Source organism: Diospyros lotus, chromosome 5 (assembly GCF_014633365.1).
Source record: "Diospyros lotus cultivar Yz01 chromosome 5, ASM1463336v1, whole genome shotgun sequence".
Classification (NCBI taxonomy): Eukaryota; Viridiplantae; Streptophyta; class Magnoliopsida; order Ericales; family Ebenaceae; genus Diospyros; species Diospyros lotus.
In genome coordinates, this window is record NC_068342.1 from 8,624,086 (window position 1) to 8,767,739 (window position 143,654).

The 143,654-nt window shown below is 35.7% G+C and overlaps 5 protein-coding genes and 1 non-coding gene across 10 annotated transcripts; 3 read left to right on the forward strand and 3 right to left on the reverse strand.

Annotated features, from left to right (window-relative positions):
- Positions 1-36,642: 36,642 nt before the first annotated feature.
- On the reverse strand, positions 36,643-57,142 carry LOC127802749 (protein SRG1-like). Its single transcript, XM_052338755.1, has 4 exons — positions 56,796-57,142; positions 56,422-56,669; positions 37,316-37,643; positions 36,643-36,999 (listed from the first exon to the last, which is right to left on the reverse strand). The coding sequence occupies exons 1-4, from the start codon at positions 57,048-57,050 to the stop codon at positions 36,757-36,759; spliced, it is 1,074 nt and encodes a 357-aa protein (XP_052194715.1). The 5' UTR covers positions 57,051-57,142; the 3' UTR covers positions 36,643-36,756.
- Positions 57,143-59,528: 2,386 nt separating this feature from the next.
- On the forward strand, positions 59,529-85,430 carry LOC127801962 (protein EMSY-LIKE 3-like). 2 transcript variants are annotated; one of them, XM_052337530.1, is made up of 11 exons: positions 59,529-59,836; positions 80,518-80,729; positions 80,819-80,928; positions 81,049-81,298; positions 81,393-81,599; positions 81,677-81,745; positions 83,985-84,233; positions 84,341-84,409; positions 84,557-84,620; positions 84,894-84,930; positions 85,018-85,430. In XM_052337530.1, exons 1-11 carry the CDS (start codon positions 59,809-59,811, stop codon positions 85,019-85,021), a joined length of 1,299 nt encoding a protein of 432 aa, XP_052193490.1. In that variant the 5' UTR covers positions 59,529-59,808; the 3' UTR covers positions 85,022-85,430. The 2 variants fall into 2 exon arrangements, with proteins under 2 accessions (XP_052193490.1, XP_052193491.1); XM_052337531.1 differs by lacking the exon at positions 84,894-84,930.
- Positions 85,431-93,174: 7,744 nt separating this feature from the next.
- On the forward strand, positions 93,175-97,208 carry LOC127802619 (zeaxanthin epoxidase, chloroplastic-like). Of its 2 annotated transcripts, none has more exons than XM_052338533.1 (10): positions 93,175-93,716; positions 94,334-94,496; positions 94,583-94,657; positions 94,766-94,859; positions 95,234-95,308; positions 95,417-95,628; positions 95,816-95,910; positions 96,262-96,376; positions 96,553-96,656; positions 96,932-97,208. In XM_052338533.1, the coding sequence occupies exons 1-10, from the start codon at positions 93,292-93,294 to the stop codon at positions 96,939-96,941; spliced, it is 1,368 nt and encodes a 455-aa protein (XP_052194493.1). In that variant the 5' UTR covers positions 93,175-93,291; the 3' UTR covers positions 96,942-97,208. The 2 variants fall into 2 exon arrangements, with proteins under 2 accessions (XP_052194493.1, XP_052194492.1); XM_052338532.1 differs by having other exon boundaries at positions 93,176-93,716; positions 94,766-94,866; positions 95,193-95,308; positions 96,932-97,206.
- A 394-nt stretch (positions 97,209-97,602) lies between these two features.
- LOC127802620 (zinc finger CCCH domain-containing protein 31-like) lies at positions 97,603-102,806 on the forward strand. Its single transcript, XM_052338534.1, has 3 exons — positions 97,603-97,827; positions 100,031-100,091; positions 101,943-102,806. Exons 1-3 carry the CDS (start codon positions 97,746-97,748, stop codon positions 102,625-102,627), a joined length of 828 nt encoding a protein of 275 aa, XP_052194494.1. The 5' UTR covers positions 97,603-97,745; the 3' UTR covers positions 102,628-102,806.
- A 6,500-nt stretch (positions 102,807-109,306) lies between these two features.
- LOC127802405 (protein N-terminal asparagine amidohydrolase) lies at positions 109,307-125,396 on the reverse strand. 3 transcript variants are annotated; one of them, XM_052338195.1, is made up of 9 exons: positions 125,247-125,396; positions 123,047-123,232; positions 121,265-121,329; positions 121,064-121,163; positions 120,927-120,965; positions 120,639-120,824; positions 119,056-119,234; positions 110,540-110,659; positions 109,307-109,654 (listed from the first exon to the last, which is right to left on the reverse strand). In XM_052338195.1, the coding sequence occupies exons 1-9, from the start codon at positions 125,301-125,303 to the stop codon at positions 109,549-109,551; spliced, it is 1,038 nt and encodes a 345-aa protein (XP_052194155.1). In that variant the 5' UTR covers positions 125,304-125,396; the 3' UTR covers positions 109,307-109,548. The 3 variants fall into 3 exon arrangements, with proteins under 3 accessions (XP_052194155.1, XP_052194156.1, XP_052194157.1); XM_052338196.1 differs by having other exon boundaries at positions 123,047-123,257; positions 125,247-125,357; XM_052338197.1 differs by lacking the exon at positions 123,047-123,232 and having other exon boundaries at positions 125,247-125,378.
- On the reverse strand, positions 117,509-117,589 carry LOC127802928 (small nucleolar RNA snoR35). Its single transcript, XR_008023378.1, has one exon. It is a non-coding gene; the product is annotated as a small nucleolar RNA snoR35 (small nucleolar RNA).
- Positions 125,397-143,654: the final 18,258 nt, after the last annotated feature.

The window sequence follows — 143,654 nt, forward strand, 5'->3', positions numbered from 1 at the left end:
ATTTATTTACCCTGATAAACAAATCTATCAAAGACTTTGGCGAGTCTAGCGATAACGATTCTTATAGGGAAGCTAACCATGTCCCCTGTAACATAGCTAATACTGTCATTGTTAGTGTTGTGTGCCCTAATGCTAGATTTGTATGACATCTAATGGGCTTGTATCTGGTCATATTCATTGTATCTTTGTATATATTTATAAAAAATAAGTGTCTTCATTCATGAGCACTTTAGTTTAACACATGAATGAGTCTCTGAATATTCTATTTGAGAATATTATTCTCAAGGTGTTGAGACTGTGTGACAATATTCTCTGATAACAAGATGTCTTAAACTATTTCTAGTCCTTAGATTCTTTGGATGAGGACTCTGATTAGTCGAGTACGGACTAGCATAAGGGTTACTGCATCATTCAATATGAGATATTGATAAGAGGGTGGTGTGTTACATGCCACGTGTTATGAGATGTCGCTAATAGACCTGTGGGTTGTTGTTAGGGAACAATCAGTCGAATGCGATGTCGATGACAGACCACATGATATGATGGATAATGGTCTTGTCGTAAGGTTGCAATAGTGTATTAATCCTTGAACTTGAACTAACACGATTGTTTTGTATATTGGTCTATAAGATTTGCTAATGAGCCGAACCATTCAATTGGAAGATGGAAAGGTTCATCTATGTGGTTCCATATTGCTGGTATATGGAGACAGGTGTTGGGAAAAGGATTCGTCGCCCTCATCGATAATTGATGGAGTGAACGTCCTATGTAATCTACTATTAGTGTGACAGGATAGCCCTTGGCTAGGGTAGATTGAATATTAGGAAAGGAGTTTTTAGAGGTGTCATCTAGTGACATTAAAGAGGTCAAACACATAGTTATTGAGTTTATAGGTTTATCACTCCATGACTCCCGCTCAATCGAGACATTCAGTGATGGAATGATTATAGCACACGATAATCGTTAGCCGTAATAGGTTCACTTAAAGTGAGATTTCATTGCCACCTATATTGTCCTAAACAGCAGCTAGGCGCTATTCAGAAACTTTGGGATCGTCATCAGGATATGGAGAGATTCTGGTGAGGTCAAGGAGTTTACCGATACCGAAAGGGGTTTCGGTGCTATCGATTGCTAGCGGCTAGTGAACCTAGAAAGTCACACACCATATAATGTTGTGTCTGGTAACCACATCTTGTGGGCTAAGCAACTTAGGGATTGACTGGTTAAATGTTGACTTGCTAGCTTAGAAAGTTGAATTTCTTGTGGCGAAAGTCGACTTTCACCAAGGTAAGAGTCGACTTTCGATCACCCAGCTACCACTTCAATTGTGTGCCACGTATTGGCCGATTGGAGTGGGACATAGGTGGGGCAATGGCTGATTTTGGGACGAAATAAATTGAAGAATCGGTGTTTTATTACTTTACGTTGCTTCTGTCTTCTTCTTCTTCTTCTTCTTCTTCTTCTTCTTTCTCTATTAATCTATCACTGTGAAATTTACACGCATAAAGGTCACACGAGGATAAATTTGAGATGCGAGTACAGGTGATACGATAACCCCTATGTCTAGCTCAGGAAAGGGAAACCAGAACGAAACCGAATAGCATACTAGGTGTGGACTGACTAGGGCCACCACATCATGAGGTGGATTGGTCTCAGTACATAAATAGTTTATATATCTATATCGGACAAGAAGTGTGTGTATTTATATTCATGTAATGAATATGCATGTTGCTTAAATACCAAGTTGCTTGTATGTCGTGTATGTATATATTTCACTGCACACATCTGATGTGCATAAAAATTTAAAAATTCACCATACAGCCATACACGGGTTTTATGTCAGCCATTTCAACTGGTAAATCACAAATCTTGATGATGGCGTTACAAAACCTATCCATAAACTGGAAAAAAGTCTCTTTACCCCCTTGTCGAATACTGAGAAGATATAGTGCGTTTTTCGTTTTCCAACTATTAATGAGAAATGCTTTGGTGAAGTATTCCCTTAGCTACCCGAATGAAAAGATGGATGCTTTAGGTAAGTTGTTAAACTAGATTCAGGCATGTCCTGTCAGAGTCAGCGAGAATGTTCAACACGTAATTTCATCGTCCCAACCATAAAGTGTCATTAACATTGTTGTTAAAATCCTGATTCAACATGTACGATTTTACATGTTAGAGATCTCAAACGATTCAAATCGCATACAAAATTAGAATTGGGGTAAAATCGAGACTTAAATTAACAAAATCAGAATTGTTATTTTTATTTATATTAAATTATGACTTATGAGAAATTACAGTATATGAACTAATATTTGAAGTTTTGATTATGGATTGATGAATGATGATAAATGATGGAGTTAATATTTAGAAATCTCATATTATTTAGTAATTATGAAATTGATAGATGAAGTAATTTTAAAATAGGTATATGCATTTCATTTATAATAAGAAATAATCAGGTTATTAAATAATATTAATTTATTTTTTATAAAATTATGTTATTATAAATTATATTTACAAAAATTAAAGAATATTTTTAATTATCTTTACAATATGATTTTATGAACTCTTTTTCGATCTCACTTAAAATCCTAATTTTAACTACCTTGGTCATTAAGGACTCGTAATTCTGAATGTGATCATCGGGATCGTCTTTGCCAATATAAGGAGTAATTTGCAACATTTTGAATATTCTCAGTAGTGGTTTTCCTAACATGTTTTCTATAACGCCCCGCTTTTCAAATATACAATGATGTTAAATACAATCCAATATCTTACACGGGCATTATGGAAATCCTTACCAACGGAAGTAAAGAATCGAACCTGATAGCTAACTAAAGCTAGATAATAAGGATTTCCACTATAAAATCTTTATTTCAAGAACAATTGTAACATATGTCCCCAAAAGCTAACAAATGATCCCTCATCATCATGGCAATTTCCATATACAACATCTGTAATGCATCATTCGAGATATATACATAATGATACAAGTACAACCATGGTACAAAACCTCAAAGTAACGAAACCCATAAAGGTTACAATGGCTCTTCTTTATACAAAGATCCGTAGTATAAGAACAACAGAAAATCAAATTAAGTTTCGGCCACCTCCTTGCCTTTCGTCTTACTGGTCTCCGAGGTTCATGGCATATTCGATATACTTGGAACGTTGAATGTTCCAAGAGTATGAAACACCCAAGTTAGATAGTTACATCTAAGTGAGACCAATGCGTGCAAATGCAATATGCAATAGATTATGGAAATTTCCCTATCTTCCATCATTCCCACAAGTCATCATGTTCAAACTCCAGTCCCACCGCATGGACACGTGATCGCTTTCCACCTTATGGACACGATCACACATGATGACCCACCAACTAATCATAGCCACAATTATCGAGTGCACACAAAAATAGAAAGAATATGCTTGAAACAAAGAAAACATGAGATGTAAACCACAAACCACACACAATGAAAGCAAGAATGATCAAGATGAAGAAATAAGCATCTAGGAACAACTCACCTTGATTGTTTACCTTTCGGGTGTACTTTTCGCACTTGTCGATTTAGGTTTTTTTATAGAAAACACGTATTTTCGTAAACTAGACACTAAATATTTTTACATAAGGTTGTAGGAAATTAACTAAGTAGAGGATCTGAAAATTCTTAGGGGAAGGGAGCCCCACACGCATCTTAGGAAAGGGGCCCATGCAACCCCACGAGCGTCCAATAGCTGCACGTGTACTGCACGCGTCGGTGTCTTCTTTAGCGATGATGACATTGTAATTTCATTTGTTAGCCATATCTCATTCGTTTTAACTCCGATTCAACCTCTATTTGAACCTAAAACTCCCTCTTTTCCCCCTCTACAAGAATATAAACTGAAACAGGACTTACCTTGCAATTTTCTTGACCATTTGGCATGAACTTTGATGGTGTCCCGAAAACTCCAATGAGACTTTTTCTCCCTCGTTTTTGGAAAAGTTTCCCCCCTTTTTCTTGAAGAATATCTCTCGTAAGATCCTCACTTCCCTTTCTTGTGAAATGCCTCAAAATATTTCCCAAAGCCTTGTATTTATAGATTTTTGTGGCGAATCGAATTTCATCACGTGTTACCTCGAAATATGTGCGTCGTCATGAGTTTTACCCTTTCTTGCCACTTGTTCCTTGGGAGTAGTACCTCATCATTACTTCCTCAACTGCCTGTTTTTCTTGTTTGGTTATTCTAACAATCCAGTTACAAGTTTTCAAAGATTGCGCTTTGGCCCGAAGCTTCCATGTATTATACGCTTTGACCCCTAAATTATTTAGGACCTTGGCTATTCATGTGGTTCCTTATTCAATCCCAAACGTCCTTAAGAAGAGGTTTATTGCATCCTTCATTGACCCTTAAACAGACTTCCAATATTTTTAAGAAATCACATCTTTTCCCGAACCTCTCTAAAATTTTTAATTTTCATGATTTCTTAGACATATTCTTACTACAAGTTTAACAAAAACCTCGAGTATTACATTTTCCATGAACGGGGACTTTTTTCTTGGTTATTCTTTCGTGACTAGGACTAATATCTTCTGTTCGAGCACTTCTTCAACCACCCTCTTCAGAACATCATGCATACTTATCGCAATGTGATTATATGTCCCTCTAGAGGTGTGCATGATTCGGTCTGACCAGTTTTTGGCTAATCTATTACACCAAACCACACATGAGGTTTTCACATGTAGTCAAATCGACCAGTTTGATTTGACGCAAAAAACCCGCACCAAATTGAACCGCGTTACGTGGTGCAGTTTGGTGTGGTTTCCACGGTTTGTAGATAAATCCCAACAACCCCAATCGACATACAGATAAATCCAAATCCAAATATCTTGATTAGACAATGTCCACCAAAGATCTCAAGCTTCCGCACTGAACCATCTTATTAACAAAACATTCAGGAATGGAAATGGAAATGGAAATGGAAATGGAAGAGATACCTTGTCAGAATTGGAGTTGGTATCGTTGGATCTGCTGATCTAGGATGAAGAGGAAAACAAATCTGAGTCATCCATGGATTGGTGCAGCCAACGGCGAGGGATGGGTCGTTGCAACTCTTCGTCGCTCGTGGATGGCAGGGGATGGGTCGTCGCAACTCTCCGTTGCTCATGCGACCGACGGTAGAGGATGGGTCGTCGCAGCAATTCTCTGTCGCTCGTGTGTGGACTGGTGCGGCTAGCAACGGGGGTTGTCGCAACTCTTCATCAATTGTGCCTCGTGGTTTGGTGCGACGACTGACGGGGGATGGGTCAGGTGGTCTAGTACGACGGTCGACGGAGGATAGGTGGGTGCAAGACTAGTGATGCGGCCGGCAAGGATGGGTGAGTGAGACAGCTTTGAGAGACGAAGAAGGGGAGATGAGAGAACTGTTGAAATGGCTTAGGGTTACCCCCACCCCCTTTTATATTTTACATTTTATTTTTTATATTTTTAATTATTATAATATATATCGAGCAATTCGATTTGAAACTGAACCGCAAAACCCCCAAACCGTGCGGTGTATGGTTTGGGGGTTTCTCAAATCGCGTTGAACCACCACTCTAAAAAAATCGCGTGGTCCGATTCTGTGAGGGAGATTTTCGTGGTGCGTCATTTTTTTTTAGCACCCCTACATCCCTCTATTCCTTAGTGTCAAACCCCTAGTGGGGCTTTGCCTTCTTTAGCCACTTGAACGACCTTGATTTCACAGAATACATACATGGTGGGGTTGCATGTGCTGTGCATGGTTGACACATTGTTTAACTAATTATATTTTGTAATTGTTTTTGCCAAAATACAATAATGAATTTGTAATGTGGGAAATGTGATCTTGATATTCCTGTACAATGATGATCAAGAGGCCTTGAGGAAAATGATCAGCTGTCTTGATAAAATGATGGCTTCCTAATGATCGGGTGGCTACTGATGAAAGGATGTCGTCAAATGACCAAGAGATCCTAAATAATCGAGAGGCCTACCAAGATGAACAAATAATTAAGGGCGTGAAAAGATGTCCCCGCATAAACCCTCTAATGCTTAAATTAGTCTTTGAGTGTTTGAGCGTAAAATGGAGTCTAAATATTTTAGTGAGCGTACCTGAGAGAGGAGGCAGGCTTCCTATTTATAGAGAAGGAAAAGGGGGACACATGGCAGTCATCCCGAGCAGGGCCGGCCCAAGGCATAGGCTATTGAGGCCTACTAGTTGAGGCCCCAAAATATAGCAGCTACTAGTTGGAGCCCTAAAAAATACAAGTACATACATCAGTAGCCACCCTCACCAAGACGGACAGCAAGCAACGTACATAGTGTCGTGCAATAAATGTGATTGTGAGGTGTGACTTGAAGTTTGACCATTGAGAGGCATAAGAGAGAGAAAGAAGCAGAATAAAAAATTGAAAAAAGAAACAAATCATGAAACATTGAGCCAGAGCCTCCCTGCTTGCATTGACAGTCCCTAATCCCTATTTTAAGCTTTTAATAATTTAATTTCAGAAGGAAAAACATAGCAAAAGCTATTCTTGCTTGAAGTGAAAAATAACGGGAAGAAATTAATCAGACCGTTGATTTGGATTTGGAATGGATTGAACGATGGAGTGGAAGAAGAAAAATAGATATAAAAGAACCAGAAGGTCTAGACCCTTGCCCACACCCATTTCTCTCTTTCTGCTAACTGCAACTGCTCTGGTTCTTTCTTTCTCTCTACATACAAATAAGATTTTGTTGCTGCAATTAGCTCTCAAGTCTTCTCACTAAGACTCTTTCTTTCTCTCTCTGTCTCTCTCTTTATATATATATATATATATACATGAACAATTTCTATTGCTTCATATATATATATTATACACAATTTCTATTGCTTCAATTAGACTTTAATTTGACCCTATTGCCACTTATTGCACGGCCGCATCAGCACACCAGTTCTATCGGCAGTAGTAACTCCTCATCTGGTTAGTTTATTTATCTTACCAGTTTGATCAATATTGGTGATTGATACATTGTTTTACTGTTATTTTATCTCAATATCATTGGTTAGTTTTTAAAGTCATAAGTTTCGATTATTTTTTTGCAGGTAATAATATCAAGTTTTATCACTATTTCACCAGAAAATGCAACTAAAATAGCATAATTAGGTGCTATCATTCCTACTTTCTTGTGTTTTTTATAATTATTTTTATTTTAGCAAAATAATATTAGGGGCATAGAATTAATTATTGTTTGAATAAAAATATCTACTAGAAAGTATGAGTCTGGATTTGAAAAATGTAAGAAAAAAAGAAAGGTAGAAGAACTAATTCAATCCCAAAAATGTGCACTTGAGAGATTTGTTATTAATACTAAACCCTAAATACTAGAAAAACCAAATGAAGATTTAAATGAAAAATTAGTTGAAAATTGTGAAGAAATTTTTGAGGATAATAGTCCAAATTCACCAAAAAATAGTGAAGAATATGATAAAAATTTAGAAGAAGATGTAATAATCGACAAGAATAAAAATGTTAATAATGAAGATGAAATAACTATTAAAAATATTTATGATCCTGCATAATGAAAAAATTTAGATGCAAGAATGATTGATTTAATAGTTGAGAAAGGTCCAATTAGATATGTTTTAGATTTTTTAAGAGATAAAAATTCTAGACACTTTTCTACAATTCATTACATTTGAAATTTACCAAATGGAGAAAAACATGATAGAAAATGGCTAGTATATTCAAAAGAATTAGATAAAGTATTTTGTTATTGTTGTAAATTATTTAATTTGAAATCAAATACAAGTCAACTAGAAAATGAAGGGTGTGAAGATTGGAAAAATCTTAGTGCCAAACTTAAAAGTCACAAAACAACTAATGAACATGCTATAAATATGAATACTTGGGTTGATGCTGAAATAAGATTACTTAAAAATAAAACAATTGATCAACAATTACAAGAGAAAATAAATAAAGAGAAAGAGCATTGGAAGAATGTATTAATAATAATTATTACTACTGTAAAAAGATCTTTCAAAAAATAATTTGACATCTCATGATACAAATGAGAAGATTTATCAAGATAATAAGAAATTTTTTAAGCTTAATTGAAACAATTACTGAATTTGATCCAATAATACAAGAATACCTTAGACGCATTCAAAATGGAGAAATTCATAGCCATGACCTTGGTCATAGAATACAAAATGAGTTAATAAATATTTTAGCATTAGAAATAAAAAATATCATTATTAAAAAAATTAAAGAATCAAAATATTTTTCAATTATACTTGATTGTACCCCAGATGCAAGTCATGAGAAACAAATATCTCTTATATTAAGATGTGTAGATATTTCAACAAGTTCAATAAAAATAGAAGAGTATTTTATAGATTTTTTAAAAGTGGATGATACCTCTGGTCAAGATATTTTTAATGTATTCACAAGTAAAATAAAAAATCTTGAACTTGATATAAATAATGTGAGAGGGTAAAGATATGATAATGGATCTAATATAAAAAGTAAACACCAAGGTGTGCAAAAAAGATTATTAAATACAAATTTTAGAGCATTTTATACACCATGTGGTTGTCACAATCTTAATTTAGTTCTTTGTGATATGGTTAATTCATGTGCTGATACTATGACATTTTTTGGAATCACACAACGTATATACACATTATTTTCTTCTTCTACAAAAGATGAAAAATTTTACATGATCATGTTTTAAATTTGACACTTAAACCATTATCACAAACACGTTAAGAAAGTCATACTGAAAGTGTTAAAGCAATAAGATATCAAGCTCTACAAATAAGAGATATTTTATATCAATTAGCAGAAACTAGTGAGGATCCTAAAACAAGAAATGAAGTTATTTCTTTAGCAACATATGATATTGAAAGTTTTGAATTTTTGTTAGGTATGATTATTTGGTATGACATGTTATTTGCTGTTAATACAGTTAGTAAATATTTACAATGTAAAGATATATATGGATATTGCTATTGCAATAGATCACTAGAAATGTCTTATTTTTTTAAAAAAAAACTATAGAGAAGATGGTTTTAAATCTTCTATGATTGCTGCTAAAGAAATTGCACAACAAATGAATATAGAACCAAAGTTTTGTGAAAAACGTACAATAAGAAGAAAAAACAATTTGATGAGAATGAAAATGAGGAGATGAAATTATCTAGGGAAGAATATTTTAGAATTAATTATTTTACATATTTAGTTAATCATGTTATTTCTTCCCTTGAAAATGGATTTGAACAATTTAAAATTTATGAAGATAATTTTGGTTTCCTTGATAATATAGAAAAGTTTAAATTGCTTGATGATGATAATTTGAAAAAAAAAAATTTAAATCTTGAAAATTTTCTAAAACATGATATGCTATCTGATATTGATAGTTTAGATTTATTTTTAGAAATAAAAATTTTAAAAGAAATTATAACTATAGAAATTAAAGCACCACTTGAGATACTAAATTTTATAAAAAAAATAAATTCTTTTCCAAATGTATAGATAACTTATAAAATATTATTAACCATTCATGTTACTATAACTTTAACATAAAGAAGTTTTTCAAAATTAAAATTAATAAAATCTTATTTACGTTCAACTATGTCACAAAAAAGATTAAGTAATTTAGCGATATTATTAATTGAAAAAGATTTACTTTCTAAATTAGAATACAAAAATTTAATTAATGACTTTGCATCTCAAAAATCAAGAAAAATAAATTTTCAATAATTTTTATTATTTTTTGGAGGGCCACAAAATTTATTATAGCCTGTAGGGCCCCATTAAGCCTTGGGCCAGCTTTGATCCTGGGTTTCTTAAATAGCATATTCTAAGTATATTTTTGACATATTTATGATATATTTCACAAAATCTTAAAATATCCTTGACGTATTTAGTTCAAGGAACGCCCTAAAAGGGTTTGTTGGCTAAGGGAGGCTCCGAGAGTGAAGAACACAATTGTTGTAATGACCGATTGATGGCCACTAAGTCATGGTGAATTAAATGAAGCAAGTGAGATTGGCAGATTTAAAGTGATTTGTATAATGCAAATGCACTTGGTGGATTGAAGTGAATTGTGTAATGAAAATGCACTTGGTGAATTAAATAATGGAAGTGGAGTTGGAAGATTAAAGTGAATTGATAAATTCAATAATGCAAGTAGAAGTGGAGTTGGAAGATTAAAATAATGGATTGTAAGATTAAAATATGGCAATTGGAATGAGTGGATTTGGAGTTAGATTAGCAATTGGTTGAGTGGCCTAGAGTAAAATAATTGAATTTGAACCCTCATGTGGCCACTAGTCATGACTGAGTGGGCCCACTTAGTTATTGTCTTGTCTTCTGTTTGTTTAGTTCTTTCTTTGTTATCTTTATTTTTGGATTGTATTTTGACCCATAAAATATATACTTTATCCAAATACTTATTAATAGATTTGGACCTGATTTTACCACTTAAATCTATTCCATATCCAACTCGTCTTATTGTTTAAAGGGCATATCAGTAATAAAATTTAAATAAAAGTTACATGATTAATTTTAACTGATTTGTATGAAGAAGAAAATTTAAAATTAATTGTTTTACAATTAATTATTGTCACATTGGTTCCACTCCCACTCTCTTGACTTGACACATGCATCAATTATTTCACAGACAAGCGCCACAATTTTGTTTTATTCAACTTAAATCTTAAGTGTGAAATTTTATGCGGTTACGAGGACGGCATTTTGCCCATAAATAGGAAGGGAGTCCTGGGGGGGGCAGCCGAACGTGGCGCAATTTGAATATGAAATGGAAAGGACAGGCTCGCCCCCCCTCGCCCCCGTGGCGCAATTTGAACTTGGCGCAATTTGAACCCACCCCAAGGCGATTTAGTTCACCCCCTTTACCGGGGGAATGTAACTCTCTATAGGGTTAAAAAATATTATTTTAGAACGAGTGCCTTTCTTCATGACACTCGCCTTACTTTTCTCTCTTTCTCTTTTTTCTTTTTTTTTTTAAATTTAGCAAGTGCCTCTTGTTGTCATCCCCTTGCCTCTCACTATCTCATCTCTTCACAATGAGAGAAGATGTTGATTGACACGCAAGAAGCGAGACAAGGCTACGAGTCAACAAGAGACGAGATGACATCAACGAGAAGGTCAGCTGCAAAAGCTGAAGACGCAATCACACAAGTGGTGCAGAGAGAAAGGGGGTGGGTATTCAAAATATTGGGAATATAAGTATACATTTCTCCTATTTTTTAACGGATGGGTGATGAGGGTTATGTTCACCCACGATTAGTGTAGTGTTAAAAAAGTCATTTGGGGGGGTGGGTCTCGAGTGCAATTTTGTTCACCCCCTTGAACGGGGTGAACATCAACCCTCACAAAATTGTGAGGGTGAAAAAAGCAACGGAACGGCCTGAATTAATTGATTGTCGTTCCGTTGCTTTTCCACCCTCACAATTTTTGTGAGGGTGATGTTCACCCCCGTTAAAGGGGGTGAACAAAATCGCACTCGTGGGTCTCTCCCCAAGAAATCCATCATGTTTCTCTCTCTCTTCTCCTTTTTCTTCCATTCCCTCTTTTTCTCCAATAACCGCATTTTGTCATTGTCGTCGATCCTCTCGTCTTCTAGTGCCTCCTCGCCTCTCCGCAATGAGAGAGGATGCAACAGCAATCGACGCTTGAGAGGTGAGGCGTGAGGAGGCAAGTCGACGATGACGAAAGGGTTAGCGACAAAGGCTCGAGAGGTGAGGAGTGACGAGGGTTACGTTGACCCCGTTAAAGGGATGAAAAAAATCACACTCAAATCAACTTAGTGCATTAAGGGTTTGCATTTCAGGTTTATGTCCCATCATTAAAAATAAAAGTTAATAAAACATTAATGAATACACATCAACTTGATTTGAAAAATGATTGTGTATTTCTCTATAGGTGATGAGATTATTTTGAAGTTTGAAGGCCACGTGACACCATGAATTGGATTCCACCTTAAAATTTTTCTTCTCAAAACCCCACACCCACACCCTATTTCTATTTCCTATTTCTAATTTCCATTGTTAAAATTGCGGGTTCCAAAAACACTTCAAAATATTAAAAGGTTTCTCGCATCAAAATTAAAATTCAACATATTTCATAAATCTCTCAATTATTGAAAATAAATTTCAAACTTTCGTTTATTTTTAGTGTCTTCGACATGTCCAAGTTAAATCAGGCTCTGATATCACTTGTTGGGTGACAAGCAAAATAATTGTGTAAATTAAATATCAAACACATGCAAAAAAAAAATCAAACACAAATAATAAACAGGCACAAATATGAATACAAAATTTTACATGAAAACCCACAAGTGTAAAAGGAAAAACCACGACTTAAACTCCGAATCAAATCAACTATCCAAAAATTTGTTGGATAAACACCGAATATAATGGATATCTATTTGTATCTCCCACAACAATAATAGTGTATTTCCCACTTTTCTTAACAACAACACAATATATATATGCGTATCTTGTAACAACAAAAAGACTGAATACAAAATTGTTGGAACAAAACTTGAACTATAAACTAAAAGTTGGGGTTTCAAACTAGGAACACACTGGAGTAACAAATCTGGGAACGACGGCGAGAGATGGCAGCAATCGAAGCACGTCGGAGGCATTGTCCTGAAAACAGATTCACCCTGCACCGGTTACGACAGACTACGGTGTCTGGCTTTGCAAGATACGATGACAAGCCTGGCAACGACAAATACGATGGCGAGCTCTAGTAGAGCTCTCGAGCACTAGCTCTCCACAACCAAAAACTAGACAACAGAAAGCAAATAGAACTCTGATACACACACACACCGAGGAACCCCGCCTTATAGAGTGCCACGGAGACGCACGAATTGACGCTGACATTTACTCACAAAGTGAATGTCATGCCTCTTCAACCGAAGAACTCTAGTTAACCACTATAACAAAAAAGGGAAGAATAAGACAACGGGCCACCCAAACGCCATCAGGGAAATAAATAAAATAAAAAAATAATTAATAATTTAATTTTTTTGGTGTATAAAAAATATAATATATTTATTCTCCAAATCGAACCGACCGATCGGACAAACAACGACGCGCACCAACGAGTAAGAACTCTTTCGCTCACAAAATCTGGGTGCCTCTTGGGGCCCAACCCCAAGTGGGAGGTAACGGTTTAAATACCCTTAATGCTCTATTTATCCCACCAATATGGTACAACACTCACCCCATACACACACACACACACACATTAATACACAACAATCCCCCACATGAGTGTAAATGTACTACAACAACCTGACACGATGCCATGGAGAGCTAACAAATAAGTTATGCATCAGGTAAGATGTATTTTAGACATGAACCTTCCTTAATGAGAATCTATCTAACTTACCGAAGAAATAGTAAGGTCAACTCTTGAACTATCATTTTGATGGTAAATCGAGACAATACACATCACACACCGCTTCTCCTGTATCTTCAAGTTCTATTCGTTTGTGTCCATTTTGGTCTTGGACAACATCCTAAATTTATGAGAGCTCTAAAGAACCCAAACCCTTTGAACAGTTCTTATATAAACGACCTACTTCTACTCTCACATAGGTAATCATCGATTAAGAGTACTCTGTCACTACTCCTTTTGTAACAAGATATCAATATTACCCGTATCCCCGACAGATCACACTTTTTTACCCAAAAACTAGGAAGAAACTATAAGTTCCTTAGTATGTAAACTATGAATTATTCCAACTAGTTTTCCTACTTAACCTAGATCTTGGGATCTCCAGTTAATTAGGTTAGGTTACCAAAGGAAAATTCATTTCATAGGCTTTAGCCCCATTCCCTCGATGTACAGGCGACTTGCTTTCTTGTCACTCATTTTGTCAAAGAATCTACGAAATTTTTCTTAGACTTTACATAATCAATGGAAATTATTCCATTGGTAAGCAGTTGTCTTATTATATTGTGCATACGCCATATATATCTTGACTTCTCATTGTAAAGACTATTTTTAACTCTCATCGAAGCAACTAAGTTGTCACAATAGATACATATGGCATTTACAGGCTTTACCCACTATGGAATGTCTTCAAGGAAATTTTGAAGTCATTCTGCTTCTTCACATGATTTATCCAAAGCGATAAATTCTGACTCTATAGTAGACCACGCTATGCACATCTGTTTTTAGCATCACTAAATCCTTCCAGTATAGGTGGATACCTCGTGTAGTGAATCCATAATCAAACGTGTACTTCAAGTACCTAAGTACCTTAACAAACGCATCCCAATGGTCACGTCCAGGATTGCTTGTGTATCTTGTTAACCGACCTACTGAGTAGGCAATATCAAGTTTTGTACAGTTCATTTTATACATCAAACTTCCAATAACCCTAGCATATTCTAATGGAGATACACCATCACCATTATTCTTCTTTAATTTAGAATTTGGATCAAATGGAGTAACTGCTGGTTTACTCTCATAATGACCAAATTTACTCAACACTTTCTTAATATAATATGACTGAAAAAGTACATATCCTTCGAAACTCTTTGTTATCCAAATTCCAAGAATAACATCAACAAGGTCTTTCATGTCGAAGTTGGAATTAAACATCTTCATGGATTCTATGACACTTCTATGAGTGCCCAATATCAGCATATCATCCACGTACAAGCACACAATGACACACTCGTGATTTATGATTTTAACATAAACACATTTATCACACTCATTTATCTTGAACCCATTTGCTAGCATAGTGTGATCAAATTTCTCATGCAATTGCTTTGATGCTTGTTTCAGCCCATAAAAAGACTTTATAAGTTTAGACACTTTCTTTTCATGTCTCTTTACAACAAACCCTTTAGGTTGTTCTATATAAACTTTTTCATCTAAATCTTCGTTCAAGCATTCAAGAATGCAGTCTTCACATCCATTTGGTAAATTTTCAAATTGTGTAATGCTGCAATCGCAATCAATATTCTTATGGATGTGATCCTAGTCACTGGAGAATAGATATCAAAGAAGTCTTACCCTTCTTTCTACTAATATCTTTTAGCGTTAAATGGGTTTTGTATTTATCAATAGTGCCATCAGCCTTCAATTTCCTTCTAAATATCCATTTGCATCCAATTGACTTACTTCCAAGAGGTAAGTTAACCAATACCCACATCTGATTTTGCATAATAGACTCAATTTCACTATTGATAGCTTACTTCCAATACAGAACACCAGAAAACGCCATAGCCTCATTAAAAGTTTGAGGCTCATCTTCTACCATGTAAGTTAGAAAATTTGGTTTAAATGAAGTAGTTTTCTTAGCTCTTTTGCTCCTTCTAGGTTCAACCTTAGTTTCCTGACCAACTTGACCTTCAGAAGAACTCGCTTCATAATTCCTCTTGGAACCACCGTCATTGTGTCTCTTTACCTTGAAAGAGAATATGTTCTCAAAGAACTCAACTTTAATAGATTTCATTATGGTGTTATTGTTAATTAATATCAGGAATTTCTTATTTTACCACTAGGAACCTATAAGTTGCACTATGCAACACATAACCACTAAAGACACAATCTATTGTCTTTGGTCCAAGTTTGGTCCTTTTCGGTAAATGAACTTGCACCTTGGCCAAACACCTCCATACTTTCAGGATTTTGTGTGAGGGTTACTTCTCATTCCACACTTCATAAGGAGACTTGTCAGTCTTTTTATGTGAAATTATATTCAATATTAAATTTCCTGTAAGCAAAGCTTCCCCCCACCCAAGTTGTGGGATAAACCAGAACTATTGAGCATGCAATTAACCATGTCCTTCAAAGTTTAATTTTTTTTTTCAACTACACCATTTTGTTGTGGTGTATAAGGTGTTGTGGTTTGATGGATTATATCATAAACTTCACAGAATTTAGAGAGAGACGATGATTCATATTCACCACCTCTATTTGATCTCAACACCTTTACCTTCTTCCCAAATTAAACTTTCACCTTATATATTTTAAAAATATCTAAGGTCTCATCTTTATTATGCAGTAGATATACATAGCAATATTTGCTACAATCATCTATTAATGTGACGAAGTATTTTTTTTCATCTCTAGTAGGAGTACTCTTTATGTCACAAACATCACTGTGAATTAGGTCAAGTGGTTTATTGTTTCTCTCCACAAAAGGAAATGGCTTCCTTGTGAACTTTGATTCGACACAAACTTCACATTTGTGTCCTTTGTCAATGTTAAAGTTAGGTAACAGTCCTAAATTTACCATTTTTTGAAGAGATCGATAATTAATGTGCCCTAACCTAGAGTGTCACATAACACACAACTCAATAGTATAAACGGAAGGCTTGTTCTTATTATTATTACCTTTGGGAACTTGGGCCAGTATATTTAGTTTAAACATGCCATCATGCAGATAGCCCCTTCCCACATACATACCCCCCCCCAAAAAAAAAAAAAAAAAACAGAGTAAATTTATCTAATTCAAATACAAGCTTGAACATATTTTTATTTAACAAGGTTCTAGACACTAAATTTTTTCGAATTTTCAGCACATGGCACACATCATTAAGGGTAAGTATCTTTCCAGATGTCCACTTCAGTAAGAGCTTGTCTTTCCCTTGTTAGTGTTGTGTCTCCTAATGCTAGATTTGGATGACATTTAACGGGCTTATTTGAATGCATTAATTGTGTTTTTGTATAAATCTCTAAAAGATAAGGTTTTCTTCATTCATATTTTCTCTAATCAATTATATGAATGAGTCCCTAGATCTTCTATATGAGAATTTTATTCTTAAGGTGTTGAGAATGTGTAACAAAATTCTCTAGTAACATAATATCTTAAACTATTTCTAGTCCTTAGATTCTTTGGATAGGGACTCTTATTAATCAAGTATGGACTAGAACAGGGGTTACTATCTCACTCAATATGGGATACTGATGGGATGATGGTGTGTCATGCGCCATATGACAGAAGATGTCACTAGTAAACCTGTGAATGACCGTTGGGGAACGATCAGCTGAATGTGATGCTGATGACTGACCACACACTACAAAAAAAATTAATTTTTTCTGGTGGTTTTTTTGCAGCTGTTTTAAAAGCCACAACAAAACATGGTATTTTGCGACGATTTTTTTAACATTTTGCAGCGGTTTCCCAAAATCCTCGCAAAATTTATTAAAAAATTTAATTTAATCGCGGTTTTTAAAAAACCACCACTAAATTTAAAAAATAATTTAATAATTAAAAATTAAAATTAAATTTTACGATGGTTTTTGAGAAATTGTTGTTAAATTTAAAAAATAATTAAATAATTAAAAATAAAAATAATTTAACATTTGAGGCGATTTTTCAAAATTGCTGTAAAATTCATTAAAAAAAATAATTTTACGGCAGTCTTTTGAAAATCGCAGCTAAATTTAAAAAATAATTTAATAATTAAAAATTAAAATTAAATAACATTTGTGGCAGTTTTTCAAAACCGCCGCAAAATTCATTAAAAAATTTAATTTTGCGACGGTTTTCAAAAACCAGCTGCTAAATTTAAAAAAAAATTAAATGACATTTGCGACGGTTTTGAAAAATCACCTCAAAATTCATTAAAAAAATTAATTTTAAAAAAATAAAAATAAATTTAACCAAATTTTAATAATTCTAAAAAGAAATTTTAAGAAAATATATAAACTCTTCTTTTTTATTTTTTAATTAATTAATTTATCTAATTTATTTTTAATTTATTCCATTATTCTTTTAAAAAATAATCAATTAATTTATTTTTTTAATTTATATTAAAAATATAAAATATAATTATGGAAAATAGTGGTTAGATTAGTGTATAATTTATATGTGCGAATATATAATAATGAGGCTTCACAGATCCGGTGGTTTCGTGCTTGTATGCGCATAGGGGAGGTCTCAAGTTCGAAACTAGGGAAGATAATTTCCAGCATCACCACGTGGTGCGCAGGGCCAGGCGTGCATGTGAGCGTGCAAGTCCACGCTCGTGGGTGGCTGGGCACGGGGGGGGCTTCCAAGAATTCAAAATTTTTGGAATTTTTGCGACGGTTCTGAAACTGCCGCTAAAATTCAATATTTTGGATTTTTTATGACGATTCTGAAACTGCCACTAAATATTTTAAAAATCGCTGCTAAATTACTTATTTTGTAACGATTCTTAAACCACCGCAAAAAATATGACTAAGTAGTGGTTACTCCAACGGTTGCTAAAAATCGTCGCTAAATTACTTAAAGACAGTTAAAAATCCCCGTTAAATGCAAAAAAAAAAACTGCCAAATGCCATTTTTTTTTTGTAATGACATAACCTAGTAGATAATGGTCGTGTCATCAAGTTGCGATGATGTGTTGATCCTTAGACTTAAACTGGCACGATTGTTTTGTGTATTGGTGTGCGAGATTTGCTAATGAGTTGAACCATCTAATTGGGAGGTGAGAGCATTCATCTATATGGTTCTGTATTACTGGTATATGGAGACAAGTGTTGAGAATATGATCTGTCACCCTTGTCGGTATTTGATGGAGTGATCGTCCTATGTAATCTACTATTAACGTGACGAGACAGTCCCTAGCTAGGGCAAATTGAAATTCAAGAAAGGTGTTTCCTGAGATGTTATCTGGTCACATTAATGAGGTTTGACACATAGTTACTAAGTTTGTGAGTTTGCCATTCCATAGCTCTCGCTCAATCGAGAATTAACTATGACGAGACTTTCTCACCTGTTACGATGTTGAAGTCCATTAGGATGATGCTAGCTATTGTTGCTTACTATAACTATGAGATCTGACAGATGGACATCAAGATGGCTTTTCTGAATGGATTTCTTGAATAAGAGATCTATATGGAACAGCTTAGTGGATTTGAGTCCGTCAATCCTCGTCAGGTGTGTTTGCTGAAGAAATTAATATATAGTCTGAAACAAGCATCGAGAAGTTGGAACATCTATTTTGATCATGAGATCAAAGGGTTTGGTTTCTTGAGAAATCTATATGAACCATGTGTATATAAGAAGGCTAGTGAGAGCAACATTATGTTCCTAGTCTTATATGTGGATGATATTTTAACTATGGGTAATAGTGTGGACATGATAATGTCTGCAAAAGTTTGGTTGTCTAGAGTATTCTCCATGAAAGATTTTGGAGATGCTACCTATATTTTGTGAATTAGACTTTTTAGAAATAGAGTTAGGAAATTGATAGATCTCTTCCGGAGTTTGTACATAGAAAAAATGTTAAAGAGGTTTAGCATGTTGAATTCCAAAAAGGGGCAGTTGCCTGTTCAAGTTGGAGTTCATCTCTCTAAGGAAATGTCCCCTAATACTCTTGAAGAGAGTGATCGTATAAGTAATGTACCTTATGCTTCAGCGGTTGGGAGTCTTATGTATGCGATGATATGTACAAGGCTAAATATTGCATATACTGTGAGTGTTGTAAGCCGATATCAGTCCGATCCCGGTGAGAGTCACTAGATCGCAGTGAAACATAATAATATATATATATACGCGTATTTCCCACTTTTCTTAACAACAACACAATATATATGTGTGTGTGTGTGTGTGTGCATCTTGTAATAGCAAAAAGGCTGAATACAAAATTGCTAGAACGAAACTTGAACTGTAACAGAGCTTTTGGGCACTGGCTCTCCACAACCAAAAACCAAACAACAGAAAACAGATAGAACTCCGATGCACACACACTAAGGAACCCACCTTATATAGTGCTACAGAGACGCATGAACCAACTCGGGCATTTATTCACGGAGTGAATGCCACGCTTCTTCAACTGGAAAAGAACTCTAATTAATCGCTATAATAAAAAGGGGAAGAATAAAAACATCAGACCACCCAAATGCTACTAGGGAAATAAATAAAAAAAAAAAAACCATTAATAATTCAATTTTTTTTATGTATAAAAAATATAATATATTTATTTTCCAAATCAAATCTATTGACCGATCAGACTGACAGACAACAACATGCACGAGTGGGTAAGGGCTCACCCACGTGGGAGGTAAGGGTTTGAATACCCTAAGTGCTCTCTTTATCCCACCAATGTGGGACAACACTCACCCCATACACATACACACTTACACTCACACACATGAATACACAACAAAAATCAAGTATAATCAAATTTCAATTTTAATATTGGAGAATACAGAAAATTAGGTCATGTTCTCTTTATTGTTTTCAAGCCATTTTTAGTTTTCGATTTTCTAAAATAATGAAAACGCATTCTCTTTGTTGTTTTCAAAAGCATATTTTCGAAAACAAAAAAAAAATATAAAGGAAACCCAAAACAACAAAAAAGTTGTTTTGGGTGTCTTCATCCAAAACAAATTCCAAACTCAAAACATGAAAAATAAGTTTCATGGCAGTGAAGCAGGTTTATCAAGTAGATTTTCTAATCCTATGCATGGGAAGGTTCAGTGGGATTTTGTACATTCCAGACTTCCCGTTAGACAAGGGCCTAGAAGTGTTCGACGGGACGGTGATCCACTCCGTGGACTATGCCGCCATGGATGATGCGGCTGCTCAGAATCTCGTCAAAGGAAAGCGAGTCACCGTCGTCGGCCTCCAAAAGTTGGCTCTGGACATCGCCTCCGAGTGCTCTTCGACCAATGGTAGAGCACATTATCAAAGATCGATGTAACCTAATACAATTAATTGATTCAAGAAATTTTTATCTCTCTGAAATGTGGGTTGCAGAGGTGGACAGTCGTCATCTTCCTTGCACGGTTATCTACATAACAGATTTAGTCAACATTACATAGTTTTAATTTTTTGAATAATTAAATTTATTTAATAAAATGTTATTTTTAAATTTAAAAAAAAAACCTATTTTCTATTTTTTTTATTTTGAAAAATAATTTTTCAAAATAATAAAGTGAACGTATTTTCAATTTTTTTAAAAATAAACTATCAAAATAAAAAATTAAAAATAAATTTAAAACTCAAAATTAAAAAGAAGGCAGCCTTACTTTCTCATCAAATCCTTACAACTCTCCCTTGTTGTAATTGAAAATTAGAGTAAAATTCACTCCAAATTGAATCAAAATTGTACCTGAACTTTTCCTTCGATTCTCGGTTTGACAGAGAATTTGCTGCTGCTACTTCGTTTTGCTGCGTGCACACTTCCAAGCAAGGAAAACTTTGTTTATGTATGTATAGAAATATTTCAAGTTTAGAGAGGACACTTCAAAAACACAAAACACTCACTTTAGAATTCTCAATCAAAAAAGAAAAAATAAGAAATACCTTACTTTTTAACACTCAAGAATTCTAAAATCCTTGCACAATTAACCTAAAGAGATTTATGTAATGTTGGACTTGGACCAAAAAGTCCAGCCCATTAAAATTAAAAAATTATATATATATATAAAGGAGGATGGAAGCCCAGTCCATTAGGGCCACGCCACGTAGCACGCACACACAAGTCACTCACCATTCTCTTAGCTAACACCGTAATTAGTGAGTGCATTTAGTAACCACGCCTAATAATCAAATATGCATAGCAACCACATTTAATAATCAAATATAGTTCTAAATCTGAGTTTTTGAATTTGGTATACATTCCTATCCATTATGTTATTCTTTGGGTTGGATTATCCAAATATAAATTTAAGATAATATGAACAATAATAATAATTATTATTTAGAATAAATTTCATAGGTCACTTTGTATTTTTAAAAATGTTGTAAATCTCTGTCAATATTAATCATCCTTCGTGATATCTGTAGTTGCAGGAGACTTGCAGTTAACAAATAATTGTTGTACACAATGAGTAAAGCTCATTTTCAACCGACTAATATGTTTCCGTCAATCGAGTATATCGAGTATATACATATGTTAGTTGAGTGAAGGTTGGATTGAATCTAATTAAGTTCGTGAACCTAAAAGCAATAATTGAGTATCAAATGTTTGTACTCGAGTAAATGTTTATATTAGTCAAGTAATCCTAGTGACACAGCATGTAATGCGTGTGTGAAAAAAAACATACCAAAATAAATCTTTAAAAGAACAAACTTTAATAGCTGAACATTGGCTTTTAAGAAGACACAAAATATAATACTGCTTTGCTAAGAAAACCCAAATAAGTTATTAAAATTGTATTGAGAAAACTTGATTACAAACTCTAGATTCTAGGCATATTTATAGTGTTTGGCTAATTCAAATTCATCTAATATTTGTAACTAAAATCCAACTAAAATAAAACCATCTAACTAGAATTCTAATAAAAATAAAACTCTAATCAAACATGAAGTAGAATTCTAAATCAAGTAGAAACGTGAAGTAAAATTCTAAATCCAGTTGAATCCTAAAACATATGAAATATTAAAATACTATTTTGGCACTACTGTTCCAATGTGGTTGGGTCGGCCTTGGGTCGGGTCTTGATCAGTGATTGCATCACCTAGCCCAGTAATCGAGTAAAAAATACATATTCTCTATAGGTTATAAGTTAGTCGAATAATGACTTGGTCATACTCGAGTAAGGGTTCTACATAATTGATTGCTTGAAATGTCCAATCGAATAAGTGTTATATTAGTCGAGTAACCTTAAAAGTTAGTCGAGTAACTTTTTTCAGATTTTGAAAAATATAGTTGTTACTCAGAAAAATAAAAAATGACAGTTTTGATTGTTAAAGTCTTAGTTGATTATTCTATGAAGTCTAACTATTCTCTCTTATAAAAATATAATAAATATGTTTATGCAATGTGTGCAAAATGCTTATCTTTATAGTATGCATATATTTCCTAACAAATTTGATTGTTATCAATCAAATCAAAGGAAGTTGTGAGCATGTATCGAAACCAAATTCGAGTCTCAAGCTTCTACAAAATGCCATGTGTTATATGAAATCCCGCTGCTGCTATTAAGCAAGCCCAAGCTGCTAATGTCAAAGCAATATAGAGCCAATCTAAATCTAGACACAGCAAGTCTAATTCCTTCTAGGAAAATGTTATTGCTTGAGTGATAAGTTTTTCATGCTCATCCTTTTTTCACTTCAGGCCATTATCTGGTAACGATTCTTATAAATCTTTTTAAACCAAGTATTAGATATAAGAGAGTTAGTGTTTTATTCATTCATTTTCTTGTAACTCTCGTTTGTTCAAGAGAAAGTTTAAAATTATTGTATTATTTTTGTATTTTTCTCTTGATAAATTATCTTTCAAATTTTGTGAAACTTGTAAAAGATTATACTTCTCCTTAAAAGGCAATGTATTAGTTGTAGATGAGTCTTATATGAAAAAGTCACACGTAAAAGCAAACAGAATATTACTTGTGTTAGCATAATATTTTTTTTTATTTTCAAATCTAGCACTTCATTTTTACAAGAATGTTTTAATGATGAAATATGTATAAATTGATTTTTATAAAATATCTTTCCATATACTATACAATGTATTATAATTACTATTTCAATTTTCATTAAGCAAACCTACATCACAATTCATTGCATATATAAAAGTTTTCCAAACCTATCTGATTTCTTATATTCAGTAAAAAGTGGGCAAAATGATATTGTCGCTAACAACAATAACATATTCAGCCTTTATCCCACTACGTGGGATGAGCTACATAATTCTAGATTTTCATATATTATTGTCGTTATAATAATTGTTTTATTATACTTACTTTCAAAGGCTCCTTCGTAACATGTATATATTATATGATGGAAACATGTTTAGAATAATCTTTATAAAAGATCTTCTAGTGCATACGAATCTGCCGCAAGTCATTTAAGTTATGAAAAGTTTCTTTCACAAGAGTCTTAAGCATAATATTTTTAATAGTGCAAAAATAATTAAAACACCTAATTTATCTCCCCTTTTAGAAGATCTTTCATTAGCCATTATGATAGATAGTAGATGCCATCTTAACGTTGTGAATGACATTTTAATTTCATTAAAGATGTCTATTATATCTTTAACTAAACTTTAAATATTTAAAAATTTCGTCCAAAATCATATTCCAAACATTCATGGTCATAATTATTGCATTGTGAGGCAATTGCGCTATGGAGTATACTTCAAATTTTGATTTGAGCTTCAATAGTTACTTTACTAAAACCAAGCTAATTTTTTTTTATTTTTCACAATGAATACTTGGACCTCCTATTTTTAGAGTCAATACCATTATTCTTTCTTGAATTTATTCTCACCTTTAAGGATGGTAACAAGGTAGATTCAAGGTGAGGCAACTTTTCTCATCCCCAAACTCAATTCTCTGGATCACTTCCCATCCTTATATCGTACCTTGGCGGGGCAAAGAAGTTAAACCCCAAGCTCGCCTCCAACGAAGGGTGGAATGAGGATCCCCATTGCCTAGAAAAATAATTTAAAATTTATTTTATTATTAAAATTTTTGATAATAATAAACAAAAAAATATGGCATTCTCAAGACAAAAAAAAATTATAACATTATTAAGCAAATGTTTGCAAAACCTATCAAGGATTTTTGAGATTAAAGAACAAAAAAAATAACAAAATCTCCCAATTAAAAACCACAATAAATTAATTATCCAATTCCAAAGCCACTGAACCTTGCTTCCTTCACAAGTACAGTAACTCAACTCAACTTTATATATATATATATATATATCCATAATAGATTATATAACCTAGAAAATAATTTATATAAATCTAATTTAATTTTTTATATATATATTTATCTAAATTGCATTGACTACTCTTGTGTTTTTATTGTTAATAGACTCAGTAAATTGACCATTATATCTCTCTCTCTCTAAACTATGTTTCTTTCTTTCTCTCTTTTATCCCTCTTTCATCTCTTTTTATCTCTCATTTCCCACACACTACTGATTATCTCTAGCCGAGCCTTGCTACTTTGCCCGAGAGTCTCACAAAGAAGCTTATTGAGAGGGGTCAAAATGACAAAAATGCCCCTCACCCAAATGCAAAATTACCCCCTTCCCTACAACCTCCCTTCTCCTCTCTTTCTCCATCCCATGGCCTCTGCCTTCAACGAGCTCTAGCACTCGCTGTCGCCTCGCCTCGTGCCGATCGCCGTTGCATCCTCCCGATCCTTCAAGAGGGAAGATGCAACGGTGGTCGCGATGAGGCGATGGCAGGTATTGGAGCTTGTTGGACACGACGACCATGGAAAGGAGAGAGAGAGAGAGCGAGAAGATGGGAGGTTGTAGACAATGGGGTAATTTTGCATTTGGATGAGGGTCATTTTTGTCATTTTAGCCCCTCTCGATAAGCCTCTCTGTGAGCCTCTCTGTTAAAGTAGCATGTAGCTCTCTTTTCCTTCTCTTATCTCCATTTCTCTTGCAAAAACCCTAATTGATTGAGGGTTTAGGTTTCTATAGAAACCTTAACCAATGGAGTGATAAAGGGAGAGGTTTAAATTGTAAAAACCCCTATCATCATCATCAATCAAAGTTTTCTTCTCAATATCAATGGTCAAAAACCCTCTATATTGCTATCCAAATGAGGGGTTTTTTCTTTCTTCAATCCAAATGGGTTTCATGATATGGTCATTGGAGAATTTAGCACAAGACATCATTAGTATACACGGAGCTAGAAAGTCTATCCCAATCATAAGTGTGTGTGTATGTGTGTGTACACATATATGTATAGGAATAAAGACAAACCCAAATTCTTCAACATCGATCTCTCTTTGATTTAATTTTCTCTACCTATGTGTGTGTGTTGGAGGGTGTTCTAGATTCAAAGATGAACCCATATTCAACATCTCTCTCTCTCTTCCTCTCTCCCTCTCTCTCATTTCTTCAATCTCTGTCTTTGTTGGGTTCAAGTACGAACCCAAATTCAACCTATCATTTTTTAATTCAATCTCTATTTCACTTTCTTTTACATTTTTTGGTTCAAAATCGAACCCAAATTCAACAACTTTCTCTCTCTTCTTCAATATCTCTCTCGATTCTAGATTCAAAGACAAACCTAGATACAATTTCTCTCTCTCTCTCTCTTTAGATTCAAAGAATACCCATGTGGCCTATGACAACATTACTAACTACCTACAACACATTTGTATTTGTTTTATTTTTTATTTTTTAAGGTATTTTGGGATTTTTAATAAAATGAATCCCTATTACTTAATTATAGGGTATTTGATGCATAGTAACATATCTCCATAGAGATTGGTCTTATTTTTAAAAATAAAAGGGTGATTGATCCAATTTAAGCAAGCCTCAAGGATTATGTACAAAATTTATACAAAAAGACAATAAAATGATATCCACACGGACACAAAAAATAAAAATAAATAAATAAAAATTATAATGAAGAAAATAAGTATATAATTGACGAACTGAACGTTCGTTTTTACTTTTTCTAAACATACTTAATTGGTAGTCAAGGATACGCCAAAGAAAAAATCTCTTTGGGAAGCTGTGGTGGTTCAACTATGCCCGCCACCGGCTCCATTTGAGCCAATGATGCGTCGACAAGGAGGAGGATCGTACAACCATGGCTTCACAACTTCTACGTACTTTCAAGCTTCTCTGCTTCACTTGTCGTTTTAAATAAATTGCTACGAACCCCATCAAGCTGTAATATTTAATATTTTGCACCAAAACATGTCGAATATTTTGATGATTAAAAACGAGGTATGTTCTCAAGCAAAAATAAAAAAAAAAAAAAAAAAATTTGCCAATTGAAGGCTCACATGAATTATTTTTGATAACGTATAACTCGATCGATTGTAATACTCAATGTAGCGGCCATCTCCCAGATAATCTCGCTAGTATAAAAAATTCAAAAAGAAATCGTTACAAAATAGATACAAAAAAAATAACTTAGTTAAAATACTATTTTTTTTATATATACTTGCTCATTGATCATCGGAGCCAAAATAATACATTCTCAATGACAGTTTGATATACATATCCCTTTGGGCACATTGGCTAAACAAATCAAAATACATGGGCATTAATGAAAATTTACAAAATAAAATCATCACTCTACATGCCCTCAAAACAAATCACTCTCATGAACCTTTTTGGGTTGGAATATCTCTATACACAACTAAACCAGGGTTCTAGCCTCACTAGACTCACCCTTAACAATTATCTTTCCCTTACCCATAAATGACAAGAAAAAACAAGGTGACCCACAAGGCTCAACAAGCATATAATATAATAAATAAAATAATAGAATTAAAGCACGGATAAATAAAGATGGAATAGACCGACTCCCCAAGTACAAGTACCATTTCTCATTAATTCCTAGTGTTAATATCATCCCCATGCTTTCATCATTAGGTATTTTATGCCATCTTTCATTTCTCATGAACGCATAGCTTCACACATGCCACATCAGCTCACAAGGCCTTACTTTACCATGCATATATACATATATATAATAAAAATCAATTAGTCATACCTATGGCTGGAGTATCACTTGTCGAATGTATGGCCACCTCACCCATGTCAAGCGCTTTTTAAGATATCTTTTTCTCACCTCGCAGAACATAGTCGCCGCGCAAAATAATAGGTGCGCAAATAATAATATCATGCAATACTCATGAAAGTTTCAAGTAGATATATTGAACATGCTTCTTTATTAGAAATGTTCTCATCATGATCATCATGCACACTTAGACATTTCAAGATCATATCCTTATATGAGCCAATAATATTTTCAGCCACATGATTTAGCATCATTCATTGAGATTCATCTCCATGTTATTTTTCAATGTTAAGAAAATTGGGTATATAAATCATCATTTAAACTCATGGTATTCATTTCCTATTCACACAATTAATTAATTGCCCTGCTTTTAGAACACCTACATATTCGCAAGATGGGGTTTTGAAACTAACTAAAACATCACAATAGCGCTTTAGGGAAGAATTATAAGTATTAGAAAGGAATTGGACCAAGAATGAAAGAGTTAGTTGACAAATGAAAGCCAACCTGTCAACTAACAAAAGTCAAAAAATCACTTAGTCGACAGAAATAAAAGGTTAACTGACAGAAAGAATTTATGCATTCTATTAGTTGATAGAACAAAAGAGTTAGTCGACTAACTAGGGATTTAGTTAATAGATGGAGAAGACTTAGTCGACTAAATAGGGACTTAGCCAACAGATTGGATATACTTAGTCTGTAACACCCCACCTTCCAGGGCATTAATATATGCTAGGATTTTTTTTTTTTTAAACATAAACTGGCAATAAATCCTCAACATGACTTTTATTTAATAACACTCCCAAACATAGTAAATGAATGATACAATTTAAACATAAGCGAAAGTAAGATTAGAACCTGTGTAACGCCCCATTTCTCAGGTATGCGTGTCATATACCCGAAACGCATGCCCAAACCGTTTTTCTTGCCAAAATCTCCGAAAAATTACTAAATCCCCAAATCCTATTTTTCAGGATTTTTTTTAACATTTTTTCTATTTTCTTTTCTTTTCTTTCTTTTTCTTTTCTTTCTTTTCTTTCTTCTTTTTCTTTTTTTCTTTCTCTTCTTCTTCTCTTCTCCTCCTTCCCTTCTTCCCCTGCTTCTTCCCACGCGACATGCGCGCATGGCCGCCACCGCCCAGCCGCTGCTCCGCCTTCCTCGCCGGCCTCCTCGGCCATGCCAGACCATTACCGAGCTGCACCACGCCTCGCCGCCCTCCTTCGATGCTGCTGTCACGCTCACAACTACTTGCTGCGCGTCAGCCATGGCTACCATGGCTAATCGAACCAGCCACTACCGAGGTCTTCAGCCACCCACACCACCTCCAAACACCACCGCACCACCGTGCAAGGTTGCCTCGACCCCGCCTCCGCACACCGTTGCAACTCCGCCTTGCGCTCAAGCTGCCATGGCAGCCCCTGCTCCACTCAAACTTGCGGGAGCTTGCGGCCATGGCTGCCGCAAGTTGCTGCCTCCCTCTCGGCCCTCTCTACTCCAGCACACACACTATTTCTCTCTCTCTTTGATTCTCTCGGCCACCACTCTCTGCAACTCACCTTTCATTTCCTCTTGATGCTTCTCAATCAGCCAAGATGGCTGCCAATTTATAGGCAGTGACGGCTTGAGCTTCACTCACACACAACACACAACATGCAATCCCCCAAATTTGGTTGCCATTTCCTCAAATCTTGCTGCCATATCTTCCTTAAATCCAACTGCTCAAATCCTGCTGCCATTATCTTTCAATTTGCAGCAAAATCTCGGCCAAAAGATGGCCTCACACGCACACGCGCATAGCCGTATATATACATATATATAAATATATATTACACTTTAAATTAAGAGAATTTGCACATTAAACCTCAATTTTATCATAATATCACTTGGGTAATTTTCTTATTACAACCATGCCCTCAAACATCGATTAAATTTGCATTTTAATACCGAAAATCCATAATTAATAACTTAAATTTTACTCAATATAGATTTTGCCTTTGTGTTCTCTCAGGACCTTTGTTTCATCTCGAAACCACTGAAGGGTTGCTCATTACACAAAACCGAAGCCCCCATAGGGTTCCGTTGATTTTTCGGGAGTCTCCTACAACAATTCAGTTTTGCAGCCTAAATGGCAGCTGCATTTTAGTTATACCGAAAATCGTTCCTGATCCGATTTCTTTCGACACCATAAATCTTATCTCGGAACTCTCATCGAGACCCTATCATTTTCCTTAGACAATTTCACTCTGAGGCATTCCCTGCAGTTGATTCGGTACTTATAACTACTATCAAGCCCATTTTTCGGTATTCTAAACTCATCGAAATTATGTAACAACTTTATACAAACATGGGGTATTACAACCTGCATGAAATCTCGAAAACATAACCTAGGTTCATCAACATCATTTACCCAACACATTTATTTAAAATCTAAATAATACAGTCGAATAAAACATATGGTCTAGCCCCACATGGGACACACAAAATTTCTGTCGCGATCAGGCCTCGATCACCTCTTTGCCCTTCTGGCCACTTGCCTCGCCTGGAATGTGGAATATTCCAGGGACATAGTCCAATATTAAAAGATGAAATCTTCTAAGTGAGGGTAAGACAAGCATGAATGAATGAGATGCATGGATATTTATAAGCAGATACCCTTAATATAACTTTCCTAACCTACCAGCTCGGCACGAAACCCTAGGCAAAATCCCGAACCTCTGCAGGATAACCCTAACGTTGTTCCATCAGTTGCCCTCGGGGAATTACAGTTACACTCTTAGGGCAAAATCCTAACCCCATGCACGAGTTTCAATATGATGATAATATCATGTCATGCGAGTGTCACAACTTTCCATGCAACAGTATATGAACAAATATGGCGAAATTGATCATAACATATGTAATTATCATGCATAGAAAGGTAATCATATCGAATATGGATTTATGGGGGTAAAACCACTCACCTTTCACAATTATCATGATACCTCAAAAAATGTGCAAATTACCTCGATTTGCGTGCCAACTTTGAAATTCGCACCAAATGTTTCGCCTCAAGTCCAAAAACACCCTAGGCAATATATTTATTCAAATAATCAATAAACACTATTTTTCCTCTATTTTCTTACTTTTTTCTCTATTTTTCTTCATTTTTTCCTTATTAATATTCCAAAATAAATACCTATGTAACATATTTTGCAAATCTTTTTTCATGAAAAATCATAAAATAATTTTCAAAAAATTTTTAAATTTTTTTTAAAAAAATTACAAAAATTTCCAAGCCCGCATGCACGCGTCTAGTGCGTGGTAGGGCATGTGAGACAGACGCGTGGGGCCTACGTGCCGATCGTCTTCTCCGGCCATGGCCTTGCTAGAAAAATGGGATTTTCACACCACGACGAAGCCCAGCCCAAATCGATCCCAATGGTACCTGAATCAGCTCGAAAGGAGGCTCGGAAACTGGTCAACGGAGAGCTCGAACTCTCGGCCAGCGAACTGCCTAGGGTTCCGACAAAGCTTCGATTCTCTTCCGTTCTTGCTCCATTGCTCACGAAATGCTCCAGATATGACCTTCAACCTATGGGCAACAAAAGCCCTCTATCCTTGCCTCTTAATTCATCCAAAATAGCCCTCGATTTGAAGCTTCATTTCTTGAAAATTTCGGCCATCATTGAGCTCTATTTATAGGCGATTTTGAAGTTTCAAATGGCCTTGGATGCCTTGCGCATTGCCTTAAAAGTCATCACCGCCCCTAGATCGACCTAAAAGCATCGATATTCGCCTACAAAAGCGAGTTGCAGATCTCCCATTTTCGGCCATCTTTCTTGGTTGATTTTCTCGAAATTCCATTGTCGGCTCATCATCACCCCTTGGCCCTCCCTGACCATTGCCCATGCAACCCCAGAAGCTTTCTGCGCCCCTCGTGGCCTGGTCGATTTTCCGTTGTTGCCATCTTTGAGTTTTTTGCATTTTTGGCCCCTCAACTTTTGGCCTTTACCTTTTTGCCCCTTTTTACTTGGCCCCTTAACTTTTCAATATTGCATTTGAGTCCCTCAAGTTCAAATCTTTCAATTTCCCTTTTGAAATTTTTTGAAAAAAAGACATTTTGACCCCCCTCGGGCAACTTCAAAAAATTACACTTAGGCCCGTTTCTTCGTTTTGACTCTAACCCTAATCGTTTCTTCCTGAACCACTGAAGGGTTGTTCTTTATGAAAAACCGAAGTCCCCTCAAGTTTTCGTTAACTTCCCGGAAGTCTTCTTTAAAGATTCAATTTTTACAGCCTAAATGGCAGTTGCATTTTTGCTGTACCGAAAATTGTTCTCGATTCGATTTTTTTTTGTCTTAAAATCCTGTCTCGATATACTCCTTAAAGGCGTTCCTTTTTCTTTAGACATTTAAGTTTCAGGATTCTCCCTTCGGCTGATTCGGTAAATTTTTCAGGCTTTTCAGATACCTATTTTCCCCGAATTTTCATTTTTCCTTTAAATAACAACCCAAAGTTCTTGGGTATTACATAGTCGACTAATAGAAACCAAAATACCTACTTAGTTAACTGATTGCTAGATTTAGTCAACTAACAGAAATCAAAACACCCACTTAATCAACAGATTGAAGACTTAGTCGACTAACAAAGACCTAAAACTTGAAATTTTCAATGACAACCTATAAAAACCAAATATCCCAATCAAGATACACCAAAACCTTGCTTTACTAATATTCATCATCAAACAAAGTGTCATTCCTTTGAGAAATTTAGGGTACCCTAATGACAACTCTCAAAAAGACCCATCATGGTAAAAACATAAAATTTTAAAGGAATAAGAAGAAAACCCACCAATCTAAGATTGGATCTTCTAAGAAAATAGAAGAATCGAAGACAAATGAACCAAAAAGAAAGACCAACATGACCTTAGAGAAAAAGAAGAATCAAGCTTGCATTAACAAAGAAAAACACCATGTACTTGCATTGAAATAAAATAGAATGAACAACAACTTGCACTGAAATGGAAGGAAACAATTGAACTTGCATTTAGAAGGAAAACTTGCCTCCAAAAAGAAACAAGGAGAAAAGAGAACTTTCCTTAATGATGCTTGACCCAAGAGAAGAGGAACAACTAGTTGCAATCCCTCCACTTGAAACTTTAATGGAGATTGTCAATGAAGAAAAAAGAAAGAAGAAGAAGAGATGCCCGATCGGGAGAGGAAGAAAGAGAGAGAGTAAGAAGAGACAAGAAAAAGAAGGAGATATGGGAGAGGAATGGGCTACTATTAGCTCTCCAACCACCTCTTTGGCCAATTACCACTTTGACCTTCTCTTTAAAACGCACCTAATGCCTTCATTAAATCCATTTTGGACATTTGCCTCTTTTTCTTTTCTTTTTCATTTTATTTTTACCTAATAATACACACAATATTATTTATATAAAATATCCATTTATGAAATTTCCATTTTACCCTTAGCTTTATCACACTCAACATATAAGGCAAACTCTTCTTCGATCATTCCACCATTTCATTTTTTTTTAATTTAATTAAAACACCTCATCTCATGCACATGAGCTCAAGCTCAAATCAATAGCTCACATATTTTTAGTCCCAATGAGTTAACTCTTCAACTTGGCCCAACCCATTTCATTTAATTTTCAACCCTTGTTCCAAATTTATTTTAGCCCACTACTTAGGACTTTTCATTTCATTGCTAAGGCCCGTGTCTTGAACTCTCAAAGTCTAAATCAATTCACTTATGGCCTCATTAATCACAATATTTATACCACTTAATTCTTGATGTTAATTTATCACATAACAAATCATAATTCAAATAAAACATTAGACCCACTAATTTATCGTTACACTCAATCATTAAATCAAAGCTGTCTGCTGACCCTAATTTTTCATAGTAGAGATGGCAATAGCACTTCATCGGATCTAAATTTGTAAATTATGTTTATAGCAATCCTCACATGACAATAGTGCTGCATTTTGTCATAAATATGTATTGAATTCTTTTAATAAAATTAAGCACAATATGCAATTTTTTGCAGAATTGAATAATTTGATTCATGACAATGGTCAATATTTGCAGGAGTTACCCTACAATTAATGATCTGTCAAAGAGGAAGCAGATAACATCAAATTACAACACTGGTAGTAAACGAATTAGATCCGTGTGGTGATGATAACGTTGGTATGCAACAATCAAATGAACAAACAAAAAAAAGAAAAAAAAGACAATTGAACAAGTTGAAAGCAACAAGCAATGAAGTCAAAATGTGAAGATAATGATTCAAGGCAATAGTGAAGTACTATACGAGGCCAAACGTCTAAATTCAAGGAGTTTCAGTTGATTGGCATTAATGTTGCTTTATCTATTACTCATAAAGCAAGGAGAATACTCATACATGAGCAGAGAATCTTCTAATTTATTCGTTAATCAACCACAACAAGAAGACCAAATTAAGAGCCTATTTTCCAGCTTATGGAAAAGAGTAGCTAGCTACGTCCACCCTTGGAACCTTAATTTTTAATTAACTATTTAAGAAGGAATGTTTGAAACCAAAGAACTGAGGCCCTTAGCGATTCGCTTCAAGTTGTTGGTGTGGTGTAACGGACGAAATTGAGACCAATCTGTAGGTGAAGGCTGAAGTCCGCACCTCTCTCAAATGTGTTCAGAAATGTCCATGCAAGGAAGCCCTTTACTTCAACGCCCTTGCTGCAAAATTCTAAGTCCATAATTATATTTCATTGAGTTTTGTCTTAATAGTGTTGAACTTGGACCAAATAAAGTCCAGCCCATTAAGGATTTAATAATAAAAAAAAGGAAGTCTAGCCCATTGGGGCCACGTAAAAGATACTTATAAGTTTACGAAACAGCAGCGGAGCATATTCACGCGAAAACCGATCGAGAGTTGAAGAAAAGTTCAGGTACGATTTTGAAGCTTTCGCTAGTTTTGAATTATAACCACGGGGGAAGTAATTTCTGTATTCTCCATTCTCGGTGATCTCAAGTTTGAATATTAAATTTGAGATTTAATTATACTTGATTTTTTCTATAGCTGATTTGATTCAAAATTTGACCTGTGATTTTTTCTTCTATATTAGAGGGTTTTTCAAGTAAAATCTTATGTTTATATTCGTGTTTATTTATTTTTGTATTTAATTTTTTTAAGTACTTAATTGATATTTAATTTTTTCATAATTAATTTTGCTTGTGGCCCAAACAAGTGCTATTAGAACCTAGTTTGATATTCAAGTGCTATGATTAAATTGAATATGCCTTCAATTACTTAATTTGATAGTGAAGAATGGAAGATCTTCTTTATTGCCAAGATTTATCTAATCATGTCAAACTTGATTTTACTAAGCTTATTAGAAAATCAAATTATGAATAGGAAAAGATGCACATAAAGTTAGTGGGATTACGGGGCAATGGATTGAGACTAATGTTTTTCATCATATTAGCACAGAAGTAGATGTTTCTCAATTGTGTGAAAAAATTTAGAAAAACTTTATAAAAGAAAAATAAGTCAAGAGTAAAATTTTTGTAATTAAAAAGTTTGTGAATTTAAAGTACATGATGCAATTACTAGAGTGCGTTTTAAGATTTGCTAAATCAGTTGGACATAATGCAATTAACGATGGATGATTATATGCAAGTATTGTTTCTTTTAAGATCATTTACAAACAATTGAAAAACTTTAGTGATATCTCTTATATTTATATATAAATTTCTAAACCAACTAATATTGAGTTGTGAATTATCATCCGACAAGTCAAAAATACCTTGATTGATCATTTAGTGATTGGATTTTTTTTTTTTTTTTTATTCTTGTTTGAAAAAAAAAAAAAAAAGAAGAGACAAAAAATGCTTGTAGGTGTAGATCAATCTAAATAATATTTTCCTGTTGAAAACACAAGCAAAATCTCCCGAGGTATGGCCTCCTCTGCAACCAACGTTCAAATTTATTTGGGGCGAGTTTATTTATAGATTCTTGTACAATTTATTTAGAACTGGTCTGGTGATTGTCTACAGAAGCAACTGCAAGCAGAATTCTCAAGCTAATGAAGTCTAATGGGCTGACCATCTTCCATGTCAAAAGTCACTTGCAGGTTCTCATTAATTCTATCGCGATTGATTCTGTATGCCAACCCAATCAGCGGACAAGGGCACGATATTACCTCCGTCGATTAGGTGGTCAACACACAAATAATTGATTTTCCTAAGTTGAATGTGTCAATCCTCCCTGTAGTTACTATTGTTGATTTCTTGTCTAAAAAAGTATCGTACTTCAAGGTACAATCCGGAATCCATGGAAGGCAAGTTCTTGCCAAATCTCTTATGTGGCTTCTGAAATTTCTTTAGTTTCTTCTTCTTCTTGTTAAAGGCTGCAAACTTGATGATGGATATATTTAAATCCGACCGCACTTTCTGTTGCAAATACAGAAAAACCTGAGAGCACAGATTGTCTAGGATTCGGTGCGAAAGCTTGATCCTGTAACGTAAGCTACTGATTACGTTAACATATAACCAATAACATGGAGATCTTCAGACCATCATTCCCATTCTAAATTCCTTTTCCTTATATTACGTTCTATGACCAATCTATCGCATTGGACCAGTTTCGATTCTATTCAATTAACATTTAGTTTCTAAACATTTTCACAAAATATAAAATTACAAACAAATTTGTTAATTAAAATAAACCCATAACTTCATTAATGCTTCAAATCTTAAAGTAAAAGTAGAACAAAATAATTCATAGACTACCTCATCAAATGAGATTACATCGACCATTTAGTATAACAATTGCCCATAAAAGTCTAGAAATAAAAGAGTTCTTGAATAACAATAACCAACAACAAAAAAAAAATAAATAAAAACTAACAGATTAAAATTGTAAGTAATAATATATTTATGCGTATGTATATATATATACCAAAAAATTATAATATATATACAAGTATAATATCGGTTCCGATTCGGTTCCAACCACGGTTTGAAAAGAAAAATCAATAACCAAATTAAATATATCGGTTCTTAATTTTTTAGAACCAGAACCTAACCGTTAAACCATAAAACCAATCCAAAAGGCACGATTCGATTCAGTTTGATCCGATTCACCGATTTTCGAATTTTTTTAACACCCCTGTAAAGAATCTTAACGGGCTAAGTAAAAATTTCTCCTCATGATCAGGGAAACAATTTATAACGTGATGTTCACTCAAAGGAATATAGATTTAATTAAAGTAGTGCCCAAGCCATTAGTTAATTTGATAATTTATCAGGGAACTAGCTAGCTAGCTACATGCATGTGTTCCAAGGCATATGAGTTAGAGCTTGAGAGTATCAATGAATGGAACAGCACCAAGGTTCCAGTCGTAAAATCGTTTGAAATACTCTTCAAGTTTTAGTGTCCTGTACAAAGCTGGCCGGCCGGCTTCTATCAGTTCTTTGGCCGGGCCGATGTCGGTGTCCGGGCTCGGGTAGCAGAAAGCTACCACAGACAATCTCTCCTTCCACCTGTCAACAATTGCTCTATGTTGAGGCGCTTTGTAAATTCCATTGCTCGTTATCTGCAAGTTTTTAATTTTTGTAACAAATATTTGATACGATCAGTAATACACAAGTCCAATGATAAAGGACAAATAATTTTCTCCGCAATGGCCAATCGTTTTCATGTTTTTGTAACTTTTTAAGCATTCAATGAAAAATGGTTGCAACGAAGTTTTATCATATATATGACGTGACTTTCTTAATAAATAACTTGAAACTAGCATATATATATACACACAAAGCTTAATGATACTTATATATATATATATATATATATATACATAAGATGATCTAGCCTTACATCAGATGTCACAATCGCATTATTCTTTTGCGTACCTCCAAAATGTGGCCAAGGTTGACTACAATGGCATCGGCAATGGGTCGAACAGTGAACCAGTGGCCATCCTTCTGGACTTGCAGGCCGGCAACATCGCGGCAATCAAGCAAGAAAGTGATGCCGGAGATGTCCGCGTGCGGCGCAATGCCGACTACTTTCTCCGGCTCCGGGCACGGAGGGTAGCAGTTCATCCTCAGCTCGTATCTTCCATCTTCGAAAGCCTCAGAGAATCGCTTCCCGCCTACGCCCAGCAGGCCCTTCGCTATGAACCCCATCAAAGAAACCGCCAGCTCCCTTATCCCCTCACAGTAACTCTCTATTGCTTCCCTGCAATGCATCAACCAGCAGATTAGATCCATTAACCATTAGTTAGTTGGCGAACTAACCCGACCCATATACGGTACTCCTAATTTTATGTTGGAGTGGACTAATTCAAGCCCATGAAAGTTGTTTCCCAATTATCTATTACCGTGTTTTCATGTTCCATTTTGTTCCTATTATTTAGAGATTTGATAGATATTTATCTGTTAGGGCAAAAAAACCTGGTTTCATGCATTACATGTCCTTCCTGTTAGATGTAAATTTCTATATAAGGACCAGTTGTTAGTATTTGCTTTTAATCTCAATAAGAAGTATTTTATTCCAGCAGTTTTGTTTTGAATATTTTTTATTGAGTGAAACTCTTATCCCTTTTTCAACACTTGGTATCAAAGCCGAGAGTTCATCAAATAGAGAAGTGTATTGAGAGTGGTTGCTAAGAGAGACCAAGGCAATCAACAATAACACCTCCCATATGAAAAATATTCCAGTGTTTAATGGCACGAATTATCAATTTTGGCGTGTGTGAATGATAACCTTATTCAAGTCTCAAGATTTGTGGGATTTGGAGGAGACTAGTTTTGGAGACCTCACAGATCCTGATAAACAATTGGCCCAAGCCCAACAGAACGAATTGAAGGAGAAGCAAAAGAGAGATGCCAAGAGTGATGGGTGCAGGTATGTTCGAGACAGAGAACATTCGAGAAAGAGAGAGATTATAAAATGCCTCATTGATCTCTCTTTATTGATCTCAGCTTTAAATACCTAAAACTAATACAATGTTCAATGAATTACAAAATTGCCAGTGAAGACAAAATACAGCAACTATAAAGAAATAAAGAAACAAAATAAGCAAACAACAAACAGTAAACAGTAAACAACCAATATACTAAAATCTATTCCTCAAAAGAAGCATCGGATTTGCCTCAAGAGCTGTATCAAGGTTCAAGCAAGGTTGTGACAGTGAAATTGCTGACACTACCACGAGATTTTGAGAATTTATCGATGAAATCCACTGATTCAATATGAGATTTCTCGGTAAAAATCTCAACTATTGTGAATCAAATTCGATCTTTAGGTGAAGAATTGTCCAAACAAAAGATTGTTGAGAAGGTTTTGAGAAGCCTTCCCCTTAAATTTGATCATGCGGTAGCAGCCATTCAAGAATTGAGGGATCTATCTGATGGGTTCTCTTGAATCTCATGAGGAACGGTTAAAGAGAATTGCTGGGACATTCGTGGAGCAAGCCTTTCAAACGAGGGTTGATGTACAGAAGAGATCCAAAGACTCATGAAGAGGTGGATTTGGTGGTAGGAGAGGACGAGGACATAAACATTCAAGCTGTGGAAGAGGTCGCGGTAGATCAGATGGCCAAGAGAGACCTGCTTGTTCTCATTGTGGTAAGATTAATAACATAGAAAAGAATTGCTGGCACAAAAATAAATCAGATAAAAATGCTATTCAGTGTTATAAGTGCAAAAACTATGGCCATATGGAAAAGAATTATGCAACAAAAGAGCAAGCTAATTTTCATGAAGAAAAAGTTGATTGTCTTGATAATTTATTTGTTGCATGTTTGGCTAATGCTGATATGTCCTCGGAAGTATATATGGTACTTAAAGAGTGGCTGCAGTAATCACATGACAGGAAACAAGGATTATTTTGTGGAGATTGGTGAATCTGTAATTCAGAAGTGACTATGGGTAATAATAGTCAAGGTCAGGTATGTGGTTTGGGCATTGTTTTTGTGGGTTACAAGACTGGTAGGAAACTTATTCATAATGTCATGTATGTGCCTGGATTAGCTCAAAATTTATTGAGTGTGGGTCAATTATTGAAGAAAGGTTATTATGCTATGAATGATAATGATGAATGCTTAATTTATGACAAAAGGAAAATGCGTTTGTTGTATTCAGTAAAAATAATTGAAAACAAAATGTTTCTTATAATGTTTTCTAAAGTAAACCTTAATGCTTTCAAACTTTCTACCAATGACTCAGTGTTATATGGCATAGAAGGTTTGACCATCTTAATTTGGGTGGACTATAGCTGCTATAGAAGGAGAACATGGTGTTAGGCATTCCAATTGTACAAATTAAGTATAAGGATAACAAGTGTGAGCCTTGTATTTTTGGGAAATATTATCGTGATAATTAAGTTTTCGGTTGGCAAGTCTTGGAGAGCCACTAAACTTCCAATGCTTGTTCATGTTGATATTTGTGGGCCTAGGCAAATATCTTCATTGAATGAAAGTAAGTATTTCCTTTTCTTTGTTGATGACTTCTTGAGAATGACATGGGTTTATTTTTTAAAAAGAAAAATAGGAGGCTTTTGAATGGTTCAAGCAGTTCAAGGCTTTAGTAGAGAAGAAATTTGGAAATTCAATTATCAATTTGCGAACTGACCGTGGGGGTGAGTTTACATCCAAAGAGTTTAGGTTGTTTTGCAACAATTACGGCATAAAAAGATAGTTTACCGCTAATTATACAGCATAGCAAAATAGCGTAGTAGAGCAGAAGAACAGAACAATCATTGATGCAGCAAAAAGTATGTTGAAAGACAAGGGTCTTCCACAAAAATTCTGGGCAGAAACAATGGCTACGCCAGTGCATGTTCTTAACAGTTCACCAACATAGAGTAGTGGAAGGACATACTCCATATGAAGCTCGGAGTGGGAGAAGGCCAAATTAAATGTGAGTTATTTTGAATTTTTGGCACCATGCCTATGCATTTGTTCCATTAGAGAGTTAAGAAAGAAGCAAGATGAGAAAGTGTCAAATGCATCTTCATCATCTGTGAAGAGACAAAAGAGTACATGCTTTTTAATCCCATCACTAACAAATTGATTGTTAGTAGGCAAGTCATATTCAATAAAGAAGAAACATGGGTTTGGCAAGTCATATTGAAGTTGATGATTCTAGTTTTGAGGATTCCAATTAATGCTCTTCCTCTTGCTCCTCTAAATGTGAACTCCACCACTGATTCTCCTCCAAGAAAGGTTAGAAATATGTCAAATATTTATGCCTCTTTTGAATTTGTTTGTCTTGCCATGGAACCAGCTTGCTTCACAGATGTAGTTATGAAAGAATGATGGGTTCAAGCAATGAAAGAGGAGATAGCTACAATTGAAAAGAATAAAACCTGGACTTTGGTGGACTTGCTTGATGGGAAAGATGTAATTTGTCTCAAATGGGTTTTCAAATCCAAGTTCAATCCTGATGGCACCTTGAAAAGGAATAAAGCTCGACTAATGGTGAAAGGCTATGCACAAATTTCAGGAATAGATTTTTCAGAAACCTTTGCTCCAATTGCAAGGTTAGATACAATAAGATTGGTTTTGGCTTTGGCTGCACATAATAGCTAGTCTGTTTTTCAGTTAGATGTAAAATCTACCTTCCTTAATGGTGATTTAGTTGAAGATGTGTATGTTGAACAACCAAAGGGATTTCAGGTAAAAGATTTTGAACACAAAGTTTACAAATTGCACAAAGCATTCTATGGGCTCAAACAAGTACCACGAGTTTGGTATAGCAAAATTGATTCTTATTTTGCTAAAAATAATTTTCAAAAGACTGCTAGTGAACCCACCTTGTATGTTAAAGAGTTGTGGAAATGACTTTTTGATAGTATGTTTGTATGTGAATGGCATAATTTATATTGGAAATTCTTTTGAGATGATGAAAGCTTTAAAGGAATCAATGATAAATGTTGGGAAAGAACTCACGCACAAAGCCAAACAAACTTTTTGTTAGTCTGAAAATCAAATCACAAAGAAATAGCAACAAACACAAGAACAGGAAATAGTAGAACTTCCCTGTGAACACCGATGGAGGTTTTAGCTATTCAAAGCTCATATCAGAAAATCACCACCTACAGTGAATCGTCGAGAAGATCTCCCAATCCGAAATCCCAATGGCCCAGCTCGGTACCAGCACACAGCATAGGAGATCACTCAGAGATGGTTCACTCAGAGACCCAACGATTTCCACTCGGTTTCTCTTCTTTTTCACTGCCTCGTCCCATCGAACCCACAAAGGTTTTATAGCCATCAAGAGGTAAACCGAAAGCCAAAAAATCCGTCAAGAAGGATAAAGGAACCAAGCTTTCGAAAGAGATAGGGATGGCGAGATAGGAGGAGAAGATAAGCTAGGAGTCACAAACGGCCAGGGTAGGACTAGGTCAAAACATGGGGGAAAAGAAACATTTTATACCTGGGTGAGCAAGGGCTGGTTTGGTCGAGCTGGGCTTTAAAATTGGGCCTGAGCTGCTGGGCCAAAATTGGCCCTACTTCCTCAAAGGCTCTTTGGGCTTTCTTCTCCATTTGGTGACTGTACATTTAGGTTGTATCCACACACTATCAATCTTGGGCCTTAGCCTATGATAGTGTGGCCCACCTGATCATCATGGCCTTGGGATGTTTGGTATCACAAACAACAAATCTCCACCTTGATACCAAAAACATCCAGCAAATCGAGACTCACAGAGAATGCACGCATAATGCACTAAGCAAAAAATAAATAAGCACAAAGCAATATAATAGCACTCAATATAAAAATAGCACACAGCCACAGCACATAGCATATCAGCACTTAAAAAAAAGAAAATTAGTTCACACAGAATTGATTATGTCATTTTACCAATATTTAGGAGTGATAGGCAGCTCCTAAATTTTGCTAATGTGAGAACCTTAGTACCCATATCTGAGGGGTTATAATCAGTCATAATTTTCTCCAAATTAATAGTATTTTGAGACACTATGTCACATATAAAATGGAGTCTGATATCTATGTGTTTAGTGCGTTCATGAAACATGGGATTTTTGCACAAATGAATAGCTGACTGGCTATCTGAATAAACTACTACATTACTCTTTAAAACACCCAGTTCTGTGAGTAAACCTTTAAGCCATAAGGATTCTTTAATTGCTTCAGTTGCAGCTATATATTCTGATTTAGTGGTGGATAATGCAATAATATGCTGAATTTGGGATTTCCAACTAACACAGGATTTACTTAAGGTAAACACATAAGAGGAAGTTGATTTCCTATTATCTCTATCACCAGCATAATCAGAATCTGTGAATCCTTTTAATTTAACTTCTTCATTTGTGCTTTTATACACTAAACCTATATCACAAGATCCCTTCAGATATCTTAATAACCACTTTAATGCTTCCCAATGCTTAGGACCTGGGTTTGACATAAACCTGCTAAGTGTGCTAACTACATGAGCTAGGTCAGGTCTAGTACACACCATTAAGTATATAATTGACCCTATGACATTAGAGTATGGCACTTTACTCATATACTCTTTTTCCTCTTCATTAGCAGGTGATTGATCTCTAGACAAAATAAAGTGGCTCGCTAAGGGTAAGGAGACTGGTTTACACTCATGCATGCCAAATTTCTTTAAAATTTTTTGGATATAAAATGATTGATGCAGAAACAAAATGGAAATAGACCTGTTTCTTTTGATTTCCATGCCTAAAATTTTCTTAGCATGTCCTAGGTCTTTCATTTCAAATTCTGTGTTTAAAGTTGTTTTGATCTCATCAATCATTTTTAAATCTGGACCTATTAAAAGCATATCATCAACATATAGTAGCAAGAACACACAGTAATTGTCATGATGCTGAAGATAAAGACAGTAGTCAAAAGCACTTCTTTTAAAACCAATGGAATGTGCAAAATTATCGAAACGTTTATACCATTGCCTGGGAGACTGTTTCAATCCATATAAAGATTTTTTCAGGTAACACACATAATTAGGATTATTTTTATCTTCAAACCCCTTAGGTTGAGTCATGTATATGTTTTCTTCTAGATCACCATGCAAAAAAGCTGTTTTGACATCCAATTGTTCAAGTTCCCAATTAAAGTAAGCAACCAATGCTAACATAACCCTAATTGTGGTATACTTAACAACCGGGGAAAAAATTTCATGGTAATCTACTCCTTCTTTCTGTGTGAAACCCTTGGCTACTAACCTAGCCTTAAACTTTACCGGTTCAGCCCCATTTGCCCCTTCTTTTACTTTGAAGACCCATTTGCAACCCACTAAGGATTTGTCTTTAGGCCTAGGGACTAATTCCCACGTTTGATTTTTATGAAGTGAATTCATTTCTTCTTTCATTGCACCAATCCATTCTTTAGCATTTTCACTTTTAATAGCTTCTTCATAAGTATTTGGCTCTTTATCTACTAGGTCTTGGTAGCTAGCATACCCAATGCTAAAATCAGTTTCCAATCTTTTAGGGAGTCTTTGTGGCCTTCTTTCCCTATCTCTTGCTAGTTGATAGTCATTTAGGGAATCTGAATTCTCTGTTTCTTCTTCTAGATTACTCTCATTTTCATTAACTTGATTTTGTGCATTACTCTCCACCTCATTTGGGGTATTATGGATAAAAGTACTAACTTTCTCCACCTTACTCCTAGTGTTTTCTAGCTTATTTTCATTCTCTAAGTTTGAGTCTTCCTTAAGGCATGGCATTTTTAATTCATTAAAGGTGACATCCCTACTAATTATGATCTTTACACCCTTTTGGCTTCTATCCCATAACCTATATCCCTTTACTCCTTCGGGATACCCTAGAAAGACACACTTCTAGCTCTAGGTTCTAATTTGCCCTCATTTTGATGTATAAAGGCAGCACAACCAAATGTTTTTAAAACAAAATAATCTGCACATTTTCCATACCATTTCTCATAGGGGGTATCACCACTTAAAGCCACTGAAGGTGTCAAATTAGTTAAATAGCAAGCAGTCACTATAGCTTCTCCCCAAAATGATTTTGGCACACCTGACCCTAGCATCATGCACCTAACTTTATCTAACAAAGTCCTATTCATTCTTTCGGCCACTCCATTTTGTTATGGAGTGTAGGAGACAGTCCTATGTCTGGTTATGCCACTTTCAGCACAAAAGTTTTCAAAATCAGAATTACAGAATTCTAGGCCATTATCGGTTCTTAAATATTTCAGTTTTCTCCATGTTTGATTTTCAAATTGTATTTTCCAATTTTTAAATTTTGAAAATGTATCTGATTTTTCTTTTAAAAGATATACCCATACACGCCTAGAGTAGTCATCAATTATAGATAAAAAATATCTATTTCCTCCAAAAGTAGGATTAAACCCTGGTCCCCACAAATCTGCATGAACATACTCTAGGATTCTAGACGTTTTATGATTGCTAGAGGAGAAGGAGAGTCTATGGTGTTTACCTAGGACACAAAAGTCACAAAATGGCAGGTCTGACACTTGATCCTTGCCAAAAACACCCTTATCACTTAGATATTTGAGACCCTTTAAGCTGATGTGTGCTAACCTATTGTGCCATTTTTGTGTGTGATCCGTGTTAAGGGAGGCAACAGTGGAAGTTATACTGCTTAACACTCGTACATTTGTTAAGAAAATTCCATTATTTCTTATAGCTTTAAAAGCCCTAAGTGCACCCTTAAACATTTGGATCATCCCATTTTTAATCTCACCTGTGAACCCCAATTTTTCTAGTTCCCCAACAGAAATTAAATTTCTACTCATTTGAGGGATATATCTTACTCCAGTCAATACTAGCACATAGCCATTTTCAAATCTAACAGTTATATCTCCTACACCAGCTACTTTGTATGTCGCATTATCACAAGTAACAACATGCCCATTATCAGAATCATGTAAATGTGCAAACCAGTGTTTTCGAGATGTAACATGAAATGAAGCACCAGAGTCTAAAATCCATTCATGCAAATAGGTGTTCACAGACAAATTAATTTCAAGTGAATCAGAGTTTACCATCATAAAAACCTCACCAGATTCACATTCTGAAGACACTACATTAGCCTCATTATTTTCCTTCTCCTTTTGTTTATTCTTTTCTATATAACAGTCTTTTATATAGTGCCCAGGCTTTCCACAGCCATAACATTTTCTCCTTTTTACTTTTCCTTAGGACTTAGACCTACTTCTACCCTTATGCTTGCCATTCTTCTCGGAATTCCTAGATTGTGATCTACCCCTACCTTTTACCATATGAACTTCACCATTTCTTTTCTCATTTTTTAGTTCCATTTCTCTACTTCTAAGAGAATCAATAACAATTTCAGGTGACAATGTATCTCTACCATATTTTATTGCACTTTTAACTTCTCTATAAGTTTCAGGTATGGAATTCAATAAAATAACGGCTTTGTACTCTTCAGATACTGTTTTACCACAATTTGTTATATCTTGAACCAATTTATTAAAACCATCTAGATTTTCATCTAAGTCCTTAGAGGATTCAATTTTGAAACTAAAAAATCGTTCAAGTAAGTAGAGTTTGTTAGGAGTAGACTTCACAAGGTATAGAGACTCAAGCTTTTCCCACAATTCTTTAGTTGTGTTTAATCTCCCTACCTTTCTCAAAACAGAATCCGAGAGATGTAAAATTATGGAAATGTATGCTAATTCATCCATTTCCTTTTGTTCTTCAGTTATATCAGAGATTTCAGTTTCCTTTCCATCTTTAGATGTACTAGGTTTAGCAAAACCGATTATAGCTTTTGAAACCTTCTGTTGTACTAAAATTCCTCTCATTTTTTGTTGCCATATTGAAAAATCACCTTTACCATTAAAAACACCTAGTTCAAAATGTTGTGTTGCCATTAGATGCACAAAGCAAAATGCAACAGGTAGATTTTTCAAAATGCAATTAGCAACTAAACAGTCAGGAAATAACAATTACACAATTCCAAAATCAGCAAGTTCACAAGAAATCAGCAAGGTAGATAATCCTAGTATATCTAGCAGCACGTAATGGTTACCACCACAGGGTAACCCCCAAACGTAATGGCCACACCCACACGATGGCCTGCTACTTGCTGAAACGAAATTAGGGTTAGAAGGGTCTTACCAAACTGACCGGATTAACAGTCAGTAAATTAAGAGAGACAAACCACTGAGGTTGAGCTGATAGTCGAAAAGCCTCGCACGGCCATTGGTGCTGCCACGCGTCGTCGGCCGTCGGTTGGCCCAAGCTACACAAGCCGGTTGCCGAGACTCACCTCAACGTCAGGAAGCCGACGGAAGGTCTCACGTGCCTTAGAACAACCGGAGTGGAGAGATCGAGTAGGATTTTCGAATCAGGTTAGGGTTTCGCGAACCTTCCCCAGACTCGAACGCAACCAAGAGATCGATGATCTCTTGGTCTCCAAACTCGACTCTGATACCAGTTTGTTGGGAAAGAACTCTCGCACAAAGCCAAACAAACTTTCTATTAGTCTGAAAATCAAATCACAAAGAAATAACAACAAACACAAGAACAAAAAATAGTAGAACTTCCCTGTGAACACCGATGGAGGTTTTAGCTATTCAAGGCTCATATCAGAAAATCACCACCTACAGTGAATCGTCGAGAAGATCTCCCAATCCGAAATCCCAATGGCCCAGCTCGGTACCAGCACACAGCATAGGAGATCACACAGAGATGGTTCACTCAGAGACCCAACGATTTCCACTCGGTTTCTCTTCTTTTTCACTGCCTCGTCCCATCGAACCCACAAAGGTTTTATAGCCATCAAGAGGTAAACCGAAAGCCAAAAAATCCGTCAAGAAGGATAAAGGAACCAAGCTTTCGGAAGAGATAGGGATGGCGAGATAGGAGGAGAAGATAAGCTAGGAGTCACAAACGGCCAGGGTAGGACTAGGTCAAAACATGGGGGAAAAGAAACATTTTATACCTGGGTGAGCAAGGGCTGGTTTGGCCGAGCTGGGCTTTAAAATTGGGCCTGAGCTGCTGGGCCAAAATTGACCCTACCTCTTCAAAGGCCCTTTGGGCTTTCTTCTCCATTTGGTGACTATACATTTGGGTTGTATCCACACACTATCAATCCTGAGCCTTAGCCTATGATAGTGTGGCCCACCTGATCATCATGGCCTTGGGATATTTGGTATCACAAACAACAATAAAAACTTTTGAAATGTTTAATTTGGGACCATCGCATTATTTTCGGGGATTGGAAGTTGTGCAAGATGTAGGTGGGATATTTCTTTGTCAAAGGAAATATGCATCAGATCTCTTGAAGAGATTTGGTATGTCTAATTACAAGGCTGCCAAGACTCCTCTTAATGCAAATGATAAGTTGTCCTTAGAAGATGGAGCTAAAAAAGCAAATGAACTGTATTTTAGAAGCATGGTAGGAAGTTTGATGTATCTCACAAACACATAGCCAGCTCTCATGTTTGTTGTAAGTCTCATCTCTCCGTTTATGCATAGTCCAAGCAAACACCACCTTGGAGCAGCCAAAAAAATTCTGAGATATGTTCAGGGCACAATCAACTATGCCATCAGGTATTAAAAAGGTGCAAGTAACAATCTTTTAGCCTTTACTAATAGTGATTGGGTTGGTTGTATAGATGACATGAAAAACACAAGAAGCTATATTTTTTGTCTTGGAATTTGAGTTGTTTCAGGGATGTCAAATAAGCAACAAAGCATAGCTTATCTAGTATAGAGGTAGCTGTTGTAGCCACAGCTTGTCATGCTATTTGGATGAGAAGAATATTGCAAGATTTGAAGCATAGGTAGTGTTGTACTACTTTTGATGATGTTTTATCAAGATTTGAAGCATAGGTAGTGTTGTACTACTTTTGATGATGTTTTATTGATGATAAATGATTTTACAAAACTTTAATAAAATATTTATTTTGGAGTCAAAACAGTCGACCATATTTTTAGGATTGTCAACCAGTCTTTGCAAACTACCAACTGATTCATAAAAATGGTCGACCAATAGTTTTTTATGTGGATGAGATGGCCTTAACATTTTATGAAAGGTGAGAGAAGAACTGATGCAAGGAAAGTTTGAAGAGCAATGGTTCTAGGCAATTATTTTTATGGCATTTTCATAAATTTTGACAAGTTTGAAGAACTGGTGAGGTCCGTGCTTTTTGGGAAAATTCCTTTGTTTAGGTCTTGAAATTGGTGCTTTTGCTATTTTAGGGAATAATTGATTTGAAAATAACTTTTATTAAGAAGTGAATTTTAATATGCCGTTTTGGATGTTTTTATAGTTGATTTTAGAATTCTCAATAAAATTTATGTTAAAATTTTTCCTATAATTCTCTTTAATTTTTCATTATTCTTTAAAATCAACGAATTATTAATTGAGTCTTATAACCTGACTGTAACGCCCCGCTTTCCCGGACACATTATAAATTGAGACAGTTCTGAGACAATAATTTTTTTTTTCAAACTTAATTCTAACTCACATCATACCTCGAATCCGTCCCAGAACCTCCAAATATTTTTCTCGAAAGAGAATCACTATACACATCAAATGCAAAAGCAATGATCGAAACCTAATATCTTAACATTAATCATAAATAAATTCTTACATCTTCAACATTCCTCAAAACGTTCAGAATCTAAAGTAGCAGAACTTAAATACATGGGTTACATAACATACATTTCATTCCTCATGCACTCTGCTAAGTGTCATTTTATACCTCATTTATCCTCGTATCTGCTACAATCTCCATCTGGAACATTTGAATATTCCAGGGGCAAAGCCCAAATTAGATGATGAATCTTCTAAGTAAGGATACATGATGTTATATCATGTGTGTATACAATGTTTTTCATCGTAGATGTCGACTGCACTCCTTATGCTATCTACCATTTTTACGGCCACCTTTTTCGAAGCCGGGGTGTCTGGGGGCACCCTTGGTAGCGGTGCCAGTTCGTACTCCCTACGGTCTCAATGCGCGTGATCAATGATACCAACGTGTATATATGCATTTCATAATCATGTCATGTATGCAGTCTACGTGATAGATGATTAGTGGTTAATTTTGTAAAAATTTTGTTATAATTATACCCTTCTTTTGATCTTAAAAATGGCTTAAATTAGATATTAATATATATTTTATGGTTATATGCAAGTTTAAATTGAAAGATGAATGAAATGAAGTTCTAAAGTAAATAATAATAATATATAAAATTATATATAATACATATACATCATCATATGCATACATGTAATATAATCTAATATATATGTGCCATGTGTAATACATATATATTCGATATAATTTATTAATAACATTAAATTATTATTTTTTTTTTAGGCATGAAGAATTCAAGCCCATGAAGAAATCAAACTCATGAAGAAATCAAGCCCATGAAGAATTCAAACCCATGAAGAAATCAAATCCATGAAGAAATCAAGCCCATGAAAAATTAAAGTCCATGAAGAATTCAAGCCCATGAAGAATTAAGGCCCAATTTGAGCAACCCATGCAAGATATTATTTGGAGAAGGCCCAATGATTATTTTTAATCCTAATGAAGATTAAAAAATTAATTTATAGAAATCTATTTTTTTTTTTTATGTGAGAGCTTTATTAGGTGTGTTTTTTAGCTAAAATCCATTTAACTATTAGGTGGATATTATAGCTAAAATCCATTTAACTTTATGAGTGCTTTATTAGGTATGTATTTTAGCTAAAATCCATTTAATATTAGGTGTGTATTATAGCTAAAATCCATTTAACTTTAAGTGTGTGAGTGCCCATTAGATATAATTATATCTAATTGAATAATTGAAATTGTGTGGTTTGTATTGCATCTTGTGGCCTATAAATAGCTCACTTGATTGCATTTGTAGGTGTGATTATTATTCTTGAATCAAAGTTTAGTTATTTCCTTAGAATTCTCTCTTTGAGAATTGCTTTTGTTCTCTCTCATTTTCTTTATTATTTTCTCTTGTGATCTTACTTCCTTTATTTCTTCTTTTAAATTCTTATGTCATTTATTGTTACTTTATTATTCACCGCCTAAATGGCCGGTTAATTTATGCCTTTAAATTTCTGTAATTTTAATTATTGTCTTTTAATTGTTCACGGCCTAAATGGCCGGTTAGTTGATGTTTTTAAATTTCTGTAATTTTAATTCTTGTCATTTAATTGTTCACCGCCTAAATGGCCGGTTAGTTTCTGCTATTTTAATTCTTGTCATTTAAATTCTGTTATTTAAATTATGTCGTTTAAATTCATGTCAATTAACTTTTAAATGGAAATGAGTAGCTAAATCTAATCTTGGGTTAAGGCAAGGACAGTGTCCAACGCCAATGATTCCCAAAGAAAGCTGCGCTTTAAATGAGTAACATTAATTTAAATTTCAGTATGAGTGTATCTTAATTATTGAGAAATCACTAGGTTTGGATTGAAGCGTAAGCCTAACTTAGAGCTTTCATGCCATGTATGAGAGTTACTAGAACTGGAAACGCTATCATACCCAAACCCGGATGATTAATTTAGTTGTTTTGTATATTAATTGTAATTGGATTTATGATAATTGCTTAAATTAGAATCCCGCATATCATGTATGGGGATTGCTTAAACTAGAACTATCATCATCTCTAATTGCATTTAATAACAAACCCTCATATCTAAAATTAAATTAATGTTGCTAATCTTTTATACTAAAATTTGGGAATTAACAGGTTGGTACTGAAATTGTCTTAATTCAAGCACTATTCAAATTCATATTTTTACGTTTATTGTTTATTTCAATTTTTGCCTTACTTTATTATCTAGTATCTGTTGTCTAAATAAAAATCATAAAAAATCATGTTATCAAACCATCTAAATGCGTGTGCGTGTGTGTGACATTCTTTTTCTTTTGCCATAAATAAATCTCTCAGTGGACGACCTGGACTCATCCAGAAAGTATAAATTTAAATTTGGACTACAACTACACTCGTACACTGACGAGTATAAACCTCTCGCCTAAATAAAGAAAAAAATATAAAAGTTTTATTATGATTTGTTTTATTGTGTTTTAATTGCAGGGTGAGAGTGCAGCCAATGGATACATATCAGGGCATGTCAATATGATGAAAATATTCTTGAGGATTGAGTTTTTTAAACATAAATCACTTATAACCAAGCATTTTTCATAAAACCAACTTTAATCGGGAAGTACCACTTACTTTCTCAAGTTTATCAGGCTACTTCGAAATTCGTGCATCGCCTCGATTTGCATGTCAACCTCAAAATTTGCACAAGTCACTTCAACTTAAGCCTCAAAGTATCCTAATCACCATAATTATTTAAATAAACATTAGAACTTATTTTTTCATAATTTCTTTAATTTTCTCCCTATTTCTTCCTATTTTTCCTCAATAAATCCAAACTAAATATTTCTAAAATATTTTCTCAAATATTTCACTACGAAAATTTATAAAATAATATTCTTGAATTTTTAAAATTTTTTAGAAAATTTTACTTACCTTAACTTAGCATCTTTGACTTCCTCGGTATGCGTGTCATATCCTCGAAATGCATGCCCGAGCCATTTTCCTTGCTAAAATCTCCGAGATATTACCGAAACATAATTTCCTATTTTTTCGGGATTTTCTAGGATTTTTCCCCATCATTTTCCTATTTTTTCTTCTTTTTCTTTCTTTTCTTTTTTTTCTTTTTCTTTCTTTTTTTTCTCTTTTTTTTTTCTTTCTTTTTCTCTTTCTCCTATTCATCTTCTTCTTCCTCCCGCTGCAACCGTTACGCCTCCATTTCTTCTTCTCTTTTCTTCTTTTCATTTTTCTTTTCTTTCTTCTTTCTTTTTTTCTTCCTCTTCTTCTTCTTCCTCCTCTGTTTCTTCTTTCTTCGCATAGCACTCGTGCGCGAACAGAGTACTACGGCTGCCGGCCTTGCCGCCGCCCAGGCTAGCCGCGTCCGCCGCCTCCCGCCGACCGAGCACCGACCTTTAGCCTCAATGGAAATCGCTTGCGTAGCATCGTCGTTGCTACTTGCTTGCACGCTGCTTAGCCGCTGCTCGCGGCTGCCATGGCTGCTAAAGCTCACAGCCATGGCCGTTGCAGCTGTGTGGCCGACTCCTTCGGCCACCGTCGCGGCGACACTAGCCTCCTCGCACACCCCCGATCGCCACCACACCGCTGCCATCACCGCATCATCGATGGTCGTCCTCCCCTACTTGAGCTTGCTAGAAGCTCGCAGCTACTCTCCCTCTTTCTCTGCAACTTTTTGTTGCACTTCCTCATTTGCTCACAACCTCCCCCTTTTTATAACTGATTTCCATCGCCTCACCTCACGCTTTTGCCCATACCTTCTTTGCGAAAATCTCGATCGATTTTGCAGAGGCATGGCTTGAATCTTGCAAGGGCGTGGCTAATCTGGAGTTGCAGGGCATGGGTTGCATTTATGGATTGATTTTACAGAGACATGGGCGATGCACACGCATATACTTATATAATATATATACATATATTTTACACTAATATAATTATAGAAAAATACCCATTAAATCCTCAATTTTATCATAATATATCTTGGGCAATTCTCTCTTATTTCAACTATACTCTTAAATCTCAAATTAAATTGCATTATAATACCGAAAATCTATAATTAATAACTTAAATTTTACTCGATATAGACGATTTTGCCTTTGCGTCCTATCGGGACCTTTGTTTCATCTCGAAACAACTGAAGGGTTGCTCATTACGCAAAACCGGAGCCCTCCTAGGGTTCCGTTGATTTTTCGGGAGTCTCCTACAACAATTCGGTTTTACAGCCTAAATGGCAGTTGTATTTTAGCTGTACCGAAAACTGTTCCCAATTCGATTTCTTTCAATACCATAAATCTTATCTAAGAATGCTCATCAGGACCATATAATTTTTCTTAGACAATTTCACTCCGAGGCATTCCCTGTAGTTTATTTGGTACTTATAACTGTTATTAAACCAATTTTTCGGTATTCTAAATTTATTGAAATTACGTGGCAACCTCATACGAATATAAGGTATTACACTGACATTCGTGAGTGAATCAATGGGTTGTTAGAAGGCTTTTGCTATATCAATTTTGCATACTCTCAATTACTTGTTGTCATCCGTTACTGCATCATTTCCAATCAAAAGTTCTCAGAACCGTTGATTGACTTTTGCATTTTGTTGACAAGTCCTTTTAGACATTTGAAAAGTAGTTGACCGATTCTTCAAAACAATTGATCGATTTTTCAAACAAGATTTCTCTATTTTTGTTTCTAACAATTATATTTGTTGGTGTCAATGCCCTAATACTAAATTTAGATGACATCTAGTATGAATATTGAGCCTAATAATATAATCTTGGTTGTTATTTAAATGGTCATATTTTCATTCATAACTCTCCATTTAAATATGAATGAATCCCTAAATATCCCGATGATATTTATTTTTAACTTGTTAAGAATATATAACAAAGATCTATAATACAATATTTTTTAAAGATATTCTTAGTTCTTAGATTTCTCTGAAAGGGACTAAGATTAATCGATGACAGACTAGCACATAGGCTGCTACCTTTGATTAGTATGAGATATAAATGATAAAGGATGGTGAGTCACATGTCATATTATATGAGATATAAATACTAGACATGTGAATAGATGTTAGTTGAACATCTACTTAATGTGAAGCCTGTAATAGATCACATGGCTGAAAGGATTAATGATTTATTACTAACTTTCGAATATATATATATATATATATCTAGTCTTTTGACCGAAAGCGACAAAGTTGTCTTGTGCACTGATGTTGGGGATTTACCATTGAGCATAACCATCCAATGTGAGAGGTGAGGATGTTCTCTGTGTGGTCTCTGTATAATGGTATATGGAGGCAGATACTCACTGATGAGATCCATTGTCCTCTATCAGATGGGGGTGAACATCCTTTGCGATCTCGGTCAATCGGTGATTGTAGAAGTCATTGGCTGCGAAGGCATACGTGATCAGAAAGAGGTTTTATGCATCATCTCGATCACTTTGAACTGGATCTTGCATAGTCATCGAGTCTTGTGAGATGGATAATCCTTTGGAAGATCGGACCCGGCTTCTATTCACTTTTATTTGAGATGGTCCTACCATGAGTCCAATGAAGGGTTCAAGGGCAATCTACAGGTGGATTGACTTGGTCCCCTATTTGTGGGGTTGGTTTGGTTAGCCAAGAACAAATATTGGAATGGACAAGAAACTGGTTCAGGAAGCAAGTTGGTAAGATGATATGTGATGAGATCGGGGGAGCTCAATTAAGAGATAGAAGTGTTCGGGTCAGATGGGCAACAAAAGTATTTGGCATGCCCTTTGAGCCTAAGATAAAAGTTACATTTTATTGCGTTTCCATAATGTATAATTTTATTGTATGCATATGGCTTCTATTCTTGTGTCTTGCAAGAAATGATCTGTTTTCGTTCTTATTTGTTTGGTTTTTGAAAAAAAAAAAAAATAGATTTATCTTCTTGCATTTATCGCTAAATATTAGCACATGCAATCATTGTATCCGTTCAATATCTTCAAGATGGGACAACAAATTGAAGATTGAGGGGAGATTAGACAAGTGGGCTTACAAAGTTTTACATCATTCATTCTCAAATTTTAATGTATTTTATTTTTTACTCTCATTTTTTTAACAATACTATTTTATTCATTGCAATGATTTATTCAAGTCTTATTCTAGATAGATTTCAAAGAGATTCGTATCTCTTGTTTTTGTATCTTTTCTAGTGGATTGTGCTAGTAGAATTAACTTAGAGCTAATTGGTGTAAAGGATTGTAATTTGCAACTATTTTTATAGTTGATTGGAATCTCTGGAAGGGAGTTAACATAGTGGATGTAGGTTGAGTTGAACCGAATCACTCTAAATTATTCGTGTTTCTTGCATATTTTGATTTATATTTTCATACTTATGATTGACCATATTCATATTTCTCTTACTAACTTTTACAAACTTAGGGGTGTAGTGTCGTTAGATTACACATACCCAACAGGTAGGTCCAACCAACAACAATTTATTGTTACAACACATCCGCCACTGATGTCACAAAGAATCCAGTATGTCAAGGAAGAAGCAAACACACTGAGCCCCGGTTCCACTCCATCAAAGAATTGGTTGCTAAAGGAGAAATTGAATTAAGTCATTTTAAAACTGAAGACCAACCAGCTAACATTTTAACAAAAGCTTTAACTGAAGGCAAGCTATGGTTGGAGTCAGTTTCCCTTGCTTGAATTAAAGGGGGGATTGTTGGAGTTGACTAATTCAAGCCCATGAAAGTTAGTTCCCTAAGTATCGTTTACCATATTTTCATATTCTAGTTTCTTCCTATTATTTAGAGATTTGATAGATATTTATTGATAATGAGTCAAATTTGTTAGCAAAAAAATATGGTTTCATTTTTTACGTATTATTCTTATTAGATATAAATTTTTATCCAATGACCACTTGTTAGTATTTGCTTTTAGTAGTTGTGCTATTTGTATAGGGGGAATTTTATATGTGAGATATATCATGATAAATTAGCGATATTTTAAAATAAATTCTCACGATAAAATTAGAGAAAATCCTTATTTTTCTCCTCTCTTCTCTCCACGGCAATCAGTGAGAGGCAACAAAGAGATGAGGCGGCGAGAATGTAGCGACAAGCAATGGCAGTGAGAAGAACGCTACAAGGGGCAATTGCAGGAGGAGAAAGCGAAAGAGACACGAGAGGAGAGGAAAGAGAAAATTTTCAATTAATCTACACAACAGCAAAATGATCCTTCACCACTCACTTGTAAATCTTTAATTTCACCACTCACTTGTAAATTTTTAATGTACAAATAGCTTTATCCTTAGTCTTAATAAAGTATTTTTTTATTTTTTTAAAAAAGAAAGTATTTTATTTTAATAAATTTGCTTTGAATATTTTTTATTGAGGGAAAATTGAACCCTTTTTCAACATTTTATACAGCATCTAATTAACACTAATCTACCTGTATCCGTGGGGAGTCGCCGGCCAGAATCCAAGATTTCGGAGAGGAAGAGGAAGAGCTCGGAGGTAGATCATGTCGCACCATTCCAGCTTTTGATCTTCGGAAATCACGAAGGCTTGGCCGTAGCCCTCCAGGCTCCCTGGCTTCTGCGCCCACCGCTGCTTCTCTTCCAAATCGAGGTTGAAGAATTCTTCCGTCTTCGCTTTCATGCTCCTCACCGTTCTGCTGCAAAGCCCGTGGTTTATCAGCTGCAACCAACCAAATCTTTTAAAATTTGATTTTTACACACTGTCTCTCTCTCTCTCTCTCTCTCTCTCTCTCTCTCATACATATGGTTTGGAAACGGATATGGGTGGTTGTGGAATACCTCATACCTGAAATGCCCCCCAGTCTTTGCATGCAGCATGGAGCTTGTGAACCTCCATGTCCCGCGTCTCCGGGTTGACGAGCTTGTCCATATCAATCAAAGGCACTCCCAGAAAAGCTTGATTTGGATCAGAAGACGTGCACTCTTCAACATCGTCTCTTATATAACGAGCAGGCACAGTCGCAAGGCCCTTCATTGCTAGCTCTTTCACGCTGGGCACAGGCAGCGACCACAGCAAATTCTCCGGCGTCTTGGCCGCCATTTCTCACAAAGATCCAATCTCAGACTGAAAATGTATTTTATATATATATATATACATATAGAGAGAGAGAGAGGGGGGGGGGGTGCTGAAAATGTTGAATGCAACACTTTCTTGCAATAGAAATTAATTCGCAGTCGACCCATTCAAATAAATAAATAAATAAGAATAGAATGGCAATGGATCTGGTCATCTAGTGTCCCATCAATTGTGGATTCCTTGTCTTTCTTTTTCGTTTTTTTCCCCCTCTTTCTTATCAGCGCGACAATTTTGACTTATCTCAATTAATTGTTTCCATTGTGGCCGAGTCCTTATCTCGATTCAATCGAACCTGCCTCCCTTGCTTTCAGGGATCAACAACCCTGACTATTACAAAGTTGACCTCTTGAATTCCGGTGTTGTGGGCAACTAGTGATCATAGTCAAATGAGAAATTAAGTCACTTCCGGAAACAAGATTAATCGTGTGGGAGCAGCTTTTCTCAAAAAAAAAAAAAGAAAAATCTTTAGGATCCACTAAGAAAATTTGATTAGTAAACAGGGGTGAAGTTTTCTTTTTAGCTTTATTACCATTTAAACGGTTCGTTCAAAGTATGATAACTTGTAGGTTTGAATCTTATTCAACATCATTACTATCATTGATAAGTTTATCTTCTTCTTCTTTTTTATTCATGATGTGGTTTAATTTTTAAAATATATTAAAATTAGTCGATAAAAGCACAATAGATGTACAATAACTAAGATAAGTAAATACACTTTATAACATCTTCTTAGTTAGAATTTTACTTAAGTAATGTTTATTAAAATGAATAAGATAAAGTTGTATCAAGATAAAGATAGAATGTTTTCAAAATCAAGATATAAAATGATCAAAATAAGATTGAGAAACATTTCAAATTTTTTATCAAACTGTTTATTAAAATTTTTGAAATATATTGAAGGATATATGCGTTATTTTTTTTATCTATAAGATTCAATATATGTTTATTTAGAGAAAAGAGAGATAAACACATTTGAAAAATATAAAATAATAAGTCATATGACTTTTTTTCTAATGTTCGTTAGATAAGTTTAATAAATACATTTGAAATAATAAAATTTTATAATATTTTTCATATCTTAATATTTTTGTAACTATATCTTAATTAATAAATGCTATTTTAGTCAATTGCTTAAGATAAAAGACTTTTTATTTCTCCTCTCCTAATCTTTTTGAGTTATTGGTCGCTTCTGTCCTTGTTTGCCGTCTCACTTCACTCTTCTCTCACCTTATCAACTTTAATCTTTTTTGTTTCAATACTTTTTAAATTTAATTAATTAATTTTTATTTTTGTTTTAAATTAACCAAGATATCCCCGACCAAAGTTTTATGGGTATTATGATTAATTTTGAGAAGTTTAATGACTTAATTGGGCAAATTCTAAATTTTATAGAGTTTGAATAAGAAAAACTAACATTCAAAATTGTAGGATCAATATGGTAAAGCTATTTGTATATTAATCTTGACACTTAATTTGATGACTCACAAAATTATAAATAATTTTTCAAAATATTAACAACAAATTTGGTCCTCCTAATTTGGAAGCAGCATTTTTGTTTCAAATAGTAATAAAAACAAGTAATCGAACCCAAACCTGGAAGGGAAATACCATTCTCACAAATAACATTCACAAATTGATATGATATACACAAATTTATAATAATTTTATTTAAAATCATAATAGTCTTGTCTAAAATTAATAATCAATTTACTTACTACTGTGAATTAATTACTGATTTTAGATAGAATTATTATAAATTTATATATATCATGTTAATTTGTAAAAATTATTTATTAAACTTATTTATGAGTGTGGCAAGTGATGGTCAAAAAATAATTTAATGGGTAAATAAAATTAGCTTTTTAATCTAATATATCTTCTTTATGCAAAATTTAATAAGTGTTGATTATCTTTTTACTGAGACATGTTCAGTGATATACACATTCAAGTAAATAAATAAAAAATATTCAGATAGCGGTTGGAGATAAGATAATTGAATAATTAAAACTTTAAACAGGAATACTATATTCACTAATAAATTTGATAAATAATTCTTGATAAAATTCATAATAATTTTTATCTAAAATTAACAATAGCTGTACCAAAGATTAGCAATAATTTATAATAGTCCTACTTAAAATTAATTATTATGAAATATTATTAATTTTAAATAAAATTATTATGAATTATTATTAGTTTTAAATAAAATTATTATAAATTTTATGTGTATCACTTTAATTTATAAAAATTAATTGAAATATAACATTTGTTAAACTTAAAATTAATATAACTGACCCATTTAGTGGGTTGGATAATTCAAAATAAGAAATAATATTGCCTTCAAAATTAGACAAATAATTCATATTTATTGGTTAATTAATTACACGTGGAAACCACCCTCACGATGATGTAATCGCTGGCAATGTGGTGCTCTGTCGCACGTGTCTCTGAACGCCCCGAAGAGGATCGGAAGCGAAAGGGTGGCGGAACTCAAACCCTACTATCAACCAAAACAATCGAAGCGCCCTATAACAAAATTTCGAGTCCGCGATTTCTCCACTGAATCCAATTACTTCCAAGGTTTCGAATGCATTTCAAGTTGGTTGCGAGTTTGTAAACCTCTCGCCAGATTCTCCATTTGGAGCTTTCTGCGAGATCTAGGGTTTATTTTCCCCGCAGCTCCTGAATCGTTGGTCGGTTTTGGCGTTTTGCAAAGCTGGCTATGGACTACGAGCCTTACGACAGTAGTGGTGAGTTTACTCTTTCGACGAAAGTTCCAATATTTGCCTGCGATTTAGTGTCTCGTCGTCATTTTGATTGTGAATTGGGGTTTGGGTTGGTTTTGTTGTATCCGGCATTGTCGATTTTGAGAGGTACTGTTAGGTTTCAAGTGACGGAATCAACGGCTTCAGCTTGAATTTCTGCTTTTTCGCTTGGAATGGGATTATATTGTGATTGTGTCTGTCGCGTGCGTTTGGGTTTGGTAGCTGTGATGGCTTAGATTTATGAGGGAAATTCGTAGTCTTTTTTTGAATGAGAGCTTAGAGAACTTATACAATAGGATACTTTTTTCTTTGCGAATTTAGGGAATCTTTGGAAGTGCACGCCTCAAGTGTTCTCTTCAAAGTTGGCATGAAATTAGTTTCTATGGGGAGAGAAATCTTGGGCATGAATGTGTAATTACACAGGTTGGTTTGGTTATTGTGCTTTCAAGAGCTTCCATGTGTTCCGGGGAAAAAAGTCAACAGTAATATTTAGAAACTAAAACGTTGAGTAAGATGGGATTATATTGGTTTGGTTCTCTCTCACGAGTAGATTTTATGATGTGGTCAGGAACACGTTAAATCAATAATTACAGCAATATTGTTTTATTAATTGTTAAGAATAGGATGTTTCATTGACTGCCTGTTAAACATCCCCTTTTAAAACAATAGTTCTGAGGTTTAGTTAAAAGTTTGAAAAGGTGAAGTTGAACAAAATACTTATGTACCAAACAAAACAAAGAGAGAAGAAGCCGTTGTCTAGGGTCCTTCATATTGGGAGCATACAACCTTACTGGTTTAAATCCAGTAAAACTGCCTTTTTGACTTGTCCTTGTGGTGGGCTTGTTCAATAACAGAAACTGCCAAAAAAAAAGTATTATTTATGCTGACCTGTATGTCTGGACCTATACACACACACACACACACACACACCCCAATCTCTTGCATATCTGAGCATCATTCTTGACAACTTTACATACTCCATGAGTCAACTTTTGTCTTCACTCCCTTGAACTAAAAGAAATTTGAGGGACAAGAACATTGGTGAGATAAGTGCTACAATTCCATGCAATTAATAGAAGTTGCTCATGTTGGCAGGTGTGCATGTGAGTAGCATGCACGTGCATGAGAAGCTGAGGTTGCCATTTTTGTTTATTTTGTTCTTTTTCTTTTGATTGAGGAAGGAATAAAAGCTCTCCAGTAAGAACTGTGCAACAGACTATATGCAACTCCAGTAGGAATTATAAATTCCCCTATGTCTGTGTGTGTGTGTGTGAGAGAGAGAGAGAATATTATCCATATATGTTTATTTATAAAAAAAAAATATTCATTTATACTCACATTTGTGTCAAGATCAACAATATCAAATTACTTGATATTGGCCATGGTTTCTTTATTGCTAATATGTATTTTGTTGCTTAAAATAAAAAAAACTAGAAGGGAGAGCTAAAAAAGAATCTAGTAACTCTGATTAATTTAATTTTTCATTAAACACTTTTCTCTCAGCTGTGTGCATCCTGTAGCATTAAAAGTATGGCTCTCTTTCACTCTTTTTTATGGAGAAAATGCAATATGCCCTTTCTTTTTACTCAATATAAGCTTTATTTGTCCTAGGAAATGTCAAATGCACGATTGAGATTGTACCTCCACTCTGTAGTAACAAATGCAGGCTTCTTTGTACTTTGAATGTGGTTATATATTTCTAATATACAGTGCGAGTGGAAGTTGGAAAGGTCAAAAATCATATTTTTCACTTGAATATGGTCTATATTTGTAACATGACTGGAAGTTGAATAGGTAGCAATGGAAAAATCATATATGGAGCATTTAGGGAACATTTAATAAGTGGATAGTTCCTTCTTAATATCTTCTATTCTATTATTTAAGCAAAGACCTTGTCGATGTGCGAAGCCTTCTTCATTTCCAAAGAATGCCCTTTATATATTATTTTGCATAAAAAACACAATAATCATCTTATTTTCTTCTTTTAAAATTTGCCAAAAGAAAGAACAAGAACAATCTTACCATTACACCAAAGCTCATGTATTTTCTTCTTTAAAATTTGTCAAGAGAAAGAACAAAAAACTAAACTGTAACCACCGAGTGCCACCCCTTGAAAATGAGCTTTCATTTTAAATCTTTTATTTTTTACTTCCACGCACATAATATGGGCCACATCTCTAGTTTTATATATTCTTTCCAAGGACTTGGAGAGATTGTGTTGGTAATAGTATTGCCATATATGGCCAGGACAATGAGATTGCAGATGGTAATAACACACTGCCACCAAGTACATGAAGAGATTGCTCATGATTGTATAATACCACCAGGGCAAGGGGTGAATATGTATGTTCTAGCTATTTCAATGCCACCAAGTCTCAAATCAGCACCATGATTCTTGTTTCAGAGTTTCTGGTTCACTGGATGCCTTTCATAGAAGTGCTTTGATTGCAACTACACCACTTACATGATGATAGTGTATGTAGATGACAAATGCAATTTTATGTTATCTTTTCTTGTATGGGGCTTTCTTTGGAGAGTAACATATTTTAAGGCATATACTATTTGTAAAATTAATAATGTAAGAGATAATATGCCTAAATAGTTGAGTTTGATAAGTAATGTACTTCATTTTATAGGACAGGTAAAAGCATAACAAATTGGAACCTTGGTTGTTTATTCCTCTTTTGAGACATTCAACCTTGAGGAAGATTGTCCAAACTTGAAAACTTGTTGAAGCTTAGAAAAAAATCATGTTCATAAGACTTGAATTTTTATGTGCTCTTTCTTCACTCATTTGTCTATGTGTCAGTATACTTGTTAGGAAATTAGAAACTTTAGTGTGAAAGTGTCATAACGAACCACACTAAAACAAGCAGATTGATAGAAGATGAATCCTCATCTCTAATAGAATAGATTTTTATGTTGCTAAAAATTCTTAATAATATGTTGCTTGACTATATGGGCTGTTTTTCATTCGGTTTATGCAACACTTGAAATTTCATGATGTACTAAATAAGGAATAACAACATTCATTGTAGTCAACACCTAGTTCTTATATGGGTTCTTTGTTCCACTAAGTGAGTTCAACAAAGTTTTGAATTCTCAAACTTGACCAACTCCCCCCCCCCCCCCAACCCCCCACGGGAAAAAAAAAAGAAACACACAAATTCCATGTTTATGATATATGGTTTTATTGGGTCACTATTTGTTACAAACTTACAAGGGCCTTATAGAAGATAATGCCATAGATAGAAATGACTAGCGAGCTAGAATTCATGCGACCCCACATGGTGGGGTTAAGGCAGATATGTTGTTGTTCTAATGCAAGCCAAATGTTTTGCCATTATGTGCTTTAGGTAACAATCAATAAAACAATTCTAAAAAATTGAAAAGAAGGTGATGGAGGACACTGGCAGCAACCTCTAGACATATAAGAGGTGTCTTAAAACTGGTTCCAAGGCCCAAGCCTTGATTTGGGATGCTTTGGATGAGGAAGCCTTTCCTAGGAGCTTTGTTAGGTTTTGTTTGGCTTCGTTTTGATGTTTTATGCATTAGCGTATTTTTATGATTCTACATAATGTCTCCTAGGGTCTTTTCATAACTCTAATTATGTGTTTATGTTTTATTTATGATCCTTTCTTAGTTTTGTTATTAGTAGTTTCAGTTCTGTTTAGTTTTTCTGATAGAAAAAATATTTTCCTAGCCATAGTAGGAATAGCATTACTAGAGCTCTATGAATACCATTGTAATATTTTTTTTTAGTAGTGATGGAATAATTATCTACAATTTTCTATAAGCATGTTACGCTTTCTTTGAATTGTGCGATGCAATTCTATGCCACCCAAAGTATGATGCCTAGAAGCTGTTTCTCTCTATCTTCTCTGTTTTTCATTTTCAGATTATTATATTCGTAATTTTGCTTCTAAACCTGTTTTCAACCCTGAAAATTAATCTTTTTAGCCTTTTATTACCTCTAAATTGCCCCCTCCCACCCCCCACCCCCCACCCCCAAAAAAAAAACTGATTACGTATCTAAACTCTAGCCTTTTAAACAATGTTCCCTAACCTTCTAATAGGCCTCTATTTAGTGGTTTAGTATGTGTTCTCAGAATACCATATCTGTCCTACATCACAAAGTGGCTCATCTTCTTGTTCAGGAGGAAATTAATTGGAAGCAAAATTCATTGAAGTTGTTTGTTAAATGAGAAAACAGGAATACTAGTTATTTTCATAGATTAGCTAATGCTTGTAGGAGAAATAATCATATATGTAATTTGATTGTTGATGGCTTGGAGGCTATAGATATGTGTTCAAGGATTATGAAATTCTGTAAAAATCTTTATTCTAAATAGGCATGTTGAAGTTTTGACTTTTTAAGGGGGAAGTCAATTCTTGAAAGGTCACTTTTTTTTTTAAGATGAAGTTTTGGATTTAGTTAATAGTTGCAGGGATGATAAATCTTAGTGTAAATCGCCCGCAAATCCCTTTGTTTGGACCATTTGTATGGAGATCCTGTGTAGTTTAAAAATGTCTCCAGATATTCCCATGGTTTATTTGTTTTGCTTGGACACCCCCCCCCCCCCCCCCCCCCCCGCGGCCATTACTAACAACTTTATTAAACACTAATCAAGACAAATTAAGTAGCTTGGAAATAGCTCCTTCTAGAAGTTCAAGACTGTTAGCCTATTAGTGAAATCAATAAAAATGAAAATTCAAAAAATAAATTAAAAAACCCCATTGTTGCTGGCAAAGAAGAAGAAGAAGAAGGTGTCATGACCCAAGTAGTAAGTAAAGGGCAATATAGTAATAGTATTATAATAATAGTTAGAAAATATTTTAGAAGCACATGGGGTGCATGTGCTAGGCCGTTAGTGAGCTTGTAATGCCTATATAAGCCTACTGCTATTGGTTTGTTGGGTATGCTGAAATTGATAATAGAAAATCTGATTCTCTCTCTCACCAATTCTCCCTCTCGTTTCTCTCCAATCTGCTCTCCCTCATTTCTCTTAACTTTCTCCCTAATTCTCTTCAATCCCCCCCTTCATTTCTTCTTTGTTCTTCCCCAATTCCTCTTCTAACCCATCACGAACCCTAGGTTCGTGACAGAAGGGTGGAGAAACGAGAATCTGAAAAGTGCGTTTGATATTTTGGGAACGTTTTCTTTTAGGATGAGTAGAATTACCTTTATTGAATAACATAAAATGTTAAGCAATAAAGCACCAACATGTGCAAAATATGAGTCTTAATAGAGATGCAAATGTTATGATGGATGTGTTTTCATACAAAAAATGATAGAATTAGAAATGAGGTGTCAAGACCCAAGGGTTTTACTATGGCTAAAACAGTAATTAGCCTATTTTACATTTTACTTGTATTTTCCTCTAGTTGTATTTTTCTGTTAGTTTGTTATTTCTGTAAAGTAGCTATATAAAGTTACAGAAGACTGTTTGTAGGACATGTTTTTGAATGATAATTGAATTCAGTCTGATAATTGAATTCAGTCATTTCCCTCTCATCAATTCTCTCTCAATTTCCCTTTGAATTCTCTCTCGATCCCTTTGATTTCTCTATAATCCTCCCCCAATTCTTGCTGTATTTCCCTCCCTTTCAATTTGATTCCCCTTCGATTTCTTCCAATTCCCTATCAAAACCCTAAGTACATGACAATTTGGTATCAATGCAGTCAATCATTGGCTATAGTTTCAATTCAATTTGAAGGCAGGTGAAATTAGTTTCAATGATTAAGGTCCAGATTGTGAAGGCTTGAAGGCAACTTGGCCAAGCGGTTCTAACGGTATTATAGGAGACGATTGATTCTCGAAATTTGATTCCGATGCATGGAGGTTGACTGACGGCTGATAACTGAGGCTCGGAATTTGAAGGCAAGTATAAGAAATTGTAGAAGCAGGTGAGTTCGTAAGATCTAGGCCAATTCCTCAATTCCGACTTTCTTAGTGGCGGAATTCAGAGATCTGGTCAAATCCTTGAATCCACTGCAAAGTGTCAGTCCTCAGCTACTGCATGAGTTCGACAAATTGCAATTATCCACAACAATCGACTTGGAATTATGGATTGCCAAACCAGAGTAGGTGATGACACGGATTGGCGATATATTGTGGAACTAATTGGGTTGCAGTAGGCATTCTTGGAAGTAGTTGTAGAATTGATTGAACAACTGAGTTGATTAATTATAGGTGGTGTGAGCTTCAAGTGGAGCGAATTGAATTCAGGCAAATTCAATTTTCTGACGGAGGTGGTCTCTTGGCTATCTAACCTCAAGGCAATCGATTATCCACCAAGATTTAGGCAGATTCAATTCTTGAGGTGGATTAAGCTTTTGAAGACCTAGGCAACTATTGGAAGCCATTCATTCTTAGGTAATATATCCTAGCTGCTCGGACGACGATTCTACTAGCGATCTAAATTTTGATGGCAGATGACATTCGGATGAAGCAGATGGAATCTCAATGGCAGCAAGTGTCGGCAATGATGACAAAGTGGGCATTTCGTATTGGATCTGTAGAATTGGCGATGGATAAGTTTCTGTAGAATTGGCGATGGATAAGAAACTGGATAGTGCTTTCGGTCCATTGCGAGAGGATATCAATCACATGCACAAAATTTGGGATGAATTCAGAAGTTGGATGATGGACCAATACATGATAATGTTCGCTAGATAGAATCAAGTTAAACTACCTACTTGTTTGCTTTCCAGATAATATTCCGATCTGATTATTATAGGGAAGCTACTAGATTCTATTATTAATCCTTACTCTCCTCGAAGAATTGGATCAGATCCTGTTTTAGTTGGAAATCCTTACCCTATTTGTCCATGGAATCAGAACTCCATTGTCAAATCTCATAGTTCAACTCAAGAAGACAAAACTATTTTTAAGAAAATGGATTTTAGAATGTCTAAGGAAGAAAACAGTAATAAGAAGGATGTTATTTTTGAAGCATTATAGCCTAAGTAGTTCCTTAAAATGGAGTAGTCTAAGGAGAAGTCTAGATTGTGGGAAACTAATTCACTGCTTACCTCCAATTTTGAGCAAAAGAAGTATTCTGATTTAGGCAGAACTGACAAGGAGGGTGACTGTAAGGACAGTGTTGGTAGCAATGTTATTAAAGGCATGCCTAGGTGCACCTTGGGCTCCTAGAATGCTTTTAGGTGGGCGCAGACCATCAAGGTGGGCCTAGGCTTAGGTGCGCTTGGGCTTTTTTAACTGTTTTTTAGGGTTTTTATTTTATTGTTTATTACTTTATTTAATTTTTTACTATTTAAAGTTTAAATTTATTATTTCAACTACGAATTTAACAATGAGTAAAAGGGCTACTACTTCAAATGCTCCAATTGAATTTGAACTAGATGAAGATGGAGAGGGAGATGATGTGGAAGAAGATATTAGAGATGATGTCTAATGATGAAAATATGGAAATGTTTGATCTTGATGATGAGGATGATTTTTAGATTATTTACAATACATAATTAGTTAATCTCGATTAAGATTTAAGACTTATAAATTGTTTTAAGATTTAATTTAAGTTGACTTAAAGACTTTTAAATTGTATCTTTTGGCATTTTTTATTGTTCTTTTCATTAGTATATGTTGAATTTTTTAATTTTCTTAATAACATGCTTGTGATTATGTTATTAACAGTGAAGACTTATTTTATACCTTATTCTTCAACAGGATATATATTTTTCTTTTCTTTTTTTAGTTAGCATGTGTCTAGTTCCATCAGGCACGCGCCTCGCCTTGCGTCTTAGGCTCCAACACTCTTTTGGGCTTTAGTGTGCCTTAGGCCTTTAATAACACTGGTTGGCAGTAATAACAGTAAGTCGAGAGGTTTGATCCAGGATATTTGGGCAAAAGGAGAATTAAAGGAACACCCTGATTCCTTTGAAAAAGAAGTTCTTGATGAGGATGTTCTAGATGATATTCACGGAAGTTCAAAACAAGAGATGATTGATGTGGTCAATTAGATGACAAGAATAACAAGAGGCAACAGAGAATTTCTAGAATTGGAGATAAACACCTCTGGATCTTTAGGATTTGAAATTAGTCCGGTTTTTCTCAAGGAGATATAGGCTCAATCAATTTCTAAAACCCACAATGTTGAGATGAATTTTGTTGCAGTGATTTGTCACATTCCTAGGGTTACCTAGGGTTGTGATTGAAAGGAAAGAAATCCGAATGTTAGAATTGAAGGATAGGTTGAAATCAACAGAAAATGGAAGGAGAATTAGAGAAGAAACGAGAGAGGGATAGAGAGAATTAGGAAGATAAAAATTTCATTTCATTACAAAGGATATCCATTCTCTTACAATTGGTCTTTTTATAGGCATAGCTAGCTGCTTAACTGATTTCTAACATCACCCATGTGCTTCTAACAAATTGGAAAATATCTCTAACAAATTATTATACCTGTTAAAAAAGTTGTCTCGAGTATACGATAATAAGATCAGTGAAATCATGCATTTTTTAGTGACAATGAAGTATTAAATAGAAGTTTATATCTCAATCTGTAATTAGTGATAGTTGGGGTGTTAAATTGTAAATATCTAATAGTCTTCATTGAGATATCTACCCACTATTATAAATAGAGGGTATGGGGTGTCTGTGCAAGACAATTCATTCTCATTCTCTATGTTCAAGTGCAATGTGTGAGAGGAAAGACTTATGTCCGAAAAAGTTTTTTGTAATCTCCAAGAAGATTGCATTCGAGTGAGATAGAGAGGAAGAGAGTGATCAATCATGTTGTTGTACTGATCGGTTTCTAAATAAGATAAAGGTTGCTCTCGGGGTGATTTCAATATTGGATGTAGGGTTGCTTTCAAACAATCCAAACTAGGATAAACTGTTGTCTCTTGTTTATGGTTTGAATGTTTTCATTCTTTTAATTTTGTTCTTTCATTTTATGTTTATAATTTTTGTTGTTGATTGATTTTGGGTGAGGATTTGAGAGAATTGACACTTGTAAACATTGTTTGAGTGTTCAAAATAGCTCATAATCCTAACAATACCCTTTTATAATAATCCCCCTCTATTGTTCCTAGGGTCATGACAGTTCCCCCACTTTGAAAGGTTTCTTGTCCCCAAGAAACTTATTACAATTGAGATGTTTCTTCGTCCAATGCCCATCTTTACCAACTGGTTTCTTCTTCACCTTTTCTTGTTCTTATCTCGTATCTCCCTTTTCTTTTGCTTTCTCTTTTCTTTTTTCTCAACAGTAATAGTATTATGACTTGCTGCATCGCCAAGTTCGGCCATCCACCTCTTCCTTATTGCCATTGAAAATGGTTCTAAATGAGCTATCAATTCTCCTTCAAACTCCAAGATTGGTGTAGTCATGTCCTCTCCCTATTTCACAATATCTCACAACCTCTTCTCCTTCCTCATCTTCAGTGGAGACCTCCTCAAGTGGAGCTAGGTTGCATGAAAACGGCATTTTTCCAAAAAAGTAGGAAATGGAAATGTGGGGTAAACTATAAATTTAAAAAATATAGGGGTTTTTTTGTAAATATAATTTTTAATATAAAAAATTATAAAAAATAGTTCAAACATAATACAAACAAATATAAACAATAAACATAAGTTCCATAATATATTCAAACAACCATCAACATTATTTAGAAAGTTTTATTATCCTTACATGACTTAGTAATTAAAAACAAATAGTGAATTTAAATAACAAAATCAAACATAATACAATTAAAAAAGTTCATTCACTGCATCACTCCTTGTCTTTATAGACTGATTAACATCTTCATCAAAGAGTACAGACTCCAACTCTGATTCATCTAACAATAACAATAGAAACTAACAATAGATGATCAAAATTGTAATAACAAATTACTTAAAGAAACTAACAATCAGTAAAGCAATCAAAATGGTAAACTAACAATATATGAACTAACAACAACAATAGAAAAATCTGTAAAGCAATCAAAATGGTAATAACAAATTAACAATAGATGTTAGCAAAGCAATCAGTAAACATTAACAGAGAGGGGGGGGGGGTTACTTATAGAAGGGATGATCGGCAGCGAGGGAATTGGATTTGGAAGTGATGGATGATCGTTGGTGAACGAACCGGAATCAAAATCAAGAGGGGTAAGAAGGAATGACCAGCGACAAGGGAACTATAACTTGAAGCGAGGTAGAGAGAAAGGGCAACCGGAATCGAACGATGGCAAGGGAGCACCAAAGCAACAAGAGACAACTTCGAGATTTGGAAAGCAATCGTTGGAAGAAGAAGAAGAGGGAAAAAGAAAGAAGCTTTGGTTCGGGATTCGTGCCTTAGCTGGGCGGCAATTGTCGGTAACCCGTTTCTGGCCAATTTATCTAAATTCTGAAACGACCCGACCCGAAACTTTTCAAAAATTACAAATGGCCCGAAAAACATTTCAAGCCGTTTTTCCCATTTCCGTGCCTCACAGAAGTGGAGAGACTTTTACTTTTTGATTGTTGGAGTACACCAAAGGCACACTTTCAGCAGATTTTTCCTTCAGTAGAACCTCAATCTTTTCTTCAACAATTGTCTTTTCTTTCTTGTCATTTTGAATTGCCTGATTCAATTCAGGTTTTTCCTCATTCTTTGCAACTACTATTCCTATTCTTAAGACCTCATCGGCCTCATACTTCTCATCAGCTCCCTACACTACTTGATTAATAGCTCATTTGATAACATCAATTTTGGTCTTTTCTCCAAATCGGGTACACAAGTTGCTTACAAACTTTGGCCAACTCCATTCCACCCTCCCTTTGCACCAATTTCGGAACCAAGTATTAGCTACATCATCTAAATAGGCTGCAACCATATTAACCCTCTCTCTTTCTGCCACCTGGTATTGATAGAACATCCGCTCGCACCTCCTAATCCACCATCGAGGCCTATCTCTTTCAAATGTAAGAATGTTCATCCACGGGCCCAGGGGTGTGGAGTGAGTTCCCCCAACTCCTCGTCCCAAGTTTTCCTCCACTACATCATCCCTTCCTAATCTTAGGGACATAGTAGCCTTAAGAATACCTCCAATCTGTTGGTTGCTTTTAGTATAACCTTTAGGCTATAGCCCATGCTTTTCGTTGCAACTCTCATATCCAATCTGAATTAAGGAAGCATAATATTCCTTAAAAAAGCATTCAACTGGAATCCTGACCTGAAATTTATGTAAAAATAGTAGGGGTGTTCAAATAAACCAATGGACCGCGAAAACCAACCAAACCGAACTTGACCGGTTGGTTTTTTTAAAGTGTCAGTCTGAAATAGTTTGAAAATGTCCAAACCGCGCAGTTCCCAATTTGGGCATTTGGCGGTTCGGTTCAAAATCAAACCACCCAAAAAATATATATAATTAAAAAATTAAAAATATATTAATATTATAAAACCCAAAAACCCACCCATCTAACCCTAAACAACAACAACAACATATCCAGCCTTTATCCCACTATGTGGGGTCGGCTACATGAATTCTAGACTTCCATGTATTTCTGTCTTTTGTCATATCCTCATTTAGATCCATATATTTCATATCAAATTTTAATGTCTCTCTCAAAGTCTTCTTGGGTCTACCTCTACCTCTTTTTGTGACTAATTGTCCCATTTCATCAACTCTCCTCACAGGAGCGTCTTTTACTCTCCTTCTCACATGACCAAACCATCTTAGTCTAGTCTCTCTCATCTTCTCCTCAATTGGCACTACTCCTACCTTATTACGAATAACTTCATTTCTAATTTTATCCTTTCTTGTATGTCCGCACATCCATCTTAACATCCTCATCTCCGCTACACTCGTCTTTTGCTCATGCTGGTATTTGACTGCCCACATTCTGAGCCATACAGCAAGACTGGTCTTATAGCTGTCCTATAAAATTTTTCTTTCAATTTTAATGGGATTTTACCATCACATAACACCCCCGATGCATTTCTCCATTTTAGCCAACCTGCCTTAATTCTATGTGCAACATCTTCGTGGATTTCTCTATCTTTTTGAATCACTGATCCCAAATATCGAAAATGGTCCTTTCTTTGTAAGATTTGGTCTTCTAATTTTATTATAACATCATCCACTCTTGCATTTTTACTAAATTTGCATTCCATATATTCTGTTTTCTTTCTACTTAATTTAAATCCCTTAGATTCTAAATTGTTTCTTCACAACTCAAGCTTAGTGTTCACTCCTTTTGTTTCATCCACCAACACTATGTCGTCTGCAAATAGCATACACCATGGCACATCTGTTTGAATATCTTTAGTGAGTTCATCCATTACTAGGGCAAATAAGTATGGACTTAGTGCAGAACCTTAATACAGTCCTATTGTAGTTGTAAATGGTTCAGTATCCCCTCCGCATGTTCTGACCCTTGTCTCTACACCATGATACATGTCCTTAAGGGCTTGTATATAGGCTATTTTCACTCATTTCTTCTCTAAAACCCTCCATAATACTTCTTTAGGGACCCTATCATAGGCCTTTTCTAGATCTATAAACACCATATGTAGGTCCTTCTGATGATCTCGATACCTTTCCATTAGACGCCTCAGTAAATATATAGCTTCCATTGTTGACCTATCAGGCATGAAACCAAACTGATTTTCTGACACCTTTGTTTCCTTTCTGGGCCTCTGCTCTATTACTCTCTCTCAGAGTTTCATGGTATGACTCATTAACTTAATTCCTCTATAATTTTCACAATTTTGAACATCTCCTTTGTTCTTGTATATAGGAACCAAAGTACTCTTCCTCCACTCATCTGGCATCTTTTTTGATTTAAGGATGGCGTTAAATAGTTGCGCTAGCCAGGAGATGCCCTCTTCTCCCATGCATTTCCATGCTTCTATTGGTATATTATCTGGTCCCACTGCCTTATGATTTTTCATCTTTTTTAATGCTTGCCTTATTTCATTTGAACTTATGCGTCGATAGAATGTGTAGCTCACATTCCTTTCGGAGTTACTAAGATGTCCCAACCTAACTCTTGTGTCACCACCATCATTGAATAATTTTGTGAAATACTCATTCCATCTCTCCTTAATCGCTCCCTCATTTACTAAAACATTTTGATTGTCATCTTTTATGCATTTCACTTGATTTAAATCCCGTGTTTTTCTTTCTCTTGCTTTAGCTAATTTATATATATCATTTTCTCCATCTTTTGTATCAAGTCGTTTATATAGATTCTCATATACTTTTGACTTTGCTTCACTAACAGCTCTTTTTGCTGCCTTTTTTGCTTCTTTATAATTTTTTTGATTTTCTTCATTGTTGCATTGATATACCGCCTTATAGCAAGTTTTCTTATTTTTAATTTTCAATTGTACCTCTTCATTCCACCACCAAGACTCCTTAAGGTTAGGGGCTCTACCATTTGTCTCTCCAAGGACTACCTTTGCCGTGCTTCTCAGAGCATTAGCCATTTCTTTCCACATTTGGTTTGTCTGTCTTTCTCCATTCCATTCCCTTCTACCCCTTAATTTTTCTTTGAAGATTAGTTGTTTCTCCCATTTTAAATTCCACCACCTGATTCTTGGATTTTGTTTTATGTGATTTTTTCTCTTCCAATTTCTTACTTGGATGTCAAGTACTAGAAGTTTATGTTGAGTAGTCAAACACTCTCCCGGTATCACCTTACAATTCCTACAACATAACCGATCCTCTTGTCTCATGAGGAAGTAATCTATTTGGGTGCTTGAGGTGATATTTTTATATGTGATTAAGTGTTCGTCCCGTTTTTTGAACCTAGTATTGGTTATAATGAGCCCATATGCCATAGCAAAATCTAGGATAGATTTACCCTCATTATTAATTTCCCCGAATCCATATCCTCCGTGTACCTCTCTATATCCGTTTCCGTCTCTACCCACGTGCCCATTTAAGTCACCTCCTATAATCACTTTTTCTTCTCTTGGTATCATTTGTATGAGTCCCTCTAGGTCCTCCCAGAATTTTACTTTTATCTCATCACCTAACCCCGCTTGTGGTGCATATGTACTAAAGATATTCATACTCATTCTTCCTAGACTAATCTTCACCATAATAATCCTATCCCCTATTCTCTTTACATCCACTATCTCATTTATTAAGCTTTTATCCATAATAATCCCCACTCCATTTTTCACTCGATCAGTTCCTATGTACCATATTTTATATCCAGCTTCTGATAAAGTTTTTATTTTTTTCCCTACCCATCTCGTCTCTTGAAGGCACATAATATTAATTTTTCTCCTAATCATCACATCCACCACTTCCATAGCTTTGCCTGTTAATGTTCCTATGTTCCATGACCCAATCCTTAATCTATGATTTTGTTTTTGGCCTTAACTTTGGATTTGATTTTGTTTTTGGCCTTGACTTTGAATTTGATTTTGTTTTTGATTTTGATTTTGATTTTGGTTTTGGTTTTGATTTTGATTTTGGTTTTGATTTTGATTTTGATTTTGGTTTTGGACTAGCTTCTTTACCCAAATCCGTCCAAGCAAATGCGGGAACCCTTACTCATTTATCACTACATCCGGGCGCCGATGCAGCGGCTCTAGCTCACTTGTCACTACACAGGGGCAGTGTAGCGCGTCGCTATGAAGGATTACGCCCACGCCCAAACGATTTTTCATAATTTGTCTAGAGTTAATGTTTTGGATCCGACTAAGTTTTACGTTGGCTGTCGGCTACCTAACACAACCCTCCTCCTTTATCCGGGCTTGGGACCGGCAGTAGATAACATCCCTAGGCGAAGTTCCACCCATCTAACCCTAATCGCCATTTTTCATCCTTTCTCTACCCAACCCCCACCGCCATAGCACCCTCTTGGCCTCTTCCATTACGATCACCAATTGGCCCCAAGCCACCCCAGCCCTCGCCGTCGCAGCACCTTCTGCTCTCCCATTCCGATGGCCGATCGCCGATCAACCCCAACCCACCCCAACCCCCCGCTGTTGCAACACCCTCTCCTCTCCCATTCTGATCCTCGATCACCCCCTTTTCTTCCTCGTCCCATTGCCAGAGAGCCTGCGCCGCCGCCGAAGCTTCGAGTCTGTTTGAATCGTCGCACCCTAATCACAATCAGTATATTGATGTTGCTCTCTCTCTCTCTCTCTCTCTCTCTCAATATTATGTGTATGTTGTTTTATCTAATCGCAATCGGTTATTGCGTGCTTTGTATCCACTCAACAAACTGTCAAACTTGTCTCAGGCTCTGCTAGAGCAATGAAATGATAAACTGCGGAAATCGAACCGAATTGAACCGCATAATGCAGTGCGATTTGGTGCGGTTTATCCACACCAAATCAAACCGCTCGGTTTGATTATGTATGAAAACCGCATGTGCGGTTCGGCACATTAAACTGGCAAAAAACCGGCCAGACCGAACCGTGCACACCCCTAAAAACATAGGATCAAAAAATCATCCTACTTTCTGCTGACATCCTTGATTACTTACCTCGTTGCATCACATTCTTCCTTGAATGTTTTCCCAAATGGCAGTGCACTTTCAAGAAGTCCTTCAGCCATCTTGATAGGTTCAGTCCTTGAAAATTCACCATTGTAACAGCCTCTTGATCAACTTCCTATGACCTTTTCGAAAACTTATTTTGGTACTAAAATTTAGCAACCTTAAACTCATAAGAACCTAATTGAGCAAACCCAAGCCACTACAATTGTTGCTTCCAATTCAACAACCCTAATCCACTTCAGACATTGTCACTAATAGTAGCCTAGATCTGTATTAGCCTTTAGCTGCTGCTAAACGTCCTTCAAATCAATTTTCGAGTCAACCCCAAACAACCAACTAACTTTGAACAGTTTCAGAAGACAACTTGTTCTAAGCAGTTTCGGAAACCAACACTTCCACTTCACAATTACTTCCACTGCGCACTTTGAAACCAAAACTTTCGCTGTGCAATTACTTCTGAAAATCACTTATCTGAACAACTTCGATTAGCTTCTAGGGAACGGTAGGCTTCTGCAATTCGCTTAAGAATTTGTCACGCTCTTCGTTGCTAACTCTGAGTTCCCAAAGTCACTCGAATTCCATCCAAAATCTTTGCACATGCATTGACCTGGATTCGTTGGATAGTCGATCTCCCCACATCAATTGTCTAGGAGAATCGCCAAGAATTCCTCTTGCTTCGCCTTTCAAAACTAAGTTCGAACCTTTAGCTCACCTTCAAATATGGGCCTCAATTATAAGCTGAGACCTGTTGTTAGGCTCGGATTCTTCTTTGATCGACATTGACGTAGATATTAGATGTCGTTGGAATCACCTCCAAATGTCGTTTGACTCTGCTTTGCTTCAATAGCCGATGTCCACCTGAAATCTCAGCCGAGGACCACAGGCTCTGATGTAACCTCGTGAGAATTCGCTTGGGTGTTGCTTAAAGTCTCTTGTCTGAGTTGCACTCGTCAATGTTCAACGATTGTTCCTTAGGTTTGGTCCGACTCATGCTCTCTAATGGAAAGCTTCACACCCTTCAGTCGGCAAATTTGCTTAGCCTCTCGTCTACTTCCTCTGCTTTCGCTCCAATTGCAATCACTTCTAGTCGCGAACCTCTTGCCAAGGATAGCCCAACTAGTGACGCATCAACGCTTCCTTCCTTGGGTTCTACCTGATCACCAGTTGCAATTAACGACCGCAACACCCGTTGCACCACCGTGAGAAACCTGTTGCACAATCGCCAAAAACCCACTATAATTGACTCGGCCGCAACACCCATTTCCTCACTTGACCAACCACGATCGCCAAAAACCCATTGCACAATCGCAATCACTTGGAACTCCTGCGCCAGTCACGACCTCTTGGCCATTCACGTCAACCTTCGGTCCCCACTCCAGTCGCTTGACCAAACCGCGTCTCTCACTCCAGTCGCGACCTCTTGGCCGTATGCGTCAACCTCTGACGGACTCAAGATTACCTTGAAACGCCCGCACTCTTTGTCTGCTACAGTCGTGAATGCCTGTTGGTTCGTGTCACGTTCGACGGACTGTCGCCTCTCACGAACGACCATCCGTTTGCATCGCCTCCGGCTTGATCGTTGATCGACCCACCTCTGTCCAGCTACCCAGACCGTCAACTTCGTTGTGGTTAACAGAGGTTGTCGGACTCCGCTATGTATCGGCGACGAGAATTACGACCGAAAAAAATCGACCAACTCACTCACAACTTCTAAGGAATGATTGAATTTATAGTCAAGGAACGATTGGCTCTGATATCATTTTTAGGGTTACCTAGGGTTATGATTGGAATTAGAGGAAGAAATCTGAATGTTAGAATTGGAGGGGGAGAAATCAGCAGAAATGGGAGGGAGAATTAGAGAAGAAATGAGAGAGGGATAGAGAGAATTAGGAAGATAGAATTTTCATTTCATTACACATGATATCCATCCTCTTACAATTGGCCTTTTTATAGGCATCGGTAGTTTCTTAACTCATTTTTAACAGCACCCATGTGCTCCTAACAAACTGCAAAATATTCCTAACAAACTATTCTACCCTATTACAATAATGCCCCTCTATTGCTCCTAGGGTCATGACATGATTGAGAAGTTAGAAGAATAAATGATACCTCAAGATGCACCTACTGAAAGGTTGCAAGAGGAAAATGGGAGAGTATTTGATGAAGTGACGGAGGAAGCCAAGGCCAACACATTACCCCTGGTGACTAGTCCATGGACTAAAGGATTGTCTGGTGTCATGGATCGGAATTTTGTGAGGAATGGAATTGATATTGGAGTTCTTAAGGATACTGTTCCATTGCCTTTGATTTCAAAGAAGGCTAAGGATTCCTTAGTTTTGGTTAAAAAATGCAACAAGAATGTGAAGACAACACTAGCAGGAGGAAATCTTACTGATCTTAAATAGTGTGACAATGTTGCTGTCATTTCAGAAGATGCAAGCTAGATTTCAGAAGGTTCGGCGTAGCTTTTGATGTTGATTTTAACAAAGGCAATTGAAGCAGATGTCTCAAGAGAGCAGGACATACTCACTAAAAAGAGATATGTTGATTTCTCTTTCAATCATAAAATGGAGATAAAAAGAGAGATAGACACCATGCGTGTTTCGCATGACAGGATTTTTAATATAAGAACTTTTATTGCTCAACTTCTGGAATCACAATTATTCAAGGCATGTCCTAGTGTGCGATCCTTATTGATGACTATTACAGGTCGAAGCAAAAGCTACCGTTAGTGTAGCAGCCTGGGGAAGTCTTTTGATAGTGTCATGACCCTGAGGATCCCAAGGATAAAGTGGGAAATATAATAGTATTTAGCTTACATACATTATCATATTTTGTAATTTCCTTTCCTTTTTTTGTTATAGATATTTGTTTTAATTATAGGCAGTTATGGTCACTGTTGTAACTGCACATGAGTGCATGTGCAATACTGTGAGGCTATATAAGCCACAGATAGAGAGGATGGAAAAGCATGTTGAATGATAACTGAATATTCTTATTTCCCTCTCTAGAATTTTCTCCCATTCTCCCCCTTGTTCCCCTTTGTAGCTCTCCCTCATTTCTCTCTAATTTCTCCCTCATTTCTGTCCAAATTCCGTCTCCAATCGTTCTGTTCTTGGTTCTATTCAACTGAATCCTTCTTATTGCCAATCCAACCCTAGGCTAAACCCTAGGTACACGGTAGAGAGTTATGAACCTAACAGGAACCCTCTCAGTAAAGAGCATATTCAAAGTTATAAGGAATTTTGGCGACAATTTGTAGCTAGAGGAAAGCTATGGGAGATAGTTAGAGAAGTAAAAAATTTAGTGGTCGAGAACAAAGCACCTGCTGCTATGTTTGTTCTTACTCCAATTGGCCAATTAGGATTTCTTTCAACTATATTGAAAGATGGATTGATGACTGGAATTAGTGTGCAGCAATTCCTAATTTTGATGCTCTCAGACAATTGTTGTCTGGGTTTTGGAAGTGAGTACATTTCTCAATTGCAACATCTAGATGTTATTGCAGATATTTTTGCAATAGAGAATGACACTTGGCCTATCCAAGACACATTAACTGCAGTTAAAGATGCGTATCTAACATCCTGAATTTCACTAGATGGTGATGAAATATTAAAGGAAGTTGCGGTCAGAGTTAGCCAATCCTTTGGACTCAAACCGGCCCACATCAAAGGAGTTGTGATGGGGAAAGTTGGCGAGAACAGCAGACTGCAGGTTTCAGCTGCTCACTTTGACAACGGAGAGTGATTGATTTTGGGTGTGTTCTAGTTGAGGTGTATGTGAGAGCTACTGCAAATTTGTTATGCATACAAAGGTTTTTCAAAATTTCTCCATCCAAGTTGTGGAAATGAAGGAAAAAGCATATTGGAAACTATGGAGGTTTGTCATTTTTTGGGAACTAGAAATGTTTTAAGGTGAGGGAAAATGTCAGGACCCAAGGGTTTTACTAGGGCTAAAATAGTAATTAGCCTACTTTACATTTTACTTGTATTTTCCTCTTGTTTGTTATTTCTGTTGAGTACCTATATAAAGCTACTGAAAATTGTTTGTAAGACATGTTTTTGAATGATAATTGAATTCCGTCATTTCCCTCCCATCAATTCTCTCTCAATTTCCCTTTGAATTCTTTCCCGATCCCTTTGATTTCTCTGTAATCCTCCCCCAATTCTTGCTGTATTTTCCTCCCTTTCAATCTGATTCCCCTTCAATTTCTTCCAATTTCCTATCAAAACCCTAGGCAATAGGTACATGACATGAGGTTATTCATAGTAAGATTAGAGTGGCTCATTTTGAAAATAAGATGTGTGATACACGATTAACATGGTTTGACAATGTGAAATGAAGATCAAAGAGGCTTTTTATGAGAAGAGTGGATGGCATAGAGAGTTTTTAGCAAAGGAGGTAGATAAGACAAAAAATGTAGTGGGAGCTCCTAGGTATGCTATGAGTTATAAGGACCTCATTGAAGATATGACTATAAATAGAAATGATTGATAAGTTAGAATTCATGGAGCTGACCTAGTGGGATTAAGTCTTCATATATTGTTGTTGTACGAGGGCCCTGTTTTCTCTTGTTTAGAGCATAACAAATTTTGGTGTCTCCTTCCCTTTTTAATTATGTGGCATTTGTGGGAGGGAGGGAAATAGTACTTGAAGAAATCAGAGCCTAGCAGTCCATACATTTAAAGGCTCCGTTTTTCATTCTTTATTTTTCCAGTTATCTTGTTCTACTCATTTTTCATTCTTGCCTTCTACTCATTTCTGGTGAGCATCTTTAGTTTTGGAGTTTTGGTGCTTTGTTTGCTTTTTGCAGATAAGTTTGTCTGTATATAGTTCACTCCTTTTATGTTGTTTCTTTTTGACCTCTCTCTAATTTATTCAAAATAAATAAATAAAAGAAAACAATTCCTTCAAAGTTGAAGGATCCATAAGTTGGATAATTCTGCTATTTACATATCAGAGATGCACACAATGGTTTTTAACTGTCACAAGTTGTCACCATTTGAAGAGGCCTAGTTTCTGCAAAATTATTAATTGAAGCAAACTATCATCACTTTCCATTCAGTATTGTCAGAGGTTGAAATGTTTGTTCATTTCATATCCTGTTCTGTTCTCTGTTGTAAACTGGGACTGCTCCCCAGCTAAGTGTTCTTGTGGTGGAACTTGTCCATGTGCCATTGAATTTTAATCTTGTTTTTCATTGTGAAATAATTGCAGGAACTGATGATGATTTGCCCCCATCACATCAAAATAGGCATACAAGAGGGGGTCGTGTTGCAGGCAATGGAAGATCTGCTGTTATGGGTTCTGTCCCATACCCTAGAATGTACGGTGAAACTGACATGGAGGCCCAAATTCACCAGCTTGAGCAGGAAGCTTACAGTTCAGTCCTAAGAGCCTTTAAAGCTCAAGCTGATGCCATTACTTGGGTACTTTTTGTTATTTCCTCTGTGGGATCAAAAATATCTATTTGGTTGATCAGGTTTAATGACTGCTCAATTAAATATATTTTCTTCAGGAGAAGGAAAGTTTAATAACTGAACTTAGAAAAGAATTGAGATTATCAAATGAAGAACACCGAGAGCTTCTTGGCAGGGTTAATGCCGATGATGTTATCCGGAGAATAAGGTCTGAATGTCTGATAGTAAGCTTTTTTGTTCTAATAAGTGAGTCCATTTATCTGATAGAGAAAATTTGGCCATCTCTATCACTATTCACTAATGGGTAGCATATGGTTGATACGAGTAGGGAGTGGCGACAAGCTGGTGGATTTCAAGCTGGCATCCATGGCACTGGTCAAGCTGTTCATGATCCAGTGCCCAGTCCCACTGTCTCAGCATCTCGCAAAAAACAGAAGATAAACATGTCTGTACCTTCTCAATCATTTGGTGGGCCAACTCCTTTCCATTCACAAACAGTGGCTGCTTCAACCCAACCATCTTCTTCAGCTGCGAAACGAGGACCTCTTGTCAGAGCCAAGGGCAAGAAGAATAAATCAGTTAGATACTTTGAACTGGAAATATAACTTGGAAACTTATATTTTCTCTCTTACTGGTACTGGTATTTTCACTATATTCTGATTTTTTTAACAGGGTCAGATGTTATCAAAGGCATCCTCAATGAAAATGCAATACCCTGTATCGGGTCCAACTGGAAGGGGTCAGATTGGTAATCGGTTTTCAAGTGAACCTGCTGAAGGAGCATCATTTGATCCTTTGATTGGGAGGAAAGTCCGGACCAGGTGGCCTGATGATAATAATTTTTACGAGGCTGTTATTACCGACTACAATGCTGTTGAGGTATAATTGGTTTATTACTTGTGGACTTCATTTTTTTGAGGGTTTGTGCTGTTGATATTTGTCTGGATCACTTTCAGGGATGCCATGCTCTAGTTTATGATGCTGGTACTGCAAATGAAACATGGGAGTGGGTCAATCTTGCAGAGGTAGACAATTAATTATGAATACAATATTTGTGATGTCCTTTATGATGTGAAAAAATCTCTCTCAAAATGTGCTAGTTCAAATTGAATTTATAGAAATGCCAAAATTGAATACAATTAGAGATTGGGAAGCATGCCTATTCATGACTGTGAGTTGCGTGTTTGTTACATGATTCACAATTAATAAAAGACCCATGAGATGACTTCATACCTTTCTGAAGGCTGCTTGGACTATATTGTCAGTAGTGATATCCACTAAGGAGGTCTGTCGGCTTTCAGTGCCTTAGCTGCTAGGCTTAGGACCTGTAGACTACTGCAAACTGTAATGTGTAGGCAATTGTTGATATGTATAGGACAATCTATGTCGGATATGTCTTAGTCCTGGCAGAGTGTCTCCCTGACTATGGGCCAATAATAAACCTCATGTCCTGGCATAGCAGCTCCAAGAAGCTGGGCCAATAATGAACCAGCTCCATCTTGTCTGGTCCCAGATATTACCATTAACTAGAGCAGCCCTTTGCCCATCTGATTAGTTTGTGATGGTCTACTTTTGTACTAGAGCATATGTACACTAAGTTTATAGCTTTGTACTTGGGTGAGGAACCAAGAATTTGGGCACTGTACTCGACTACTTGCATTGGCCTCAATTAGGACCACAACATCCTAATAATTTTAAACAGTACATATATCTCTTCTGATGTGAGCTTGTCTTCCCTTGTAAGCAGCTTCTTCCCAGGTTCATTGTGTAGGCAGTTAAGAGTACAACATAGTAGAATTGCCTTTAATTTCCATTTAATTAAAATAATTATTAGTATACAATGGTGTTACTGAGAAAGCCACTTCCTTTGGGGCCTTCGTTTATATATCAAGCTTCCATGTTGCCACATCAAGCCAAAGAGTCTTGGTTATAATGATTGTCCTGTTTTTCATTTTTTTTCTTTTTTTTTTATATATATATTTTTCAGCTTCTTTTGTCTCCTGAAGGCTGAATTGTTGGCTTCATTTTCAAGTTTTGTCTGGGTAGGTAGACACAACAATAGAATTTTTCCATAGGTCCGTAAGCGTGCTTTTTTTTTTTTGGGGGGGGGGGGGGGGGGGGGGATGGGGCAGGGATTGAGTGCCAGAAGTAACATTCCTTCCAAATGAATGATTTGAAAAATCTCATTTCAGTTGTCTATGTTCTGTGCAGCTATATATTTTTCCAAAAATTTGAATGCTTGAATATGATGTTTTGCCAGGAGAGAAAAAGCTTTTACTGGTAGTGATAGGAGATGGGGCAGGGAGTGAGTGCCAGAAGTGATGTTCCTTTCAAATGAATGATTTGGAAAATCTCATTTCAGTTGTCTTATGTTCTGTGCTGCTATATATTTTTCCAAAAATTAGAATGCTTGAATATGATGTTTTGCCGGGGTAGAGAGCTTTTGGTAGTGATAAACCTGCACTACCACCACAATTTTTATGTTGGGCAGTCAAGCTCCATGTGTTATGAAAGGAGCACATGCAGATGCAGTGGCCCAAATTTACAGATCTTCTCCCTCTCTGTTTTTTTGTTTCACTTCTTATGTTGCTTACCCAGAGAAGTTTCAGGACTGTTAAGCCTGTTTGGTCATGTGGTGAAAAGCTAAAAGAGTGCCTTTTGTTTTTTCAATAAAAGTACTTCTATAAGTTTTTGTGGTGTTTGGCAAAATCAAAAAACCACTTTTATGGACATCAAGAGCTTTCTTTTGCTGTGAATTGGAAGTAATTTAGAGCTTTTGCTGCAAAAAAAATAAAATTATTGTAGGCAAAATTATTAACTGCATAAACTCTTTGTTAGTATTATTTCTGGTATTTTTATTGTCAAAAGCACTTTCTTTCAATCACTTGCCAAACACGTATGACTACACTAAAAAGCATTTTTTAAATGATCTAACCAAACACTAAATTAGTTGTCCTTGAAAGCATTCCTATAAAAACATTTAGGGCCTGTTCAGTTGTGGAAGATTTTTTTTCTAATTTTTCAAACTCCAATTTTATAACTAAATGTCCTAACATTTTATGTTTTTAAAAATCAATAGCATTCATTTCTAGAAAATTTAGAAAAACATTTTCCATTTCATAATGTAAAGTTGAAAAATTATAAAAAATTGAGTTTTTTGTTTTCTAATTGGAGATTCAATCATTCAATTGAAAATTAGGGTTTAAAAAATTAGCAAATGTTTTCTACAACTGAACAAGCCCTAGTCTTTTGTTTTCATGGCAGATTTCTCCTGAAGATATTCAATGGGAGGGTGAAGACCCTGGGATTTTTCATCAAGGGGGCTATGGTGGATCAGGATCAGGACATATGATGGGAAGATCTGTTGGACGTGATGGTGGTTCTGCAGGAGGAAGAGGTAGGGGGGTCACAAAGGGTCATTCGAGGAAGGATATTCTACCGTCGCAGAATGGCATAGGAAAGAAAGGATTAGATGAAATTAAGATACTTCACACAGATACTCTAATTAAGGAGGTCGGTGGAAAGAAACTCAATTTGTTTCAGTTGGACATTCTTTTTATTTTTTGCTAGGTAAGTGGTAAAATATTCTATTCCATATCGTTAATTTCATTCTTTGATAGGTGGAGAGAGTTTTTAGTGGTAGCCATCCTGATCCAGTTGAAGTTGGTAGAGCAAAGAAGGTGCTGAAGGTCCGTGAAGCATCCATGCAGTTTGCTGAATTACTTTCTCACTGCTACCAACTCTTTTACTTTTAACATTTTTTTTTCTTTTTAATATTTAGCCGAGGTCATTTCTAGCAATATTCACAACAAAAGCTTGATATTTATGCGATGCAGGAGCATGAGCAAGCACTCATTGATGCAATTGCCCGACTTGCAAGTATATCTGATGGTGAAAGTGGTATAAATTGCTTAAAACATTTCTATGCTATATTCTACATATGTTAATAAGTTGTACAGGTATATATTGTACAACCATGCAAAATTATCATAGAAAGTTTGGCATCTCATGCTACCATAGCATTTTATGGGGAAACCTCGTGTCCTTGATCGTGGTTGTCATGGAAAATGGTGGCATGTGAGCATTTAAGAATAGGATATTTGACAAGATCCTGAAAATTCAATTCAATTCAATTCAATTCAATCCTCACTATTGTATTTTGCTTCATGTCAGTTCCGTGTTGGAACAAACAGAAATCAAGTCGTCTTAGGTTGGTGCTGCAATAATAATTGTTCAGCATTTGCATTTCTCCTGCTTTAGTAGTTTTAATCTGTTGCTGCCTGCTGCTTAAATACAGATGAAGGTGACCGTTTCTTGCCCATGGAGCAAGAATGTTGAACCAAGATTGTGGACGGGAACAACGAAGGCAGATGCCATGGGCCATGACCGCCTCTTAACTCTGAATGGGTAGAAACGCATTCAAATGGGGCAATCCATCCAAATCCGAGTGGGGAGCAGACGTGCATGAACTCTTCCATTTATTGAACCTAGCCGACCTTGTGACTGCAGCAAGGCTGTGGTCTTTGTTGTACGATGCCATCCGCTATTTGTAAGTTTTGAACATTGACACGTGCTAGAGTATAGTAGGCAAAATTGTTAGATGAAGTTAGTTGTCTTCATAAGCAGCGACAGGGGAGCGTTATGATTCGTGTAAAATTATTTTAGTATTTATCTAATGGTGTTGTACAAAGCATTTTGTTTTTATGCGGATCGTATGTTCCTCTGATGCGGTGGTCATGGTTCTCTGTGTAGTTGATGGAATCACATTGACGTTGGTCTGCAAATTTAAAGGTGTGATGATGGTATGGTAGGTAATCAAATGAGCGGTCTTGTGGATGAAATAATTTACTTTCCAATTGTTTTTTACGATTCCTAAAATGAGTAGGATAACGTTATATTAAGATAAAGTTAAAATATTTTTTGAATCAATAACTGTTAAGATAAGTTTTAAAAATATTTTAAGATTTTTATGAAATTATTTTTTAAATTTTTAAAAATATATCGAAGGATATGTGTTATTTTTTTTTATTTATAAAATTTAAGATATATTTATATGAAAAGGAAGAGAGATAAATATATTCAAAAAATATTAAATAAAAAGTCATTTGAGTTTTTTTAAGAGTTGTCATATAAAATTAATAAATATATTTAAAAAATAAAAATATTTTGTATAACTTATTTTTTTTTATCTATATCATGATTAACGAAGTGAATATAATTGAAGTGTGGAATATGAAAACATTGGTAATGTTATTGTACACTGTTTTTTTAATATTTACAGATTATTAATTATTTTTAAATATTAGAAACACTTGTACATAATAAAAAAGTTTATGTTTGGTAAAAATTATAGACAAATTTTGAAAAGTAATTAATAATTTAAGAAGAAATATTGTTAATTTTATTATTGTCAGAAGATAGTATACAAATAGCTTTATTGTGAAAGCAAGGCAGGTGTATAGTTTTTCAATTTAATTTTTAGGATGAAATGTTAAATGAGACACTATATTTTAATTTAATGCTAAATTGGTCACTAAAGATCAAATAAGACACCGGATTTTTACACATGAATTAATATGATCTTTGTATTTTAAAAAATATCAAATAAATCATTATATTTTTAAATTTTAGGTCACATTAGTTATTATTATTATTATTTATATATATATATTTTTAATGCTGTTCAACAACGTCTTAATTCTAACAGCACTATGTCTATGTCGATCAAAATAATGCTATGCAATTGCAAACGTGCAGATTGAATCTTAAATTCAGATTCAAAAATCTCCACATGATTGTAATTTACTTTTTTTTTTTTACAAATATAATGGTCAATTTCGTCTCAAATTTTTGGTCCTAATTTTTATTCCTCATATTTCCTTTTCATTTTTATTCTAAAAATAAAATTTTAAGGTTGTTTAACAATTTTGTTTAAGGTAACAAGAATATTTAAGTTATCATATCAGCATAATCTATTTATATTTTAAATACGTGACAGTGGCTAAATATAAATTTCATTTTAAATTTATAAAAAAAAATATCTATTGTTATGTATTCATATCATATGTGAACTCATATATATAAGAGATTATTATTGAATTCTAAGAGCATGCTAATAAGATGATTTGATAACACCATTCCGGTGAGCAGGGTGCATGAGATTGGAAAGGAAATAAAAAATAAAATGAAAATTATAATAATAATAATACCAAAAAAAATAATTACAAAGTAACGAAACTCTCAAGTTCATACACTATTACGTTATGTTACATGAAAATATCTCATAGGTGTTTTTTTATGAAAAATACTATTGGTACACCTTTATGTACATTTTGGGCTATATAAAAGTGTACCAATGACAAAAAAGTCTCTCATGAGGCACATAAAAACGCGTGAGGCGTATGTGAGGCGAGAAATATTTTGATCATAATACCCCCTTATATAGCCCAAGATGTACAAAAATGATGTACATCTAGCATGATTCTTTTTTTATTTTTAAAATATTTCTTATTCTTATTTCAAACTTTATCTATGTTTATTTTTTAAAAAATTATCCATTTCTACGTTTTTATTTTCTATAAAAAAAAAAAAACGTTTCCTATGTTTATTTCCTAGCAACATAAATGCTACGTACAGGAGAAAATATTTACCTTTACAAGCAACTTCGTCTTCGGTCTTCACCATATTATATTATATTAGTTTTTTTTTTTTTTATGCCATTTGGTGTCCCTTATCACATGCATGTGGCTGGCACTGTTGCCTTTTGTCGCTGTCAAACTTCCATCAAGCCATCTCTTCACCTAATTTACTTCTGTTCTCTCCCTCTGGCCTCCTTCCGCTCTTTGTCGCTTTTCTACTTTTAAAACATAATATGCACTTTAGTTTATACATTATATGTCAAATATTAGTGTTGTTTTTATCTTACATACAGGGGAGGATGCCACGCAAGTCTCACTGGGCCAGATTTTTTTTTTAAAAAAATATTTTTTACAATGATTTACTACTGAAAATAAAAATATATATATTATATTTTCTTACTAAAAATAAAACAAAAATAACTATTAAAGAAAGTAAGTATATAATGGCACCGTAATAACCATCACAACATTTTTTACAATTTGTTCATAATTTTATTTTTTTACAATGATGATGTAAATAAAATTAGGTATTAAAGAAAATTGTGAAGCAAAAACAACAAGAATGGAGGAAATTTATATTGAAAAAAATGAACAAAGTAAGTATTAAGCAAATTAATGTTGCACAATTTCATATGGATCTCGGACTGAGAACTACAATAATGGTGTCGACGTTCGATTTTAGCCGACCGTGATTCGTTTTGGGCCGCGGTGAGTAAATCCAAAATACCAAGAAGAAGAAAAGAACCAAAATTTCTAACGTGAGTCAACACTGAAATTTTTACGTGGTTCGGCCAGAACGATGTCTACTCCACGACCGCACTCTGATTATTCTCTCAGAATAGCGGTATCTGATTATTCCCTCTGTCCTTCATGATATCTTCGATTCTTATTTATATTGAGGGGCCTTTACAATACATATAACATATAGAAATACAATGACTGCATAATAAGAGGACAAACAACCCTTATCGCTTACACAAAACCGGGAGTGGGATCCCCATTACGAGGAGCATGGGCTATTACAAATAAAATGAACGGACCCTACCTCTGACTTCTCAGCAGTTTCGTCACTTATGCAAGCTGGAGGTTTTAAGCCAGCGACCTGGATGGTCCAGCGATCTGAAGGATATTTCCGAGAGCTCGTTAGTTAATTGCTGGGAGCTCATTAGGAGCTTATCGGGAGCTCGCCAAATGTTTGCTTTACGAGTTTCGGATTTCGATGGTGGCTGGACTTTCCTTGGCGAGGTCGTCTGGGCCTTCTTAGCTTCCGGTGATTGGGCCGATCCATCGAACCGAGTCTGGCTCATGTGGGGTGATACGGGAAATACATATAACAAATGGATTACCATGTTAATTTTTTAGATCAAATTAGAAGAGCCTACTTGCAAAGAGTCATGTGTCAGTCTCGAAATCAAGACGATTCATTTCAAGTTGGTTCAATGAATTTGGTAATTTGTTGGAATATGGTATAAGTAACTATGTCATGTTTTGCTTATATTGTTATCTTTTTAAAACAAATAATAAAAAAAAAGGGAAATAACAATTCTTTTATGAAAAGATGGTTCAATAATTTAAAAAAAAATAAAAGATAAAATTTTAAGTTCATATTGAAGATGCTAATAGTGCACACAATTAAATTTGAAATAACTGTGAAACCTTAATGAATTAAGAACAAAATATTGAGACAGTTTTCTTCAGATAGTTAGAACAAATACTGTGTGATTATCGAATTCGTCTGAATGCATCAATTAGTTGTGTTCGACTTTTTCTAAAGTAAGAAGTAGCCTTTCATGGTCGTGACGAGTTTAAAGATTCAAATAATCAAAATAATTTTCTTGAGCAATTACAATTTCTAAGAAGAAAAGTTATAAGTAACAATTGTAAAAATATATATATATTTTACTATTATTATTATTATCTTATTTTTAAAATTATATTTTTTATATTTAAAATCATCCCCACTAAATCAAAATTCTGGCTCCGCTTACATAAGTTGATCTAACAAGTATCAAACTTTGATCAAATGTAATTATATTAATTATTTTTATTCATTGTCATGTCATAAATTTTTTTATATAAAAATTACTTTTTCGTTATGAGTTAGATTAAGAAGGGCATCTTAGACAGCATTTTATCAGATTATGTTTTGAATGGATTTATATTCTTAATGTCTTTTTATAAGTTAATTAAAGTTATAATTTTTATAAGATGAATTTTAATTTAATTAAGATGAGATATGTAAACAAGCAAACACATGCACCCATCGGACTCCAAATCTTATATTTACGGTCTTGAACATTTTAAATTATTTTATCATTATAGTATAGATGTAAGTGTAAATAATGGGTCGTCAGTGCAACATAGGCACTGGTTTCTGGTTCCTTTGGGGAATTTGCAAAAATACACTTTTGTTGAGAGAATAATGAAAAATAAGATAATTTTTTTTTTTTTTTTGTGAAACTAGAATTTTTGAAATAAACAATGACAAAAATATCCTTGTCCCTTTCTTTCTCATCAATTCATCATTCTTTTTCATTTTTAATTCTCATTATTTCACACCACCATCATTCATCATTACATACGATAGGAGGCATCATCAGAGTCAGCTTCTCTAAGAGACACGAAAAACTGCTATACCCAAACAGTTTCCACCACTACTAGATTTTTGGTCCAAAACGCAAACTTTTACGCAGGTGAAGCTGCTGGCTGTTATTGATATCTTTAGTCCACATATAACACTTAAAATGGAGTGTCTCATAAAAGTGAAGAACAAGTAGTAGAAAATTAATGCTACTTTGTATATTTCATCTACTTTATAACAAAGATGATGATGCAGAGCCGATCACCTTCTTCTGTCTCGGACTAAATACCTGCAAAAAGAAGTAGGGACTTGCTCCCCGTGATCCCTCTGACGCTTAAGTCAGTTCATAGGGTTTTCGAGAAATATAATGGTAATGAAAAATAATAGAAGAGTCTCTTAGGAGTCAGATCCTATACCTATAGAGGTTGTCCTCTATTTATAGATGTCCTGTGGTCTTTCCAATAGGAGATAAGATACCTTTCAAAAATAGAGGCTGATCCACTTTCCATGGGGAGAGAAAATAACCTTCACCAATGGAGATAATTCTTGGGATGTTGGAGATATTCTTGGTTGACTGAATCTTCCTCTCTATCTCTTCCAGTTCAAAATCATAATAAAGATATAAAGATAAGTAGAGCTCCTAAGACTTGACATGTGGCGATCACATATTGGCCTTTACTGGCACACATGGCTCCAAGTTAATGGTAACCTCCCAGGGGTAGTACAGTAAAATTTCCCCCTGTAAATATTCCCTCATCACTTACCCCCCACTCCTTGAGCTGATCGAGCAAGGAGTTTGGGCAGTTGAATGAGTAGTTGTCATTGTTTTTCTGAGCCTCCGTAAAAAAGTTCTATTAAAAATTGGGTTAGCAGTCTCGGATGTTGAATTCGCTTTTCACGTCTCCCAGTGCCATTTCACTCTTCCCATGCAGAGGAAGATTAGATCGCTTGAGGTGATAGAGACGTTCAGGGATTTTCTTATGGTAGAGAGAGGCCAGCTCTTAAATTAGTACATATATATTTTTATTGTTATTTTTGGCCTAGGGCTGAGGCTATGCTAGTCGAGGCCGCATTCCTTATTTTCGGGGGCCGCTAGCCGAGGTTGTGGTGGCCTAGGCGAGGTGCCTTATCTTCGGGGCCGCTGGGCGAGGTTGGGTGCCTTGTCTTTGGGGGGCGCTGGTCGAGGCTGCTTGCCTCGTCTTCGGGAGCCGCTGGCCGAGGCTGCGTGCCTCGTCTTTAGGGGTCGCTGGCCAGGCTGTGGTGGCTGAGGTTTCCCTCTTTCTCTTGCTTTCCAGAGCTCATAAAATCTTGGCCCTTAACCATTTATGTGTACTAGGATAAGCTCTATTATCCTGATAAGGCAGCTTTTTCATGTAGCGCTGCTTGCTTAACGAGAATTTTGATCATTCGGCTTTCGTTGGAGGTTCTTTCCGAACTGAGGGGGGGTTACATCGAACCTTTTTGTTTTGGGAGTGATTCCTAGAATTGATTCCTTAATTATTAGAGGTGGTCCCCTTTGAGCCTTCGATGGTCGAGGTTCGCAACCCCGAACTTGTTCCTTAATTCTTAGGGGTGGTCCCCTTTGGTCTTTATTTAGCGGAGCTCCGTAGCCTCCGAACTGGTGCCTAAATTAGTAAGGGCGGTCCCCTTTGGTCTTCGTTTGGCGGAGGTTCGTAGCCTTCGAACTGGTGCCTTAATTAGTAGGGGTGGTCCCCTTTGGTCTTGAGTTGTCAAGAGTTCGAGGATCATATGTGATCCTTTTGTCTTGAGTTGTCGGGGGTTCAGGCCCCCCCGAGGATCACATCTAATCCTTTGTTTTTAAGTGTTCGGCGGTTCGGGGCACCCCGAGGATCACATCTGATCCTTGAACTCTTGACAACTCAAGACCAAAGGGGACCACCCCTACTAATTAAGGCACCAGTTCGAAGGCTACGAACCTCCGCCAAACGAAAATCAAATGGAACTGCCCCTACTAATTTAGGCACCAGTTCGGAGGCTACGAACCTCTGCAAGTGATGAGGGAATATTTACAGGGGGTAATTTTATTGTACTACCCCTGGGAGGTTACCATTAACTTGGAGCCATGTGTGCCAGTAAAGGCCAATATGCGATCGCCACATGTCAAGTCTTAAGAGCTCTACTTATCTCTATAATCTTTATTATGATTTTGAACTGGAAGAGATAGAGAGGAAGATTCAGTCAACCAAGAATATCTCCAACATCCCAAGAATTATCTCCATTGGTGAAGGTTATCTTCTCTCCCCATGAAAAGTGGATCAGCCTCTGTTTTTGAAAGGTATCTTATCTCCTATTGGAAAGGCCACGGGACATCTATAAATAGAGGACAACCTCTACAGGTATAGGATCTGACTCCTAAGAAACTCTTCTATTATTTTTCATTACCATTATACTCCTCGAAAACCCTATGAACTGACTTAAGCGTCGGAGGGATCACATGGAGCAAGTCCCCACCCCTTTTTGCAGGTATTTGGTCCGAGACAGAAGAAGGTGATCGGCTCTACATCATCAAAAGACCATTTCATATTTCTATGCAATTTTTGTTATTATTGATATATCTTTTAACTAATATATATTAACAACCGATACTTTTGAATCAATATCTATCAACAACTGATATATTTGAACCAATATTTCTAAAATCAATATCTATTAACAACTGGTATATTTTCGATATCTACAATAGATATCTACAATTGATATCTAAAATTGATATTTTTAGATAACATTTGTGCTTGTTTGACGAAAAACTTGTAAAATGTGAAGAAATACAAAAAATAGAATATAATAGTAAGTTAGGTAGAAAAAATAAGACGCACAATTGCTATGTGTGAGGAATTTTAAAAATATTATCAATAAATTAATCAGCGAGGAAGAAAAAGTGCTATTAAAAAAGAAAAACAATGAGAGAGCTAGCTGAAAAGTGAGAACATTTTTCCAAAATTTAGTACTGCCAGTTCTATTTTTCCAAATTTTCCTAGATGGAGAGAAAGAAAGAAATAGGAGCAAGAGAGATTGGCAGCGAGTGAGAATGTGCAGAAAAGAATAAGTCATGATCCTATACCTAATACAAATGAGAGCATTTTTATCTAGTAAAAATTCAAAAAGTTCTAATTTTGTAAAAATTTCGAACGTGTCCTATTTTTGCAAAGTTTAGTACCGAAAGTCCTATTTTTGCAAATTTCCCGGTTCCTTTCCACTGAAAGTGTATGCCACCAATGCACCGCATTAGGGAAAAGGTACCAAAGAACTCTGTTCTTTTATCCAACATACAAGCCCACTCAAACTTCATATATCTATCTATGCTGCCTGTGTACTTGTACTGTTTGTTGAAATGTCATCTTGTAACTGTCTTAGTTTTAGCAATCAATTTCTCTGCTCTCTCAGATTCTCTGGGTTTAGAGCAAAGAAAATCACTAATGGAAGCTACAGTGTGAGGTGTGAGGAAAGGGGGTATTTGGGTTTAGATCAAGAAAATGATGGGAACAGAAAGCTGAGGATTTTGGTAGCTGGAGGGGGGATTGGGGGACTGGTCTTGGCTCTGGCAGCAAAACACAGAGGGTACGATGTGAAGGTGTTTGAGAGAGATTTGAGCGCAGTGAGAGGTGAGGGCCAGCACCGTGGCCCGATTCAACTGTTGAGCAGTGCTTTGGCAGTATTGGAAGCCATTGATGAAAAGGTTGCCAGGCAAGTTGTTCAAGCTGGATGTGTTACTGGTAACCGGATCAATGGCCTTGCTGATGGGATCTCAGGCGATTGGTATGTTGCTGTTTGTTTTGCTCCTGAATACTTGCTAATTACTTGTTTCTGTTCTTGACTGGTATAGAGGTTACATGCTCGTAAATTTAAAAAAAAAAAAAAAAATGATTGGTTCTTTTGTTTATTAAGCTTTTGCAAGTAACAAGGAGTGTTTATATGGTGCAAGTTAGGATTCTGTTGTTTAATAATCACTGTTTAATTCTTGCTGATGAAGGGACTAGATAGGAGAACAGTACTAAATGATTATAAGGGCAGAAATTTGCAGGATTGTTCTTGTCTAGACCATTGGCTTTGTATCATGCTTTATGTTTCTCCATATCCAATTTTATCCTAGGAAAAATTTCTGGGGCATTATCATGCATATGGTTGAAGGCAGGGTTATTTTAATTTCTTTTCTGCCGAGTTCATTGACCTTTTCCCTATCTTTTCTCACTAGGTTAATGGATTCAACTTCTTGTGTTGTAATTTATTGTCCTTTGATATGTGAAACGGTCTTATCATGAACTTGGAAACCAGTTCTTCATATTTGTGCAGCTGCAATTCTACTTAAAATTATATCACTGTTTTGGGAAATAATAAATTAAGGTGACCTTTCCACTGGATTCTTGCCTCTTCAGGTTTGCAAAGTTTGATCTATTGACCCCTGCTGTGAAGAGGGGACTTCCCATCACCCAAGTAATATGTAGAATAACACTGCAAGACATCTTAGTCAGAGCCGTAGGGGAGGATGTAGTTAGCAACAACTCTAAAGTTGTTGACTTTGTGGAAGAATCTGGCAAGGTTTGAAATTTCCAGGCATTCGATTCAATTTCTCATTGGATTTGTTGTATTTACACTATAACCTTTATATATACATTGTATTATAGGTCAAAGTGATTCTTGAAGATGGAAGACAGTATGAGGGCGATGTTCTGGTTGGGGCAGATGGAATATGGTCAAAAGTAGACACTTTTATCTTTCAGTCTCTCTTGCTCTATCTAAAAAAACACTCTCTTCCCCTTCTGCTTAGTTTACATATAAACCTTATCTACCTGTTTATGATGCTCTAGGTGCGTTCAAAACTGTTTGGGGCACAACAGGCAAACTATTCAAACTATACATGCTATAGCGGGCTAACACACTTTGTGCCACCATATATTGATACAGTTGGGTATGCTTTTGTTGTTATACTGAATCCCCAATCTATACAATGTTCTAACACACGTGTAGTTTGGGAATAAAATTATAGTTGGGAAAGTAATTCAATTCCTTTAATTTCAGAAAAGTAGTAGTTAGAAAGCATACAATCTTATCCTTCTTCGTTCTTCATAATCATGATCTTGAGTGTCCTCCTTGAGTTACTTTACAATTTAGTCAAGTTATTTATTCTGCTTAAAAGTTGCTTCTATCACATAAGAAAATCAAATCCATTTAACATTGTCCTGAAGATACAAAAATGCTTGGTTTTCTTATTGTTGTTACATTCTGGGATGGTAGGTATCGCGTATTTTTGGGATTGAACCAATACTATGTTGCTTCAGATGTAGGGAGTGGGAAGATGCAATGGTATGCCTTCCGTAAGGAAGCCCCCATGAACGATGACCCTCCTGGAGGTAACATTCTCTCTATTATTCAAATTTATCATAAAATGCGGTGTGTAAGCTCTAATTAGATCCATAAAGATTAATTTCAGTTATAAGTTTTGTCATTTGATGCTTCAGGTAAAAAAGAGAAACTTTTGGAACTGTTTGGCAGCTGGTGTACTGAAGTAGTTACACTAATCTCAGAAACACCAGAGAATATGATTTTGAGACGAGATATATATGACAGGGATATGATCTACTCCTGGGGAGTCGGGTGTGTGACTCTGTTAGGTGACGCTGCTCATCCTATGCAGCCAAATCTCGGTCAAGGGGGTTGCATGGCAATTGAGGTAATTGAATTTGTAGTATAGTACAGTTACATTATGAACATCAATTGGAAAAGTATGTAGATAATGGAGAACTTTTGCAACTATGAGCGCCCAAATTTGCACGTTAGGTATGATATTAGATCGTATAAGAATTACTGTAGATCTAATACATGAGCTTGATAAGGTTGCATGGCAATTTCATGTGCAGGACTGTTACCAACTCATACATGAGCTTGATAAGGTTGCCGAAACTTTTGGCTCTGAATTTTCCCTGTCAAATGAAATTGTTTCAGCTCTTAGGAGGTATAAACATTCCTGTGAATGCCAATAACAATGGATTTTCTGTTTTATAGTTGATTCCCGAATCTCTAATTGTTTTACACGAGTTATGTGAAGAGAAATATCATGTCCACTTTCAAGAGTCTTACAAAATCTGGAATAGCATATGATTTCCATTGTTTATGTTGATCCAAGTATATGGTTTAATTAAATGCTGGAGCATCTATTTTGAATCTTACCATGTTCGCTCATATATCTAATATCTTAGCTAGGTTATTCATGCTCATGTTTGTCCATGAAAGTTAAGTCAAGTATAAGGCAAAAGCTGTCCAAATCCAATTATCATTCTTACTTCCTGTCAATTCTCATTAATAGATACGAGAAGAAAAGAATGTTTCGAGTCAGCATCGCCCACGGGATGAGCCGAATGGCATCACAAATGCTCGCCGGTTACCGACCATATATGAATTTTGGATTTGGTCCACTATCTGTAAGTTTCCACACTCAAGTTCGTACTTTAACGTCTAGTTCTTCCTTTTCTTTGAATTCCAAATGGCAACATGTGATTGTGAAACGTGCTTGTTTTTTTTTTTTCCTGTTTCATACACCATCGGAGCATCATAATTACATTCTTTTTTTTTTTTTCTTTTGATGTTACTGTTGTAGCATCTGTTGTCTTGGCGGCCAATGCATCCTGCAATCATTGTTGCACGTATACTTCTGCAAATATTTTTGCCACAATACATGGTTTGGATGATAGCAGGACACGGGTATGGAAAACAGTTCAACTGTCATTTTATTTTCAGTGCCACAATATTTGGATTTTTATCCACACATGTTGAAGTTAGTATTATATGAAAGCTTTATTATTGGGCAGTGATAGCACAATGACATGGTATCACCGCTACATTGAATATTTTCTACTCATCTACAACTTCTGAAGATTCTTAAGAAAATGCCAAACAAGATATTACTTCTGTTTCATCTCTTGAGTTGTCGGCCAAGAGGTGCAATCTTAGGTTGTTCACGTTTGCCATCGTTGCAGGTTATGGTGAAAAAGAAGGCGACCGCTTTGTTTTGCTCAGGAAAACTATAGCATTCTGGTTGCAAAGGGAAATTTATAGGAAGAGAGATGTGATATTGTTAAGTTTTACATATGCGCTGTGTTGATTACAGATTTCTCCTTTCTGATGTTCTGTCAAAAAATTTGTATAGAAGGACCTGTAATTTAATGGCTTCCTTTTCTTTTCTAATATTGCTTGAAAAGCTGAGCCTGACTCTGATCTCGTGGGTCAAGGCCTTTCAATTGGTCAAAACATTTTGAAAAAATAAAAATAATTTGGTTGGTTGGTTGGTTTGTGTCTCGCTCATATTCGAAGATCTCAGAATCTCTTCTGGGCGCACTATTTGGTGGGATTCTCTTCCCAAGGAGGCGTAGTTGGCTTCTGCTGATTTCATTTCTTGATTTTCTAATGAAATCTTTCTTTATTTAAAACATAAATACAAAATAACAGTTGGCCCGCCCAGGCCTGATTGTACCGGCCCACGAGGGCATATGTGGGCTGGCTCAATGGGCCTCGCTGCAGTCTTTATCCGGTATCTCGAAATTTCATAAAATACCCATCGAAACGACATCGTAGAAATATCAGCGCGGGCTCGGAGCCTCGAATAGAATTCGAACCTTTAAAACCCAATTCGAAGTGGAAACCCTACGTAGGTTTTGCCTCTTCTGCTTCCCCAATTTGTTCAGACAAAAATCTTCTTATATATAACATTCGTATAGGCGCAATAGATATTGGGGCGGTATATATTTTGTGGATAGATATTCTTTGTGCTTGAGATCGGTTGGTTTGGGTCTGATGGCGATGGAATTTACCCGCAAGAGAGACAATCCAAACGATACATTTGAAGGCAATGGAGGGCTTAAGAAATCAAAGCAAGGTTCGTTATTCGAGTCTTTTTGTCCGAACTGTTCTCTAAATGCTGTCTTCGTTTCAAGTGTTACGTCGATTTTTCATTTTCGCTTCGTTGAATTTGTTCATACTTCTCTCTCTCTCAGTTTTTCTTTTTTATTTGATACCGTACTTGAACATCGTCGGCCGAACTTGTTTTCCGTCTCTGTCTCTCTTTATTTTCTGGGAAAATTTTGTTTAATGATATGCTTAATTGGTAATTTATTAGCTTGTAGGCTTTATTTGGGGAAGGAATGCAATGATGTGTCAAAGTTTCTGAAAGACACTACAACTTTTTACCACCACCTCATTTGCCACTTAGGGTCTGTTTGGCTAGGCGGTTTGACCGCTTATAAGCTATTAGTTTAGCTTATAAGCTGTTAAGCTTGTTTTGTGAAGCGTTTGGCATCATTAAACGCTAGTCCAATAGTGTTTAAAAAAAGTTGCCCCAGGCATAGTTCTGGCAAAGGAAGTACACTGGGGTGATGCTCTTTGGGCCCCCAAGTTCAGTGTTCGGCCCCTGGTTAGGAGGGAAGCTATCGTTTGCCGCCCTTACGTTTGTGGCGGAGCTAGGGATCGAACTAGCCGCTGAGTTCTTTGATTTACTTCTCCTGCTGATGTCGTAGGGTCGAATAGTGGGGGCGCTCATGATGGTGTGTTAACAAAAAAAAAAATTGTTTAAAAAAAGTTCTCGCCCCTAGCCTTTCCAAAAATGCTGGTAGGAGCTTTTGGCGTTGACCAAGCAAAAGACGGATTTGCCCTCACATGAATGCATTATTTCCAATCTACCCATCAGCTATAATCTTACTGCCTTTGCCGTTGCCGCCTCCCTCCAACTCCTCCTCGTCGCGGCCTCCCTCTAATGCCAATTGTCGCCGCCTCCAGCTCCACCGTTGTGTTGGCTACTACCTCCAAACCCATCCCCATCGAGCTGCCGCCTCCAGCCTCTAGTCTCCATCACCTGCATCTGCCACTTCCTCCTCCATCAGACGTCGTCCGCCACCTCCAGCCTCCATCACCTGTCGTCCGTCGCTTCCTCCAACATCAGTCGCCCTCTGTTGTGTATACATGTATATGTACATGTATATGTATATGTATATGTATATGTATATGTATCTTTTTTAATAACTGTATATAAATTATCAATTTATAATTTAATTTTATTAAAAATTAGTATTTTTATACATTTTATTTATATTATTCAACATGTATATTTTCATTTTTTTTGTCAAAATAGTTTATCAACTTGTTCAAACCAAACACATAAATATTAATTAATAGCTTAAAAGCACATTTATTCAAACACATTATCAGCTTAAATGTTACCCAATTTTTAAACTTTACACAACTAAAAAGCCAAATAGCTTTTAAGCTACATTACAAAATGCTCAACCAAACAGGCCCTTAATCATTTATGTGTGTTCATCACCTTTATTTGATGAGATTGAAGGAGAAATTGAGCAAAGTCATATCTTGCTTCTAAGAGGTGACTTGAAATTGTGAAAAGAAACCTGTGATTTACAGCATTCATTGCGGGTGATTTGAACGACAACTCTTTCTTCTCTTCTTGTGGCTGCATCCTAACATGGTATTTTATCACTGTTTGTGCTCCATTTGGATTTTCATAGATTTCTTCTTCTTTCTTATTATGAAGACAATATATTACGTAATAGAGATGGTAGATTAAATCCTATAAAGGTGAAGTAAATTGTCATCTTTCTGTGAGAAGCAAACAAGTAAAACTCACCTGCTTTAAAGAGGAGGGGCTATCAACAGGGATTGGTAATTTTCTGGTCAGAAGCTTTGAGGAAGATGCCTTTAGTTAGAAAAAGTGGTGGTGAGTCCAAAATTTGATAAGGTTTTAGTATCTACATTTGTTTGCAAGCACTAAATGATCAGATCATAAGATTTCTGATGTGGTGATGGTAGTATTTACCTTTTCTTTGGCTTGGTAAAAGGACATCAACCAGATGGTAGTTTTTAATGTTGAATGTATTTATGGATTTAACTCTTGTTCAACTAGAATATGATATCCTTGAACTTATTGGATTTGTTATCAGAAGTATTGACTTTAACGTGATTCATCTGTTTCGAATTACCAGTTTAATGAAATGTGGATGCTCTAGGAAGTTTCTTAATCAATAATTCATTGAACATTTAACTGAGAGAAAGACATTAATCTTCTGTAACAGAAATGGAGTCCTTTGGAACTGGTGTAAGAAGCAAATTAAAGCCATGCTTGAAGTTTTTCAGGTTCTAATCTTGATCTCTGCAACGTAAATATTTGAGTGAGATTTTTATTGTAATTTGTTTTTCAGTGGTTGATGAATTTAGGATAAAAAAGATGTGGTATTCACTTCAGCTTAAATTATGCCAACATTTTCATTGAACAGTTGTAACAAATGAAGGAGATAGATAAATGACAAATTATAAGTTATAAATACCTCAAGCTATTTCTGGAGCTCTAAATTATTATAATTTTAGTTTTTTACAATTTTGAGATTATTTAGACCCTATCATCTTTATGAATACAATTACTAATCACGGGTCAACAAGAATTGGAGTACTTCACTATGCCTTGCCTTGATATATCACAAGTGCAGAGTTTTAGGTTGTATAAATCAATGTTTCCAGAGTGTACTAATACTTAGTAATTTACATATTAGAATTAGAAAATGTTTTTTTCTCTAAGACATGAATTTAATCGTCCAAAATGATTTGAAATTCTTTCATAGGTGTTTATTAAAGATTTTGGGTCAAATATAAAGTGCAACTCAATGCAACGACTCTGATACTGTGAGAAGTGAGGAGGGTCATATACATTTTCCCTTCCCGCTTAGAAAGGAGCTATTTTTGTTGTCATGACAGAGCAACCTTAATCTACCATAGAATGAACTAAAATCTAGGGAAAGTAGATTTTTTGAAATGGAAAAATATGAACAGATTGGTGATTGGGGCATCATAAATCTGTTTGATAATTTGAAGGAAAGATAAGTCAATTGTATTATTTTGTTGGCTCTCAAGCCTTTGCCATTATATTATCATTAGTCATGTGGCTATCATGTTCCTTTTACTATTTCATTTATGAAATAAGTCACATTGGACAAGGGGCAAGGTTGGCATACGACATGCCAATCCGAACTGTGATTGTCTTTGAAGAAAATTTGTATAAAAGCCGTGCTCCACCACGACTCCTTTTCTTTCTAAACCTGCCCGTTCAGTAGGAAAAAAAATCATTCCTGTCCAATTATCCTTTGCATTGCATTTATTTGTGTTCATGTAAAATGTCAATTTTGTTATCTCATATCAATAGTTCAAAAGGAGGAGAGATTATGGGGGATATTCTTTATAAAATTAAGAAATGATGGTTAAAGTGGAAAGGTCTGTCCAATATTTTATATAATCTTAAAATTTTTGTAAAAAATTTAATCAGACTGCTATGAGACTCTGTTGGCTCAAGATGTCAGAAGTATCTACATCTACATGTGCAAAAAATATAAGCATAATTGACATGAAGTAGATGTATAACAATACAAGAAAAGAAAGAAATAAAAGCAATATTATCCTATCCATAATAACATTGAAATTGTGCCTACACAAAATAAGATGCATGAATAGGATTAAAATAGTCTGGATGTGCGAAAAGAAGACTAATAGATGCATGCAAGGCAAGTGAATGAAATGGAAGAAATCTGTAACACAAGGTGGAAAAAGACCAAAAATATATAGTGCGAAATCTTTAAATATGAGATGTAGGATATTGTGGTTTTATAGAAGGTATAGCTATCAATATAGATGATTGGAGAACTAATTTATGTAGTTGACTTAGTACGATCAAGGCTTGTGATGGTGATACTTATTCGTGTGTATGCATATATGTCAAAAGTGTTTTTTAGCATTAAGCTTAAAAAAAGTAGTACCAAATCTGAAAGTATGATAGATAAGCCATCTAGCTCTTGTTATAAACTGTAAGGCGCAGGTCATAAGTGGATGCCTGCTGTTACAATTCTTCCATCTTTTGCAGCCTACTGTAAGATTCATCTAGTACAGTTTTTTCTTTGCTTATTTTCCTCTCATATGCTGCTGCTCTGGTCTCTGTTACAGCACATCGGGATGCTCATTTGGTGACGGGTGTCATTTCCTGCACTATGTTCCTGGTGGCTACAGGGCAGTTACGCAGATGACAAACCTGGGGGGGAATCCTGTTCCTTCTGCAAGAAACCCTGTTGGGCCGCCACCTTTTGCTGATGGTCCAGCTCCTCCTGGGAAGACTAAGCTTTGCAAAAAATTCAACACTCCAGAGGGTTGTAAGTTCGGTGACAAATGCCATTTTGCGCATGGGGAGCTGGAGCTGGGTAGGCCCGGTAGGCTATCTGGACAGTTTGAGCCACTGCAATCTGGTCTGCCTGCTGCGGCCAACTTCGGTGCATCAGCTACAGCAAAAATCAGCATAGCTGCATCGCTGGCAGGTGCTATCATTGGAAAGGGTGGAATGAACTCGAAACAAATTTGTCGCATAACTGGTGTCCGGCTTTCAATAAAGGATCACGATTCAGATCCAAATCAAAGAAACATTGAGCTTGAAGGAACCTTTGATCAGATCAAAGAGGCTAGCTCCATGGTGCGCCAGTTTATAATGAATGTTGGTGCTGTCAAGCCAGCTCTGGCTGGTTCTGCTGGCAGCTACAAGACGAAGATGTGCGAGCATTATGCCAAGGGCTCGTGCACTTACGGGGAAAGGTGCCATTTTGTTCATGGAGTTGGTGATTCATCCAACCCACTGGCTTGAGCATTTTATTAATTCTAAAGATTTTTCGGTAGATATGGGAATATAGTTTGTTTTTGAGATTTTGGAAGAATACCTTATTGTTGTACTAAGGTTTAGTAGGTCTTGAGTTACATTTCCTTTCTCCGGTAATGATTTCCAACCCTCTCTAAATCCTTTATGGGATAACATCGTTTTCTTTCTTTCTTTATTTATTTCTTTTTTAGCTGTGGGTATTAAGAAAAATCTTTGACCCGGTGACATTCGAGTTTTGTCCCAGCTACTGGTAGACTAGTGCGCTAGTTAGTACGGGTGAAATAAATAATCTCAAAATTTTTGCAATACTGAATTACCTGCAATGTTGGGATCGGGTTGCAGAAGCAACAAAGTAAAGTACTAGGAACTTTTCTACTGCATTAGGGCAAAATTTGGATCTGAATATTGAGATCTCAGCCAAACCTTAAAGCTCACTATAATACGTGCTAAAGACCACGTAGTCATCTTGGCACAAGGTTCTTTGTTAAACTCGTTGTAATCCAGTGGTATATATCTAGTTATGGAACAGAGTATATGGGCTTTTCGGCAGAGTTGCAGCAGAGAAAACTATATCCACCTTAGTATAGGTAGGTACATATATCGGTCTGTCTTCCCAAGTTTACGATACTAAAAGCTGTAACAATGGATAATGAACCACAATTATCTTTAACAATTAACAATCAAGGGCGTAAAGATTGGCTATTGAACGAAAAGGACCTCTTAGGTTTTAAGAGGACTGGCTACTTGATGAAGCACCTGTTGCACTCTTGTCTCTTTCCCCAGTAACAGAGAAAGATTCGAGATTAGGCGGCCTGAGTAAGAAACACAAGCTCTTAGTGCACGTTATACGTGTTTAAAAAGCTTCTAGATCAGATTGCTTGACACCCAGTAACGAAAGCAGATACAACAATCATTATTGACAATGGCATTACCAAATGAATAGTAGATGGTGACACAGATCTATAAGTGGGAGCATGAAAATAAGGGGTATGAAATATGCGTGTTAGTTGAAACTTAACATGCCCATTTTACTGGTATCCTTTCTGCGGGAGACTGGCAGGTTCATGGATAATGAGCTGTTAAGACTGTAAATTCATCATGAACCCCAACAGGGGAGCTTTTCAATTTTACCAAACAAAGGTTGTCAGTAAAACTCATCCCACAATACAATAGAGATGTTTTCAACTCATTCCCAAAATCTTTTGGTTCTGTTGGAGGAAACGCCAGATGACTTCAAACAGAACATGGTTTGCAATGATTATTTTACCTTGCTAAAAAAAGAAGCATGGTTTTTGGACTATCTTCATAACTGAGTTGGGTAAATATTTTTCTAACCACCTAGGTTTCGTGACAAACTCCCAACAAGGAATAAAAAGAATGACAAACATGCCTTTTCCTCCATGGGTACCACTGCTTATAAGCTGCTTCTTGAAACTACAGATTATATTAATTCACCCATGCCCAGAGCAATACAAAATAAGCTACACGTCAATCAAAGTAGTGTTTACATAGATGAAATGAGGTGTATATTCAGGCCCAATAGGGTCAATAAGACTTAGGCCTAGATCAGTTAATAAAATTTGGTGCGGAAATTAGGTATGTGGGTGTATCTATGTTAGCAGACCGATGGGAAAATAAGGGCTGCTTGATTGGCCATATTTTTTTATATAAATTCTAGTTTTGAAGATGTTTGATTAACTATATTTTTCAGATAATACAAATTATAACTTTGGTTACGTGATGGCCTTTTTCTCACTTTTACTGGAAAACAAATTCTCGTGGGGGGAGGGGGGACCGCTCCTTCATCCTTGAGTTTCTCTTCCCATTTGGCGCCGGATCTTCCCCTTGTTCGTCGCCATCTCCGTCGAAGACGAGCTCCGAGGGTTCATCTTCATTTTCGTTCAAGATAAGATTTTCGGCTCGGCCATCTTATGTTTTCATTTCTGACTTCCCTTTCCCCTGGAAGCATATATGCAACGAGAAAGGGACAAACAGTGAATGAGAAGCAACGACGAAGTGAGCGAGAGAGAGGACGAGCGAGTGAGAGCGACGGTGAGTGGCCAAAGGATTTGAAGGGGTGAACGGCCCACGGTGAGCGACCATTTCCTCTCCATCATCCCCTTCCCTCTTACACAGCTCTACAACAACCCTAAGACCTAACCCGATCCTACCCACAAACAACCCATTGCTGGTCATGTTCTTCCACTTTTCTTTCTTTATGCGATTCCATGCATATTTATTCATTTGTTGGAATATACAAAGTGGATTTCTTTGGAAGGCTATATGGACAGTGAGGCCTTTATTTGTATGAATGGCATAACTTGAGGTTTAGTTTGGCTAGGCTTTTTTTTAGCAGCTGAAAAATTGGATAGTGTTTAAGTTGTGTAATAGCATTTAAATTAGGTAGCGTTTAAACTGATAACGTGTTTAAATAAATGTGCTTTTAAGCTATTAGTATAAAATTATGTGTTGGGTTTGTAAAAGCTGATAAGCTGTTAGAACTTGACAAAAAGACTAAAATAGACATGATATTGAATAATGCAAATAAAATTTAGAAAATATATATATTTTTTAAAAAAAATAAATTGATGTCTAGTTAAAATACTTACAATTAATAAATTATAAAAAATGTAAAAATATATCATTTTTAAACTTTATGTATAAATTTAGATTTAATTCATAAAAATCTAAATATATATTATATTAGATTCTTAAAAAATATATTTTATTAAAATTAATATATATTATATGTTATATATAATATAACATATATATTATTACATGTTATATATATATATATATACATATATACACACAGTGAAGAAGTGAAGAAAAAGGCCGGCAATGAAGAAGGAGATGGGCGACGGCGACGGCACAGGAGGCGACCGCAAAAGGAGGTGAAGTAGGCGACAAGAGACGCGACGGCGTTGGTCGGCTTGCGGCGGCGATGGCGGTAGCAAGACTGAGGCGACTTGTGGCAGCCGAACTGGGCTTGCGATGGCGATGAAGGAGCCGACTTGCGACGGCTGAGCTAGGCGACAGCGACGAAGAAGCTGGGGGGTGATGGCAACGGGCGACAGTGGCGGTGGGAAATCGGTTGCAGAGGGTTGAAGAAGAAGGATATGGGTTGAAAATTTGTGTTTTGGTTGAAGATAAATTGATAATTTCCATGATCAACGTAGCTTTTTCTCTAATAGCAGTTTGCAAAAGCTGAGGGAAAGGAGTTTTTGAAAAAACTATTCAAATAGCGTTTAAGCTGTAGAACGTTTAAGTTATTTGAGTCTGTCAAACACTTAAAAAACTTGACAATTGAAAAGCTACACTAATAGCTTATAAGCGGTCAAACCGCTTAGCCAAACGGACCCTGAATCCGTTCTCATCATTACCATTAATGATTTCATCATTGATAATTGTAAGAAGAGAAGATGCATTAAGACTGACTAGTGCTTTGTGTGTAAGGTGCAGGGATTTGGTAGATCATATTGTGACATTGTTTAGTGGTTTCTAAGTTGTAAAATCTGGTATGGTTTTCATGATTTTAGACCTTTTTCGCTTGTGGGTAACGAGCTTTCTTGGTAGGAGCTCTAGATTGGTGTAGAACATCACTTCTTTGATGATGCGGTGAATATGGTAAAAGAGACAGAAGAGTTTGTGAATGTGTTAGAAGTCAGTTACATTTTTCAAAGGAAGCACTCTTGGATCCCTTTTTTCATGGCTGAAAAAGGATTCCCCATTTTGCATATCATTTCTGCTCTTTGTTGATGGCTTTTACTTTAGACACATAATTTTGTTGGTTTTCTTTTCTTCCACCTTGTAGGTTCACCCTTTTCTGGCATTTTAAAATGAATTTGATTTACTTGTAGAAAAATAGAAGAAAAGAGAATTCTGGCTGAATACCACTGGGATAGTGGGCGTCATTAGATTTTCAAATTCTGTTGTGTATTATTCAGAAGTTTGCTCCTTTGTCTTCAATACTGATGCTAAAGAAAGGGATTTTAAAATCTGTTGTGTATTTCCTGTGGAAGCTTCTTCCTTCGATCTTTATTGATCTTTCCCATAGCCTGAGTCTCCTTTCATTCAGAAGAACAGTATTTATTGACTTTTATCGTCACTAGTTATTCTCAGCGAGCTTAAATACTTCTAAACAAAGATGCTTTCTTGACTTTCATTGGATTTTATGGCACATTATCGACAAAACCTATGGGAGAGAAAATGAGCTCAAGCCTAATGGATTCTACATCTAAGAATTGTCACATACGTTGGAATGATGCAATGGATAATTGTATAATTAGCTCATTATATCATTAAGTGTTGATCGGTCACAAAAAAAAATGACGATGGTGTTACTACATCTCAAGTGTCCAAGGTAATTGAGACCGTATATAATGAGCGTGGAGTTGTGGTGTCGAAAAAAAATATAAGGGTGCGTTTGAAGACTATAAAGAAAGAATATGTTAAATTTCGTCAATTATTAAGTACGAGTGGTGTTGGGTTTGATCATAACACTAAATGTGTCACAGTCGATGCATTGACTTGGGAGGAATTTCTTAAGGTATAATACTTTATCGACCATGCAACTTTTTTATCATTGCACATTAGTAGTATAATTTCTTTTGGGCATTGACAAGTCATGAAAGTATTTTCCTTTGTTTCTAATTTTTTTTTTAGGAAAAACTAATATTTAGAAAGTGAATGATCAAATTTTATTCTCGATATGATGAGATAGAGGCTATCCTTGGAAATGATGCTATTACAGGAGAGCACTCAATAACCGACAATGACGATTTCTCTCCCATTCATAGTATTTATAAAAGTAAATAATAAATATATATTATTCATAATATGCTTTGTATAAAAGATTCTAATAAGTTTTTTTTTTCTTAATAATGGATGAAAATGTGAATGAAGTTGACAGTCAAAGTGAAGATACAAATGAAAGCAAAAGTCATACTCCAAAGCATAACATTGAAGGAGAAACTAACAAAAGTCAGCGTAAATGTACCCAACCCATGAATGAGAGTATTATTGCCCTATTGAGTATTGTCAAATTATCGAAAAAGATTGCTAATACTATGGAGATTCAAGCAACATTAGATACACAAAATCACATCAATTGGCAATTGGTTCTAGAAAAACTACAAGACATGAAGATAGACAGGCGTGATATCATACAAGTCATGAAGGTATTTCAACCGGATGAAAGTTTTGCTAGAATCTTTATGAGTTTGACTGATGAAGCATTTATGCAGAATTTGGTTTTTGAGAAGTTTGGCCGTGATCCACCTCCGCTTAATTAGTAGACGATATTTAGTATGTTTGTTGAAAACACTGTTTAACTTGTAAGGCAAAACATAAATGTGATTTTTTATATATTTTGTAACATATATGTTATTTGCATTACTTGTTTGGATGTTAACAACGTTAACACGAGAAGTTAAAGACTATATACATTGTTAAATAATAGATGGTTATTACTTCAGATGATATTTGTTTTCATTCCTTAAATTTACAAATATCATTCTAAAATTTTGATAAAAAATTATGTATAATTTATGAACATCAATGATAAAATTTTATCAGTTGGACATCAATATATATTGTATTAATATAAAATTTTGATAAATAATTGTGTATAATTTATCAAGATGTAATGACAAAATAATTATGTATAATTTATTAATATAAAATTTAATACTAAAAATGGAGAAATTTCAAGGTAAAAAATATACATTTTCCATGGAAAAATGTTTATTTTTTAGGGAAAATAGTGACAGTCAAACACCAAAGTTAGAAAAATGACTATTTCCATGAAAAATAATGATAATCAAACACTAAAAATTGAAAAAGTATAACAATTTTTAAGTAAAAAATTAAACAAATCAAACACCTTCAATTAATATTTTTCTTGAAATTTAATTCTATACAATTCAATTGTTTAGAAAATATTTTTTTTCATATAAATTCCATACTTACAATCAAACACACCCTAAGGCGCTATTTGATTGGCCATTTTTTTCATGAAAAATGATCATTTTCCACCCAAATTTCAAGTTTTGATGTGTTTAATTACCCAAAATTTTCATGAAAAATGATTTCTATCTTTTGGTCGCATGATGGCTAATTCCCATTTTAGTTGGAAAACAAATTTTTTGGGGGGTTGGAATTTTTTTTCTAAAGAATTGGAAAATGGAGTTGAAGGGAAGCTCGGCCCGCAATCACGAAGGAACGACGATGGCACTGCAAATGAGAAGAAGAGCAGCCGACTATCGACGAAGCTGAAGAGAAGCTTGGCTGGTGGTCGTGAGGAATAAGAGGCAATGACGAACTAAGCGAGAGAAAGGGCAAATGAACGAGAAAACGAGCAAGAGCGACAAGAAGTGAACGGTGATGGCAACAGCGGCCAATGATGACAGCGACGGACTGAACAAGAGAGAGGGCGAGCAAAAGCGACAACCGAGGAGTGAACGATGATGGCGACAATGGCAGCCAGTGACGACAATGACGGCTAGTGACGATGACTCCTTCATCCAAGGGATGTATGTATATTTATTTTATTTTTTGAATATTGTGTATGTATATTTATAATTTATTTTTAAGTAATTCCTTGAAATTCAATAACAATCAAATATCAAAAGTTGAAAAAATATTATAATTTCTAAGCAGAAAATTAAGACAATCAAACACTTTCAATTAATATTTTTCCTGAAATTTAGTTCTAGACAATTCAATTGTTTAGAAAATATTTTTTTCCAATACAAAGTTCAAAATATTTTTTTCCAATACAAAGTTCATATTTGCAATCAAACACACCCAAGTATCTAGCGAGTATGCCATTGACATGGGGAAGAATTACTTCTCAAATGGACAATTACAGAAGACAGCTAGAGTTTAATCTGGAGATAATTGTACTCACTGCCTTATCCAAAATCCACTCTCAGCTCTCTCAAATACACGCGGTTGCTCCATCGGAAACATGTCTCTCCAATCTGGATTTTCAATCAAAAAACCCCACAACCTGAAGGAAAAAAAAAAATGACATTTACAGCTGATCATATGCACTGCATCACATTAAAATATGCTTTAAAGTCTTGAGCAAAATATTGGTGATACGATAACAACAACCAGATCATTGTACGTAGAAGCCTATATTATTGTAAGAGGCTAAAAGCTACACCTAATCATCGTTTCTCATGTTATCAGAAGACTTGTTAAAGGTACTCTTTAAAGGTTTCATAGTACAATGCTGAAGTTCCAAAAAAAGATCAGAGCTAATAGGATTGTAGGTTTCATAGTACAATGCTGAAGTTCTAAAAAAATATTAATAGGACAGTAGTTAACTAACAGAAGCAACATAAAGAATAACCACTCCACACATGGTAAAATAGTCATCCTACCATTCCCCTGCACCCCACCCAAAAATAAATAAACAAAGAAATAAAATAAAATCCTTTAGTTTTCGATGGTTATGGGGAGAGAGAGAGAGAGAGATGCCACATGAAAATATTACATTTATAGATTTTGCACTCTACCAAGTTTTCTTACTATTTTACACTTTTAAACAAGGAAAGCACCTTCCAAATTACTTCATCGTATACAGGCTCATATCTTTTAGGAAGTAGGTTTATATAATCTTACTAAAAGCTACTTACATTCTTACAGAACATACTAATCTCAGACAAGGCTAACTACACTGAATAACTTCTTCTAGACTTTTGCCATATTATAAGTGACTTGTGTCCAGAAAGCCTCAGAAAAAGCTCAGTAATCAAATTCCTTACTTGTCAATTACTTTAATAACCATAAAATCAGAAGTTTCTTAACAAATCATGTCATTTTAGTGGTAAATATGGAATTGGTATGGAAAAAGATTACAATCAGAACCTGGCACAAGCATATGTACCTTCTCTCATTATCCACAAAATCTGGGCCCTCTGCAAAAGGTGAAGTAGAACATGAAAGAAGAATTTCTGAATCTGATAATTTCTCCCCAGTTGAAGCAATATATAATAGGTGTTCGGTCCTGTTGGTTGTGTAAAATGCACAGTATCACCATAAGCAGCAGTATGTTAACAATGTATTCAATAGACAAATACAAATAGTTCAGGGTAAATAACATTAACCACCCCTAAGGTTTTTCCTTAATGACAACGAGTACCCCAACATTTTAGAAATGACAGTGACCGCAATGACAATTAAAAATATGTAAATCGACTGTTATACCCTTCCCTTCTCCCCTGTCTCCTCTCTGTCTCTCTCATCTGAAACCACTGAACAAGTGGGTTCAGCCATGGAGGCTCTCTCTGATTTGGCCAAGGCTGAAATAGAGAAAGGGAGAGAGAGAGAGAGAGAAAAAGAGATGGAGGGAGGAATAAGAGAGAGATATAGAGAGACATATATAGGAGAGAGGGGCATCACGATGGGGCTGTTACAAGAGACTTGCTAGGTCAAAGTAAGGTCACCTGCTTCCAACGATATAAAATCACAAGTTGCGCATCAATCTGTCATGACCCAAGGAATAATTAGAAGGGCAATAATGTAATTAGTTACCTTAGTTGGTTAGGAGCTATTTCTGTTACAACACATGGGTGTTGTTATTTTGTTATTTTCCCTTTTTGTCTTGTAGCTTAGTTGGTTAGAGAGCTTTGTCTGATAGCTAAATGAGGCTATATATATATTGCCTCAACTGTAGGAAGAGGGCATCCAGAATTAATGAATTGAATATTATTTCTCTCTAATATTCCACTCTTTCTCTCTCGTTCTTCTTCCTATTTCTTCTGTTCTTCTATTTCTCCCTCTCTTTCTCTCAATATCTCTCCCTCTTTCTACTAATTTTCTCCCTTCTACAATTCTGATTTCCTTCCCCAATTCCTCTTCTAACCTAGGGTTCGTGACAATTGGTATCAGAGCAGTCAATCCTTGGCTATGGATTTGATTCCAGTTGAAGGCGACTACTATGGTGGGCGATTTTCCTTGGCGATTACGGTAAGGAGGATTTCGGCGGCATGTGGATTTGATTCCAGTTGATTGGAACTTCCAGACGAGCAAGCAAGCCCAACCCAGATGGTGAGAAGCGATTCTGGGTGAGGCGAAGCATTGCGAACAGACAACGCTCGCGATTGGTGAGGGAGTCTGACAAATACGTTCTCGGAAGCTCGTGGCCTGCCGTTTGCGCATCGTCTGGCGAAGTCAAGTAGCAGTGTCGAAGGCGAGTCAGGTTACTTAAGACGAGGACGAGACTCACTTCATAGGCGACTTTGAAGGACGGTAACGGAGTCAACCTTGGCCATCCAAGCAAGCTTAGGGAGCGACAGCAGTGACACGGGTTGGACGGACGACTGGAGTGGGTGACCAGAGGGTAACGTGAACGGCCAGGAGGTCGCGATTTGGACTTGGGAGTGTTGCGACTGTCCAAGGCGAGCGTGAGTCCGTCGAAGGTGAAGCAGACGGCCTAGGCGCGTGCAATTAAAGCGGAAGACAGGTTGCAAGAGCTTCGCTAGAGTTGACGACGGGTGAGGAAGGCTATCGCAGCCAGTTCAAACAGATTCCGCTGGGCGATTCTGAATTGGAAGGTGATTGGGTTGGCGACTTCCCTGGGCGGCTGACGTGAGGCGATTGTCGCCTGTGAATCTGGGCCCTTCTGTTCGAATCTTGAGAAGGAAGCAAGCAGTAGCTTTGAAGCGGGAATTCGACTGTTGAAATAGATAGCAGCAATTTCCAACGAGCCGGAGTAGCGTCGATTGAACAAGGAGGCAAAGCTGAGCAAGCATTTTGACTCTGGAATTAAATTCAACGCTAAATCTTAAGTCAAATCAAAGTGGCCCAGCAGGTATTGGATCGGAAACGGAGAGAATGTGAAGAAGGAAGCATGAATCACTTCCAGATTAGGTTATCGAATGTGAAGGTGAAACAGAGCGACTATTAAAGGTGGAACAACAGGGTGAATTGCTGTTGTTCTTTCCGAGTTGCTGTGGTTGATCAAGAAGGGGAGGCCGAACCGATTTAATCAAGTTCTAGAAGTATTTGCACAATAGAAACGTTGAGATTTGGAGCGGATGAGAGTGGATTGTGGAAGGTGAATTTGGAGGGGTGATTTTTGGCTGTGAATTCCAGTGCTCTTTTTGCAGTAATTCCAATCAAATCCTAGGCTGCTAGTAAGGTAAACAAAGGTTAATTTTGGCTTTGAATTTTGGGATACCTTGTTTGAAGAAGAGCAGTATGCATATAGCTCCTTGATCTTCAAAGTATGCTGATTGTGAAAAATCAGCTAAGGGGAGCAGTGCATGTAGGAGACCATGGGAGCCTCAATTGCAGCAGAAAAATTCTTCATTTTCAGTTGAAATGGGGTTTCAATTACAGCCGAATGATGTTACATTTTCAGTGTGTAATTTTCATGTAAGAGAGCAGCCTCAATTGCAGCGGAACAGTGTTGCATTTTTAGTGAGATGTCCTACTCGAGAGATTTTGGGAAGCAGTGCCCACATTAGATAATCAGATCCTCAATGGCAGCAGAAAAATGCTGCATTTTCAGTTGACCAGAAGCATCAAATTTGGGAAAATAAGTTTGAGAATGAGTCTAGCCTAAGGGACAAAGGAACCAACAATGGGATTGATGAAAAGTGCAAGGAATTCGGTCGAATGTTTTGCGAGAAGTTGCAAGAGTTTGCAATGATACTATCTAAGGAGTATCATTATAGTTTTCCCGTCGAATACTTTGATGACTATCATGGAAGTTTTAACAAGGAGGGGTTTCTTAAAATGGAGAAGTCAAAGGAGAAGACAAGAAGGTGGGAAACTAATTCATCATTGACTTTCGAGTATGTGCTTGGGTACTTTGAATTAGGCAGCAATATCAAAAAGGATGTTGGCAGCATCAGAGATAATATTGGTGATGGATTACATCCTTCAAAGGGAACCTGTAATGAACAGATTGATAAGGCAGCCAATGCAGAGGGATCATCTGATATTGCTGAAAAAGAAGTCCAAATAGAGGGGAATTGCAACCAACAAAAAGAAAAAGAAGCTGCTGGATTACTTACATGGAATCAAGAGGAATCAACTGAAAAATCAATCAATATTAAGGAAGTTGTTGCTGGAATCAAAGCCAATTTATCAATGGTAACTAAGGATTCAGAACATGGAAGTAGATTGGATGAGGAGATCTGTAAAGATCACACTTTACAAGAGCTGGAAGCTGATAAATCGGGGATTAAAATCACAGCAACCCCTAATTCCAACGCTCACAGACAGCATTGGTCTGAGCACCCAAGGCAAGTCTACAACTCTTCATCACTATATTTCCAAGATGTTGATATTTTTGCAACAGAGATTGGCCATGGGTTGAATGGGAACACAATAAAGGCAGCTATGGTTGTAGAGTTGTTATCCATCCTTGTATTGGAAAGGGAGACCGATTTTGGTTGGCCAGCTATTGCCGAAGGTGGGGGCATCGAAATTGAACTCGATCAAATTTCTTCAATTGAAGCTCTAGGCCAAAGTATGCTTGGGATGGATCTTGAAAACCTAAGAACGAAGAAGAAAAGGCCTAAAAGATACAAGCAAGCAAGATGAATGAAACGGATTGAGAAAGCGGGTATTGGATGAAAAGTAATTAATAGTTACTGCAAGTTTTGGGGGACAAGAACTCTCTCAAGAAGGGAAGAATTGTCATGACCCAAGGAATAATTAGAAGGGCAATAATGTAATTAGTTACCTTAGTTGGTTAGGAGCTATTTCAGTTATAACACATGGGTGTTGTTATTTTGTTATTTTCCCTTTTTGTCTTGTAGCTTAGTTGGTTAGAGAGCTTTGTCTGATAGCTAAATGAGGCTATATATATATTGTCTCAGCTGTAGGAAGAGGGCATCCAGAATTAATGAATTGAATACTATTTCTCTCTAATATTCCACTCTTTCTCTCTCATTCTTCTTCCTATTTCTTATGTTCTTCTATTTCTCCCTCTCTTTCTCTCAGTATCTCTCCCTCTTTCTACTGATTTTCTCCCTCCTACAATTCTGATTTCCTTCCCCAATTCCTCTTCTAACCTATCACGAACCCTAGGTTCGTGACACAACCGAATCAAGTCTGCCACAATCCCAAAGACAATCAAAAGACCCAAAAATAATCAGATCATCTTCTTCAAGAAGTGGCTAGGCTTTCACCTCTGTTGGCAGCAAGCTCTCTTCCTTCTCCGGCACAACGGCAATGCAGTGGTTACACCATCTCATTTGGTGATGGTCAAATTCAGCCATCAACAATGAACCACCAGGAGAGGAAAAGGAAGGGAGAGGAGAACTGAGCAAGCGAGCAAGAGAGAGAGAGAAGATATATATAGATAGAGAGAGAGGGGTGTGTGTGTGTGAGAGAGAGAGAGAGAAGAGGAGAGGAGAAGAAGAAGATGAGGGCATTTTTGGTATTTAGTTATCGGTAGGAGGAAAATTACACCAAAGTTTACAAAGTTGTCATGTACTAAGGGTAATTAGAAGGGCAATAATGTAATTAGTTATATTAGTTTGTTAGGAGATATTTGGGTGTTTGTTAGGAGCACATGGGTGCTGTTAGAAATTAGTTAGGGAGCTAGCTAAGGCCTATAAAAAGGCCTATTGTAAGAAGAGAGGGTATGCTTGAATTGATAATTGAAATCTGATTCTCTCTCTACAATTTCTCTACAATCTCCCCCTCATTTCTCTATTCTGCTCTCCCTCATTTTCTCTCTAATTTCTCCCCCATTCTTGTTCAATTTTCCCTCTAATACATTCTACTCTTAACCTTAATTCAATCGGATCTTTCCGATTGTCCATTTCAGTCCGTCTTGAACCCTAGGTTCATGACAAATGGTATCAGAGCGGTCGTTCTTCAGCTGTGATTCGTGCAATTTTGGTAGTTGATTCTCGGCAGAATTGATTGAGCAGAGCAGCTGGTCGTTTCTGGAAGCTAATCGTAGGTCGGCGAATTTCGAAAGTGTAGCAGGCCAGCGATTAGCGAAAGCTGGATTTGGAGTTGCGAGCTGGTTTCAAAAGTCGCGCATCTGGTCCAGTGAATTCAATAGCAGTGTCGGGGGTGAGTTAGGTTGCTGGTCCATAGCGATCGGTTCCAGTGAGTAGGTAGAACCAAAGGAGGAAGACGCGGTTCTCTCAATTCTAATTAGAGCAAGGCAGGAAGTTAGGCTAGGAAGTTGGTCGAACAGCAATTTAAGGCATCGAAAAGGAGCAGATTAGAGTGATTGGAGTCTACCGCGATCGTAACTCGATTCCCAGGACTTGTCGATCAAGGCGAACTCAAGGAGGCGGTGGTCCTCCAGTCGTGGTCGGTGATTGGGTGAGAAGGAGGAGTCGGCGGGGAGGCGACCGTGAATCCATAGCGATCGCAAGCAGAGCCGATCTCGACCATCCAAGCAAACTTAAGGAGTGACGTTGGAACCGGTGATTCTCAGCTAGTCGGTTAGGATTGTAGTGAGTAAGGAGTCCGTCGAAGGTGGTGCTGTGGACAGCCAGAGGGTTGCGACTGTCCAAGGCGAGCGTGAATTGTCAAGGGTGAAGCGGATGGCCCAAACCAGAAGACCAATCCGCCCATACCGATAAGCTTCCTGTAGGTGCGGCTGTGGTGTTGCAGTTTTGATCGAGAATTCCGACCAGATTTCTGTGGGGCATTGCTGCCTTGTTCGGCACTGTGTGTGCTACAGTTGTGGTTGCCTTCCAACCTATGCTAGTGATTTTGGAATCCGAAGGTGATCCAGTGGCAGATCGGAGCAGGTGAGCATCTCTCAGATTAAATTCTGAAGGAGAGTTAGTGGCCCCAGCCATTGGATAGTGATTGGGGTGTGGGTCGCAGCCATTGTAAGTCTTGATTGATGGCAGCGATTGCAATAATTCTCAAGCTGTCAGCAAAGGAAACAAGAGGTAGATTTTGGCTGTAAATTTTTGGCTGACTTGGGTCAAAGTGGAAAGGCAAAGAGGAGTGGGTGCCCGACTCTTGAGTTGCAATTGAGGCGAGTCTAGGAACTGCTACAACATGCAAAACAAAAGCATGTATATAACTCCCATTCCTTGGCCGTCGAAGTATGTTGTTGGTGAAAATTCAACCATGGGTAGCAGTGCATATCTGAGACCATTGGAGTCTCAGTTGCAGCAGAAGAATTCTTCCTTTTCAGTTGGAAGGGAGCATCAATGGCAGCCAAAGAAGGCTGCATTTTCAGTGGGGTGTCCTACTCATGAAGTTAGGAGAGGCTGTGAGCAAAGGGAAACAAAGGCAGCCAAGGGGAGCAGTGCATACATGGAGCAAATGAGCCCTAAATTGCAGCAAAAGAATGCTTCATTTTCAGCTGGAATGGAGCTTCAATGGCAGCCGAAGAAGGCTGCACTTTCAGTTAGCAGCAACAAGGAACATAAGAAGGGGATCAGCCAATTGGACAAAGGAACCAGCAGTGGGTTTGATGAAGAGTGCAAGGAATTTGGTCGAATGTTCCGCGAGAAGTTGCAAGAGTTTGCAATGATACTATCTAAGGAGTATCATTACAATCTTCCTGCCGAATACTTTGATGACTATCATGGAAGTTTCAACAAAGAGGAGTTTCTTAAAATGGAGAAGCCGAAGGAAGAAAAAAGTGAGGAAAAGGAATTGGAGGAAGGCAATCAATCAATTGACAGCCTCTCAAGCACTCTTACTAGTGCTAAGACACTTGGTCAGGTGTCAATCATTGAGCAATCGTTGGCTAGAAGTGAAGTTGCAGCATCTCTTGATGTTAATGCTCACAAACAGCCTTGGTATGAGTATTCAAGGAAAGAATACAAACCTCCATTGCTGCATTTTGAGGCTGCTGTTGATATTTCTGCAGCAAAACATGGCTGTGGGATGAATGGATTGACTTCAAATATTCCAAAGAGTACTGGGACGTCTTTTACCACATCATTCTCTACTCAATCTGGTGCTGCATTACCTGTTTTTCATCATGCACGAACCATTCAAGGAGTTCAACAGCCTGCTGGGAGTTTTTCTAGTGGATGTTTAGCCTCAAACAATCTCCCTATTGCTCTTTCTCAGATATCTAATGGCAGCTCACATGATCATTCAAGGGGGCAGGATACATTCGCGGAAGAAAGAGATGCTGATTTCGCTTTCAGCCAAGGGAATTTTTCTATGAGTTATGATCATGAAAGTAGTCCTCTCGACCAGCAGCAAATTCAAAGGGGTGAGGAATTTTGGAGGCCAGTTGTAGCTGGAAAAAAACTAAGGGAGGTAGTTGAAGAAGTTGTAGGTTTTGCCAAAGAGGATGTAGCTGGAACAAAACTAAGGGAGGTAGCTGAAGAAGTTGAAGGTTTTGCTGAAGAAAACAAAACTATCGCTGCTGTGTTGGTTTTTGCTCCTACTAGAAAATCCAAGTTGCTGTCTAACACATGGAAGGATGATTTGTTGGCTGAAATTGAAGTTGCACCAGCTCCTAAGGCTAATGCTCACAAGCAGCCTTGGTATGAGTGTCCAAGGCAAATCTGCAATCTTCCATTGCTGCATTTCGAGAATGCTGATGATATCTTTTAATTTGCAGCTGTGGTGCACCATGGAGGTGTAGGAACAACTGCTGCTGGTATTGAACTTGAACTCTATCAACTTGCTCCTATTGAAGTTCTAGGCCGAATTACGACAGGAATTGATCTTGGATACTTGAGAACGAGGAAGAAGAAAAGGCCTAGAAGGACAAGAAAAGAAAGAAAGAAAAATCAGATAGAGAAGGCGGGCATTGGATAAAGAAGCAATGGCTAGGTGGTAATAAGTTTCTTGGGGACAAGAAACATTTCAAGGAGGGGAAATTGTCATGTACTAAGGGTAATTAAAAGGGCAATAATGTAATTAGTTATATTAGTTTGTTAGGAGATATTTGGGTGTTTGTTAGGAGCATATGGGTGCTGTTAGAAATTAGTTAGGGAGCTAGCTAAGGCCTATAAAAAGGCCCATTGTAAGAAGAGAGAGTATGCTTGAATTGATAATTGAAATCTGATTCTCTCTCTACAATTTCTCTACAATCTCCCCCTCATTTCTCTATTCTGCTCTCCCTCATTTTCTCTCTAATTTCTCCCCCATTCTTCTTCAATTTTCCCTCTAATACATTCTGCTCTTAACCTTAATTCAATCGGATCTTTCCGATTGTCCATTTCAGTCTGTCTTGAACCCTAGGTTCATGACAAAAGTAAGGGCATTTGTTGCAATTTCTCATACCACAGGCATATTTTCTGTTTTTAGGCCAAACCTTGAGTACCGAGTGTATTTTACCCAATAGTTTAATCATCTAATGAGAGACAAAAAGAGGCAAAATTAGAAAGACTGTCAGCATGACTAAGCAGAATTTCTTTTCTTGTTTGACATTGGAAAATCTAATTGAAAATATTGTCTGGCCCTGAATAAATGTAAAAGGTAAAGCACAATTACCAAAAAAATGGAGCAATTATGAACCGGTCAGTTTGAGTGTCATACACCTCCAGTAACCTGCCACTCAAATTGGTGTCCTCAAAACATGCAGCTAGCCGGGTTCTCCTAACTATTTCATCTGGGCATCTTGAAGTCTTGTCAAAGCTGGCAGGAAAGATTGATCCAGTAGAAGTTTCTACCTGAAGATAGTGAGAAATAAGAAAACAACACTGTTTTAAAAGCTTGAGTAAAACTCTACATCAATAGATTACCAATAATCCCTTGTCAAAAGATTTACCTCAATGCTCAGTCAAAGAAGTTTTAACCAATGTAAGTAAATTTACAACAATGAGTAAATTCTGTGCATGTATCCATTTAGGAAGCAATTTTGTTTTCTTTTATGTTCATACGACCACATGTACAATACATCTTATGGATCCTGTCCATTCTAGCTTTAACAGAAGCATCCCCATCATTTAGTAAACCAGCATAGAACTCACTACTTTACATCTAGTATTAGGTTATGCATATCAGATGGGTAAAGTAGAATTTCCCGTGAATATTTGATGAGCCTCCTGATGCTGTATAAATATGCAAATGGACCTGCTATCATAATGGTCCTTTACAGAGAGTGGTAGCAATCACCACAAGAGATTTGTAGGAATTTAAAGTGATCACCTTATAAAATTACCAACAAAGAAAAATCACTACAATCCATCCTTTATGACAAGTGCAATAAAATACAAAATAGGGCTGTCTAAAAAATAGTCATAGCCCCCACCTGTGGCTTCAAGGGGAGCACTAAACAAAAATTTCCTCACGAGTGGATGATTAGTGGCTATCGGCTAAAAAGCAACCATTTACTGCTAAAACAATTTCTATACTTCTCAGCATTGTTATAAAAAATGAACTGGTCAGTGAACCAGCTAAGGCATGGTTCAATGGTTCATCAAGTCAACCACTGTTCTCCCGGTTTAACCAGATTTATAAAAATATCTATGTTTCATTTATAATAGTTATATATTTAAATGACATGTTATAATACAAGCAAAGACGCAGAGCACATCATTGGCCTGGGTCCAAAACTTGGCACAAGCATCCTTGGTGAATTCTGGGTTCTGGTTCAATTTTTTGCACTTACTAGGTGCATAACTTTCCAGGTTTGGACCAGTCTTCCTTAACTAATCCAAACCTGTGGACCCTGATTGAACCAGTTCACCAGCAGGTCCAATCTGATGATAACTGTGCTTCTCAGAATGCACTAACAAAGGCTGCCATGTGCTGGACAGACATCCTATGATGGATATATTATATGTGCTTTATTCCCCATGTATTCTTCTCAAAGTGTATAGAGAATAATAAATCATTCAGGTTAAAGTTTTGTGACCTAGCATAATGCCAAGTGCACTTTGCCTTAGGCCCTTAGCATTGTAAGGCAGGCTCAAGTAGCATCAACCTACTAGGCAAAAGGCGAGAGGTGGTTAGGCTACTTATTAACTCCCTCTCTCTTATCCTGAGGTAAGCAGACTTTCTTCTAGGTACAACAATCATTTATTAACACAATGTGACACAATAAATAGGAAATTCATAAATATGAAACTAACCAGGAATCCATTGAAAATGGGGCATGCATTTCCTGCAGAGTCCCATCTGGTATTGTGCCCAAGGACATGAAGGGTTTGAAGGAGAAATCTTTCTCCTCTACTTTGCAGAGTTTCAACTATCTTGGCACACAAAGGAAATGAATAGCCTTTCAGTTTTCCCTTGCATCTAGAACCACCACCAGCTTGCTGCAAGAAAAATTCAATACATTCAACCTTAGTTATTCTGTCTCTGACCAGATAAGTACATCTCTGAAAATCAAAGACAAAGCAAAGGATCTTGGGCCAGACTTGAGGTGACACATCCTGAAAACCACCAACTAGATGCACCTGCATATCACATCCTTATAGAGTCAAAAACCAAGCAAGATTGCTTCCATTAAGACAACTAATTATTAAAACAATAGAATTTTGAAGGAATAAAGTACATCCAACTCAGCATCAGAATTTTCATTGAAAACTGAATTTAACATCTGGGTGAGGCCAATATCAACGACATTTGGTGAATCCATGTGGGAAACAGAAGTCCTGCCATCAAGGTAGCCAATAACAGAATTAGAATCTCATATCAAATACTTATATTTCACAAAATAATACAAATCATTAGCTTTAATCAAGTATATCGATACATTCCACTTGTTCGGTTCCGAATGGAAAGACCCACACAGGTAGTTGCTTCATCAGTTCCAACAAACTGTGTATGGAAGAGACATAAGAATACATAGATGAGTTCAAGGAATTTGAAGTTTATTAAACATACATGGAAAATGGGTATTTGGAAAGATAACTATACAAGGGCAGTTATATTGGTAGAAGTCCTAAATGGTTTCAGAAAATCACATATAAGCAAACATTTTTGAGAAAAGAAAATTCCAGATTTCACTCGCATTTTTGTCACTATTGCAGTAAGCCAACTGTGAACCAAATTGTTACAGGCATGTACTTCAATCTTGCTTTAACTCCTCTTGCTTCTTGAATCTTCATCAACTCGTTCTTAGACTGGAAGCCTAGTGGTCTTCCTACTTATTCTCTAAAGCATACAAGTGACTAGAGCTAGTGGAAGCTCTCTTGAAATTCCCTCTTGGTTGTGTATCTATGGCCAATCACCATGTGCTAAATTACCGGAAAAAGAAAAAAAAAAAACATGTTATATACCAAACAGACATAATGCTTACCAAGTGGAAGGGGATAATTAGGGTTACCTAATTCTAAATGACATATAGTTTCATTAATTATATGTCCAGCTGAAAACTCAGAAGGAAAATTTTACGAAATCCTCAACAACTAACTACTGTAAAGAAAAATACCCATATAGCAATAATAAGTAATAGCAATTGGGAAACCTTACATTTGATTGACCAATTCAACATGACTGATACGTGATAAAATTCTTTTGTTGAAGAAATCTTTTAGAATAATACAACCTTATTTTTACATATTGAAGCAGCCAAGAATGAAAACACACACACAGAGAGAGAGAGAGAGAGAGAGAGAGTAGAGGGAAAAATCAGTACATTCATCTGTTAGGCAGTTATGAAGTATATATAAGACTCTTAAGTACAAGTACTACACTACTTACGTACAACTTTTATAAGCTACTCTTAACACATATAAAATTCAATTGGTAACACTTCAATATAAAGTGGTAGGCAATCTCTCCAGTAATCATAAATTCATAATTATTGAATTGCCTCAAGGCATGCCATACTTCTATTAAATAGAGTTGTGAAACTTCTATAAAAGAGAGCGGTGACCAAATTCAGTGTGAAAGTGCCAAAACCCCAAGTATTGGCACTTAATATACTGAGGTAAGGACCAAGAAAAACTCACTAAGTAGGGCCAAAACAAGCATTATCAGGAACCATGTCTTGTTGAATAGCAGATGTAAGAACTAAATTAAATTACAGCCACAACAATGTAATTTATGGTAGAAATTTTCATTTCAACACTGTGACTGTGGGGAGCGATGTTAAATAGCAGATGGTAAGAACTAAATTAAATTACAGCCACAGCAATGTGGTCTTACACCTTGGTCTAGTTAAATTTCCTCCAATTACACTAGTATGTCAACTTGGGGTCAAGATCAATCTTACCAGAAAATGCTAGTACCCTACATGAAAATGAGAGTTATAATATATGCTTCTACACCTTGGACCAGTTAACTATAATAACTCAATTCAATTGATGATAATAGATCAAGGTTCCAGAAAACAGAGGGCTATTATAGTCAATTTTGAAGGCAATAGGGAGGTTTTGGAAGTACTTCACATACAGCAATCCCACAACAAATATCCAATTTATTTTCCTGTTGAACTAAAATACGAAAATACATATTCATCAAATAATGATGATGATATGAATACATGTATTTATGAAAAAAAATAACAAACACAACAAAGATGTGCACATACATCTACATATGCAGGGTCAACGGTAGCATATTCTCTTTGGAATACATAAACACATTTACTTTGTCTTGATTTTTCTGAACCAGATTCTTCAGGAATTGTAAACTTCCATGTGGGGATAGCTTTAACTGAACTTGATGCAGACACCAGAACTGGATGCTCCATTAAAGCAACCAACATGGTACTTCCCTGCATATAGAACAAGTTGGCATGTCTGCCAATGATTTAACACAGAAAAGAAAGGAGTTCTTGGGAATAAATAATCAGCAGCCGAGAGAACCACATTACTTGCATCCACTACATTATTCAACCAATTCTAGCTTGGAATAGTAAAGAAGGTTCGGGTAGCCCACACAATGTAATTAGAAAAAGCTTTTAAGAAGATGAAACAGTAAACAGGTTGAAATTTTCTTTCTTTGTTACCGAGGCTCTCACATACTGTGCATTACAAAAAAAAAAGAAGAAGAAGAAGAAGAAGAAACCTCTTTATTCACATAGTAAGCACTGCTTTTACCCTAAATAGATGAAAACTCATCAAACAATTGTGAAATTTTCCCATGTCTTGATTCCATTGATTATAGTCATTAAATCTTGGAAATAAAGCAATCGATTAATAAATCTGACATTTTCCCTTTTCAAAGGTTGTCCTTCAGCATGAATAGTAAATGAATTCAACACTTATACAAATACCATCAGTTGAGCACATGGAACTCTGGAAATAAAATAGAAATTACTATGTGAGGATTGACCTTCCCAGCATCCCCAGATTGGGAAAAGGTCAGCAGACAGGATTGCCAAACAATGAGTATCCGACAACATAGATACGAACACATAAACACACACCACATATGGAGTTCCCATGTCCCCTGGTTGGGAACAGATCAGCAGAGAGGATGATGATAGGATATGTACCTAAAATGCAGATATAACAGCATACGTGCAAACCACATATGGAGCTGTATAATTAAGCATCCAGGCTATCTTTCACCTTTTTTTACCTTGTCTATTAAGCATCCAGGCTATCTTTCACCCTTTTTTACCTTTTCCTCTAAAGACACAGAAACTTTAAAGACACAGCTCACAAGTTGTGGTTTCAAGACACAGGTGCAATTCAAACTATTAGTCATCTCCATCTTCACATGTAATTCAAAGGTATAAACCTCAATGCATTAAAAATGGCATCCATAGCGCACAAGGCTCCCTGCTTAGTGCAGGTCCAGGGCAGATTCATTTTTGTATGCAAACTTAACCTTACATTGCAAAGAAATTATTTCCACAACTCAATCCTATGACCTTCTAGTAAATATAAGAGCAACCTTACCATGCCATTGCTACTAAGGCTTGCCCTCTCATAAGGCTCAATGCATCCTCCAACAATTTTGTATTGAGCACCTAGAGATGGATTATCCAAAGTCCCATACTAGGTGAGTGTAGTCCATGTCTAGCACATTACATATGAGAAGCCGGATGGGTGTACAGTCCATGTTGTGTAGTAAAGCATCATTAACCAGCAAAACGTGAGCTTAGCTAAGATAAGAACGTTATGGTATAACGGTAGTCGTAGAAGTATGAACAAGATTAATTATCTAAAATAAGATTGAAGTGGCTCTTATTGAAGATAAGAAATGTAACAAGTGATTAAGATAGTATGATGATGTAAGAAAAATACCAATAGATCCTCTTGTGAAATAGGGGACGGGATCAAAGAGCATCGCAGAAGACCAGGAAAATTTTGGTGGAAAAATCTTATGCATTACATGAGTTTTATAGAACACATGGTCAATTGGTCATAGATTCGATGACTCATAAGTTAGAATCCATAACCAACCTCACCAGTGACATCAAGGCTTGAAATAATACTGTTATTGTTGTTAATCAAGTATGAACAACGAATCTAATCAAACGAGTCACTAATTTTGTAGGGCAAGAAATGCGGAATTTCAACCTGGACAGTGACAATCTAGTGGATTATCAACCGTGAATTCTCGGGCGAAAAACTGTGAACTAATCAGCTAACTGATAAGCTTTTTCACAGTAAAGATATATATATGGGTGTGTGTGTGTGTGTGTGCGTGCGTGTGTGTATATATATATATATATAGAGAGAGAGAGAGAGAGAGAGAGAGAGAGAGGGAGAGATGATTGGCGTGAGAGTGAATACATGGGAAGTACAGAAATTAGTGAGAAGCGAAGCAGGGATTACCTGAGACGAAGATTCTGCATCATCGGCCGAAAATGGAACTCCGCCGACGTATATCATGATTCTATAACGCCGATGGGCAAAACATAAAAATGCGAGAGAGCGAGAGAGAGATTGGGCAAGAACACAGAGGACCGTATTTCCATATTTGAAGTACTTCGTCATAATATACAGGTCATCCATGGATGGATTAATTTTAAAGAAAAATGTTATTTCTAGAAATAATTGAGTTATCCAAGAAAAAATTATTAAAATTGTCGAATGATAAAAATGTCCTCACTTAATTTGTCATTGTTGTCTTTGAATGAAGCCTCGGGCTTCATCCCATGATGTAATCCTATCGAGTTTCATGAATCTCTCGTCCGCAGTACCTTGATGATCGATGATAAAATTTGATTTATGAAATTTGATTCAGTTATTGAATTTATCATCTTATCCGTTGATGTAGCACGATTTTTAAAGGATCATTGAACTCCTGGATCGATTGTTTTCAGGTTCTATAATTTGTAATTTTCATTTTAGAAATCGACAAATTACTATTAGAAGTTATGATTTATGGCTCATTCAAGATATTAATCTTTCAAAAATACTTTTTAAACTCTGTTCCTCCACTTGCGTCGTCTGTGCTTTTTGTTGGTCTTGTAGCCTATTTGATATTGTTCGCTTGTATTATTTATTTTTTTTATGTTTTTTAAGTAGTGATCGGTATTGGCCCTGTTTGTTGCAGTTTAATTAAATAAATTATAGATTATAACTTCTTAGATTATAGCTTCTAAAACTTAGAATAAGTTGTGAACTTATTTGTTACAACTTCTCAGAAGTTATAGTTAAACAGTTGTGGTGTTTGATATCATAAGTTGTAAAATAATTTATTTTTGTATAATTGTCCATATACCCTTAATAGTTATAGAATGATAATTTAAAAATTAATTAGTGTATATGTATAAGTTTCAAGTGTTATAAAAAAATTAATTAGTGTATAGAGAGAAAGGGAGATGGCGAAAGAGAAGAAGAGATTTGAAAATAGAGATGACGGTGGAGAAGAGAGACCCTTGATTGCGTGGACAGAAGAGTAATTCTTTGTTAAAAACAGGGCAAAATTGTCAAAAAAATGTAACTGTTTAATCAGGAGTTGTAGAAGTTAGGTACCCCAGTTTTGAAAAAGCCAACTTCTACCCCTTCTAAAATCTAGTAGAAGTTATAAACTAAAATTCTAAAAGGTAAAACAAACATTACATACCCACTTTTTTGAAATTAAAAACTAAAAGTTACAGCTTTTAAGCTGCAACAAACAGGCCCATTGAGTCTGATTATATATTTACTAATATTAAAAATAGATAATATATGGGTACTTGTATTTGTTAAAGTTATTTATTTTTGTTTGTAATTACTTAAACCTATTATTTTAGAGAAATAATTATGTTTTGAACGTAGATATATACTTAAAAAACACAATAATATTAAATAAATATTTTTATATTTATCAAAATTATCTTAAAAAAAATTATATTCACAACCCACAAATTTGTTCTTCACACCCACACCCCCGCCAAATTCTTTAATAATTTTAAAATTCCTATTTTACCCCCATAGCTCACAACCCACTCTCTTCTCCAACCACTCTCAATCATCAGTCGCCGCCTCGCCTTTCTCTTTCTCTCTTACATCATATACACACAAACATATACATATATATATATACACACACGAGACAGCCATGGCTGCCGGCCCATCGCCATTGTTGGGTCGACCATGGCGACCGACCCCCCTCACACACACATACTCTCTCTTTGTGCCACAGTTGCGAGGTAGGTCGGTGATGGCGACCGACCCACAGCCATTGTCAAGGTGGGTTTGCCATGACAGTCGACCTACTGCGATCGGGGTGATGGGATCCGAGGAACAACCGAACCCTAGGGTTTAGGGGGTCCCCAGACCCCCGAGTTCCCCTCAGCAACGATGGCGGCATCATGACCGCCATCAGCCACACCAAGCACCGCCCTAGTACGATGATCGCGGTGGGTCGACCATCATCATCTACCCATCTCGCAGCCGTCGCATAGAAGGAGAATGTGTGTGTGTGTGTGTGTCCCTTGATGGTAGTGGGTCGTCCGCCATGACCGCAGCATGTGTGTGTATATATACATGTGTGTGTGTGTGTGTGTCCCTTGATGGTAGTGGGTCGTCTGTCATGGCCATAGTATGTGTGTGTGTATATATATATATGTGTGTGTGTGTGTGTGTGTGTGTGTATGGTGCGGGAGAGAAAGAGATAGGCGAGATGGCGATCAGGGTGGTCAGAGGAGAGAGTGGGATGTGGGGGTAAAATAGGAATTAAAAAATTTAGTAGGGTGTGGATTGTGAAGAGCAAATTTGTGGGCTGTGAACAGTAGTGGAGCCACATACAACCATTGCCTACCCTGGATTTTTAAAAATATATATTATATATAATAATTTAATTTTTTTTTTCTAAATGCCCATCTTGAATTTTCAAAAAATTATGGATTTTGAGTATCTTGGTCGATGAGGATAAGGGTGTTCGGTGATTGCTTCTAATTGTCGAAAACCACTGACCACTTTGGCCGGTGGTAATTGCCAATGCGTTTACGCACATTGGGTTTTGCTAGAAGTTTAAGCTTAGATCTATGAAATTTGGCCGTTAGATTTTATTGATTTTTTGGTATGTTGGTTGATGAGAATAAGGGTGTCGAGTGGTTGCCTCTAATTGCTGAAAATCATTGGTCATGGTAGCTAGTGGCGACTGCCAATGCTTTTTTCAGTATTAGCCGAAAATTAAAAATAAGATATATAAAAGATTGACCCACTTTTCTTTTGTGTATGTTAACATCTTTTAGCTATTTTTAATTAGAGGGATTAATTTTCTTATTTTTTATTACAAATTTATCAATTACATATTTGAAACTATGGCAAAAAATATATTTTCTGTCATAAAGTTTGTCAAGACTTAGCTATATAATTGAATTAGAGATCAATAATTGAACGGTAGTCTATCATGAACCTTATAAAGACTCGTGTAACGCCCCGTTTTCCCACAACGTGCATTACCTCGAGATTTCGGGAATATATATATATATTTTTTTTTTCAACATCAAACACATAACATAAGTTTCTCAATACATATACCTTCATCATAATCATTTCCCGTCAATCCCGATCGTACCTTCTTAGCATATCAAAATTTAATAATAAATAAACTAAGACAGGTATTAACAATCACATCAGCGAAAGCAAGATCGAAACCTCAATGATATATAACCGACAATTCCTTTACAATAACCAAATCAATGTTTCACATGAAAATATCAAAATATTACATAACCTCTGAACATCGTAATCATAGACAAAACCTACGAAAACTAAACATAGCAGCTACATCTCGATGACATTCTTTCCCTTGGTGCCACTGCTTTCACCTGGAACGTTTGAATATTTCAGGGACATAGTCCAAATTAGATACTGAATCATCTAAGTGAGAGTTCAAAAATGTTTTCATGCAGATATGAAAAATCATATACAAAATCGATAAATCCCGACATGCACCAGCCTAAGAGAATCCCACTTAGCACTTAACCCTAACCGGGGAAAATGCAATCTCTCTAAAGGCGACACGATCACTTCGGCCTATTGGCAAAACAATCCTGCTTAAGAGGGACAACCTCGACATATGAACCCGGGAATCACCCCATTGTCATTGTTAGGCTTTACGCTTCAACTCAAAAGCATTCCAAAACCCAACGCAACCCTAGCCCCAAGAGTGTCACATCAGCACTGTCCTCGGAATCGACGTCACCTCGGCATTAATGCTATTGCTCAAAGGAATCTGGGGTGGTGTCCACTCGCAGCCCCACCACTTGAGCCAACAACCGGGGTGGTGTCCACTCTCAGCCCCGCCACTTGAGTCCCGTAGGGTGAAGTCTGTCTCAACCCCATCCCAAGTGAGTCATCTAGCATTAATCCTAGGTACGCATCCCAAGTGCTGTCACTCTGGGCTACGTCACAGGTTACCAACCCACGTCCCACATGGATGACACAAAACAAGCCAATGTCGAAAATCATAACATGCATAGCTTAAAATCAACATTTCGATGTATGTAATTTGCCGTACGAAATTTAATGCATGTGTAAATAACCGTTTGGACAATCCATCACAATAAACCAAGCCATTGGGATGAACACTCACAGTAAACCATTCACATGTTACTTAAAGTCTTTTCGGGTAGAACCACTCGCCTTGGGCTAAATTCAAGATTTCTCGAAAATGCGTGCCCGATTGACCTCGATTCCCGTGCTAGGCGCTCTATAGTTCAAATTCGAGCCTCAACGATACCCTAGACATCACATGCATTCAAAGGGAAATTAATATCTATTTTTCCAATTTTCTCATTATTTTTCTCTAATTTCTTCCTATTTTTCTCTCAATAATTTCAAGTAAATACCACTTCAAGTATTTTTTTCTAAATTTTTCTTCATAAAAATTCATAAAACAATATTTATAAGCCTATGGAATTTTCTGGAAATTTTCCAGATTTTTATCCTATTTTCTCAAATTTCCATAATTACTTTTCCTTGAGAAATTTATTTCTCATTGATTTCCTTCGAATCTACTTCAATAAAACTCACCAAAATTAATAACATAAATTCCTTATCCTTCTGTAATTTTCTCATAATTTTATAAAAATTGCTCCTATTTATTTTCTATTTACCTTTCCCTTCAAAAATCCAAATTAATTATCTCCTCAAGAAATTTCCAAGATAAAAATTCATCAAAATAAACTATTACTTTTCCTTGAATTTATGGATATTTTTCCAGAATTTTAATTCCTTTAATTCTATTTTTTATCAAATTTTCTATATTTTTAGAATTTAAAAAAATACAAAAAATACCTCTGGTCATCTTCTCCGGCGACGTCACATCGGAAAATTGAAGCGACAACACCAGACTGTTCCTCTCCCTTAGTCGATCCCAATGGTACCTATCTTGCTAAAAAAAAATCATTGGAAGCCTTCCGATTTGGCCGAAAACAATCGGTCGAAGCTATCCCGCCACCGAACTCCGGCGAGTCAAATTGGCCTTCGATTCAAACTCCGATTGACACGAAACTTTCTATATTTTCTACCCATATCCTTGCGACCAAAAGCCTCTTATTAGATCCCTCGATTGATCACTCGACAACCCGATTTGAAACTTCATGCAATATGTATATATATATACGGCCGAATGTATATATATGCGAAAACACCCTCTATTCTACTCCAAAAATTCCCAAAATCTCCAGAAATGATCCTCCTCCCTCAAGGATCAAAAGCCCCTTATTGGATTCCCTCAATTTGCCCTCAAAACCGAGCAATTTGATGCTCCAAATTCGGCCAAAAACCTTGATATTTATAGGCCAAATTCGACCCCCACGTGGCCGATTTCCGGCCAAATCTCTTCCCACATGCCTCCTAGGTTGTCCTTTCCCATGCCCTGATGAAACTTGGCCGCCAATCTTCCAGATTTTCTGGCCAAATCCGCGGCCAGATGTGCCATGCTTTGGCAAATTTTCAGAAATTGCATTTTGGCCCCCCTTCAACTTCTGTTTATATTTTGGCCCTTATCCTCAAGCCCCTTAATTATCCAACTATACCACTAAGACCCACCAGATTAGTACTTCTCATTTCTCCCTTGAAACTTTTGGAAAATTACTGTTTTGACCTCTCTCGGACAAATTTAGAAAATTACACTTATGCCCGATTGATCGTTTTGACTTCAAATCTACTTGATTCAACCTGAAACCACTTAAGGGTTGTTCTATACATCAAATATTAGTCCTAGAAACACTCCGTTGATTTTTCGGATATCGTCTATAACAATTCGATAATACGACCTAATTGGCAGCTGTATTTTTGCTGTACCGAAAACTATTCTCAATCTCATTTCTTTCATCACTAAAAATCATAATTTATTTTACTCGATGATGCTATACTATTTTCCTTGGCTATCTAGGGTTCGGGGTACTCCCTCCGATTAATTCGGTCGTCCAAAACTGTGTTAGTGTACCCTATAGTCTTATTTTTTCCAAAATTCCATTTATGCCCTTTATCAAATATCATTTTTATCCTCAAATTATTCCCGGGTATTACAACTCGGCTGCACAATCAAATTGGAGATTAATGATTGAACGACAATTTAGTTGTGTATATTCAAAAATAGATATTTAATAAAATTGATAATGATATTATTATACAACGTTATTAAAATATAAAAGTATGTCGATTGTATAATTTATTGATATATATTTTTTAATGTTATATTATTTTAATTTTGTTATATTATTTAATTTTAGATGGAGTTTAAAGTTTAAGATTTAATTTTTGGGTTAATTACACCAATAATAACCTAACTTTGCATTCTATTATTATTTGGTCACTGAACTTTGAAATGTTACTTGTTAGTTACTGATATTTCAAAACGATTACTGGTTAATCACTGAACTTTATAATATTACCTGTTAGTCACTAATATTTCAAAATTATTAGTGCTTAGTTACTGAACTTTAAAATATTACCTATTAGTCACTGATATTTCAAAACTGTTACACTGAACTTTAAAATATTACCTGCTAGTCACTAATAATTCAAAACTGTTTCTCATTCGTCACTCGTGAACTTAAAGTTCAGTGACTATCGAGTGACATGTGAAAAACGATTTTGAAATATTAATTACTAACAGGTAATATTTTAAAGTTCAGTGTAATAGTTTTGAAATATCAGTGACTAATAGGTAACATTTTAATGTTCAATGACTAAATAGTAATAATTTTGAAATATCAGTGGCTAACAGGTAACATTTCAAAGTTCAGTGATTAAACAGTAACCGTTTTGAAATATCAATGATTAACCGGTAACATTTCAAAGTTGAGTGACCAGAGAGTAATAGAATGCAAAGTTGAGTTATTATTGGTGTAATTAACTCTTTAATTTTTGCTCTCCCTACTTAAAATTTCTAGTTCCGCCACTGGCTGTGAATAGAATTTCCCTTATCTTAATCCTTATTCCTACCACTTATTTTCATTAGTCATTATTATAATTTTATTAGATAGGATATCAATTCTTTTAATTGTATTTTTCAACATACTTGAATATTCTAAATTAGTCAAATATAAGTTAACCTAACGTTACACCAACTTAATAAGATCAAACACATTTAAAAATTTTCAATAAACTTTCATAATAGTATTACAAGTACAATCAAGCTTTAAACTTTAATATATTCATAGCGAGGGACCACATATAGAACAATAAACCATTATTCAATAATCCAAACTATTCAAAGGCTAGTATGGTCCTATAACTTAATTATTTTCATTTTAGTCCCCCTCATATTTTACACATTTTAGTATTTAACTATCAATTATTTTGAGCCATATAATACAAATGATATTGAAGCCAACATTTATTTTTAGTTTTAAAGAGACTTTTTTTATGAAAGTTTAGAATTTATTTTTTAAAAGAATAGTTTTAATTACTTTTTAATGATTAAGGGATAATAAATGCACATTTTTTTCAGACAAATATATGTTGCATTAATGGTGTTTTGATGATAAACATAATTTACAAAATACTTTAATAAATAACCATTCTTGATAGTGTATGTTAAAATTATAAATTTTGATAGAATATGTCAAAACTACTGACTGAGTAATGATACTTGTCGACCAGTTGTTTAATTATCTCCTTAACAAAACTTTCAATAGTCATCCAATCTTAATAAATTGTTGATAGATTTTAAGAATTCTCGACCATCCATTACACATACTCTCAGTTATTTACTGTTGACCATTTTTGTAAACATTTAAGTTGAAAGGTTTCTTAAACACTTTGACTAGTTTTTTTTTTTTTTTTGCTATGTCAACCAATCTGTTCAAAAATTTGTCTACCGATTGTCAAAATCAGTCTACTATTTTTGTCGCATAAATTTAAACGACTAATTATACTTAATCTTTGCAAGTTGGGTTTTTGTCTCTAACAACTATAACTTAAAAAAAGTACGACAAAGCTATAAATAAGAAAAGATTTGAAACTTAAAAGAGAAGTTGGTCGATTGGGCTTTCAAGTTTTCAAATTATACATTTTCAATTTTTTTGTGTTTTATTGTTTTCCCTCTCTTTTATTGTTAAAGTTGTTTCCCTCATTGAAGAATTTTTAAAAAAAACTTGTTCTAGCTAAATTTCAAAGAGAGTGGTATGAGATTTGATAGTATCTATATTTCTCTTGTATTGCATATTTCCTATCAAATATTACTAGAAGAACTAGTTTGGGTGCTAGTTGATGTAAAGAGTTGTAGTTTACAGCTTATAAAAATTTTAATAGATTCAAAAATCTCTAGTCGGAAGCTATAATAGTGAATGATTGAATTGAGTCAAATTACTCTAAAATCATTATCTCTCGTGTATTTTTATTTTTGCTATCTTGGCATTTCTTATTTATTTCATAAGTTACTATTTTATTGACAAAACTTGATATTTATCAAGAAATTTTTCAAAACAATTTTTTTTAAAAACACCAAATTCACCCCCTACGAGTGTAAATTATTGTATCATTCTAAGAATATGCATTTATTGAACATTGTTTTCAATATTCAAATAATCTATGATTGATTAAATATTTCAAAGTATAATATATTTATCATCAACTAATTAGACTATTTAAATGCCTATATAGTACATGTTAAGTGATTGGGTCACGATAAATTGGAATTCACATTAGTAGGTTGTGGATTTGATTCATTGTTCTGCACAATAAGACAAAATTTCTACTTACGATTTATCTCATTTGTTGAAATCGAGAACACGAGCGGCGGAAGCCGCGCAAGAGCAGTTATCCCCAATTAGACTATTTAAATGTTAAAACCAAGATAAGATAAATACACATTGTTTGAAAATAATATACACTTATTCTCCCTTAATTATTATTAGAGGTGTCAAACAAATGGGCCACCCTAATTCGGGCCATCCCTTGTTTGACCTTTCTTTTTTGTGGGTTGAGTCGAGTTCAGCTTTTTTTTCTCAAAATTGATTGTACTAACATAGCCCATATTACAAAAAGAAAGCTCCGGTGGTAGGTGGTGTTGTGTTACGAGCCAATGGGTCATGCCAACCTTGGTCCTAATGAGTCATGCTACTTGTACATTATTTTTGTACATCTTGAACTACATAAAAAGGTATTATGATCAAAATAACCCTCATCTCCATGCGCCTCATGAAGGATTTTTTTATCATTGGTACACCTTTATGTAATCCAAAGTGTACATTTGTGTATCAATAATATTTTTCTAGTCCTAATAGGCTAAGATGTGAGTCAAATGGGTCAACCCATGTAAATTGTAATATATATATATATATATATATATTAGAAAATATTTTACAGGTACTTTAAAATATTTACAAAAATTTAAATAAACTTCCAACCATTTTGGTAGTTTATATTCTTTCAGTTTTGTGATTTAAATTGTAATCTCAAAATTATTTCTTATTTTATTTATAATAAATTTACTCATAATAAATTGTTAAATTTATTAATTTTATATAATCTAACTTCTCTAACATCCCTTATACTAAAAATGTCTACAAAAGACACTCTTTAACCAATGAATTAATAAATCACATAAAAGAAAAACAAATCAAATTTTGAGAGATACTCAAATCTCCTTTCAATGCTAAAAGTACCTACAAAGAATTGTCCTAGGTTGCCCCAAGGACACTCCTATGCTTAAGTTAGAGTGTGCGTATATATAATTAATTAATTAATTAAGGTGCAAGGGAATAATAAGTTATTAAATGGCATAAGAGAAAAACAAACAAAGCATTGAGTGATGTCTAATCTTCTCCCAATACTAAAAGTATCTATAAAAAATTCTAATGATTAAATTAGTATAGTTTCATAAAAAAAATACATAATTAGGTGCAAAAGAATAACAAGTTATTAAATTTTATAAAAGAAAATAAACTAACCATTGAGTGGTGTCCGACCTCCTCCTTGTGCTAAAAGCATATGCAAAGAACTACCCTCAAGGGTTGCCCCCATGAGCACTTTGATGATTTAGTATAGTTGGATGAGAGAAAAAAGAAAGATAATTATTTTATGGATAGTTCTTTAACATCATTATGCTCTAATATCTCTTGATGGTCGAATTTGACATGTAATCAATCCTTAAAGCATATGCATATTTTTATAATTGAATGTGATAATTTTGATTTCTTTAAATTTAATGTTATATTTTTTATAAAAAAAACAGTCTGATGTCAATGTGAACACCAAGGGAAGGGGGTGAGTAGGTCTTGGGCCATGACAACAAACCCTACATATGTCTGTTGTCATGCTAAAACATCAAAATAATTAATTTTTCTATCAAAATAATTTTTTTATTTAAATAGAATTTAAGTTTATAAAATCCACTAGATTATTTTTTTTTGTTTTGGGGGGGGGGGGGGGGCGTGCCTTTGATTTTTTAGATTTGAAGGTTTTAGACCACTCCTGTAACACCTCAAATATTTTTAAAATATTTAAAAACTTAAGAAAATAAATTCAAATTGAATATGGAGATGATCTAAGATTGTCAAAGATTTAGATGAATGTTTATGAAAAATGATGATCAACAAAAGCCTAGAGGGCTGGTGCACGCCCTCCAAAGCTAAGGGCATGTGAGGTCTCCAAGAAAAGGGCCCCACAAGCACTTTGCTCATTGCACCACGACAGCCATTTTACATGAAAAGTCGTTGTACAGGACTCGATGAGCCTATCGAGCGGCTCGCAAAAAGGGGGTAAAAAGATGATTTTGTCGCCCACTTTGCAAATTTACAAAGCAGGGCACTGTTCTCCTATTCTATGCGTCTCCCCTGCCATGGTCGCCACCTCACATTGCCTCGTCTCCGTCGCCTCTCTGCCATTGCCGCCTCGCTTCACCTTGCCGACAGTCGATGCAGCGACTGTCGGCAAAGCGAGTCGAGACGGGGATGGCAGAGAGGTGACAGAGGCGAGGCGGCGGCCATGGCAGGGGGACACACAGAGCAGGGGGGAAATTCATGGGAGGGGAAAGGAGAAAGCAGGCATGGGGGCAAAATCATCTTTTTGCCCATTTTCAGTAACCCTGTCGGGCTTTCTAGCATTTTCCTTACACGAAAGGGGATGGCTTGGAAGACAACCCCCAAAAATAACTTTTGGCCTTTATTTAAATGGTGAGAGATTAAGGTTTTTCTTAAAATTAGAAAATGAATTTTTGAAAAAAAAAAATGAAATCTTAGCTCAAAAGGTGAAGTGGTGCCTAAATGTGTTGAATCTAAATAGGGGTTATAAGATTGGTTTTTCATTCTTAAGAAGAAGAAAGATTCAAATCGAGCGGCAAAAATCCCGCAAGAAAAAGGCATCCCAAAAAAAAGATATTCAAATGAAATATATATATATAAAGAAGAGGAAAAACTTTTCACCAAGGTGATAAAGTAAAGGTTGAAAAGTTAAAGAATAACAAATATGATATTCTCCAAAAAGATCCTAATGTGATGGGCTAAAGGCATACCCAGCCCCCTTACCTTTCATCATTTTACCCCCTTAACTTAAACAATGACTTATTAGGTCTCTCAACTTCCAATTTTGAACCTATTAGGTACATCAACTACTAATTTTGTAATAGCTACATACCTTAGTGCAACAGGCATTGCGCGTGAGTTACACGTGTGATCTGATGTGGGCCTCACATTGACCAAGCCAATGGAAGCGTGCCATATGTCTCGATCTGCAAGAGAGGAAGAAGCCAGCGGTCGACGACGGCAGATAACCGCCTGAAACGTTAGAGAAAGAGCAAGCGAGACCGATAGAGTGAGAGCGAGAGAAAGGCAAAGAGAAGAAGAAGACGATCGCTCGCCCATCTCCTAGCTGCTGGATTGACCTACATACCACTGCCCGCCCAGCCCAATGGAAGCCATCGTCGGCCCCCCGACCCAAATCGATGCATGTGTCGCCTCCGCCCTCCCCCCCAACGCCATAGCCAAGCACCTACACGAGGAATGTGAGCGACCGAGCGACCACTCGCCTCCTACACCGTCGGCTCAGATTTGCCCAGCCGCTGCTATCAACAGCCCCCCGACCCCAGTCGACGCCTCCCACACCGCTAAGGACCACAAACAGAGAGAGAGCAAGATAGAGGCAGTGAGCGGCAAGTCGCTGGTGAGAATGAAGGAATAAGAAGATGATGGTGCTGTAGCAGGTTGCTGGCGAGAAGGAAGAAAGAAGAAGATGAAGGAATGAAGAAGAAAATATGGTGTTGCACGTACCTCAATCGCGTGTGTTACACATGCGCTGACCCAAGTATTTACTAGGTTCAAAATTAGAAGTTGAGGGGGCTAATAGTTCATTGTTTGAGTTAAGGGCGTAAAATGGTTAAATGATGAAAAGTGATGGGGCTAAGTATGCCTTTAGCCAATGTGATGTTCTCTCACTCACAAAACTCCTACTTCATGATTTTTTTATATTATATGAGAAATCAGTTTTGAAAGTACACTCGATTAGACTTTTTATTTGCATCAATGATCATATATGATTATGACCATGTTATATATTTTGCTTTAAGCTACTTAGGCCTAAGGGAACGTGGTCAAGGATTTTTCAAGAGGCGTTTAGGGTGCCAATTGAGAAAACTCTTAGAAACATGTTATATAATTACCATAGGTGGCATCACAAAGTAGAAAACTTGTCATCTTTCTGTCTTAAAAGGTTTATCTTCTAACTTAGATTTATTTTTTTGGAATGTTACTTAGAAAAATATTCAAGAGAGGGTGAATTGGATTTTTCGAAAATTAATGAGTTTAGCTCTTGTTGAAAATTCTTGAATTTGTGATTTTAATATGTGATAATTATAATATAAGTAAATACAATAAAATCAAGCAACCACATAGAACAAGAGAATATTTATAGAGGTTCGGCTCTAAAGAGCCTATTTCTCTTTCTCAAGACTTAATTTGACACTCTCAAGACTTAGTTTGAGGTTCCACTTGAGAGAATCGACACTAATTTTTAATTAGAGTTAGAACCAACATATAATCTCTTGCATAAGTAAGAATCACTAGCACACTGCTAAAAATATAATTTGCTCACACACCAAGTGAGTAAAAATAACAAACTTACAAGCAGAGACAATATCAAATAAATCACCAATGGTTGAAAATTTCACGAGGCACCAGCTACTACATTTTCAGCACTTTGAATCTTCTCATTCTTATTTGAATGCTCTCTCAATAGTTTGTTATTTTTATTGTATTTCAATCACACATTGAAGCCTTTGAACTTATCTTTTATATAGACAACTTTCAGAAAACTAATTGTTACAAAGATGGTCAATATAAAGTTTAAAATTCAAAACATCTTTAAGTTGTTACAAATAATAATGAACAAAATAAGGAAACATGTCAAACAACAACCCATCATTAATTAAAAAATAAATATTATTTTTGCATGAGTAAAATACATTCATCAAGATATCAAAATTCAAACATAAACACATTGAGACAAAAATGATTAAAAGAAGGAAACATACCTAAAGACAACTCACATTTAATGATTTGAGGAATAAGGTGACAGCATATTTGAAACAAAAATTATCCATAATCGTGCAACAAAAAGAGATGCAAAAAAAAGGACAAAACAAAACAACTGTTAAACTTCGATCGACTGAAGTTTCCACTTCGATTGACTTAAGTTGTCCAACAACCTTATACACAACTTCGGTTGAAGGATCGATTAACTTAAGACAGATGCCAAACATTCTGACCAACTTCAGTAGACCGAAGAGCAACTTCAGTTAACATAAATGGCATACGACAAATTTAAACATTTTGTCTTGCTTCAGTCAAAGCAACGATCGACCTAAGATTGGAGACCAACATTTTGGTCAACTTCGGTAGACCTAAGATAAACTTTGGTCAACCTAAGATATTTAGCCATTTCAACACATATTTTTTTAGCATATAGTGAGTTTTCGACACAATAAGTTGATAAAATATATCTCTATCATAAAAATAGTTTTGTTATCATCAAAACATATATCTCACATTACAAGAGGCTGATAAAAATATATTTATATCATAAAAATATTTTTGTTATTATAAAAATCTTATTTATTTACTCTTATGTTTAACATAGGATATTCAAACTAGAGGCGGAGCTAAGATTTTGATTCAGTGGAGGCGAACTTAAATACAAAAAATATAATTTAAAAATAAGATAATAATAATAATATTAAAATGTAATTTTTTTTTTACAATTTTTTTTTACGGCTTTTCATACTTTAATAACATCGTATAATAATCTCAGTATCAATTTCATATATCTGAGCTTAAACTTTCAGTCAAACTCAACCATGTGTATATACATATATATATATATATTACGAATCTATGATGAAAATAGGACTGATGAAACTAAAAGTTTTATCTTCTTGTAAATCAGAATTGTTTTTATAGTGAAAATATGGTCGGATTTAAGATCGAATGGTTGAATTTCACAAAATTGATGTTTACAAAATACTCTTGGAATAGAAAGATAGAGAGAAAGAGAGAGAGAGAGAGATAGGGGGGAGAGAGATAGTAACATGAAGTTGTGAGTGGGAATCGGGGTGGGCTTGGCTCCCTTGGGCCTTTCACCTTTGTAAAAATTAAAATTAAAAAACTAAATTCTAATCCAACTACCCCTGCTAGGTTTCATGTGATTTCGCCCTTGATTCAAATATTATAAATGAGCCAAGCAGTTTAAAAGGAAAGAAAGTTCTTGAAACAGAGTTTGAAGTTTCAATTTTCATTTTTTTTTTTTGTGACATGTTATGTTTTGTAGATATTATGCATGTTTTATGTGATGAACTAGACACATGTATAGATTTTATTTTGATGATATCAGTATCAAACACGCTAAACTCATTGTTCATATCTTAGACTGTAGTGACTTAAAATTTATTTTAAGGGTTTCCAAAGATTTTTGGTTGTGATGCCTGAAAAGTCTTTTTTTCTTTCTAATTCGATATTTCGAAACGAATTAAAAATTTATACTTCTTAATACGAGTTATGAATTAAATTATATTTGATTAATAAAAATGAGTGCACACATAATGACCTTATCTTGATAAACTAAACGAAGGATAAGAATTTATGTGGAAAGATGAGGTTACTTGAGGTAAATATCTTTGTCGCTTAAAAGAATAATGTCTGGTAAATTTGAGAAAAAAATAATAGAACTAGAAGGTCAAACAAATGAAAAATTTAAAAGAAATTAAAAAGGAATTCGAAAGAGTTGACAAATAAAGTTTTTTTAAAAAAATCTCTAAATCATAATGTGGAAACTTGATCCAAAAATAGGGATTTTTCTACCTCTACTTTAATAATTCCCTATTCTTGTGAAAAAAAAAAATCTTCACCTTATAGTTTATTACCAAAATGAGACTCATATAAATTATACATATCAAAAATTAAATTTTAAAACTTCATTTTTATTTCATGTGTGTTTAACTTCCATAGTCGCTTTGTAAAACTCTAAAAAATAGTCTACCCCCTCCCACTTTTTCATGAAATCTAATACAAGTTGTCATAAAATATAACGTTGGAAATATTGATCTAATATTTTTAAAATTTTATTTCCATTGGGGTTATAAATTTTTCATAGATCTTTGATGCCCTATATTATGTAAACAAATTGACAATTGAAAATATTTCACAAATAAAAATATGTGCTGTAGGATATTTTGAGTCAAAAAATGTTTTTGTTGTACTATAAAACATTCCTAATTATGCATAGTAATATTACCTTGTCCAATCACTATCTTGTATGTGTCATGTATCTAAGATATCTCTATTTTAAAATAGTTCAGGTTGTTATATATAAGTTGTTGTATAGATAACAATAAAAATGTAGAGTACTAACTAGTTTTAACGTCTATTAGAAATCGTCTACATGGTAGGCCAAATATAATAACTAGTTGTTTTCACTCTCAACTACGAGTATCACTACAATGTATTAGGTCATCTCCAACAGGATTACCATTTCTGTTTGCCAAGCCAAATACAGTGAGCCGAACACAAATTGATGCCTCCAGCACTGCTCGCCATCGTAAAAAAATTGGCGAAGCTCAAAACCATCGCTTTATATGGTGATCAAAATTTGCTTGCTATCTTCGCCATCTCTTCCCACCACAATGACCATCAACACCGAAAGATGGTCGATCAGACTTGACGAATAAAATAACCGAAGAAGTTGCAAATGCAGCGAGAGTAGAATCGGAGAAAATGGTCATAAAAGACAAGTGGAGAAGACGAAATTAGGCTGACGACCACTAGATCCGGCAATTGCAGGGACCAACAAAAGTGGCGGCGATGAGCAGCAGAAGTGCCGTCGACGACAATGAGCTGCATGATTAGCAACGGATGCTTGAGCAGAATGATTGGCTTGTTGTTCATCGCCCTTTAATAGGTTGGTTTGTGATTTTTTCCTTAATTTTTTATTTATTTGTGTATTAGATGAGTGGTATTGTGTATTTGATTATTGATTTGTGTTTTTTATTATTAATTTTATATATGCGTGTATTTGATTATTTTTTATATTTAATTATTGATTATGTATATGTGTGTATATGATTATTTTGTGTATTTGATTATTAATTTAATTTTAAAATATTAAAATTTTAAATTATGGAAATATTGCAAACAATTTTTTTAAATAATTGTATTTACAAAATATTAGTAAATTTATTTAAAAATATATTAAATATTATAAAATTTTAATACCATCATATTTATTATTAAATTATAAAATAAATAATAAATTTAGATAATAGTAAAAATTATAATTAAATTAAAATAAATAGAATTGAAGTTTATTAATAAATAAATAAAATAGGGAATCAAATAAAGAAAAGAATATAGAATGAATTATTTATAATATAATAGAGAATAAAATAAAAAACAATGTTGGAGATGGCCTTAGGGCTAAAGCACCCCTTATTTTAACTAATGTTTCGTTGTACACTTACAAGTTGTGCTTCACACATAAGTTTAAGATGTGACATGGATATTTATTATGAAATAATTATCCACTTAAAATTAATAAAAAGTTCCATTTTAAACTTTCAATAGCAAACCACCCAAAGTAGGTTATCAAAGAAGGTAGATCGATCACAAAGACAGTGGATTCAAAGCACAAAGCCAAGAGAAAGAGCTTACTCAAATAAGGAACCCATATCTAAATATGTAGAGGCTTCCAGCGACATCAGAGGGACCGACTTTCTCACACAAGGAAAGGCGGCTGAAAAATCATCTACAGAAGGTAAGAATGCCTCTATCACAATCGGATGAATCAAGACATAAGTGATGAAGCAATCGGGCAAGATAGGAAACACAAGAGAGTGAGAGAGGGAAAGAACTAGGGCTCGGCCAAGAGGAGAGAATACGCCAAACAGAGGGCAAAGAGGCCCTTTTATATGAGAGCCAATGGGCTAAGTTGAGTGGGCTTCACCCCCACTTGAGCAAATGGGCCGAGGCCTATTTCTCCTCTAAAGTGGGTGATGGGCTTGTGACCCGACTTCTAAAATGGGCTATCAAAAGAAAATGGTGATGGTTTAGGGTCCTTCAATCCCAGACCGAAGCCTATGAAGATCCACCCGAAAAATCACCATAGCCTCGGGACTTATTAGGGAACAAAAAACAACAAAGTGTTTTGATATTCTCAATAGTTGTTGTATTGTGCTAAAAAGCCTACTTGTGTAAAAGTAAGAGCTTGTAATTCTTAACGATGTTACTAGAGGGCCTACTTGGTTAAGTAGGAGACTATAGTAGATTTTGAAATTTTTAGTGGAAAACTAGAGTAGTGGAGTAGGTTGGTTTTAGTCAAACTATTCTAAATCTTTATGTCTTTTACTTTCTTAATTGGTTTTTCATTTTCTAATTTACAATTAACTATTTTATTATTTATCTTAAAAAACTTTCACAAATTTTTAAAAATTATGAACACCCAATTCACCCCCATCTTGGGTGTGAGGTGCCATTTATTACGCAGTTAATATTGAGATCCTTCTCCTAGCTCTTCAAAATTTTCCTTTGACTCTTCGATAACTATACATGCAACCCTTTCGAAGATCCCTTACTATTCAGATAGTACTATCCACATACTCATTTGCATTCTTTGGTATCATGGCAACACCTGACTTAGGCATTAGAGGGTCCGCACGAGAGAGATTCTCGTGTGCCTTCTAAATGCTTATTGTCTTATATATCTGAAGATCCTCTGGGTCATATCAACTCTCATGGATAATGGAGACTCACCCGAAGCCTCCAAGCCATTTGAAGCTTCCATTGCTGGAGATCTTTTGGCTACACTCTC

What these genes read in the sequence shown, in the direction of transcription:
- LOC127802749 (XM_052338755.1), bottom strand. Translation starts at nt 57,050, where the DNA reads ATGGCGGCCAAGACGCCGGAGAATTTGCTGTGGTCGCTGCCTGTGCCC. An exon ending in AAGACTGGGGGGCATTTCAG is followed by an intron (nt 56,670 to 56,795) that starts GTATGAGGTATT and finishes GGTTGGTTGCAG; the next exon opens with CTGATAAACCACGGGCTTTG. An exon ending in GCGACTCCCCACGGATACAG is followed by an intron (nt 37,644 to 56,421) that starts GTAGATTAGTGT and finishes GATGCATTGCAG; the next exon opens with GGAAGCAATAGAGAGTTACT.
- LOC127801962 (XM_052337530.1), top strand. Translation starts at nt 59,809, where the DNA reads ATGGACTACGAGCCTTACGACAGTAGTG. An exon ending in AAGCTGATGCCATTACTTGG is followed by an intron (nt 80,730 to 80,818) that starts GTACTTTTTGTT and finishes TATTTTCTTCAG; the next exon opens with GAGAAGGAAAGTTTAATAAC. An exon ending in CCGACTACAATGCTGTTGAG is followed by an intron (nt 81,600 to 81,676) that starts GTATAATTGGTT and finishes GATCACTTTCAG; the next exon opens with GGATGCCATGCTCTAGTTTA.
- LOC127802619 (XM_052338532.1), top strand. Translation starts at nt 93,292, where the DNA reads ATGTCATCTTGTAACTGTCTTAGTTTTAGCAATCAATTTCTCTGCTCT. An exon ending in CAGATGGAATATGGTCAAAA is followed by an intron (nt 94,658 to 94,765) that starts GTAGACACTTTT and finishes ATGATGCTCTAG; the next exon opens with GTGCGTTCAAAACTGTTTGG. An exon ending in GGGGTTGCATGGCAATTGAG is followed by an intron (nt 95,629 to 95,815) that starts GTAATTGAATTT and finishes TTTCATGTGCAG; the next exon opens with GACTGTTACCAACTCATACA.
- LOC127802620 (XM_052338534.1), top strand. Translation starts at nt 97,746, where the DNA reads ATGGCGATGGAATTTACCCGCAAGAGAGACAATCCAAACGATACATTT. An exon ending in GCTTAAGAAATCAAAGCAAG is followed by an intron (nt 97,828 to 100,030) that starts GTTCGTTATTCG and finishes CTTCTGTAACAG; the next exon opens with AAATGGAGTCCTTTGGAACT. An exon ending in CCATGCTTGAAGTTTTTCAG is followed by an intron (nt 100,092 to 101,942) that starts GTTCTAATCTTG and finishes TCTCTGTTACAG; the next exon opens with CACATCGGGATGCTCATTTG.
- LOC127802405 (XM_052338195.1), bottom strand. Translation starts at nt 125,303, where the DNA reads ATGATATACGTCGGCGGAGTTCCATTTTCGGCCGATGATGCAGAATCT. An exon ending in CCATTTTCAATGGATTCCTG is followed by an intron (nt 119,235 to 120,638) that starts GTTAGTTTCATA and finishes CACTATCTTCAG; the next exon opens with GTAGAAACTTCTACTGGATC. An exon ending in TTTGTGGATAATGAGAGAAG is followed by an intron (nt 109,655 to 110,539) that starts GTACATATGCTT and finishes TTTTTCCTTCAG; the next exon opens with GTTGTGGGGTTTTTTGATTG.